The sequence below is a fragment of the Coregonus clupeaformis genome, unplaced genomic scaffold (genome assembly GCF_020615455.1).
Source record: "Coregonus clupeaformis isolate EN_2021a unplaced genomic scaffold, ASM2061545v1 scaf0174, whole genome shotgun sequence".
Taxonomy (NCBI): domain Eukaryota; kingdom Metazoa; phylum Chordata; class Actinopteri; order Salmoniformes; family Salmonidae; genus Coregonus; species Coregonus clupeaformis.
This window is the reverse complement of record NW_025533629.1, coordinates 1-122,050: the sequence shown is the minus strand read 5'-3', so window position 1 is coordinate 122,050 and position 122,050 is coordinate 1. Positions and strand designations below refer to the sequence as shown.

The following is a 122,050-nucleotide window of genomic DNA, read 5'->3' as shown; positions in this document are numbered from 1 at the left end:
AATGAAATATCCTTGGAATGTTCTCCTAACATTCACTAAAATGTTCACAACATCTGTAAAAACTACACGCAGAACATTCCCCTAAGGTTCTCATTAGGTTGCCAGGGTAATGTTCTTATAACATACTGCCACAACAAAATGTGGGAGCAATAGTGGTAGGAGGAAACATTACAAGAACGTTCTGCTAATGTTGATGGATATGTTATTCAAAATACTCATAACAACAAGCGGGAGTATTCCTACAAAGGTCTTATAAAGTTATAGTGTGACATTATGAAATGGTGGTTCTAATAACGTTCTCTGAACATACTTCAGCAATATGTTGGAGCAATGGCGGTTGTTCTAAAAATACATTCCTGGAATATTCAGTTCATGTTGATGGATATATTACTACTAACACATATAACAACAAACAAGAAACATTCCTTAAATACTCTTATGAAGTTATTCTGTAAGGTTATGACATGATGATCCAGAATTGTTCTAAAAACATACTTCACTATAATGGAAGTAGTTCTGAAAACATTGCTGCAATAATCTGCTAATATTGATGTGTAATGTAACATTATTATTGCCAAATTTAAAGAAAATGGCATTTCAATCTTCTGACATCATATTTTATTAGGGTATTGTCCAAACATACAGTGGGGGGAAAAAAGTATTTAGTCAGCCACCAATTGTGCAAGTTCTCCCACTTAAAAGATGAGAGGGTCTGTAATTTTCATCATAGGTATACGTCAACTATGACAGACAAATTGAGAAAAAATCCAGAAAATCACATTGTAGGATTTTTAATGAATTTATTTTTCAAATTATGGTGGAAAATAAGTATTTGGTCACCTACAAACAAGCAAGATTTCTGGCTCTCACAGACCTGTAACTTCTTCTTTAAGAGGCTCCTCTGTCCTCCACTCATTACCTGTATTAATGGCACCTGTTTGAACTTGTTATCAGTATAAAAGACACCTGTCCACAACCTCAAACAGTCACACTCCAAACTCCACTATGGCCAAGACCAAAGAGCTGTCAAAGGACACCAGAAACAAAATTGTAGACCTGCACCAGGCTGGGAAGACTGAATCTGCAATAGGTAAGCAGCTTGGTTTGAAGAAATCAACTGTGGGAGCAATTATTAGGAAATGGAAGACATACAAGACCACTGATAATCTCCCTCGATCTGGGGGCTCCACGCAAGATCTCACCCCGTGGGGTCAAAATGATCACAATAATGGTGAGCAAAAACCCCAGAACCACACGGGGGACCTAGTGAATGACCTGCAGAGAGCTGGGACCAAAGTAACAAAGCCTACCATCAGTAACACACTACGCCGCCAGGGACTCAAATCCTGCAGTGCCAGACGTGTCCCCTGCTTAAGCCAGTACATGTCCAGGCCCGTCTGAAGTTTGCTAGAGTGCATTTGGATGATCCAGAAGAAGATTGGGTGAATGTCATATGGTCAGATGAAACCAAAATAGAACTTTTTGGTAAAAACTCAACTCGTCGTGTTTGGAGGACAAAGAATGCTGAGTTGCATCCAAAGAACACCATACCTACTGTGAAGCATGGGGGTGGAAACATCATGCTTTGGGGCTGTTTTTCTGCAAGGGACCAGGACGACTGATCCGTGTAAAGGAAAGAATGAATGGGGCCATGTATCGTGAGATTTTGAGTGAAAACCTCCTTCCATCAGCAAGAGCATTGAAGATGAAACGTGGCTGGGTCTTTCAGCATGACAATGATCCCAAACACACCGCCCGGCAACGAAGGAGTGGCTTCGTAAGAAGCATTTCAAGGTACCCTTTCCCACCTTGAGAAAAGGAACACCTATGTGAGAATGCTATTCATTGACTACAGCTCAGCATTCAACACCATAGTGCCCACAAAGCTCATCACTGTGCTAAGGACCCTGGGACTAAACACCTCCCTCTGCAACTGGATCCTGGACTTCCTGATGGGCCGCCCGCTGGTGGTAAGGGTACGCAACAACACGTCTGCCACGCTGATCCTCAACACTGGGCCCCTCAGGGGTGCGTGCTTAGTCCCCTCCTGTACTCCCTGTTCACCCATGACTGCGTGGCCAAACACGACTTCAACACCATCATTAAGTTTGCTGACGACACAACAGTGGTAGGCCTGATCACCGACAATGATGAGACAGCCTATAAGGAGGAGGTCAGAGACCTGGCAGTGTGGTGCCAGGACAACAACCTCTCCCTCAATGTGAGCAAGACAAAGGAGCTGATCGTGGACTACAGGAAAAGGCAGGCCGAACAGGCCCCCATTAACATCGACGGGGCTGTAGTGGAGCGGGTCGAGAGTTTCAAGTTCCTTGGTGTCCACATCACCATCAAACTATCATGGTCCAAACACACCAAGACAGTCGCGAAGAGGCACGACAACACCTTTTCCCCCTCAGCAACTGAAAAGATTTGGCATGGGTCCCCAGATCCTCAAAAAGGTTATAGAGCTGCACCATCGAGAGCATCCTGACCGGTTGCATCTCCGCCTGGTATGGCAACTGCTCGGCATCTGACCGTAAGGCACTACAGAGGGTAGTGCGTATGGCCCAGTACATCACTGGGGCCAAGCTTCCTGCCATCCATGACCTATACTAGGCGGTGTCAGAGGAAAGCCCAAAAATTGTCAAAGACTCAGTCACCCAAGTCATAGACTGTTCTCTCTGCTACCGCACAGCAAGCGGTACCAGAGCGCAAAGTCTAGGACCAAAGGCTCCTTAACAGCTTCTACCCCCCAAGCCATAAGACTGTTGAACAAATAATAAAATGCCCACCGAGACTATTTACATTGACCCCCCATTTGTTTTTACACTGCTGCTACTCACTGTCTATTATCTATGCATAGTCACTCTACCCCTACCTACATGCACAAATTACCTCAACTAACCTGTACCCCTTGACTCGGTACCGGTACCCCCTGTATATAGCCTCGTTATTGTTATTTTATTGTGTTACATTTATCATTTTTACTTTAGTTTATTTGGTAAATATTTTCTGAACTCTTTCTTTAACTGCATTGGTGGTTAAGGGCTTGTAAGTAAGCATTTCACAGTAAGGTCTACACCTGTTATATTCGGTGCATGTGACAAATAAAGTTTGATTTGATTTGAACATTTTATTTTATCATTCGGGAACATTGTAATAATATTCAAAGAACATTGAGAGAATGTCATTACAACTGGAAAGATGTTATGTTTTGGGAACCTCTGTCACGCCCTGACCTATAGAACTCTAGTTAGTTTGGTCAGGGTGTGCATGTTTAGTTCAATGTTGTGGTAGATCTATGTTTAGATCTAGGTTTTCTATTTCTACGTTTGGCCGGGTGTGATTCCCAATCAGAGGCAGCTGTCGCTCGTTGTCTCTGATTGGGGATCATACTTAGGCAGCCAGTTTTCCTGCCTGAGTTGTGGGATCTTGTTTGTGTTCAGTGAGTTTTGCTTGTTAGTGTATAGCCTTCCAACGTCACGTTTCGTTGCCTTTTGTTGTTTTGTATGTTTATTCAGTTTAATAAACATGTATGCATTTCACGCTGTGCCTTGGTCTGACCCGTTCTTCAACGAACGTGACAACCTCTCTATTGTCATGTTCCCACAACCTAAATACATGTTTTAGGTACTTTTAAAGAATATATATTTTTTTTAAATAATAATGATTAATATTTTTCAATGATGTTCTGATTTAATCTCTTCAGTTTTTGTTGGAAAGGGTTAATACTGAAGAGAAAAAGATCCAATCGGGATTTTTCTTTGCTGGTTTCTGGGGAGATAAATCAAGTTAGCTAAGTCAGCCATTGGCTAGGCCATCAGAAGCTAGATAAAAGCATCTGCCATTCAACTGTATTAGGGCAAAATTTTGACAGTGGAATCAGCAATCACATTTTAACTTAATGAGTGGGACTGTTACAAAAACGTATGGAAACCTCTGCCTTCTTGAAGGCCAACAGGTCACTTATCAATAGCGAACAGCTAGCTTTTGCTGTCAGCTAGTTTGTAGCGGCTGCAGCAGGTGTTATCAAAGAACATGTTGCTAATTTGTTAGCTTCTCCCTTTTCAAGAATAACTTTCAACAAGAAGTTACGTTTCAAATGATCATCTGGTGAGTGGAACTGTGTTTTTTATTGCTGCCTGCTTGCTGTTAGCCATCTCTTTGAAAATAACTTGTGTGAAACATTGTTGCATTTAAAGTGGAACTGACAGCATTTTAGCAACATTAAATCTTATTAAAATCTGTTCATATACACCCCCAGGAAGAGTATGACACTTTAAAAAATGAAGTCTGACAAACAACCACTTTGATATGGTAGGACCGTGCGTTTGGACAATTAATAGACACTGCAGTAAATAAAACCGAATAAAAACATCTGTCTTGTCCAGGAACAGGAGTCTACACAGACCGTGCGCTATTGCCAATCAGAGCTGCAGTAGACCTTCATACAAACAAGCCATTTGCTACACTGGTCTGCCATAATTCACTTTGAACTGGACTGTTTGTTTACAGGCAGTTGCAACAGCGCGACTTTAGATCATTAGAACGCATTTGCCAAAAGCCACAAAATACACCTGAATCAAATATGTAAACACCACGGGAGTCCTCTTACTTTTGGGAACTTTACAGTCCTATTGATCAAACAACCATGAAAAGGTAGGCTATCTCTCCCTCAGTTATGCACATCAACAACAATAAGATCAACAACTAATGCTAGCCAGAGCAAGATGAGGTCAAATCTAACGAAGGAACATTAGATAAACCCTCTCAAACTTTATCAGCTAGTTGGCCGTCAAAATTGCACTGATAAACGATCAGGAATTGTAGCCTCCTTGTCCTTCTGCAGCTTGCCTGCCAATGCATGCTTATCCCAACCAAGCACCCAAGCTAACTGGCTAAAGTTGGCTACTTCCAGACACAAATGAGAGAACACCTCACTCTGACCATTTTACTCACCGTAGCAGAGCTGGTTCGGCTGTTTACATGTTTTCTAGAGCGTTCTTGACTAACTATTGTCACGCCCTGACTCTGGGGACTCTTATTTGTTGAGTCAGGGTGTGATTTTCTATGTTGTGTAGTTCTATGTTTTCTATCTAGTATGTCTAGATCTATGTTTGGCCGGGTGTGTTTCCCAATCAGAGGCAGCTGTCGCTCGTTGTCTCTGATTGGGGAGCATACTTAGGCAGCCTATTGGCAATTATGTGTTGTGGGATCTTGTTCCGTATAAGGTATGTTGTTTGTGTCTACCTTGGACTTCACGTTTCGTTTATTGTTTTGTCGAGTGTTTATTAAGTTTAAATAAACATGTATGCATATCACGCTGCGCCTTGGTCTGACCCGTCTATGAACAAACGTGACAGAAGATCCCACCAACGAGGACCAAGCAGCATGTCCAGGAGCAGACAGCCTGGACCTGGGAGGAGATCCTGGATGGTAAGGGATCCTGGACTTGGGAGGAGATTCAGGCTGGGATGGATCGCCGTCCTTGGGAGGAGACAGTTGAGGCCCGGTATAGAGAGGAGAAACGGGCGCCAACAGTGCCGACGACGGAGACCCGAGAGGCAACCCCAATACATTTTTTTGGGGGGGCACACGGTGTGGACGACAAGGCAGCAGGAGGCCGTTAAGGGGCGGGTCTGCAGGTTAGGAGAGGAGGCCACCATGTTACGGGGCTGTTGGTTCAGAGGAGCAGGAGTTATTTGGTCAGAGGGAGGCGCTACAGGAGGCTAAAAGGGAGAAGGAAAGTGTAGAGGCACGGTGAAAGGAGCTGGTTAGGCAGCAGAAGGAGCGGGGGTTAATAAAGGAACCCAGTCCCGCTCCTCGCACCAAGCAAGTGGTGCTTGTTGCCAGTCCCGTCTGGCCCGTTCCTGCTCCCCGCACTAAGCCAGTGGTGCGTGTTCCCAGTACGGCCCGACCCGTTCCTGCTCCTCGCACCAAGCCAGTGGTGCGCGTCGCCAGCCCGGCCCGGCCTGTTCCTGTTCTCGCACCAAGCCAGTGGTGCGCGTCGCCAGCCCGGCCCGGCCTGTTCCTGCTCCTCGCACCAAGCCAGTGGTGCGCGTCGCCAGCCCGGCCCGGCTTGTTCCTGCTCCTCGCACCAAGCCAGTGGTGCGCGTCGCCAGCCCGGCCCGGCCCGGCCTGTTCCTGCTCCTCGCACCAAGCCAGTGGTGCGCGTCGCCAGCCCGGCCCGGGTCTGTTCCTGCTCCTCGCACCAAGCCAGTGGTGCGCGCCGCCAGCCCGGCCCGGTCTGTTCCTGCTCCTCGCACCAAGCCAGTGGTGCGCGTCGCCAGCCCGGCCCGGCCCGGCCTGTTCCTGCTCCTCGCACCAAGCCAGTGGTGCGCGTCGCCAGCCCGGCCCGGCCTGTTCCTGCTCCTCGCACCAAGCCAGTGGTGCCGCGTCGCCAGCCCGGCCCGGTCTGTTCCTGCTCCTCGCACCAAGCCAGGGTGCGGGTCGCCAGCCCGGCCCGGCCTGTTCCTGCTCCTCGCACCAAGCCAGTGGTGCGCCGTCGCCAGCCCGGCCCGGCCTGTTCCTGCTCCTCGCACCAAGCCAGTGGTGCGCGTCGCCAGCCCGGCCCGGCCTGTTCCTGCTCCTCGCACCAAGCCAGTGGTGCGCGCCGCCAGCCCGGCCCGGCCTGTTCCTGCTCCTCGCACTAAGCCAGTGGTGCGCGTCGCCAGTCCGGCCCGGCCTGTTCCGCTCCTCGCACCAAGCCAGTGGTGCATGTTCCTAGTCTGGTTTGGCCCGTGCCTGCTCCTCGCACCAGACCAGTGGTGAGTGTGTCCAGGCCGGCACGGCCCGTGCCCGTTCCACCGGTGCCTGGTCCGGCACCAGTCAGCAGCTCCAGTCCGAGGCCAGAGTAGTCCGCTCCACCGGTGCCTGATCCAGCTCCGGTCAGCTGCTCCAGTCCGAGCCAGAGCAGTCCGCTCCACCGGTGCCTGATCCAGCTCCGCTCAGCGCTCCACTCCCGAGCCAGAGTAGTCCGCTCCACCGGGGTCCAGTCCAGATCCGGTCAGCGCCGCCACTCCGGGAGCTAGAGCAGTCCGCTCCACCGGTGCCTAGTCCAGCTCCGGTCAGTAGCTCCAGTCCGGAGCCTGAGCAGTCCGCTCCACCGGTGCCCGGTCCAGCTCCGGTCAGCGGCTCCAGTCCAGACCCAGACGTCAGCCCCTCTCCAGGTTCGGGGTCTCCCAGACCAGGGTCCAGACAGGGCTTGGAGTATAGTGGGAGGAAGGAGAGGGGAAGCAGCGCGCCGAGGTTCAGACCAGACCAGGGGCGCAACAGGGAGGCGGAGAATAGGTGGTTGTCACGTCCGGAGCCGGATCCGCCTCCGAGGCGGAATGTGGGTGTGATTTTCTATGTTGTGTAGTTCTACGTTTTCTATCTAGTATGTCTAGATCTATGTTTGGCCGGGTGTGTTTCCCAATCAGAGGCAGCTGTCGCTCGTTGTCTCTGATTGGGGAGCATACTTAGGCAGCCTATTGGCAATTAGGTGTTGTGGGATCTTGTTCCGTATAACGTATGTTATTTGTGTCTACCTTGGACTTCACGTTTCGTTTCGTTTATTGTTTTGTCGAGTGTTTATTAAGTTTAAATAAACATGTATGCATATCACGCTGAGCCTTGGTCTGACCCGTCTATGAACGAACGTAACAACTATTACATTTTTTGCCTATATTTACTGACACTGGTCATATTCAGCAGGTGTTGCACGTTCGTAAATTCATCAATTATTCTGCACTCTGGCATCGAAGTAGATAGCCAGAGTGAATTTCTGAACGCAAGAGATATGCAAACTGTATAACAGTCGTTCAAGTTCTTACTAGCTAACCAAAAGACACCTGCATCTCTAGCTGTGTATAGCCACCAAAACATGATAGGAGGGAAAAGTCACTCACTCACTCACTCCTCCAATGGCATGACATGACATCCTCCTAGCAGCTAGCTATCTAGCTAACGTTAGGCTCCATGTCTTTAGCTTGCTACATTATTAGATACGCTAGCCTATTAGCCACGTTATGACTGACTTGTGATCATTGCCCTTGCTAGTTTGATTGTCTTTGACATTCCCAGCCTTAGTTACATTCGTCCATTTTTGTCCAGAATATTGAGTCATTGAAACTGAAATGGTGCATCCTGAATGGAGGCAGCAAACAATGTCCCAGGCCAGCTGTGATTTACAACCTGATATTTTTGGACTACCGAGAAATGTATTGGTGAATGATTTTAATCATGCATTGAACTGCATCCATCTATTCTGCCAACAATGTGTTAGTGTACGTCATGGAGCATTGAGTCAAATAGAACATATTTTAAAACCTTTTATAAAAGTTGGTTTTGTAGCATGAACTGGGGATTTTATATTTGTTACTGATAATATGTTTATTTCATATCTGCAAAGTAGTTAAAAAAAAGTAATGTAAATGTAGTTAAAACGCTGTCAGTTCCACTTTAAACTTTGGGTCACCGGTTACTTTGTATGCTAAACGGAAATGTTTTTTGCAATAGTTGTACATTTCGATTGGGAAATGCTTACTGGTTGTGTTTTTATATTCTTATGATTGGGACCTACTGGCTTATTATGTCAGAGTTTGTGGACTGCTTATCATTTAACTATGCAGTGGTGTAGTGGTGCCTGGAGAAGTATACTCTAATGTTGCCCAGAATTTTCCTATGTTTTTTAGTGAGTTTTCCTATAGATTTTTCAGATTTTCACTCTTAAAATAATTTTAAAAATGTTTTATAGAAAAAAGTCGAACATTTGATGGTCTAGGTCCACAACAATGCTTAAACCACGTCAATCTGATTGGGTGGGCCTGTCAGTGCCTGACTGGGTGGGCCTCTGTCCATCCATGTCTACGCCCCTGATGCAAACAGCGCATGATGACAATTGTGCATCACAAATAGCCTACTAACCAACACTTTGTACTAAACTTTTTCAGTACCTGGTTTGCATAACCATTGTTGCCTTAGTTAGCATTTACTGGTAGATATCGTAAATTGAAACGTCTTTCCTACAATACCCGCTACGGTGAGCTGCTCCATGATAAAACCAGTTGAGAGCTGCACACTCTTGTTGCCTGCAGATGATATTCCAGCTGAAACTAGGCAATGTGTGCAGAGCGCATGTGAATATATTTCACGTACTTTGCGATTGTGTAAACTACTTTGTGCATGATTTCTCTATTGTACCACATAATTGATCAATCGTACACCTCCACTACACTACCTTGATACGCAACAGTAGGGATTAAGAAGTGAGTATAAGCAATGCACACTGAAAAAAAAGTGGGTATCCGGTTTATACCTGTGTATATCCTCCACTACACCACTGGCCCTTTGTTGAACAAAAAGTGCACTCCTACATGAGTGCGCTGGTATTACGGTTGCTGTCCTTTCAGCATCACGAACCTGTCACACTGAAGGCCTATAGGTTCGCCACTGCGCAAACATGTCTAACGGCTGTTAGGATATTAATATTTAAAGAAAGGAGTGTATATATTTGGCCTGGCGAAGTGGTTTTATGTGCTGACTGAATGGAAGCTGATAAAAACAATTTTTATCCGCTGGTCTCGACTGGTCTCGGGAAGAAATGATGAGTGCTCACTGTCCAAGACCCAGTCAAGACCGAAAGTGCAAATGTATCCCGGACATCGAGACAAGACCGAGACACTCAATATGTGGTCTCGAGACCTCTCGAGTACTACAACACTGATATCTGGTATGTTACATTGTCTTCCATTAGTTTCCATGCAGTCTCTCCTCTTTGTCCATAACCTGCTTTCAGGGTACAATAACAAATTAGTCATTTTGAAATGTTGGTGAACTATCCCTTTAAGAGTTGTTATAGGCATCATCATAAGCACCATCAGCAGTGGCAAAAAATATGCACATTAATAGTCCTGTCGTGCAGACCAGATCTGTTGTCCTGTTGTGGAGACCAGACCTGTTACAGGTTCTTTGACAAATTAAAAAGGATGGGCCCCGACCCAAAACATTTGATATCAAACCAATGTCCTCTAGTGCCCTTGTTTTGGTCAACATTTGGGATGGTTTGCATTTGTCTTTGTTTGTAGATCGGGGCATCAGTGCTTCGGAACAATGTGATGAGTCGGGATAAATATTTCAATTGCTGATTGAATATATCCAATTCAAACAGTGCTAAGTAACCATGTGCTTGCTTTTATTGTCCTGGCTGCGTATAAAGAGAATATTGGTGGAGCCTGGTGGTTTAATGTTTAATGTATCACGCCTGGCCTACTGATCATTAACCATGGAAAAGGTAAGCAGAGTTATTGATAAAGCTATCACATAAAGTTATTGATAAAGCTATCACAAAGTTATTGATAAAGCTATCACAAAGTTATTGATAAAGCTATCACATGAAGTTATTGATAAAGCTATCACATAAAGTTATTGATAAAGCTATCACATAAAATTATTGATAAAGTTATCACATAAAGTTATTGATAAAGCTATCACATAAAGTTATTGATAAAGCTATCACATGAAGTTATTGATAAAGCTATCACATGAAGTTATTGATAAAGCTATCACATAAAGTTATTGATAAAGCTATCACAAAGTTATTGATAAAGCAATCACATGAAGTTATTGATAAAGCAGTCACATTAAGTTATTGATAAAGCTATTACATTAAGATATTGATAAAGCTATCACATGAAGTTATTGATAAAGCTATCACAAAGTTATCTAAGTTATCATAAAGCATAACTCTATAATAAGTTAAATACAAACTGCATATGTCTTTGAAGTTGCAGAGTAACTCATAATATGTATTATACAACGGGGGGTCTAATCCTGAATGCTGATTGGTTAAAACCGCATTCCAGCCGGTGTCTATTCCACAAGTTACCACCGGCTTCTCGGGCATTATCACTTAATTATATGATGTTTCGTGTCAGATCACCTTCTACGAGGACCGGAACTACCAAGGGCGGTACTATGAGTGCGACAGTGACTCCAGTGACCTGCACACCTTCCTCAGCCGCTGTAACTCGGTCAGGGTGGAGGGAGGATTCTGGGTGGTGTACGAGAGGCCCAACTACATGGGCTTCCAGTACGTGCTGACCCCTGGAGAGTACCCTGACTACCAGCGCTGGATGGGCTTTAATGACACCGTCAGGTCATGTCGCATCATTAGGAATGTGAGTAGAGCGGATGGATGGACAATATGAGACTCTTTGAAAGAGTTCATATGGAATAGAGAAGTATAACCAACCTGTAATCATTTTACCCCCACACTTACAGAGCTTGTTCCTAACAAAACCCTACTACCCTACTCTAAATGTATATTACATGTCCGATTGTGCAGCAGTTATTATTCAACCATAAAGGGGCAGGTCAAGATATCATTTTCTATTTAGATGGTCATATCTTCCCTAAAACATTTTTATGCTTTAACATTTCTTTGTTGTTGTGATTCCAGGTGGGCAACTCGTGGAGAATGAAGCTGTGGGAGAAGCCTAACTTTGAGGGCCAGAGCATGGAGGTGGCAGACAACATGCCCTCCTTCCAGGAGCGCTGGCACAGCCGCGAGGTGAACTCCTGCAAGGTGTTCGAAGGCGCCTGGGTTTTCTTTGAGCACCCCAACTACAGGGGGCGCCAGTACCTGCTGGAGAGGGGCGAGTACAGACGCCACACCGAGTGGTGGGGCATGCAGGCTAACGTTGGCTCCATCCGCCGCGTCAAGGAGTAATAGACATATCACCACCAAAGGCTAAATAAGATATCCGCTGTGTCAAGTAGTACGACACGTCACCACCAAGGGTTGATTATGTGTATGATTGTGTGTAAGAAGTACAAATAAAGATGTGTTGAAAATAAAAAGCTTGTTTGCAATATGTTCCTTTCTAATTAAAGTGTTACTTAGAGATTACTCCCTTGCTAACTCACAAAAATTATTCGTACAATTCCACATGTCAAAGCCGTATTAAGTACATGTTTCCTCAATAAAGAAGTTATCAGCAAAGTCAGTGCTAGAGTGTATGAAATACCAGAGCAGTTAAATCAAGTATGACTTAAAACATCAAATGTACCACTCAATCTTAGGTCATTATGCACAAAGGAATAGTCTTATTTTTCACTAACTTACCTTTTATAGCATGCAACATTTATCAACATAGAGAGAGGAAGAGTTATTCTCTTCTGTTCTTCTTTATGTATTCTTGAACTTCAGACAGACTGAATTGAGCTAATAGGGTATTCTTCATTTTAGACTTATTTCACATTTCTCGCTTTTTTTCCAAAAACATACAAATATTTATACTCTCCCATTTTTATAAAAACACACACTTTTTTTGGTTAGTAAAATATATATGTAATTATGTAATTATTAATTATATACATTTGACCAAAATACTTATCTTGGAAATATCCACAAAATAATTGTGTTTGAACCAAAACAAAGGTCAGAGGTTACCAAGCGTTACAGGTGAGCTAGCTAGGTCCCTGTTCCAGGATCTGTAGATGCACAACCACTAAAGAAAGAATATGTAAATATATATATATTAAACATTTCCTAAAAAAGTACACTTTTTATTTAATAAAAACAAAATAAAAGATAAGACATTGCTGATTGAAATAGCTGATGTTGTCCAAATGTCCAATTCATTCTGATATCTACAACTTCCCTCTCAACACCGCAAAATATACTGTACATTATACCTACGTAGTCTCATGTTTTCATTTCAGGCATTAAACCATGGAGTGAATTTCACAACACACAATCCTACGGCTTTACCTCACCGACCTAAAGACCTGCAGAAATAAAACTGCAATTTGTGGTTGTATAAGTCAATAGCAGCAGAAGGCTTGCAAAAGAGGATGCTATACACTTTTACAACTATCTATGATTTCTAATCCACGAAGGGGCTGGGATGGGCCTACAACTGTTTCCCTGTGCTATAGTTTTGCAGAGGAAGTCCTCTGTAGAAAGACTGTATGCTGGTAGTTGGTCAGAGTGCACGTACTGATTCAACAGAAAGGTAAAGCATATCGGTATATGCTTTATAACTTGCTATAAGCATGTATATGAGCTGTTATAATGTCTTATAACAAGGCTTATAGTATGCCATGTTCAATGGAAACAAAGTTTTAAAACTATGACGTTTCGGCTGCATGGCCTTCGTCAGGGAGTACAAAGATATGATAATACAATGTCCTTTTTGAACAGCTTTTTTCCAATCAACCCTGATTTGAAGAGGGAGTGGTTACATAATTCATTGGATAACATATCTACAGTATTTCACTTTTTAATGAGTATAGTATTGCTCACTCCCTCTTCAAATCAGGGTTGATTGGAAAAAGCTGTTCAAAAGAGGACATTGTATTATCATATCTTTGTACTCCCTGACGAAGGCCATGCAGCCGAAACGCATCAGAGTTTAAAAACTTTGTTTCCATTGAACATGGCATACAAATAAAGGCATTTTAATTATTATATGAAGAGGGCCTTGGTCCTCCTTTCTTTATGATGAGCAATTTACCCCTTTTACCAAAGAGCACCTTCTGTCTACTAAAACCTACTATTGTGTACCTTAGCAACACCTTCTGTCTACTAAAACCTACTATTGTGTACCTTAACAACACCTTCTGTCTACTAAAATCTACTATTGTGTACCTTAGCAACACCTTCTGTCTACTAAAACCTACTATTGTGTACCTTAGCAACACCTTCTGTCTACTAAAACCTACTATTGTGTACCTTAGCAACTGTCAGCTTCCTGCCTCCTGTTTGTCTCCGGGCCTCTAGAGGTCATCTGTGTTCCCCTCTGCCTTAGTTCTTCCTCGTGTGTGTCAGCTTCCTGCCTCCTGTTTGTCTCCGGGCCTCTAGAGGTCATCTGTGTTCCCCTCTGCCTTAGTTCTTCCTCATGTGTCCTAATTAGCTTGATCCAGGTCACCTGTGCCTTGTTTCCCCCTTGTGTATTTTAGCTGTGTGTTTTCCCCTTGTTTCTCACTTGGTTATTGCGTCCTGACTATGTGTCTCCTGCTTTGTCCCACCGTGTCTGTCCTAGTAAGTTGTTCAAAGTTATCTTTAGTTTGTTTTTCTCCCCTCGTGGAGTTGTTTTGTTTTGCCTCCTGTTTTGGAACATTAAATCTACTTGCCTGGAGTATTGCCTTGGGTGTTTCATTTGGGTCCTACAACACCTCCTCTGTGGCTAAGGGGGTAGTACCCCCAGCTCTCCACATCTGAGACCGGAGTTTCTAGCCCGGCTTGTGACAGAATAACCAAGACAATCATGGACCCAGAAACACTCAGTTCCCCGGACCTGTTGGCGGTGATCACTCGACATGAGGCTTCTTTCCAGCGCCATGAAGCCGTTCTCAGCCGACAAGAGGAGCTGATGGCTAGTCATTCTCAACTCCTGGCCGAAATGATGAGTTCCCTCCGCCAGCTCTTTGAACGCCTCCCTGGTCCTCTCCCTTCCCCAGGTCACCCCCCAGTGACGACAGGTCGTCTCGGTTGGCGGAGCCCCGACTACCACCTCCCAAGCCCTTTTCTGGGGATCCAAGCTCTTGCCAGGGTTTCCTCACCCAATGCTCCCTCACCTTCGAGCTCCAACCCTCAAGTTTTCCCACAGACCGTTCCAAGATTGCCTACATCATTACCCTTCTTTCAGACAAGGCGCTCGCCTGGGCTTCTGCGGTGTGGCAGTCCCAGGAGGCCTGTTGTGACTCCCACGCTGCATTTGTAGAAGAGTTCAAGCGGGTGTTCGATCATCCTGTCAGTGGGCGGGAGGCTTCCAAGCGCCTACTGTCTCTCCGTCAGGGACCCCGAAGCACGGCAGATTTTGCCATTGATTTCCGGACCATAGCAGCAAGGAGCGGATGGAATGATGAAGCGCTGCGGGTCTGCTTTCAGGGAGGGTTATCTGAGCCCCTTCAAGATGAGTTAGCCACCCGAGAACCAGCTGGTGATCTCGAGTCCCTCATAGCCTTGGCCATCCGCCTGGACAATCGTCTAAGAGAGCGGAGAACGGCTCGCCGTCAGGTGTCTCATTCCCAAGTTCCTCTGAGCAGCTCTGTTTCTCCTGTTTGGACTCCGTCATTCAGAGCTTCCCCGGCTCCTGAACTGCTCCAGGATTCCCCGGAGAGCATGCAGTTAGGCCGTTCCAGGCTTTCTCCCAACGAAAGGGAACGTCGCATGAGGGAACGTCGGTGCCTCTACTGCGGGGTTGCCGGCCACTTCCGCTCCACTTGCCCCGAGCTTTCGGGGAAACGCCTGTCCCCGCCCAGCTACAGGAGGGCTGTGATGGGGAGAGTTAGAGCGCCTCCTACTAACGCTGTCCTGGCTATTCCAGCCACTCTGTCCTGGGGGGCCACCAGCATCGGGTCCAGGCTATGATCGATTCCGGTGCCGCAGGTGATTTCCTGGATGTAACCTTGGCTAAGGAACTTAAGATCCCTACCCAACTACTTCCTCAACCCCAGGCAGTTACAGCCTTAGATGGCAGACCTCTGGAACCAGGAAAGGTTACCGAGGCGACTCAGTCCCTGCGACTTACCATCTCTCAACACCAGCAGGAGGAGACCTTCTATCTCATTGACTCTCCCGAGTATCCTATTATCCTGGGTCACCCTTGGCTATGCAGACATAATCCCCAGATCGACTGGCCTACGGGCACCATTCTAAGCTGGGGTCCCGCCTGCCAACTCACCTGCATGCTTCAGAGTCCCTCAGCCCCTAGTACCCAGTTTCAAGAGTCTGTTGACGTCTCCCGAGTCCCCAGTGTTTACCATCGGTTCAAGGCAGTGTTCAGCAAGGCCCGGGCTACTTCCTTACCGCCTCATCGCACGTATGACTGTGCCATTGATCTACTCCCTGGGTGCTGCCCTCCTAGAGGTCGGATCTTTTCCTTGTCCTCCCCCGAGCACGCAGCTATGGACACCTACATTAAGGAGTCCTTGGCAGCCGGCCTCATCTATGCCTCTACTTCCCCGGCTGGGGCGGGCTTCTTTTTGTTGAAAAGAAAGACGGGGGTCTTAGGCCTTGTATTGATTACCGGGGACTCAACAAGATCACGGTTCGGAATCGATACCCCCTTCCTCTCATGGCCACTGCTTTTGAGCTGCTTCAAGGGGCTTCCATTTTTACTAAGCTGGATCTCCGCAATGCTTACCATCTCGTGCGGATCCGGCAAGGAGACGAATGGAAGACGGCGTTCAACACGCCCACGGGGCACTATGAATATCGGGTGATGCCGTTCGGGCTCACCAATGCCCCCAGTATTCCAAGCCCTGATTAATGATGTTCTCCGGGATATGCTTAATCTGTTCGTCTTCGTGTACCTGGACGATATCCTCATCTTCTCGAGGTCACTGAAGGAGCATGAGGGGCATGTTAGCAGGGTTCTCCAGAGGCTCCTTGACAATCACCTCTACGTTAAGCCTGAGAAGTGTGAATTTCATGTTTCTCAGACTCAGTTTCTCGGGTTTATTGTCACTCCCGGGCACCTAGAGATGGATCCCAAGAAGGTCAAGGCGGTCCACGATTGGCCCACACCTGCCACGGTCAAGGAGGTTCAACGGTTCATTGGCTTTTCTAACTTCTATCGGAAGTTCATTAAGAATTTCAGCTCGGTGGTAGCCCCCCTTGACGACGCTTACCAAGGGAGGAGGGACCAAGATTCACTGGGGTCCGGAAGCAGCAGGGGCCTTCGAGGATCTCAAGCGCCGCTTCACGTCTGCTCCGATTCTGGTGACCCCTGACCCAGAGAGACCTTTCGTGGTGGAGGTGGACGCCTCAGAGGTGGGGGTGGGAGCCGTCCTGTCACAGAGGGGTGCGGATGGGAGATTACACCCTTGTGCCTTCATGTCTCGCCGCCTGTCTGAGGCCGAGCGCAACTACCACGTGGGGGATCTAGAGTTGCTTGCGGTAAAACTGGCATTGGAAGAGTGGCGCCATTGGCTTGAGGGGGCTCAGCACCCTTTCCAGGTTCTCACAGACCACAAGAACCTGGAATATCTCCAACAGGCTAAGCGGATGAACCCTCGGCAAGCACGATGGTCCCTTTTCTTTAATCGATTCCAGTTCCTCCTGACTTACCGACCTGGCACCAAGAACGTCAAGCCGGATGCTCTGTCTCGAGTCTATTCTCCCGAGTTACAAGAGAAGCCCTTGGCATCGATTATTCCGAGGTCTAGGATCGTCGCACCTCTTCAGTGGGAACTAGAAAGAGGGGTACGAGAAGCTCTTGTCCAGGAGCCCGATCCAGGCGGTGGTCCTGCCGGTCGCCTGTACTGCCCTCTCTCTGTTCGGGGCCGCGTCTTGCAGTGGGGTCATGAGTCGCCCTTGACATGCCATCCTGGCAGTGCTCGCACACTGGAGTTCCTCCGACGGCGGTTTTGGTGGCCGTCCATCAAGAAGGACGTGCAGGTCTATGTTGAGGCCTGCCCTGTGTGCAACCAGGGAAAGTCGACACGCCAGCGACCCCAGGGACTGCTCCATCCCTTACCTGTTCCTCGAAGGCCATGGTCACACCTTTCTCTGGACTTTGTTACGGGACTTCCTCTATCCCAGGGCAACACCGTCATCCTAGTGGTGGTAGACCGGTTCTCTAAGGCTGCCCGGTTTATTCCCCTGCCCAAGCTGCCCTCGGCTAAGGAGACTGCTGAGCTCCTCATGAACCATGTCTTCCGGATATTTGGTATTCCCCTGGACGTGGTCTCTGACCGAGGTCCCCAATTCTCGTCCCGGTTTTGGGGGGCCTTCTGCAGGCTTGTTGGGGCCACAGCCAGTCTATCGTCGGGGTTCCATCCAGAGTCTAATGGCCAAACGGAACGGATTAATCAGGATCTGGAGACCACCCTGCGGTGTATGGCGGCCAGTAATCCCACGTCTTGGGCCACCTATATCATTTGGGCTGAATATGCCCACAACACCCTCCAGTCCTCAGCCACCGGATTGTCCCCCTTCGAATGCCAGTTCGGTTACAACCCTCCATTGTTTCCAGAGGAGGAGGCGCAAGTTGGTGTTCCCTCGGCCCAGCGCTTTGTCCAACGCTGTAGGCGGACCTGGAAGAAGGCCAGGCGTGCCCTCCTTCGGACCTCCCAGAGATACCAAAGTCAGGCTAATCGCCACCGCCGGACGGCCCCTAGTTTCCGAGCTGGTCAGAGAGTTTGGTTGGCCACGAAGAACCTGCCCCTCCGGGTCGAATCCAGGAAGCTTTCCCAGAGATACATCGGGCCTTTCCGCATTGCTAGAAAGGTTAACCCTGTGTCGTATCGTTTGGTTCTCCCTCGCTCCCCTTAGAGTTAACCCCACTTTCCATGTTTCACTCCTTAAACCTGTCTTGTCTTCTCCCTTTGCCCCCCACGCAGACCCCCGCCACCTCCCAGGATCATTGACGGCCAGCCAGCCTACACAGTCCGCCGGATACTGGACTCCCGGAGGGTCCAGAACTCTCTGCAGTATCTGGTGGACTGGGAGGGCTACGGGCCGGAGGAGCGCTCCTGGGTTCCAGCCAGGGACATCCTGGACCCAGGTTTGATCCGAGATTTTCGCACCCTGGGGCCGGGGTGTTCTGGAAGGAACGTCAGGAGTCGTTCCTAGAGGAGGGGGTCCTGTCAGCTTCCTGCCTCCTGTTTGTCTCCGGGCCTCTAGAGGTCATCTGTGTTCCCCTCTGCCTTAGTTCTTCCTCGTGTGTGTCAGCTTCCTGCCTCCTGTTTGTCTCCGGGCCTCTAGAGGTCATCTGTGTTCCCCCTCTGCCTTAGTTCTTCCTCATGTGTCCTAATTAGCTTGATCCAGGTCACCTGTGCCTTGTTTCCCCCTTGTGTATTTTAGCTGTGTGTTTTCCCCTTGTTTCTCACTTGGTTATTGCGTCCTGACTATGTGTCTCCTGCTTTGTCCCACCGTGTCTGTCCTAGTAAGTTGTTCAAAGTTATCTTTAGTTTGTTTTTCTCCCCTCGTGGAGTTGTTTTGTTTTGCCTCCTGTTTTGGAACATTAAATCTACTTGCCTGGAGTATTGCCTTGGGTGTTTCATTTGGGTCCTACAACACCTCCTCTGTGGCTAAGGGGTAGTACCCCCAGCTCTCCACATCTGAGACCGGAGTTTCTAGCCCGGCTTGTGACAGCAACACCTTCTGTCTACTAAAATCTACTATTGTGTACCTTAGCAACACCTTCTGTCTACTAAAATCTACTATTGTGTACCTTAGCAACACCTTCTGTCTACTAAAACCTACTATTGTGTACCTTAGCAGCACCTCACTTCCTTCTGTTTCTCTACAAGGCTTATAATACGTTACGTTTCTCTATGTATCAACATTTCAACTGACTCAAAATGACTGGTATTTGGTGAGGATCATTATGAGATGATTATAAGGGGATCATACATGTTCAGACAAGTCTTACAATGCATTATAACTACATGATAAGGCATTATAGCAGCTGGCTTTAGGTAAAGTGTTACAGACAGGAATAGCAAACTGGAACTATCAGAGACCACAGTGTATTCAGACTAATAGCTATGTTCTAGTAACTGCTGCTCACCGTTGGCAACAATTTGATTGGATAAATCAATCTTTTTTTCTGGAATCAGGCTCCGTAGGATCAAAAGGTCAGCGTCTATACAACAGACCATTAAACTTGGCATAAAGCCGTCGGGTTTTAAAACAAACACAGCATCAGCTGTTGTGCCCTAGTTAATAGTGGTGCACGTTTGAGAAGGACAATGATTCCACTGGCCATGCATTTCCATGTCATACATATATAAAACTCCCCCAGGGCAGTGTTGCTACATTACTGTGTATGTCTAGAGGGATATTTTTGATTGTGTGTAGAATAGTGTTAAAAAGAATCATCCAAACATGGACCGCATGCAGGGGAAGGTACTGTAGGTGGCTGTGTGTGTGTGTGTGTGTGTGTGTGTGTGTGTGTGTGTGTGTGTGTGTGTGTGTCGCAGAATTTGTGTGTGTGTTCCTTCCTCTTTTTAAAAAAAAAGTAACCCTTTTAAAAAGACAACAATCCTTCTTGCAGATCTTCTTCTATGAGGACCGGAACTTCCAGGGCCTCCACTATGAGTGCAGCAGCGACTGCCCCGAACTGAGCTCTCATTTCAGCCGCTGCAACTCCATCAGGGTGGAGAGTGGTGCCTGGGTGGTCTACGAGAGACCCAACTACCTGGGCTCTCAGTACATCCTGACCAGGGGAGAATACCCCGACTACCAGCGCTGGATGGGCTACAACGACACCATCAGGTCCTGCCGGATCATCAGACATGTATGTCAAGCCACTGTGAGATGATTTGAGGGTGGTAGTGGTACATGTTGAGTACTCTTTCAGGGATCCACACAGACATGCATGCACGCACACACACACAAATACGCATCCATGCATGCACGCATGCAAACCAGACACACACACACACACGCACACACAAACACAGGACCAAATGTAATGATTATAGTGCATCCATTTCCATTCTAACACCACAGTGTTCTTTTAATCTGCTGAAACTTGATGTTGGTGTTCGTATGAGGAGCTTAACTGTGCTCCACTGTGTTCCAACTGTGTTGCAGACCTCTGGCATGCACAGGATCCGCGTGTACGAGCGCCCCGACTTTGCCGGTCAGATGATGGAGTTCAGTGAGGACAGCCCCAGCCTGTCAGAGCGCTTCCGCCACCGCGAGGTGCACTCTGCCAACGTGCTGGACGGCGCCTGGGTCTTCTACGAGCACCCCAACTACAGGGGGCGCCAGTACCTGCTGGAGAGGGGCGAGTACAGACGCCACAGCGAGTGGGGGTATGCAGGCCAACGTGGCCTCCCTCCGCCTCGCGTCCAGGACTTTTAGACCATCAGTGTCATAAAGATGTAGGATCTTAATTTGAGCCAGGTTGCTACAGCAGGAATATAATCCTGCAGCAACAGGAAATGTGAATTATTATGTGGATTATAATGAATGGACATTTTTGTAAGGGTAGATACATTTTTCTTAAGGGAAAATCAAGTGGAAATTACAAACTTCAGAAGCCTTTTTAAACCTCAAATAGTTTTTAATTTCCTGCATTGCAGGAAAGTTCTCCTGCAACAGGGTGATCAAATAAAGACATTGTTATGCTCAACAGCCAATCAGAAGGCGTCTGACTTTTTACTTCCTGTCTTTTCCTCTCTGCTTCTTCTTCTCTTGATATCTCTTGGTTCCATGTGGGACTCTGCAGGGCCATCAATTGTACTGGTCCACATAGAGAGATTTGACAGCACACTGTAAAAATAGTAGGCATTTGAATCAAATGTCTGTACTATACTACATCTCAACCAAGTTCCAACCATATTTTAACAAAGAAACAAAAATAGAACTGTTTTGGGAAACTTTATCTTTAATTGTGCTACATTTGCACTATTGTCTGACATCATCAGAGCACTTGAGGTAAGCTCCCACAGTAGAAGATTGTGCCATCAAACCTTTAGGGCACACATTGCCTGCCCCATCAAACCTTTAGGGCACACATTGCCTGCCCCATCAAACCTTTAGGGCACACATTGCCTGCCCCATCAAACCTTTAGGGCACACATTGCCTGCCCCATCAAACCTTTAGGGCACACATTGCCTGCCCCATCAAACCTTTAGGGCACACATTGCCTGTCCCATCATATCTACCCAATAGAATCTCAACACAAATCCAAATCCAGCATGATCTGTAATTTCAAACACCACATGAATGTAGTAAGCTGCATTGTATAGACTAGTAGGAGTGCATCAAGAATGCCGTTTGGTATACCAAATGAGCTGACCCAATAAGGGAAAATAAAACTTCAATAGCATATCAATTAAAGCAATTGATCAGGACCTCATTAGAAAATAACAATGACAAATAATACATCAGTATTTGCAACCTGGCCTCAGAGCATTTTGTATGTAAATTCCGAAACACTCCATTTAGTGTGATATGTTACGTTTCGTATGGTATGTATTCATTTGTGAATGTCCATCATTAATTTCATATGATATGTTGCAAATTACAATTAGTGTTATACGTTACACATTTTCTAAACATACAATATGTTTACGAATTTGCAAAACGTCCAATATGTTATGAATTTGCAAAGCATATTATATGTTACAAATTCTAGTTAGGTGGCTAGGTGGCTAACATTAGCTAGCTGGCTAACGTTAGTTAAGCTAGGGGTTAGGGTTAAGGTTAGGGTTAAGTTTAGGAGTTAAGTTAAAGGGTTAGGGGAAGGGTTAGCTAAAGGGGTTAAGGTTAGGGTTAGAGGAAGGGTTAGCTAAAAGTATTAAGGTTAGGGTTCCAATGTAGTTGCAATTTAGCTAAAAAGTAGTAAGTAGTTGAAAAGTAGCCAATTAGCTAAAATGCTAAAGTTGTCCATGATGAGATTCAAACTCACAACCTTTGGGGTTGCTAGACGATCGTGTTATACGCCCATCCAACCACCCTACTTTCGTTTTTGCCTTAAGTAACCATCTGGTGTCTCGGATTAAGTAACCATCATTTGAGTGTCTCGGATTACTATGTTACGTCTAGTCTATGAGACCAGGCTGGTATTTGGTGAGATATTTTTGAGAACAACCAGACTGTGTAGTACGGTAGGTGTGTGGTCATGGTGACATCCCTCGGTCATATGAGGTCAACTGAATCTTGTGTACAGTGTTTGCGCCCTGATGTGCCCTTGTTGACCACGTGACCACACGAAATTCGACCCTGCTGCTGTTCGCCCACCAGCCGCCACTTACGAGGAACATTCAGGAAGAGATACAACAATAATACTGTATCACTCATTTATCTTTTGTCATGAAGCCACCCGATGATTCCTAACATCAATACACAGAGGTTATTTGGATTGGGAGGGAGGGGCGAGCTGGGGAGTGTGTTTGGGGTGGGGTAAGAGGTGGGTGCAGGTGGTGGTCAATGGGCATGTGGGCTAAAAAAGCCTGAACAATGGGTCAGTAAACCCCAGTGATGATTCAGGGGATTTGCCAATAAGGATCCACAGCAATGTCAGTGGGGGGTATTGTGCTGAGGTTGCAGCCTGATGAGCCTGTGCAGCAGCCTGGTCTCATAGACTAGATGTAACATAGTAAAAGTAAATCCAGAATGCTCAAATTAGTATGAAATGTTAAGTTTGGTATGGTTACATAGGACAGATGGTTACTTAATTTACTTCAGTGTGCGAAATCAGGGTCACACAGAGTGTTTCTTGGTAGTCTTAAACAAATCTACTTTGAAATGAAAAGAATACACCTCACACACATGGTTATGGGCTTACAAAAAGAAGACACCTGTACCATGTCAGATATAGAGTTGAAATGTATTACATTTTGAGTTTGCATCCCAATATTACACTTTATATACATCACAGAAGACTAAAATATAACAATAAAGTTTAACATAGAAACAACACAGGATTTTCGGCTGTTTAAAAATACAAATATAAGTTAATTAATTAATGAAATTATGATAAATATTTAGAACATTCCACCCATGAGGCCAGTAGGTCATTTGACTGCAGGAAAGGGCTACAGCAAAAACGAAAGTAGGGTGGTTGGTCGGGGTGGATGGATAGGCATATAACACAAACATCTAGCAACCCAAAAGTTGCGAGTTCAAATCTCCCTTACGGACAACTTGAGAATTTTTGCTAATTAGCAACTTTTCAACTACTTAGTACTTTTTAGCTACTTTGCAACTACTTACAGTGAGGGAAAAAAAGTATTTGATCCCCTGCTGATTTTGTACGTTTGCCCACTGACGAAGACATGATCAGTCTATAATTTTAATGGTAGGTTTATTTGAACAGTGAGAGACAGAATAACAACAAAACAATCCAGAAAAACGCATGTCAAAAATGTTATAAATTGATTTGCATTTTAATGAGGGAAATAAGTATTTGACCCCCCTCTCAATCAGAAAGATTTCTGGCTCCCAGGTGTCTTTTTATACAGGTAACGAGTTGAGATTAGGAGCACACTCTTAAAGGGAGTGCTCCTAATCTCAGCTTGTTACCTGTATAAAAGACACCTGTCCACAGAAGCAATCAATCAATCAGATTCCAAACTCTCCACCATGGCCAAGACCAAAAGAGCTCTCCAAGGATGTCAGGGGACAAGATTGTAGACCTACACTAGGCTGGAATGGGCTACAATACCATCGCTAAGCAGCTTGGTGAGAAGGTGACAACAGTTGGTGTGATTATTCGCAAATGGAAGAAACACAAAAGAACTCTCAATCTCCCTCGGCCTGGGGCTCCATGCAAGATCTCACCTCGTGGAGTTGCAATGATCATGAAAACGGTGAGGAATCAGCCCAGAACTACACGGGAGGACCTTGTCAATGATCTCAAGGCAGCTGGGACCATAGTCACCAAGAAAACAATTGGTAACACACTACGCCGTGAAGGACTGAAATCCTGCAGCGCCCGCAAGGTCCCCCTGCTCAAGAAAGCACATATACAGGCCCATCTGAAGTTTGCCAATGAACATCTGAATGATTCAGAGGAGAACTGGGTGAAAGTGTTGTGGTCAGATGAGGCCAAAATCGAGCTCTTTGCCATCAACTCAACTCGCCGTGTTTGGAGGAGGAGGAATGCTGCCTATGACCCCAAGAACACCATCCCCACCGTCAAACTTGGAGGTGGAAACATTATGCTTTGGGGGTGTTTTTCTGCTAAGGGGACAGGACAACTTCACCACATCAAAGGGACCGTCAAATCTTGGGGAAAACCTCCTTCCCTCAGCCAGGGCATTGAAAATGGGTTGTGGATGGTTATTCCAGCATGGCAATGACCCAAAACACACGGCCAAGGCAACAAAGGAGTGGCTCAAGAAGGAGCACATTATGGTCCTGGAGTGGCCTAGCCAGTCTCCAGACCTTAATCCCATAGAAAATCCGTGGAGGGAGCTGAAGGTTCGAGTTGCCAAACGTCAGCCTCGAAACCTTAATGACTTGGAGAAGATCTGCAAAGAGGAGTGGGGCAAAATCCCTCCAGAAATGTGTGCAAACCTGGTGGCCAATTACAAGAAACGTCTGACCTCTGTGATTGCCAAGAAGGGTTTTGCCACCAAGTACTAAGTCATGTTTTGCAGAGGGGTCAAATACTTATTTCCCTCATTAAAATGCAAATCAATTTATAAAATTTTTGACATGCATTTTCCTGGATTTTGTTGTTGTTATTCTGTCTCTCACTGTTCAAATAAACCTACCATTAAAATTATAGACTGATCATGTCTTTGTCAGTGGGAAAACTTACAAAATCAGCAGGGGATCAAATACTTTTTTCCCTCACTGTAGCATGTTAACTAACCCTTCCCCTAACCCTAACCTTAACCCTTTAACCTAACTCCTAAACTTAACCTAACCCCTAACCCTAACCCCTAGCCTAGCTAACGTTAGCCACCTAGCGGCAGGTAGCTTAGTGGTTAAGAGCGTTGTGCCAGTAACCGAAAGGTCGCTGGTTCTAATCCCCGAGCTGACTAGGTGAAAAATCTGTCGATGTGCCCTTGAGCAAAGCACTTAACCCTAATTGCTCCTTTAAGTCGCTCTGGATAAGAACGTCTGCTAAATGACTAAAATGTAAATGTAGCTAGAATTCATTACATATCATCTGTTTAGCAAATTTGTAACATATTGTACATTTTGCGAAATCATAATATATTGTACATTTTGCAAATTTGTAACATCTAATACGAATTGTAATTCGTAACATATCATATGAAATGGACGATGGACATCCACAAATTAATACATACCATACGAAACGTAACATGTCATACTAAATGGAGTGTCTCGGATTTAAGTACAGAATAGTATGAAATGCTCTGAGACCAGGTTGGTGCCAGGGATGGCTGAAATAACACAGTTGTTTTATACACAGAGGTGGCTGGGGGACAATGCAAAAACCAGGCGTGGGTCTGGTTGGCCTGGGTCTGCACAGCCCAATGTATTGTACCATATGCCAGCTCTGACACTACTACCACTACCCAGCCTGCTACTCACCCAGCATGCAATGCACAGTACAGTCGAGTACATTACAGTATCCAGCGTCATAATATGACAGGAATGGTACAATGGAACCCTCCAAGTAGCTACTTTATAGAAATACTATCAATAGTATTTAAAAGCATTGATTCTCGCCCGTCCTCTGTTTATTTGTCATCTTCCAATCCACACCAACAAATAAATGGTGAGTCTGTTAGTTAGGGGACCTAGAACTCATGGAAGATGATTGTCTGTGTTGATCCTGTCTGGAATTTTCTGCATTGTTAAATTTCCCTACGTGCATTACATGCATTTGTAGCTATTTATTTGTTTTCTGTATTCGCAATTAAAATCATAATGTGTTACAACAATACAGTTTCATGAAAGGATTCCCTACATCCTACTTTCGTCTAATCTACCTGTATTATTAACTTATACATTTTTATTGCATTGTTTTCCTGTAAGTGCATCCTCTCACTCAATCCCTTTTAAATCTCTTTCATAAATCCCCTTTGCACACATGCACAGTACGGGTACCCTGCAGCAGGGGGAATCATTCTCAAGTGCCATAGGGTCGGATTTATGCAAACCTGCCATAGCAAAGCCTTTGCAATGTCTTTGCACATAACTAATCCCTGTGCAGTGCACTTCTTACTAGGAACTAAAAGCATCTATCTGTGAAGGAATCTACTTGCTATTTTTACTGTACCCAAAACCATTCAATTTGATCTAACTTGATGGAAAAGGTATATGCAACAGAAATGGACACATTCCAATATTTATGAGGCGCTTGTATTATTATTATTATTATTATTATTATTATTATTATTGTTGAAATCAAATGTGCTGAATTTACCATTAGAGCTGATAAGGGCTGCAGTTACCAACATTAGCCAGCAGAGGGGAGTGTCACTTGCAGTTCTGTCCAGCAGTCAGACATGGACCATGGTGTCGGTGTTACATTGGGCAGCTGCAGAGAGAGGATGAAAGAGTTGAGTGCCCCCATCAATCCTCTCTGTGTTTTCTCAAATGTTGCCCTATTCCCTATATAGTGTACTACTTTTGACCAGAGCTCTATGGGCCCTGGTCAAAATTAGTGCACTACATAGGAAATAGGGTGGCATTTTGGACGCATACTCTCTGTCGTCACTACATTTGCTGCCTCCTCTCAGATTAAAGGCCCTTTGAGTCTTGCTCTGAAGTACCTGTGCTTGGCCTTGTGAAACCACTGCAGCACAGCTTCAAAAGCATATGAATCACTCCTTTCTAGCGAGACTGAGTGGACAAAACATTAGAAACACCTTCCTAATATTGAGTTGCACCCCCTTTTAGCCCTCATAACAGCCTCAATTCATCAGCGCATGGACTCTACAAGGTGTCGAAAGCGTTCCACAGGGATGCTGGCCCATGTTGACTCCAATGCTTTCCACAGTTGTGTCAAGGCTGGATGTCCTTTGGGTGGTGGACCATTCTTGATACACACAGGAAACTGTTGAGCATGAAAAACAGATTACAGTGAAAATATACATTATTATTTTGTCCTGGGAAGACTTGAGAAGTGTGCTGAGTAGTAGAGGTGTGCTGAGTAGTAGAGGTGTGCTGAGTAGTAGAGGTGTGCTGAGTAGTAGAGGTGTACTGAGTAGTAGAGGTGTGCTGAGTAGTAGAGGTGTGCTGAGTAGTAGAGGTGTACTGAGTAGTAGAGGTGTACTGGAGTAGTAGAGGTGTACTGAGTAGGAGAAGTGTGCTGAGTAGTAGAGGTGTGCTGAGTAGTAGAGGTGTGCTGAGTAGTAGAGGTGTACTGAGTAGTAGAGGTGTACTGAGTAGTAGAGGTGTACTGAGTAGGAGAAGTGTGCTGAGTAGTAGAGGTGTGCTGAGTAGTAGAGGTGTGCTGAGTAGTAGAGGTGTGCTGAGTAGTAGAGGTGTACTGAGTAGTAGAGGTGTGCTGAGTAGTAGAGGTGTACTGAGTAGTAGAGGTGTGGATATTGGCTATCACTAGGTCTTCTAACATCATACTCGTCTCACCTTAAAGAGGCAATCAGCAGTTGAAACTATATCAAAGAGTCCTACCCGCCCCGTTTCATTAAAAAGCTAAAGGGATGGGGGCTGGAGAAACGTAACCTCTCAAATTCATAGACAGAGCTATGTATGCAAAGACTGACCATCCATGATATCAACATTATAGTTTTAACCATGTTTTAAGGATATACAGTGTTTGTTTACAAACATTGGAATAAAACAAGCTCATATTTGTGGTTCTGATGGGGTACGACAGTTGAACTAAGCTCATGAGGCATTTCTAAGTTATATTCTTCAAGAATCAATGGGTACATATCATTAATTTATGAGTCCAAAAATGGATGTAGCAACTGCAGATTGCCCCTTTAATGTTTATTATAACCTAAGACGTGTAAAATGTTCAGAAGTCTGACTCTGGTCTGATCTCATTTCAAGCTTTAATAAGATAAGTGATACGAGCAAGAGCAGTGTACGGGTTTCTCTTTTAACTTATCTCTTCACTGGTGAAAACAATGCTGTGTTTTGAGTCTTTTTGCTCAGATTCACCGGCAGGCATTGTAAGAAGGCCCAAAATACATCTGGTGTTTTATATAAGTAGGCCAGTATGATTGGAGCTTGCCCTGAGGGAGACAAAAACAGAGAGGCTTTAGCAGCATGGATCCTCATACATGAAGCCTAGTGACAACTCTATTATATAAAACCTTCCTCCCACTCAATCTGATACTGACATATTCCTGTGCTGCTGCTGCTATTGACATCCACCACGGGCTGAAATATTTAGGTTATTCTTACAGTGCCTAATGTTGTGTAATCCTATGGGAAACATTGCCGAAATAGTGCTGGGCGAACAATATGTTATATATTATGTCATAGCTATGGTGTTGTTTGTCACGACCCGGTGCAAGAAACAGTCACTAATAATTGTCAGAACCCAGAGGATGAGGCAGACACAGCAGTACTAGAGATGGTGGTTTAATCAAAGAACAAAATCTTCAGGCAAAGAAACTAAATCCACAAAGTCCAAAAATAAAGCCAAGAGGCACAAAGAGGAAAACCTCCAAAAAACAAAAGAAACTCCACAAAGTGGTAAAAACAGCAGGGAAAAACAAACCTCAAAAGACTACTCAAACAAAACACAAGAACTAAACCAGAGAACCTCTGGAAAATCCCCACCAGAGAAATATCTATATAAAACAAGGCTTGGGCTGGGGGCTGGGTGCTAACTACAAACACTGAGCAAGGAACTGAGGAACACACAGGGTTTAAATACTAACAAGGGAATGACCTACAGGTGCAAACAATAATTAGAGCAAGAAAAACAAAAGGTACAAAAAAGGTGCAATGGGGACATCTAGTGACCAAAACCCGAACAGTCATGGCCAAAACCTGACAGAATCCTCCTAGGAACGGCTCCTGACGTTCCTACCAGCCTTCTCAGGGTGGAGGGCCCTGAACTGACGAATGAGGTCAGGGTCCAGTATGTCCTGGCAGGAACCCAGGAGCGCTCCTCGGGACCGTAGCCTTCCCAGTCCACCAGATACTGCCAGGACCGCTGCACCCGGCGGGAATCCAGTATCCGGTGGACGGTATAGAGCCGACTGGCCACCGATGACACGGGGCGGAGGGGGAGGTCTGCCTGCCGGGATAAGGGGAGAAAAAACAACAGGTTTTAATAAAGAAATGTGAAATGTTGGATTGATCTTAAGGGATCTGGGTAAGTGCAGGCGAAGTAACGGGATTGACTCTCCTGGCAATCTTAAAGGGACCGATGAACCTCTGGGACAGCTTGCGAGACTCCACCCGTAGTGGTAGGTTCTTAGTTGAGAGCCATACTCTCTGGCCGGGGGTACAGGGTAGGACCGGGACGGTGACCTCTGTTGGCTTGTCGTTGGTACTGCTGAGAGGAACGCAGAAGATTAAGACGTGCCTTCTTCCACGTAAGCCTGACAGCGTCTGATGAACCTCGAGGCTGAAGGCACTCTGACTTCTGCCTCCTGGTCCGGGAACAATAGAGGTGCATAGCCAAACTGACACTCATGCGGGGACATACCAGTGGAGGAGGAGCACAAGGTGTTGTGCGCGTACTCGGCCCAAACAATGAAGGATGACCAAGTGGACGGGTTGTTGGAAACCATGCATCTGAGGGTGGTTTCCAGCTCCTGATTCATCCTCTCAGTTTGGCCATTGGACTCGGATGGTACCCTGAAGATAAACTGGCCGTGGCCCCCTATGAGTTGGCAGAAGGCCTTCCAAAACCTTGAGGCGAACTGGGGACCTCTGTCGGAAACCATATCTTGCGGAATCCCAAAGACTCGGAACACATGGTTAATCACCAACTCAGCTGTTTCCCTTGGCAGAAGGTAATTTGGTCAAAGGAACAAACCTGGCCGCCTTAGAAAACCTGTCGATGATGACTAGGATCGTAGTATTACCATGGGACGGAGGAAGGCCAGTAATAAAGTCCAACGAGATATGGGACCAGGGTCGGTGGGGAATAGATAGAGGGTGAAGGAGTCCTTGAGGGCGGAGGTGAGAAGATTTGCCCTGGCAGCACACGGAACAGGCCTTGATGAAAGTGGCAACGTCTTCTTTTATGGTGGGCCACCAGAACTTACGCTGGATGAACTCCAAGGTGCGGCCTACGCCCGGGTGACAGGTGAGGCGAGAGGAGTGCCCCCCACCGAAGGACTTGGGACCTTGCTGCCTTGGGAACAAACAACCGATTAGCAGGACCTCCTCCAGGGCCCGGGTTCGATGGCTTGAGCTTGTTTCACGGTATCCTCCACTTGCCACGAGATCGAGCCACGATCTTAGCGGCCGGAAGGACAGTCATGTCAGTATCTTCTCGAATGGCAGGAGAGTAGATTCGTGACAAGGCGTCCGGTTTGAGATTCTTCGACCCGGGTCTATAGGTGAGGATAAACTGAAATCGGCTGAAGAAAAGAGACCATCGAGCTTGTCTGGCGTTCAACCGCTTCGCCTGCTGGATATACTCCAGATTCTTGTGGTCCGTAAGCACTTGAAACGGTTGAGAAGCCCCCTCGAGCCAGTGTCTCCATTCCTTCAATGCCATCTTAACCGCTAGGAGTTCACGATCCCCCACATCGTAATTCCTCTCGGCCGGGGTAAGCCGGTGAGAGAAGAAGGCGCAAGGATGAAGCTTCTTGTCTTCACCCCTCTGAGACAGGACAGCTCCAACCCCAACCTCTGATGCGTCTACCTCCACCACAAAAGGTTCATCCGCCGTTGGTAGTGTCAGGATGGGAGCAGAGAGGATGCGCTGCTTGAGTCCTTGGAAGGCCGTCTCAGCTTCTCTTCCCCACAGAAACCTTGTGTTGCCACCCTTGGTTACCGCCGAGAGAGGGGCTGCCACCGAGCTGAAGTTCTTGATGAACTTGCGGTAAAAGTTGGTGAAGCCCAGGAAACGCTGAACTTCCTTAACGGACTTGGGGGTGGGCCAATCCGCTACCGCCTCTACCTTCTTGGGGTCCATCTGGACTCATCCGGGTTCCACTATAAATCCCAGGAATTGTACTCGAGAGGAATGGAATTCACACTTCTCCGGCTTAACGTACAAATGACTGTCTAGGAGGCGTTTGAGCACTTGTCTGACATGCTTAGTGTGTTCTTGAAGGGAGCTCGAAAAGATGAGGATGTCATCCAAGTAAACAAACACAAAGATGTTAAGCATATCTCTAAGCACATCGTTTATGAGCGCTTGGAACACAGCCGGAGCGTTGGTCAGGCCGAAGGGCATCACCGAGTATTCGTAGTGACCAGTAGGCGTGTTGGAAGCGATCTTCCACTCGTTCCCGGGTTTGATCCGCACAAGATGGTATGCGTTCCGCAGGTCAAGCTTAGTGAAGACAACTGCTTCCTGGAGCAGCTCAAAGGCTGTGGCCATAAGGGGTAGCGGGTAGCGGTTACGGACGGTTATGGCATTGAGTCCCCGGTAGTCGATGCAAGGTCGTAATCCACCGTCTTTCTTGGCCACAAAGAAAAACCCTGCTCCCGCCCGGCGAGGTAGATGGACGCATGAGGCCTGCTGTCAGAGCGTCCTTGATGTAGGTATCCATAGCAGCTCGTTCGGGAGGAGAAAGGGAAAAGATCCGACCCCTGGGAGGGCAGGTCCCCGGCAACAGGTCGATGGTGCAATCGTAAGGTCTATGGGGTGGTAGTTTGGTGGCCCTCTGTTTGCTAAATACCAGTTTGAGGTCATGGTAACACTCGGGAACTCGGGACAAGTCGATGGATTCTAGAGACTCGGAAGGAGAACTCTGGGAACTCGGGAAGATACAAGTGGCTTGGCACGTAGGACCCCACTGCTTGATAGTGCCCACAGACCAGTCGATGTGAGGGTTATGGCTGTGAAGCCAGGGATAACCAAGGACGAGAGGAAACTCGGAACAGGAGATCAGATGAAAGTTCATCACTTCCTGGTGTTGGGAAACTGAAAGTCGTAAGGGGGGTAGTGGCACGAGTGACAAGTCCAGATCCCAAAGGACTTCTATCCAACGTAGTAACCCTTATGGGGGTCACTTAGAGGTTCAGAAGGAACGCCATTCTCCTTCGCCCAGATCCCATCCATGAAGTTACCTGCGGCTCCAGAGTCTACCAAGGCTTGAAGAGAAAACTCGTGGTCGTCCCAGGAAAGGGTAACTGGAATGAGCAGGCGGGGAGTTGGATGGATGGGAGGAGGTTATGTTTCCCGTTACAGTCCTCCCAGGCCTGCACGGGAGAGTGCGTTTCCCTGGAGCCCGGGACACGTGGAGCGGAAATGGCCCAGTTTGCCGCAATATAGACAGCATCGCTCCCTCATCCGGCGGTCTCTCTCAGCCTGGGAGATGCGTCCAACCTGCATGGGTTCTGGTGGAGCCAGCGAGGATAAAGGTGGAGACTCGGAGCTGGAACCGATAGGAGCTAGGGTGAGCGGTCTATGGTTTTGTTCTCTCTCTCTCAGACGCTGGTCTATGCGTGAAGCCAACTTGATAAGGGACTCGAGGTTGTCCGGTGGTTCCCGAGTGGCCAGTTCATCTTGGACGGTGTCAGAAAGACCCTTCAAAAACACACTGTGAGCGCCTCGTCGTTCCAGCCACTTGCTGCTGCCACAGTGCGGAACTGGATGGCATAGTCCGTCACGCTGCGCCGACCTTGGCGGAGAGTCAGGAGCTGTTTGGCTGAGTCAGGGCCGTTGGTAGGACCTTGAAACACTCGCTTGAATTCTTCAGCAAAGGTAGAGTAGCTGGCACAGCAGGGACTTTGGGCATCCCACACAGCAGTAGCCCAGGCTAGGGCCTTTTCCGACAGCAGGGTGATGATATATGCTATCTTGGACCGGTCGGTGGGAAAGCGACGATGGTTGCAGCTCAAAGGAGAGAGAACATTGGGTGAAAAACCCCTTACAAACACTCGGATCCCCTGAGAACCGTTGGGGAGGCGGCAGACGAGGTTCAGCCAGGGGATTAACTGCCAGGGGCCCTTGAATCGGATGAACTGGAGCAGAAGCGGTTGCCGGGAAAGTCGATCCGAAATCTGCTTTATGGAAGTCAGCATCTCTGACAGAAGTTGAGAATGTCTAGCCATTAAGGCCTCTTGCTGAACCAGAGCAGCCTCGTGGCGTTGGACAGTCCCCCTCATGGTGGGACAGCATGGAAAAAGATCCTGGGTACTGGCTGCCTCTGGTTTCATAATAATGGCTCAGTGTTTCTGTCACGACCCGGTGCAAGAAACAGTCACTAATAATTGTCAGAACCCAGAGGATGAGGCAGACACAGCAGTACTAGAGATGGTGGTTTAATCAAAGAACAACATCTTCAGGCAAAGAAACTAAATCCACAAAGTCCAAAAATAAAGCCAAGAGGCACAAAGAGGAAAACCTCCAAAAAACAAAAGAAACTCCACAAAGTGGTAAAAAACAGCAGGGAAAAACAAACCTCAAAAGACTACTCAAACAAAACACAAGAACTAAACCAGAGAACCTCTGGAAAATCCCACCAGAGAAATATCTATATAAAACAAGGCTTGGGCTGGGGCTGGGTGCTAACTACAAACACTGAGCAAGGAACTGAGGAACACACAGGGTTTAAATACTAACAAGGGAATGACCTACAGGTGCAAACAATAATTAGAGCAAGAAAAACAAAAGGTACAAAAAAGGTGCAATGGGGACATCTAGTGACCAAAACCCGAACAGTCATGGCCAAAACCTGAGAGTTGTTAGCCTGGTTATGTCATGTTTTGTCATCTTGCACTTTTGGCTTCATTTTACGCAACAGGGTTTGGGTCAGTTGGAAATGTTCAATTCATCCGAACTGAAGCCATGTTGCGCAATATCACTTAATGTCCTCATGTTATGTTTGTGGTGTGGGAATGTTACTTTTGTTGTGATATTGTTAGCTAATCAGACTAGTGGCAGAGAGAGGGGGGAGAGAGAGGGGGAGAGAGAGACAGTGAGAGAGAGAGAGAGAGAGAGAGAGAGAGAGAGAGAGAGAGAGAGAGAGAGAGAGAGGAGAGAGAGAGAGAGAGGAGAGAGAGAGAAGGGAAATAGAGATAGGGAAATAGAGATAGGGAAATAGAGAGAGAGAGAGAGAGAGAGAGAGAGGGTGGGAGAAAGGGAGGACTGCAGAAGGAGAGACAGAGGTAGAGAGAGAGACAGAAGGAGATACAGAGAGAGAGAGAGAGAGAGAGAGAGAGAGAGAGAGAGAGAGAGAGAGAGAGAGAGAGAGAGAGAGAGAGAGAGAGAGAGAGACACAGAGAGAGGGAGAGACAGAGGGAGAGAGAGAGAGAGAGAGAGAGAGAGAGAGAGAGAGAGAGAGAGAGGGAGAAAGGGAGGACTGCATGGGGAGGCATCTGAGGAACAATGATCACTCTGTACTGTAGCCACTACACAACTCAGCAGTGTTACAGAGAGAGTCAATGTCATAAGACAAGCTCTGTTGATGCTCTACTGGATGTTTTTAATCCACTTCTGCCCCTGTGGCACTCTGCCAGCCAAACACAGTCCTCTGTTCATCTATCTTTTACTGCATGTTGTTCCTTGGTAGAGAGGAACACTCTGCCAGCCAAACACACTATAATCAGTCCTCTGTTCATCTATCTTTTACACCATGTTTTTCATTGATAGAGCGTTAGAGATTGTTCAATAAAAAAGAAATACATTATGAACACATTGATATTTCTAGTCCTCCTTGACAATATCACTCCAACGAGCTGTAATCACATTGTATTTGTTTTCTTTAAAGTGTCTGATTGAACGTTTGATTGAGCCTGCCTTGAGTGCCAGATGGGTGGGCTTTGCACTTTGGGTTTATTCCATTGGTTCCATTGTGTCTAGAAAGCTCAATCAAGCACAACTAAACTATTAGAAAGAAACGGTGCTGTTCTGTTTGCGAACAACAGATGTAGGATCTTAATTTGATCCAGTTTGCTACAGCAGGAAAAGAATCCTGCAGCAACAGACATTTTGAATTATTATGTGGATTATAATTAATGGACATTTTTGTAGGGGTTGATACATTTTATGTGAGGGAAAATCAAGTCTGAAATTTCAAAGTGGAAATTACAAAATTCAGAAGCCTTTCGAAACCTCAAATGCACTACAAGTTTAAAAAGTCCTGCATTGCAGGAAAGTTCTCCTGCAAGGGTGATCAAATTAAGATCCAACATCTGTACGTGACTCATTCCGGCCGTGGACTGACCTCCCCCAGAGGTTACACTGGTACTGATTGCCCTTCAGTTGATTCCATTTCATACTTTGATTCTATCTTAAAATAATCGCATTCTTCTAGAAGGCCTTTGATATAGTAATCTAATCGCCATACAGGATGTAATATTGTCATTTATAACGTCAAGAAGGACAAGAAAAGTCCCAATAAACTCATTACTGTGTGTGTGTGTGTGTGTGTGTGTGTGTGTGCAAGCGCTTGCATGTGCGCATGCGTTCTCGTGCATGTGTGTGTGTGTGTGTGTGTGTGTGTGTGTGTGTGTGTGTGTGTGTGTGTGTGTGTGTACTAGCCCAGGAGAGATGTAAACAAGAGCATTGGGTAATCAGTGACAGAGGGGTCTAACAATACTGACCTCAGAGGACAGAATGGAAATATTCAGTTAGTTTTATCTCTGTTATCTCACAGACCTAAGCTAATCAAGCACGTACTGCAAGCTCAGCCTATAAACTGCAGTCTATAACTCAGTGCTACCTGAATGAACGGTCCTTGTGCAGAGCAGAACATGCCAGTCAGCAACATACTGTACCAGGAAACATGCCAGCAAAGACTTGTCTTTTGGACTGGATTTCTTCAGCCATAATCAACAGTGAAATCTATCCTTCAAGGCTTAGTCTGATTTTGTATCTATGCTGGCACTTTTGGTTCCCGATATAGCTCGTAAATTATTTCCAGGTATCTTAAAGAGGTGAACACATTATTCTGACTAAGGGCAAAGCAGCTGGGGCACCTCACACCGTTCTCCACGGCCAATAAGGTTTCTGAGCGCATTTCCTTGACTAATCAGAAGTCCTGTGAGGGTAGTGAGAGGCCAGAGGGAGTGGTGGTCTGGAGATGAGACTCAAGGTCACAGGGAGGTCACAGAGAAGTCACAGGGAGGTCACAGGGAGGTCACAGAGAAGTCACAGGGAGGTCACAGGGAGGTCACAGGGAGGTCACAGGGAGGTCACAGAGAAGTCACAGGGAGGTCACAGGGAGGTCACAGAGAAGTCACAGGGAGGTCACAGAGAAGTCACAGGGAGGTGTCTGTGATAGAGCTACTGAGATAACCATGCTCAGACAGGTGGGGGAGCTACACTGGGGTGTGGAGAAAACAGTAGGTTTTTAGCTGCTACACTGGGGATGAGTAACTTTTTGCCTGCATGATCCAGTTGCGAGACACTTTATCAAGTGTTCTCGGACGTGGGTCGTGCGTCAAATTCTTGAAAACAGAACCAGAGCGTAATTTTAAGATGAGCAGCGACAGACTCTCGTGGAGCCGCACTGCTTGAGCCCAGGATTCATTCGAATTAATAGGAAAGTCTGACGCTCGCCAAAGGTTACTATAGTGACTCACACCTGGATAGTCTTATCAACAGAAAAAAATGCTTTATTTTATTTTTACTATTTTCTACATTGTAGAATAATAGTGAAGACATCAAACTATGAAATAACACATATGGAATCATGTAGTAACCAAAAAAAGTGTTAAACAAATCAAAATATATTTTATATTTGAGATTCTTCAAAGTAGCCACCCTTTGCATTGATGACAGCTTTGCACACTCTTGACATTCTCTCAACCAGCTTCATGAGGTAGTCACCTGGAATGCATTTCAATTAACAGGTGTGCCTTCTTAAAAGTTAATTTGTGGGATTTATTTCCTTCTTAATGCGTTTGAGCCACTCAGTTGTGTTGTGACAAGGTAGGGGGGTATACAGAAGATAGCCCTATTTGGTAAAAGACTAAGTCCATATTATGGAAAGAACAGCTCAAATAATCAAAGAGAAACGATAGTCCATCATTACTTTAAGACATGAAGGTCAGTTAATACAGAACATTTCAAGAACTTTTAAAGTTTCTTCAAGTGCAGTCGCAAAAACCATCAAGCTCTATGATGAAACTGGCTCTCATGAGGACCACCACAGGAATGGAAGAGTTACCTCTGCTGCAGAGGATAAGTTCATTAGAGTTACCAGCCTCAGAAATTGCAGCCCAAATAAATGCTTCACATCTCAACATCAACTGTTCAGAGGGGACTGTGTGAATCAGGCCTTCATGGTTGAATTGCTGCAAAGAAACCACTACTAAAGGACACCAATAATAAGAAGAGACCTGCTTGGGCCAAGAAACATGAGCAATGGACATTAGACCGGTGGAAATGTGTCCTTTGATCTGGAGTCCAATTTGGAGATTTTTGGTTCCAACCGCCGTGTATTTGTGAGACGCGGTGTGGGTGAACGGATTATCTCTGCATGTGTAGTTCCCACTGTAAAGCATGGAGGAGGAGGTGTTATGGTGTGGGGTGCTTTGCTGGTGACACTGTCTGTGATTTATTTAGAATTCAAGGCACACTTAACCAGCATGGCTACCACAGCATTCTGCAGCGATACGCCATCCCATCTGGTTTGGGCTTAGTTGGACTATCATTTGTTTTCACAGGAAAATGACAAAACACACTTCCAGGCTGTGTAAGGGCTATTTTACCAAGAAGGAGTGATGGAGTGCTGCATCAGATGACCTGGCCACAATCCCCTGACCTCAACCCAATTGAGATGGTTTGGGATGAGTCGGATGGCAGAGTGAAGGGAAAGCAGCCAACAAGTGCTCAGCATATGTGGGAACTCCTTCAAGACTGTTGGAAAAGCATTCCTTATGAAGCTGGTTGAGAGAATGTCAAGAGTGTGCAAAGCTGTCATCAAGGCAAAGGGTGGCTATTTGAAGAATCTCAAATATAAAAATGTATTTTGATTTGTTTAACACTTTTTTGGTTACTACATGATTCCATATTTATTATTTCATAGTTTTGATGTCTTCACTATTATTCTACAATGTAGAAAATAGTTTAAAAATAAATAAAAATAAAAACTGGAATGAGTAGGTGTGTCCAAACTTTTGACTGGTACTGTATATCTATTATCAAGGTCATTATCCTGGTCATTATCCTATATGGCAGTGTTTTTCTCTAGTGACCCCTCCAGCCTCTTAAACAGGCCTGCTGTGTAGTGGTGTGTATGTGTATTATGTATGCAGCGAAATGAATTGCCTCAATGTGAATTTGAAAGATTTTCTGATCTAATCTAATTTAATCTCCATTTATTTCTTCACTGTGTTGCGGGAGGGATAGGAGACGAGTGCAAGGGAGAGGAGGGGGTTGAGCTCTGTGCAGTGGGCACCATCACGCCCCAGTTAGCGCCACTCTCACCATGCATGCGGGAAGAGCGATCGCTGGGCACTTCACCCTGGCAGCTGGCCTATTTTAAGAACAGCGTCTCGCCCAATCGGCCAGCGTTAAGACTGGGACACTGAACACGAGAGCCGGGGTGTGAATCCCAGATACCACCACAAAAACATGTCCGTAACATTTAGCTAACAGTAGTAGTAGTTGTAGCAGTAGTAGGACACATTCTGAAAGTGACAACACTCCACAGTAGATACACTCCACAGTAGATCCAATCCAGAGTAGATCCAATCCACAGTAGATCCAATCCACGGCGTGTGTGCTTTTACTAGGAATTATGTGCATTTTAACCCTCGTTCAGATCTAAAAATGGATGGTCTTGAGGTTGCATGGGTAGATATACTCCTTCCTAAATGTTGTCCTATACTTGTTGGTGTGCTATCGGCCTCCTAAGCAGAATACTTTGCTGTGATCACAATGTATTTGCTGATAGGGAATGTATTCTGCTTGGCGATTTTAATACAAATGTGCAGTTATCACCCAAGAAAAGTACACTAGTAAATGCCCTGTATACATTTAATCAGTTATTTGGACTGAAACAACTGATTGTTGAGCCAACCCGGGTGTGTAATGACATTAAATCAACTTTGGATTTGATTATTGTATCAGACCAAGAGAACATCTGTCAGTCAGGAGTCTTAAATATTGTTTTTAGTGATCTATGAAACAATACTGGCTCCAGGCCATCTATAAATCACTGCTAGGCAAATCCCCGCCTTATCTTAGCTCATTGGTCACCATAGCAACACCCACCCGTAGTATGCGCTCCAGCAGGTATATCTCACTGGTCATCCCCAAAGCCAACACCTCCTTTGGCCGCCATTCCTTCCAGTTCTCTGCTGCCAATGACTGGAACAAATTGCAAAAATCTCTGAAGCTGGAGACACTTATCTCCCTCACTAACTTTAAGCATCAGTTGTCAGAGCACCTTACCGATCACTGCACCTGTACACAGCCCATCTGAAATTAGCCCGCCCAACTACCTCATCCTTATATTGTTATTTATTTTGCTAATTTGTACCCCAGTTTCTCTATTTGCACATCATCTCTTGCACATCTATCATTCCAGTGTTAATACTAATTGTAATTATTTTTGCACTATAGCCTATTTATTGCCTTACCTCCATAACTTGCTACATTTGCACACACTGTATATATACTTATTTCTGTTGTATTTTTGACTTTGTTTTGTTTTACCCCATATGTAACTCTGTGTTGTTGTTTTTATCGCACTGCTTTGCTTTATCTTGGCCAGGTCGCAGTTGTAAATGAGAACTTGTTCTCAACTGGCTTACCTGGTTAAATAAAGGTGAAATTAAAAAATAAATTTAAAAAAATACTCAAAGGAACGTTTTGTAGAAGTACTTGGAATTTTGAATTGGTCTCATGTACTAAACTGTGATGATGTTGATCAAACTTGGTATCTTTTTAAAGATCTGTTTCTGTCTGCACTTGACTCTCTGGCTCCAATTAAACAAATTCGACCTCATAAGGAAAAGGGATCTCTACCTGGCCAAATTCAGAAGGACAAATCTACAACAAGATTATGATGGTTATATTAACTGTAGAAACCAGGCAAGATACAAAATGGATAAGGCCAAATCCCAACATTACATAGACGCTGTTAATGACAACTTACATAAGTCTCGTAAACTGTGGAATAGTTTAAAGGACATTGGCTGAAAAACTCCCCATAAAGTAGAATCCTATAGTATTGGCCTGGATATTGATGATGTTTTATGCTATGACCAGGCAAAGGTTGCAAATTATTTTACAATTATTTTTTTTCCACTATAGCCTCATCTCTGGTTAAGAAGTTACCGACCTGCTCTGGACACTATGACCAGTCTTTCATTAACAACTTTTACCAACAAAGGTATCACAAATTATTTGTTTGAGCTGTGCATGGTAACAGAGGACAACGTTTCCAATCTACTATGCTTAATGAGCACAAACAAAGAAACTGGGCTGGATAACCTTGCTGCAAGATTCATAAAGGATAGTGCTTGTGTCACTGCTAAAATGATAACGCATATTGTAAACATTTCTACTTGTAGTGGTACATTTCCCAATGATCTCAAAACAACCCTAGAGGTTCCGCTACACAAGAAGAGCAGTAAAACAAATGTAGGAAATTACAGGCCTGTGTCGATCCTCAGCACCTTATCCAAAGTTGTTGAGAGATTCGTTTTTAATCAACTTGAGGGATACCTTCTCAAGCACAAACTTCTTTATGAACTCCAATCTGGCTTTAGAACAGCTCATTCCACTGATACTTGCCTTATCCACCTTTTTGACCACATCAAGCAGGAAAGTGAGAAGGGGAACTATACAGTCGTGGTCAAAAGTTTTGAGAATGACACAAGTATTGGTCTTCACAAAGTTTGCTGCTTCAGTGTTTTTAAATATTTTTGTCAGATGTTACTATGGTATACTTAAGTATAATTACAAGCATTCCATAAGTGTCAAAGGCTTTTATTGACAATTACATTAAGTTTATGCAAAGAGTCAATATTTGCAGTGTTGAGCCCATTCTTGCATAATCAATGCTTGGAGTTTGTCAGAATTTGTGGGTTTTTGTTTGTCCACCCGCCTCTTGAGGATTGACCACAAGTTCTCAAATGGGATTAAGGTCTGGGGAGTTTCCTGGCCATGGACCCAAGATGTCGATGTTTTGTTCCCGAGCCACTTAGTTATCACTTTTGCCTTATGGCAAGGTGCTCCATCATGCTGGAAAAGGCATTGTTCGTCACCAAACTGTTCTTGGATGGTTGGGAGAAGTTGCTCTCGGAGGATGTGTTGGTACCATTCTTTATTCATGGCTGTGTTCTTAGGCAAAATTGTGAGTGAGCCCACTCCCTTGGCTGAGAAGCAACCCCACACATGAATGGTCTCAGGATGCTTTACTGTTGGCATGACACAGGACTGATGGTAGCACTCACCTTGTCTTCTCCGGACAAGCTTTTTTCCGGATGCCCCATACAATCGGAAAGGGGATTCATCAGAGAAAATTACTTTACCCCAGTCCTCAGCAGTCCAATCCCTGTACCTTTTGCAGAATATCAGTCTGTCCCTGGTGTTTTTCCTGGAGAGAAGTAGCAGGCCATCCTCCAAAAGTCTTCGCCTCACTGTGCATGCAGATGCACTCACACCTACCTGCTCCCATTCCTGAGCAAGCTCTGCACTGGTGGTGCCCTGATCCCGCAGCTGAATCAACTTTAGGAGACGGTCCTGGCACTTGCTGGACTTTCTTGGGCGCCCTGAAGCCTTCTTCACAACAATTGAACCTCTCTTCTTGAAGTTCTTGATGATCCGATAAATGGTTGATTTAGGTGCAATCTTACTAGCAGCAATATCCTTGCCTGTGAAGCCCTTTTTGTGCAAAGCAATGATGACGGCACGTGTTTCCTTGCATGCAACCATGGTTAACAGAGGAAGAACAATGATTTCAAGCACCACCCTCCTTTTAAAGCTTCCAGTCTGTTATTCTAACTCAATCAGCATGACAGAGTGATCTCCAGCCTTGTCCTCGTCAACACTCTCACCTGTGTTAACGAGAGAATCACTGACATGATGTCAGCTGGTCCTTTTGTGGCAGTGCTGAAATTCAGTGGAAATGTTTTTTGCGGATTAAGTTCATTTTCATGGCAAAGAGGGACTTTGCAATTAATTGCAATTCATCTGATCACTCTTCATAACATTCTGGAGTATCTGCAAATTGCCATCATAAAAACTGAGGCAGCAGACTTTGTGAAAATTAATATTTGTGTCATTCTCAAAACATTTGGCCAGCGACTGTACAGGTATGGTCATGTTAGACTTGCAGAAAGTTTTGACACTGTGGACCATGATATTCTCCTGATGAAATTAAAAGGCATGGGTCTAAATGATGCAGCAGCGAATTGGTTTAGGTCTTATCTGACCAACAGAACACAAGTATGTAATGTTGGTGATGTTCTGTCAGAGGCCAAAGAAATATCCTGTGGAGTACCGCAGGGATCAATTTTAGGGCCTCTCTTATTTCTTATATACGTTAATGATATGCCCGATACAGTAAAGTGCAAACTCCTGCTTTATGCTGATGACTCAGCCATACTGCTATCAGGGAAGGATACAGTTTACATAGAGGAGACCCTGAGTAAGGAATTGCATTTTGTTAGAGATTGGAAAACTGACAACAAATTGTCGCTACATTTGGGAAAAACTGAATCGATTTTGTTTGGAACAAAACGTAGATTGCTTGGGCTGACAAGATAAAAAGGTAAACTGTGCAGGCAAGGAGATTGAATCTAAAACAAGTGTAACTTACCTTGGTGTGTCCCTAGATCAAACCCTTTCTGGAGACCTGATTGCTGCTAAAATGCTTTCTAAAATGGCAAACAAATTGAAATTGTTATATCTTATCACTAGATATTTTAACATCAAAGTTAAGAAGCTGCTTGTCTCAACCTTGATTCAGTGTCATTTTGATTATGCTCTGCTTGGTATAGTGGGCTATCAGAAAAGCTGAAAAAGAGAATGCAGGTGATGCAACATAATGTTATCAGGTATATGCTGAATGTTCCCCTAGGACCCACATAGGGGGTACAGGAGTTCCCGGGAGGTGGGCTTGTTGCCTTTGGAGTCCAGAGTGGACCAACTTAAACTTAATCATATGTTTGACATCTTAAATGATTGTGCCCCAGGTTATATGAAAAACCACATTGATATGGTCTATAACCAACACAGTACCAGAGCTACAATACCAGAGCTAGTTCATGTCTTGTAAAATCCCAAGAGTAAACAGTACTGCGGGAGCATGTTTTTCTATACAGGCATTTGTCTACGGAATAGCCTCCCCTTGGAGATCAAGCAAAGAAAAAAGTAGAAATAGCAGGCAAAGGTTTTCATTTGTACAAGGTTGTCTAAGTGAGAGAAACCACTCCACTGCCCCTTGTGCCCCTACTGCTGGTCATGTGTATTTACATTTTAGTCATTTAGCAGACACTCTTATCCAGAGCGACTTACAGGTAGTGAGTGCATACATTATTATTTTTTTATATTTTTTCATACTGGCCCCCCCGTGGGAATCGAACCCACAAACCTGGCGTTGCAAACGCCATGCTCTACCAACTGAGCTACAACCCTGCCGGCCATTCCCTCCCATACCCTGGGCCAATTGTGCGCCGCCCCATGGGTCTCCCAGTCGCGGCCGGCTACGACAGAGCCTGGATTCGAACCAGGATCTCTAGTGGCACAGCTAGCACTGCGATGCAGTGCCTTAGACCACTGCGTCACTCGGGAGACCTTATTTATTTGAATGATAAGCATGCTGTGCAATGAATAGATTGTTTTAATGTGAAATTAATATAGTTCGTTTTTAAGGTTAGGGGAAAGTGCAGTGTCAATATAAATGAATGTATTTATGGTTGTTTGTCATTTTGTCTTGCCTTTTAATCATTATATGTGTTATTGTTTTTACCATGGAGGACCACTTTGGAAACAAACGTTTTAATCAATACTTTCAAGTGATATCCTCTGGGTCCACATTGTACATTCTGTTGTATATGTCTGTAACCCAAAATAAATTCAATTCAATTCAGAGTATATCCAATTCAGAGTAGATCTAATTCAGAGTAGATCCAATCCCGAGTAGATCCAATCCAAAGTAGATCCAATCCAGAGTAGATCCAATCCAGAGTAGATCCAATCCCGAGTAGATCCAATCCCGAGTAGATACACCACAGTAGATCCAGAGTTAGATATGATTCTCATACTATCAGTCAGGTCACCTGTGATACAAGTCAGTATTAGACGTCCATCCTTGTCTGAGGACGTCGGGAGATGACGTGGAAACCGGCCACTAGGGGCAACAGTGAGCCTGTTACTTTGAAGTAGGTTTCGGTTTTGCTAGGCCATTGTGGACAGGGATGGATTTAAGCATCTGCCTCCATTTCCGAAGGTTGCAAGTTTGAATCCAGCGATAGAAAGTTGTTTTTGATATTTTTGTTTTAAGCCTATACCAAACATTAACCATTCAGAGTTAATGCCTAACCTTAAGAATTTGGAGTTAATGCCTGAACTTAATCCTAACCTTACAAATTCAGAGTTAATGCCTAAACTTAACCTTAAACACTTCGACATTTGATATTTGGAACAAGATAGAAATTTGACGTTTCAGAAACATGGATGAACGTCTAATTCTGACGTGACACTGTGAGAGCTGGTAGCATATTATAGCCCATATTCCAGTCCATCACGTGGATTATCACAGGAGAGTTCACCATCGTTTGCCCAGGCCCAACTTTTTAAACCTTCTATCTCTTCTACAATCCTGTCCAGATTGTAGAATTACAAGTGGCAGCGACCTCCTCTCTTTGCACAGAGGACAATTGGATCTTACAAACGTGTTTAACGCTGCATGTCTTTGCTCCAACATTATGAATCGTTTTGACTTTGGCTGAAATGACTGTTGAAAACATATGCCTTAGCTTCTAGAACGTTCTCACATGGAATGTGCGTACTGTATAGAGTCGAAGTAGGTCATCAAAGGAGTGCCTACACACACAATAGGCATGGGCATGTGACAGGGTCTCTATAGTCTACACACACACTCACACACACATTCTTATGAGTAATACATGCACTAACCTTATTTGAGCTGTGACTAAAATAAAAATAGATCCAACTGAACAGCAAGCAGAAAACGATAAGCCTAGAAGCCTAAAGGTCTATAAATACAGGGAGGCTAATGGAGTACAGTTTGATTCCTGACTCCAACTGAGGAAGATCAGTCAGAGCGTGGGATCTTGGCCCTATGAGTCAGGCTAAAACGCAGTGCACGGTCCTGCAACACTTTCATTATATGACCTGAAGACATGCTCATTGAGTACAAGCTTTCATTACAGTATATGAACTGAAGATATGCTTACAGAGTACAGGCTTTCATTATATGACCTGAAGATATGCTCACAGAGTACAAGCTTTCATTATATGACCTGAAGATATGCTCACAGAGTACAGGCTTTCATTTTCACTGTGTGCGTGTCATACATCGTTAGTCCTCAGAGATTCCACGCACTGGGAGAAGTTCACTCTGAGGAGCGAGTGAACGGAAATGGCCTGTTGTTGAAGCTATAATTGACTTTACCTGAGTTGCCAGGGTTTCTTTGTTTGTGTGTTCCTCCTCCTCCATCATCCTCCTCTCATTCTACATCTCTCTCCCTTAACCGTCTGTTGCAAAAATATTTCATTTGTTTGATTGGGATCCCCCAAGGCACAGTGCTCAGCTCCATTTCTTCCTAAAAATTATTGTCCTACTTGTTTCTGCCCACACAACAACATAATTAATAGGAGAGTAGCATTTACATAAAGGGGATGCGTCTGTGACAAAACAGCTCAATGTTGTCCTAAAAAAATGCCAAGACAACCAAAATAGATCCAACACCAGCTGCAGAGAGAGAGCTAAACACAGATAGGTAGCTAAGGCTGCAGTGTTCTTTTGGCTCCATGCCTGCAGCTTCATGTTTTATATAAGAGCCAATCAGCCATGGTTCTGTGCATATGGAGAACGTAGAGTGAATCTGACTCAGAAACCTGGGTTGTGTTCCCTCAGCATGGGAGGGACTAGCTGAACTTGTCCAATAAGAAACTCTTGTTTTTGTTTTCCGTTGCAAAACCTTTTTGCTTCGTTTTGCACTAATGAATACGACCCTGCTGCACTCTGCTCTTTCATATTATACATCATTACAACACTGCAATGTAAACTGCTCAACTCACAGTGTTATTCAAGCATAGCGCATGATCCTCTGTTATGTCAAAAGGTAAAAGCCTATGTCTGGGAGGCAGTTGTGGTATTACTAAAGTAGGAAACGTTTGATTTGGTTCTGGGTATGTTTTCAACAGTAGAGAATATTTCCTCATGGATAGAAACATACCTTTTTCAGACTATCTTTTCTATCTTGTTGGATATTACTAGTTTACCTTTATTTGGCTTTAGTTTTCTTTTAGCTTTTAATTTGATGATTAGTGATAATCCCCACAGATGATATTCACAACAGCCAGGCTCAAAATAGTCACTGGCCCAGGTAATAATGGTCTTCAGCTGATTGGTTCAACTGACAGGTTGTCACATGGGTTCTAGCACTAACTGTATAGTTATGGAAACGGTTGCCCTCCTTTGCATAGAGAAGGATCTTATAGATTTGATTAATGTTGATCAACATTTTGCCTTTTGCTGAAACGACCCTTTCTTTTGTAGAACAAACACAATGTAGAGAGAAGTGGTTCATTATCGTTGCTGCTATTACCTAATCAGTAGCCCAATTTCATAATTTAGGAATTTATTCACTCTAATCGTCACAATCATGCCTCTTCCTCTCCCTTGCTCTCTAATGGACAGTTCTGTCTGTTGCTCCACCTATGATATCAGTCAGCCAGTCAGCCAGTCAGTCAGCCAGTCAGCCAGTCAGCCAGTCAGCCAGTCAGCCAGTCAGTCAGTCAGTCAGTCAGTCAGTCAGCCAGTCAGCCAGTCATTCAGTTAGCCAGTCATTCAGTCAGCCAGCCAGTCAGTCAGTCAGTCAGTCAGTTAAACATTAGGGCCTCGCTCATAACAAAATATACCCACAATTGAAAACATACCTGAATATACAAAGCTACCTGAAATATTACAGAAAACCCATATGTGATCAGTAACTCCATCCACACTCAGTCAGGCTGGTTGCCTTTCTTCACTATTGTTGTTTACATTACAATGACAAGATGAAGTGATACTGTGTATGAGTTGATGCAATCACTGTGTCACAATGGATATAGGATATAAGATGATGGATTAATACAATGGATATAAGATATAAGAGGATGAATACCATGGATATAGGATATAAGAGGATGGATAAATACAATGGATATTTGATTAAGTAGGACAACACAGGCCATTGTCCCTGATAGGTTTCTAAGTGGACGTGATGAGTACCTGATAGGTTCATAAATGGACGTGATGTGTCCCTAGTAGGTTTATAAGGGGACGTGATGTGTCCCTGATAGGTTTACAAGTGGACGTGATGAGATTTTTGATGTAGATCTCTTTTAAGCAGTCCAATTTCTGAACGTAATACAAACTTCTGTGAAAACCGACAATAATGTACTATCTAATCCTGGGGTTCTTAAACTTTTTCAGCTCGAGACCCAAATGAGAAATTGACCATCCTCCCGTGACCGAAATCGTCCTCCAACGACCCCAATAAGAAGAAATAGTGTGCTATTATAGATGTATTCTCAAAACATGCGACCCACCTCTCACATGCCCAGGGCCCACTTTGGGTCCCGACCCATAGTTTAAGAAACCCTGATTCTAATCTAATCTCCCCCAGTCTATACATACAGTATGAGTGCTTGTATCTGGCAGCAATGTACTGTAAGTCATCTGGCTCATGACATAATCAAAAGCTTTCACACACACTTCACTTTAATTCATTGGTTCTTTCACCCCCCTCCTCTCCCCTGTAACTATTCCTTAAGTTGTTGCTGTAAATGAGAATGTGCTCTCAGTTAACTTACCCGGTAAAGTAAGGGTTAAATTAAACCGATACAGTAGTTTCCTTTCCCACAATCCTCTATTCTCTTTACTTATATCACAGCCTCTTGTATTTCCACTTTAGCTAAATCATTACACACTCTTTCCTGCTTCCCTCAACACACAAATAAGCAGTGCAAGCCCAAGCATCGATCCACACACTGGTGGGTCATTTATCATGCAATGACTTCCACAGTACAACTTTAAGAAACAGTCCTGCAGTGAGTGAGCGCATTTGTATGAAAAAAAAACAGCACTCACACATATGTACATCTAGCAGCACTGGAATGTGTCCTCAGTGATATTTTCCAAAGCCTGGCTGAATAGAGGATGATGCTGCTGATGATGGTGACATGGAACCCACTTCAAAGCCAAAAACTCCAAACAGAGTTCAGATCGTCTAATAAAAAACTCCCCCCTGTCATTATGCATGACCGTGTTTAAATGTAATAAACCACCCAGGGCTCTTCCTCTTTGACTTATGACTGGTTTAACTAATTTAAAACTCTTTCTATCTCAGTCATCCTATCTTACCTGATCCAGGGCATTTAAAAGGGGGGCAAGTCTGGACATGATCTGTTTGGCAGCCATCCTCCCTCAGTAGAACAAATAGAGAGAGATAGTTTGTCTTGTGTGTGAGAGAGAAAAAGAGAGAGCGAAAGAGAGAGAACAAGAGAAAGAGAGAGAGAGAACAGAGAAAGAGAGAGAGAAAAGAGAAAGAAAGAGAAACAAGAGAGAAACAAGAGAGAGAGAGAGAGAGAGAGAGAGAGCGAGAGAGAGAGAGAGAGAGAGAGAGAGAGAAAGAGAGAGAGATCACCAGCATTACCAGCATCAGCAGCATAACAGGAATCTCTTGAAGCACTGAGTATCACTGAGCATCACTGAGCATCACTGAGCAGTCTTATGTAAGAGGCCATTTGGAGGTGATTTTAAGTATAGCCTCGGTGAGAAAGAAACGTTGTGAAGCAAAGATCTAACCAGAGAAACCCTTCTCTCTGAACAACTGACAGGCTCTGTGGTAGATCTGTGCTCCTGAGTGGCGCAGTGGTCTAAGGCACTGCATCGCAGTGCTAACTGTGCCACTAGAGATCCTGGTTCGAATCCAGGCTCTGTCGCAGCCGGCCGCGACGGGGAGACTCATGGGCGCGCACAATTGGCCCAGCGTCGTCCAGGGTAGGGGAGGGAATGGCCGGCGGGGATGTAGCTCAGTTGATAGAGCATGGCGTTTGCAACGCGCCAGGGTTGTGGGTTCGATTCCCACGGGGGGCCAGTATTAAAAAAAAGATGTATTCACTAACTGTAAGTCGCTCTGGATAAGAGCGTCTGCTAAATGACAAAAATTTAATGTGAATATGATTAGGTTGAACGTTAAAATTCTTAGTTATAGGGATGGAATGACCCTTTCAGATTGGCTGCTTTGCTTGTTAGTTGGAGGAAGAATATAGGCCTAGCAATGATGCAACATGAAGGGGTCAGGGAGGTGATAGAGACCCCCATAATCATTTTTTCCCAATGTTTGGGATTATAAAGATAACTTCATAAACTATTCAGATGCAGTGGCGGCTCCTGAAAAAAAATTCTCAGGAGGGGCAATTTTTCTGATGATTTAGGTGACCTACACACATTTTAAAAAAGATATGTCCAGCAACAACATGAAGACAGGGGCAGCATATAAGTCAATACCAGAAGCATTTATTGACTGATCTGGGGAGATGGATTCCAGTTTCTGTGACAGATTATAAATAATCTCTGATGCCTTTGTTATATTAGCTTTTGGTTGAATGTACTGTCGTAGTAAATATATAATGTTATAGCTTGGTCTGACTAAAATCTTGTGCATGACCCATTTTGTGTTGGGCGTTTGTTTTCAATCAATGCTGTTCCTATCCTATAACAATGGACAAAAGAGTCCTATCTTGTCAGCCTTGTCAGCAGGTGGCCAAGGACAACACCCACGCCATAGGTCTCTCAGTTCTTCCAACTCACGAGTTCTTGCTCTGAGGACACACACACACACACACACACACACACACACATCATCACTGATAACACACACACACACACACATCATCACTGTTAAACACACACACACACACACACAAAAATCCCCTCTCTTTAGGCTGAACATTTGAAGACAGAGAACCCGACTCAGAGCCAATGCAACAGTGGAGGGACCTCGCCCAACTCATCAGGACCAATCAGAAGATCAGAACTACTAGATTCAACCTACATCATTTATTGTATAAAATGTCTGCACACAATGTTTTCGGGGCTCTCTTCTCCCTAAGAGTTTGACGAACGAGTCCATGCACGCGATTCCAGATATCTTTACCTCTGAATAAACTGCCTTTATTATACCATATCCACCCTGTCCAAAGTCTCTACTTGGTCTCAGTTCTCCAGTAAACTTGTGATTATCAACAGTACACAACGGCAGGGACGGCCTGTTCAATAGGGCGATATGGGCGACACTGCCAAACGGGAAAAGGAAGGGATTTTTTTCTAATCAATTATATCACGGCAACAGTAGTTATCAGTGTTGTAATCTATACGTCTGATCTGCCACAGTGCCACACTGCCACTAAATGTCCAATCAGGCTAAAGTCGTGCTTCAAATGGCTCCACCCCCTTTTTGGGGGCGATTTCAGTCAGATTGAAAATCGCCCAGAACTTCTGTCATAGACTCCCATGTAAAATCTATTTTTTCAAATTTCAGAGCCTTCAATACAATCTCAATGGGTGTCTCTGGGCTTGCACTTACGCGCTTTCGTCACATGAACGTAACTAAGAAAGAGAGGGTAGCAGCCTCAATCAATTCACTACTACTATCAACATGGCTAGGCTTCAGTGCAACTCGATTGTGTCTTTGAAATAAGTTCCTTTTGTCGGCGAACAAATGAAGATAAATTGGCAACGAAACAATTAGGACCTCCCAGACCAAATTTAATAATTCAACAGGTTTCTACTAAAGGGAAGTCCTACACCGAGGATTTTCCAAAAATTGGTATGAACGAAAAACCTGGCTAGCAGGCTGCGATGTAGCTAATGCAGTTTTCTGCTACCCCTGCTTACTCATTCACCCTGAAGGCGGCACTTCAGACAGCACCGCTTGGACAGCGACTGGTGTAACCGATATGCACCATCTTTCAGAAAGATTAAGAAACATGAGCTGTCAAAGACCCACATGGATAGCTGTTTGAGAATTTCTGCTTTGGGGAGAGTGAATATTGCCACTCAACTGGATGAGGGATACAGGCTAGCTGTCCGCCGCCACAACGATGAGGTTAGCAAGAACCGCCATATCCTCAGCCGGCTAATCCAGTGTGTGAAGTTTTGCGGCGTGTTTGAGTTAGCTTTGCGAGGCAAAGATGAAACTGAGGGCTCCACCAACCCTGGTATTTTTTCTTGGACTTGTCAACTTTGTGGCACAATTAGATGAGGTGTTTGATGACCATCTTAAAAATGCTAAAGTTTTCAAGGGCACATCAAAGACCATTCAAAACGAGCTACTGGAGTGTATGCTAGCGGTCACGAGGGAACATATTGTGGAGGAGGTGAAGTCTGCGAACTTCGTAGCTATCCAAGCTGACGAGACCACGGACGTTTCTACACAGACACAGTTGGTGCTTGTGCTGAGGTACATAGATAGCAAGCACAAAGTGCAGGCGCTTTTTGAGTTCCTTCCCATCTCGGAATCAACCTGTCTCAATCGCCAGTGTACTTTTGGAGAGACTGAACGGTCTTTTTGCCGATGACGAGAAAGTCAAACTCATTGCGCAAGCTTACGATGGAGCCAGTGTGATGAGGGAGAGAAGGCTGGTGTGCAGAAAAAGGTGCGTGAGCATTTCAAGAATGCCCATTACGTGCATTGCTATGCGCATCAGCTGAATTTGATCATACAACTTTTTTTCCCGGTCACCCAAACGCACCAGCATTCTTGACCAGACTGTTGCACGAAGACTGCCCAGACCTTCATCCACACGGTGGAACTTCAACAGCAGAGTCGTGAACACTGTCTACGAGAATCGAGACGACCTCATAGAATGTTTTGAAGCCATCCGGACGGGTTCATTGGGTTCATTTGACCAGGGCACAGTGAGAGAGGCATCTGGCTACGTGAGGATGCTGCATGATGAAGATTTTATTTTTTTCCTGCGGCTTTTTCACAAAATCATGCCCCACGTCGACATTCTGTACCAGAAGCTACAGAAGAAGGACATCGATGCTGTCTTTATCAAAAGTGCCCTCGACAGCTTCACAAGCAGTGTGCAGGCCATAAGGTAAGATTAAACAATATCATTCGATCTTTCTCAAAGCAGAGCTTTATTTAAAAATGTATGCATGAAAGGAGACTGCATTTGTGTTTGAAATTACATTATTCTCATTATATATGGCCAGTGGTGTAATCTATTTTATTTTTATATACTATGTGTACTGTGCAGTGGTGCTCATAAGTGTATGAACACATTCTAAAGTTGACTAAAAAGAGGAATAAAAAAATAAAAAAATAATCTTTTGGAAATTTATCTTAATGACTTAATTAAAAAAGTTGGAAAATCCAACCTTTATGGACACCAATTTTCTTTTCTTTTTTATTCCTCTTTTTAGTCAACTTTAGCATGGGATCATAAGCTTATGAGCACCACTGTATACTGTGCTGAACATCCAGGCTATGTGAGACACAAAGGCTAACTTAAACACTCAAAGACTTTATGCATCCTGCCCATTTTAAGTGGAACTGAAGTATTTGTACTATACATCATGGATACATTGCATATACCTGTGCATCACATAGACAACAATACTGTACAAAGCCAACAAACACATTGGTCTGTTTGCCTTCAGGGACTCCTCTCAACAGCAGCTGCAAGAAGCAACAGGAGCCAAAAGACCCAGAACAGCTTTGAGAGAAGAGGAGGAAGCAGAGCTGTCTGAAGAGGTCTGCAACACCATCCTGGATCACACCAAAGAAAGGTTCTCTTTCTCTGGCCACCTTGTGAAGTGCTACCTTACTGCAAGCAGACATGTTTGAAAGGTACTGCCATTCATTTTCCTGATGAGGCTCTGAATGCCACTGTGAATGCATACCCCATGCTGAGCGAGGCGAAAGCTCAAGACAGAACTATCTCTGATCTATGAGAATCCTGAATTCAAGGGAGGCTGTGGTGCACTGGCACTGTACCAGGTTCTCATGAGCTACAACCTCCAGGAGACGTTCTCTGAGACTGTGACTCTGTTGAACATCCTCATAACTACTCCCATGACAACAGCTGAAGCTGAGAGATGTTTCTCAACTTTGACCGAGTTAAGACATTCCTGCGAAATTCAATGGGCCAGGAACGTCTGAATGCACTGGCCATGCTTTCCATGGAGAGGGAACTAGTCCTCAGCATGCCTGATTTCAATGAGAAAGTCATTGAACGCTTTGCTGTATTGAAACAGAGAAGCAGAACAGTTTCAGTACAAGTAATGTAGCCTCTCTCTCTCTTTGTCCCTCCCTCCCTGTCTCTTTAACACACACACGCCCAAATCAGTTCACAGTTGATGTTGTTTAAAATAGTTATTTTCTTTTTAAAAAAGTAAAACAAAAAAAAATATCTGTTCATGTTCATTTTTACAAATCTATACAATTGGCCAGAATATGGTTGTTTATATTTACAAATCTATACAATTGGCCAGAACTATGGTTATTCATTTTTTACAAAGCCATACAGATAGCTGTGTTTACCTTTTCTAGAAATTACTTTCAAATTCTGTTTTCAAGCAAAATGTCTATCACTGTTCATTTTCACAAATCTATACAAGAGGGCAGAATATGGAAGTCTATAAAAATGTCTTATTACCAATAACTTGCATCAATGTTTTCAGTAGCCTCTATCAAAAGCTCCTGCTTGCTTGTTGTGAATTATGCTCAGGTGCACATATTTCCAATTCAACCATGAGGCAAAAAAATGTGGTAAAAGCTCTTGTTGATCCTGCAATCTGAACAAATACCAAGATGCTGTATTTTCAGCTGATATTTCATTTGTTTATGGAAATGCATATTGTTTATGCAGTGTTGAGGAATGTGAAAGAACACCCTTGATTATTTTTACTGTGATAACTTATTTTGATTTTGTAAGCCAACACTTTTGAGATCAGTCAATAAATGCTTCTGGTATTGACTTATATGCTGCCCCTGTCTTCATGTTGTTGCTGGACATATCTTTTTAAAAATGTGTGTAGGTCACCTAAATCATCAGAAAAATTGCCCCCCCTGAGAATTTTTTCAGGAGCCGCCACTGCACAACGGTAACAAACAATTGGGGGAACTCACGGGGCAGATAGTAAGGTCGCAATGACACAGAAAGCAGTTCAATGTCGGGGTACAGAGTCGCTCTCTTACCAGGATCGCGGTCCGCTCTGACCAGGGTGAAGCTCGGCCGGCTCCACTTCTCTGTCCGGGACTCTGTCATCCAGCCAAAGTCTCCCAGCTGTTTGGATTCCGCTGCCGCAGCGTTTTCATTATTTAGTCCGTTCGTAGCGGGTATGTACCACGATCAACAAGATCAGTCCAAAACCCACCTGTCCGCGGATTCTGCGAGCTGCTCCCCCTCCTGAGTACGCGCAGGCATCGGCGGTCGCGTCCCAGTTACTAGCTCCGATCTATGTTTCTGTGTCGATTGCCTTTGTCTGTCTGTCACACCTGTGTCCTATTGTGTATTCATCACCTGTCCTATAAGTTCCCTCTTGGTAGGATTGTGTGTGTTGTTGTTAAGAAAAAGCACTATTAGTTGTGCTGCGTGTTTTGCTTCTTGTTTGTTATTTTATAGTGTTTTAAACTTGTTGCGTAAATGCTCGCCTCTTATTTTTGGAGTCGTTTGTTTACCGTTTCCTTTGGTGATAACTCTGTTGACTAGCCTCGGTGTCCTGCGCCTGACTTCCACCACACATACACCTCACCTCATGACAAACAACACACCATCTCCCATGGAGTCAGCAGGAACAGCGGCGATACCCGATTCCCTGGAGGACCGGATTAATTACCAGGAACGCCATGATCCGGCAGCTCGGGGTCGCCATGAGACGAGGTGTCCAACAGACTGCGCAGGTTATAATGGGAGGTGCCCACGCCTTCTCACACCATCCCAGCACCAGCGGCCAGTCCTCCTCTCCCAGCACCCCGGAACCCAGTGGCATTCGGCTCTCGCTCCCAGGGCATATGACGGTTCTGCAGCCGGGTGTCAGGAGCTTTCTCCTACAGGTAGGAGCTTTACCTTGCCACCATACACCCGAAGCATCCCTCGGGATACGACGTCTCCCCCTCATTCTCGGGAAAGCGTTGGAGTGGGCCAACGCGTGAGAATCCAGCCACCATCACCTGCGCGGAGTTTTCCCGCCGCTTCAGACTGTCTTTGATCATCCCACCTGAGGGGAAGCGCCCGGGAGAGCGCGTCTGTTCCACCTCCCGACAGGGAAGAGGAGCGCACAGGGAGTTACCGCACTGGAGTTCGGACACTAGCAGCGGATGCGGGATGGAATGAGAGGGCCCTCATTACCACTATTGGTGTAGCCTACGAGAGGGCGTTCGTCGTGAAATTGGCCTGCAGGACACCAACCTGTCGTTCGACCAGCTGGTGGACATCTCCCATCCAGTCTAACACCCTGCTGGCTACCCGCGGGCGTCCCGAGTGGGGGTCGTCCATTCCATCCTCCAGCACCTCCGAGCCTGTTCCTATGGGCTCGGGGGTGCTGGCATGGAGGGCCCCAGGAGGGCCAACCCCTGCACCAACTGAAGCCGTGGAGGACACACCACGGCCAGGTGCTGGGGAGGGTCTTCTGAGAGAGGGGGACACCTTAGGTCACGCACTGGGGAGTCAGTCCAGGTGAGTAGGCGCCCCACTTACCCAGAGCTCTCTGTTGGTCACATGAGTATTCCTGTGCGTTTTCCACAGAGTGGCACCTCATTCCCAACATAAGGCGCTAGTAGATTCAGGCGCAGCTGGGAACTTTATTGATCGTAAATTTTGTGTGGGTTAGGAGTTCCCCTTAGAGCCGGTAGAGTTCCAATTCCCTGTCCATGCATTAACAGCCGGCCGTTGGGTTCGATTTATCAAGGGATGTCACAGCACCGCTGGCGATGACTACGCAGGGGGTTCATGCGGACATCATTCAGTTCTATCTGATTGACTCTCCTGCGTACCCAGTGGTGTTGGGGCTTCCTGGTTAAGTACCGATCCTACCATAGCGTGGCAACAGAGGGCTCTTATGTGGTCTGCCCAGTGTGTGGGGGAGATGTCTAGGTGTTTCCATACACCTCGGTAGGGGGTCACCGTCGCGCATATTCCCCTGGGATTTAGCACTGGTATTTAGTAAATCGAGGGCAGCAAGGCTACCTCCTCATAGACAGGGGGAACTGTGCGATAAATATCCAGACTGGGTAGCTCTTCCCAGGAGTCATGTGTATCCCCTGTCTCAAGAGGAGACAGCGGCTATGGAGACATACATAGCTGAGTCCTTGGCACAGGGATACATCGGCCCTCTACTTCCCCAGTCTCCTGGATTTCTTCTTTGTGAAGAAGACGAGGATTCTTGCCCGTTATTATTATCGTAGTCTCAATCAGATTACAGTTAAATACAGCTACCCACTGCCACTGATTGCGGCGATTGACGAATCTCATTACGCGGACGCGATTCTTCACAAAGTTAGATCTCAGGAGCGCGTACAATCTGGTGCGCGTTTTTGGGGGGATGAATGAAGACAGCATTTAGTACCACCTCGGGTCATTACGAGTATCTCGTCATGCCATACGGGTTAATGAATGCTCCTTCAGTCTTCCAATCCTTTGTTGACGATATTTTCCGGGACATGCATGGGCAGGGGTGTCGTAGTTTACATCACGACATCCTGGTGTACTCTTCTACGCGAGCATGTAGCCCAGGTGCGCCGTGTATTGAAGGCGACTGTTGGAGCATACTTGTATGTCAAGGCAGAGAAATGCCTGTTCTTCAGGAGTCCGTCTCCTTTTACCACCACTGGAAATCCAGGTTGGCAGAATGTTTGTAAACTAAGTCTACAAATTAAAAACATAAAATAACGCCACACTGCAGGTCGCGAACAGAGACGCTGCTAGCCGCTATTGTCTTAGTTACGTTCATGGTTACGTCACGTATGACGAAAGCGCGTAAGTGCAAGCCCACAGACACCCATAGAGAATGTATTGAAAGCTTTGAAATTTGAAAAAAATAGAACGTGACAGGCTATGAGAGACTTCTGGGCGATTTTCAACCTGACTGAAATCGCCCCAAAAACGGGCGGGGCCATTTGAAGCACGACTTCAGCCTGATTTGACATTTAGTGGCTGGCAGATCAGACGTGAACACTGACAACTACTGTTGCGGTGATATAATTGATTAGAAAAAAATCCCTTCCTTTTCCCGTTTGGCAGTGCGTCGCCCATATCGCCCTATTGAACAGGCCGTCCCTGTTCAGATGTGTGTATTCCATGTGTTTTGTATCAGAGAGTAAAAAAGTTAGCTAATTTGGGAATTTTCAAGTAGAGTGGAGGGTAGAGTAGAGCACTAGTGATACAGTAGAGCACTAGTGACACAGTAGAGTAGAGCACTAATTATACAGTAGAGAAGAGCACTAGTGATACAGTAGAGTAGAGTACTAATTATACAGTAGAGAAGAGCACTAGTGATGCAGTAAAGTAGAGCACTAACTATACAGTAGAGAAGAGCACTAGTGATACAGTAGAGTAGAGCACTAATTGTACAGTAGAGTAGAGCACTAGTGATACAGTAGAGCACTAGTGACACAGTAGAGTAGAGAACTAATTATACAGTAGAGAAGAGCACTAGTGATGCAGTAGGGTAGAGCAATAGTACAGTAGAGTAGAGCACTAATTATACGGTAGAGTAGAGCACTAGTGATACAGTATAGCACTAGTGACACAGTAGAGTAGAGCACTAGTGATACAGTATAGTAGACCACTAATGATACAGTAGAGTAGAGCACTAATGATACAGTAGAGTAGAGCACTAGTGATACAGTAGAGTAGAGCACTAATGATACAGTAGAGTAGAGCACTAGTGATACAGTAGAGTAGAGCACTAGTGATACAGTAGAGTAGAGCACTAATGATACAGTAGAGTAGAGCACTAATGATACAGTAGAGTAGAGCACTAGTGATACAGTAGAGTAGAGCACTAATGATACAGTAGAGTAGAGCACTAGTGATACAGTAGAGTAGACCACTAATGATACAGTAGAGTAGAGCACTAGTGATACAGTAGAGTAGAGCACTAGTGATACAGTAGAGTAGACCACTAATGATCAGTAGAGTAGAGCACTAGTGATACAGTAGAGTAAAGCTACTAGGGATACAGTAGAGTAGAGCACTAATGATACAGTAGGAGTAGAGCACTAGTGATACAGTAGAGCACTAGTGACACAGTAGAGTAGAGAACTAATTATACAGTAGAGAAGAGCAACTAGTGATGCAGTAGAGTAGAGCACTAGTGATACAGTAGAGTAGACCACTAATGATACAGTAGAGTAGAGCACTAGTGATACAGTAGAGGTAAAGCACTAGTGATACAGTAGAGTAGAGCACTAATGATACAGTAGAGTAGAGCACTAGTGATACAGTATAGTAGAGCACTAATGATACAGTAGAGTAGAGCACTAGTTATACAGTAGAGTAGAGCACTAGTGATACAGTAGAGTAGAGCACTAATGATACAGTAGAGTAGAGCACTAGTGATACAGTAGAGGAGTAGAGCACTAATGATACAGTAGAGTAGAGCACTAGTGATACAATACAGTAGACCACTAATGATACAGTAGAGTAGAGCACTAATCATACAGTAGAGTAGAGCACTAGTGATACAGTAGAGTAGAGCACTAATGATACAGTAGAGTAGAGCACTAGTGATACAGTAGAGTAGAGCACTAATGATACAGTAGAGGGGGACTCCCGCGCCACACCTGCCGACCCCTCGGGGGAGAGAGAGAGATAGGGGGACAGAGAGAGAGAGAGAGAGAGAGAGAGACAGAGAGACAGAGAGAGACAGAGAGAGAACTATGATAACGGTGGGTGAGAGAGGTGAGCTTCATGGTCTAGATCCCTCGTGCTTTGGAACAATGGGAAGGGTAATGAACTGGAATTAGTTCAAAGGGGAATTAGAGAGGAATCTGCTGCTTCTAGCTGGATAGACATACTGCTTGAAATAAGGCAGGAGGGAGGGGGGAGAGATGAAGAGTCTTTGAAGCATACAGTCATGATACTGCATGGTAAATACTATCAAAGAGCCCCGAGAACTGTTACCAAACTGTGGGTGTGTCCCAAATGGTATTTCCACATTCCCTATGTATTGAACTACTTTTGACAAAGGACCTGATCAAAAGTAGTACACTGACATAAGGAATAGGGTGCCATTTAAGACTAAGCCTGTAACGGTGTCTGCAGGCTTCAGAGGGAGGAGGCTAGGAGACCTGGAGGGTGATCTGGGACCACAGCCAATGAGGACAAAGGGAGCTGTATTGGATCACAGGACTGTGTGAATTTGGGGGTCTTGTGAATGTGCACCCTGGGCTGGGCTGATGTTGGTGCATGCCTGTACCAAGGGTACCAACGTAGGGTGAGAAGGGGTCAGTAGGCCAGTGGGTTTGGGTACAAATACTCCAAAGATTAGACTGCATAGGGTGGTGGAAAGACCCTTTGAAAACCTGTGTCGTGTTCATTAGACGCTAAACGGAAGAAACCTGACTGAAACAAGGGAGGGACTACCTGGACTTGTCCAATAAGAAACACTCATTTTGTTTTCCGTTGCTAAACATTTTGCTAGGGTGTGCACTACTGAATAACAACCCTTGTATGAATAATGTATGACAAGCACTCACCACTAACACACAGGTCTCTGATCCAGTCCTACTGCAATCCACAGCAGCAGAGATGGAACAGAGAGACAATGCTGTTATGGAAGGAGTGAGCATGGAGAAAGCTAACTCCAAGGGAACTGCAATAGTATAAAAGTAATCCTTCTACTTCTAAAGTGGTTGTCCCACTGGCTATCATAAGTTGAATGCACCAATTTGTAAGTCGCTCTGGATAAGAGTGTCTGCTAAATGATGTAAAGGTAAATGTAATGCTCCTATCCTTCGCTCTTGAGTTTCGACCGGGTGAATGGAAAAAAGTATGGTGATTGGTCAATAACGACAGTGTAAAAGTGTGATGATTGGTCAATAACGACAGTGTAAAGTGTGGTGATTGGTGAATAACGACAGTGGTGGTGTGGTGATTAGTCAATTAACAACAGTGCAAAGTGGATTGTTGTAATGCAGCCTAAAGGCATAGACCTTGGTTTAAATAAAAAGCCACATACAGACATGACAATATATAACCAGTAAATACAAATACCAGGGGAATAGAACCAATGAAGGCTAGGATGTGTAACTAACTATCTATCCCTGTTACACCATAGAGTTACACCGAGTGGACAAAACATTAAGGACACCTGCTCTTTCCATGAAACAGACTGACCAGGTGAATCCAGGTGAAAGCTATGATCCCTTATTGATGTCACTTGTTAAATCCACTTCAATCAGTGTAGATGAAGGGGAGGAGACAGGTTAAAGAAGGATTTTTAAGCTTTGAGACAATTGAGACATGGATTGTGGTGGGACAACTCAATATCACGAAGGTGTTCTAATGTTAGGTATACTCAGTGGTGGAAAAAGTACCCAATTGTCATACTTGAGTAAAAGTAAAGATACCTTAATAGAAAATGACTCAAGTAAAGGTGAAAGTCACCCGGTAAGATACTACTTGAGCTAAAGTCTAAAAGTATTTGGTTTTAAATATACTTAAGTATCAAAAGTAAATGTAACTGCAAAAAAATATAGTTAAGTATCAAAAGTACAAGTATAAATCATTTCCAATTCCTTATATTAAGCAAACCAAATGACACAATGTTATTGTTTTCTAATCTACAGATAGCCAGCACACTCCAACACTCAGACATCATTTACAAACGAAGCATTTGTGTTTAGTGAGTCCGCCAGATCAGAGGCAGTAGGGTTGATCAGGGATGTTCTCTTGATAAGTGTGTGAATTGGACCATTTTCTTGTCCTGCTAAGTAGTCAAAATGTAACGAGTACTTTTGAGTGTCAGGGGAAATGTATGGAGTAAAAAGTACATACTTTTATTTAGGAATGTAGTGAAGTAAAAGTAAAAGTAGTAAAAAAATATAAATAGTATAGTAAAGTACAGATACCTCAAAAAACAACTTAAGTAGTACTTTAAAGTATTTTTACATAAGTACTTTACACCCCTGGGTATACTCAGTGTATATCTCTGTAACACCATAGTTATATCTCTTTAATACTATAGAGTCTGTGCAGACAATGGAGCATCCCTCTGTACCACCATAACATTTTACATAACAAGGTAGTATGAGGTCATTATAATTACCCTGCAACTCAGATCATGTTTGGCATTTAATCGACTGTAACCATTTTAACATTTTCTTATCTGACTGCAGTTCAACCCTGGGCAGAATAGTGTGTGTGTGTTTGCGTGTAAAGTGTGTGTGATCGACTGTGTCCAGACTCCACTAAGCCAGCTCTGTCCTGAGCAGTTAATCAATGTCAGAAGAAAAAAACTAAAAAACATGTGAAACTGGACACTGCATATCCTGCTGTTCTCCCAGACAAGACTGTTTTTTCTAAACTGAAAATGGCAAATATGTAGCAAGATATTGTAATAACAATGTAGCAAGATGCTGTAATAACTATGTAACAACTTTGTAGCAAAACATTTTATCTGGTTGTTGTGTGAATGTACTCGAGTTTATATGTTTCAAGATGTCAGTATCTGTTTCTACTGTAACTTTTTCGTTCCACCCCGTGTCTGGCCGTCTGACGTGAATGAAAAGCAGTCATTCATAAAAACAAGACAAGGTCGCTCACCATTGGTCACTGGGGTCCAAAGAGCTCTCTGAACGTCGATTGGTCAGTCACTTGAATGGCATAGTGTAACAACCAATGGGCGTGTATTATGGAGTCCTCTATTTTCGCTTAAGGGAAAACCAGACGATTCCATTCAGAAATCCACAATCAAGCTTTGTGTGAGAAGAGCATAGACGTCAATTCTGAAAGGACGTTTGCAACAGCGTGGAGTGAAACATAACTTATTTTCAACATTGCAAAGGAATTACATCTTCGCAAAGGTGAGTTTCACATCAAATTATCAACCGCAACAAAAAGATGCGTATAAGGTTTTTGCGTTAGTTTATTTCAAGCGCCTGTAATGATGCATTAACTTTGACCGACTTGCATCCATAGAATGCGAGTTCTCTGGCAAGCATTTTCTAGCTATCTGGTGGGGGGGGGGCAGCAATGTGAACGCCATTTTATATGTATCTTAATTTGGCAACCATTTTCTTATTCGTAGGAAAATGTTTTTACATGACTTACTTTGAGGTGGGATTGTTTATGTTGCAGTATTTTGGCGTGCTACTGCGCATGCAGAATCTTCATAGACGATTCTAACATTTTATGAATGGAAGGTTCGACTCCTTCCCCCACCCCCATCTTTTCGCTCAGGGATCAAATTTCACTTCATTGAGAAAAACAAGCTGGGGCCATGAGGGGGGAATAAGAAACGGTAGAGGGAGGAGGGTCTGCGGGGGGGTGGGGAGTTTAGCTACTTCTTGAACTGGGTTAGATTTTCTTTGCTGAGATTAACCCTCTCCTACCCTGCTGCCCTGAAAACTTAACTTTATCCAATACTTGTCAAATAATGTTGAAACGTCACCTATAATGTTTTTGATTCAGATTATTGCATGTATACTTTTTATACGTTCTGTTATTGACTCGAAATTAAATATTCCTAAATAATAGTTTATCCAATCTTTACATATATCAAGGACTACTAAACTCAAGCCCCTGATTTGAATCCTATTTTACTAGCACTCAGTTGAACACTTATTCAAAACCGCTCCCGCCTAGTCCTTCTACTTAATGTAAAGACTGTAATGTCAACAGTCTCATCCCCAGATAGCTTACTGTGCCTTGCTGCCATGCCTATGTAAGGACTTTGTCCCCAGCCTATTGAGTACATGCTCACTGACATGGTGTACAGTCCCAACACTCCGATGCAGGGAGGGTTACGCAAACAAACAACACAAAACAAACACCCAAGACAGAGGAAAGGAACAACTGTTTTATCCTGAAGGCAGGCTGAGGTTGTATCCCAAATGGCTTCCTTTGCCCTTTAGTGCACTACTTTTGACCAGGGCCCAAAGGGCATAGTGCACTATACAGGGAATAGGTTAGGTTGCCATTTGGGGAAACATCCTATGTCTGTGTTGACGTTAAATGACAGGTGATTTGGGTATAGGCTACTGACCAGGGGACGCACTTGCGTGCCACTTTTCTCGGCTCTCCACAGAAAGAACAGACCGACGACGAGGATCTCCTGCTGCTACAGTCAGCCCCTCCAACACCAACTTCAGTCCAGAGGGTGTGAAGACATTCAGGCAACATGGACGGATTTTACGACCAGCAAGTCCCTTTCATGTCCCCCTAGTGTGAGTATTTAGACTATTCTCTGGACGTTTTCTCTGATATTTTTTCCACGTAGGATTTTGATCAAAGCACTAATCTGGAAACTTTTCATAGAGTGGATTAAGATAGCACCTGATTTACTTTTTAGATACATAGATGCTTAGGGATTTTTTTGATACCAATCATGTTTAGGCTAATCATTGTTCATTTCCACATCAATGCAATCGCTAATGTTGTAGGTATTTTAAACATTGTCCTAGCAGAATTCTCACATGGAAGAACCAGCGAACGCGCCATTCAACGACCGGAAGAGAAAGTTTGTGGACACCGAGCTTGCCCAGGACACAGAAGATCTCTTTCAAGACCTCTTGCAACTTCAAGAGGCATGGATTGCAGAAGGTGAGTTCTGCTCTTGTCTTTCAGTAGGTTTTCAATCTTGCATCATGCTCATTGTTTTTAGTAACATCAGTGGTTTACCCGAGGCTATTAAATCAGGAAAAACAGGAAAATATAGGTTGTTATTTAAAACTTTATATGACTTCCTCTTTTTAACAAGTGCATCATAAATATTTACCGTTTTTTTTTTCTGTACTGCATCAAGTGCATCATAAATATTTACGTTTTTTTTACTGTACTGTATCAAGTGCATTATGTTTGTTCTATTTACGCCTATTAAAGTGACTCAGCCATGTGGCATGCCATCCATAAGTTAGTCATTTAACTCTCTCTGTTCCCTCTTTCAGCTCAGGTGCCTGATGATGAACAGTTTGTCCCAGATTTCCAGTCGGATAACCGTAAGTACCAACCGATTTTAAATATTTACATGTGTATTTGTGTTACAAAGGGGAATCGACAGCGTCTGCTCTTGCATAGTTGCGCATTTCCTAATGATCCCTTAATTCCCAGACATGGTCTTTGACACAACATACAAGCATCACAAGCACAACAAAGAGATTTACTGTTTTTCCAATACCAGTCTTATCCAGTTGGCATATTAATTCAGTGCGTCACTAGTCAGTGAGTGAATTTTTATGGGTACGTGGTTAGGGCTCATGGGTTGCCTACGTAGGCTGAGGGGAAATTTAACAACAGATTTGTGTCATCGAAAGCAGAAATCCAATTGACGTCGTTGAGCCCTGATTAAACCAACCTCCGCTCATCCTGCCGTTGGTCTTGCTTCTGACCTGTAGCCAATCAGTGGTCTTGCTTCTGACCTGTAGCCAATCAGTGGTCTTGCTTCTGACCTGTAGCCAATCAGTGGTCTTGCTTCTGACCTGTAGCCAATCAGTGGTCTTACTTCTGTCCTTGTAGCCAATCAGTGGTCTTGCTTCTGACCTTGTAGCCAATCAGTGGTCTTACTTCTGTCCTTGTAGCCAATCAGTGGTCTTGCTTCTGTCCTTGTAGCCAATCATTGCCCTCGATGCACACCTTGATTATTGGATTGTAGGGTTTGTGTTCAAACAAAGGAGCAGGAAAAAAAGGGCTACCTTAGAATAAGACACCACTCACCTGGTGAAAATCAAGAATGTTGTGCTTTTATACCAGAGATCCCTCAGCTATCCTCTTTTATAGTCAACCCGAATGAGGACATTCCTATTCTCTGTTCTCTGCCCTGATTCACCACATTAACATCAGAGGAAATAAAGAGAGAACGGTTTGAAACAGGGAGATTTTCTGTTGTAAAGCGTTTCGCTACGGTGGGCCTTACTTAACATGACCCAGGTGCGCCACAGCAGCCTGGGATGGCCTTCCATGGAGTCCCAACCGACCAACCACAGCTCTTGGCTGCTAGGATGGGCTGCGTTCCAATCCAGGCCCACAGAACCCTCATGCTGTTTGCTTTGTACTCATCTCCTCTCTCTTTCGCTGCCTAGAATAATATATGCGTGAGGTTTGAATGGAAGCCTTTGATTTGGCTCCAGACGGAGCTACAGGCTGGTTTAGTTGCAACATGTGAATGATCCTATAGAGGAAGAAAGAGGGTTTTAGAGGCCCGGTCTTGCCTTGTTTCACTGCAACGTTGTATTTCATTCGTCGGGGACGCAGCTAGTGACATTTTTAATGCGGTGTGTATCCTCAGAGTGTACACACTGAGTGAATTGTGCTATGGCACAGCCGGACGATTGTTGTGTTTGCTAAAGAGTCTGAGTGTGTGAAGTCGTGTGTGTGTGCGGCGACGGGATTGGCATGACGCTCCCTAGTTTGGCATGCTACCATTTGGTCTCACAGACCCTTCATTCAGCAGTCCTTCTCCAGTGTGTGTGTGTGGACTCTGCAGCTGGGCAAAGGGGCAGTGTCCATAGCGATCACATGGCATTCTGCCATCAACTCCTTACTCCTTAATTTAGCAATGAACTTGGCTGAGTAGTGAGAACACACTCTTATTAACTACCAGCAATGACCTGTGGTAGAGTTGTTAGTGATTTAAAGAAATGTTGCAAGAGTTTAATTATTGTTCTACTGAGAATTAAATCATATTATAATAATATGCCATTTAGCAGATGCTTTTATCCAAAGCGACTTACAGTCACGTGTGCATACATTTTTACGTCTGGGTGGTCCCGGGGATCGAACCCACTACCCTGGCGTTACATGCGCCATGCTCTACCAGCTGAGCTGCAGGCTGTGGTTGAGTTGCACTGTGGTTCTGTAACGCAGACAATCCAGTTGTCTGTTTGAGGTTTTCCAACTGAAATATAAAGTGTTTCAGTCATAGATGCTCGATGCGCAACACCTTAGCAGATAATGGAGGTCACTATGGGCACTGAGAGGCATAACTCCATAAAGTGTTGACTTTCTGCTGGCCTGTGGCTGCGCTGGGTGATTTGCTAGACTGCCGGAAGCTGAATGATGGCCGTTCTGTGGCACAACAGGAAATGGGGGAGTTGATGTAGGCATAGACCCAGCCTCTGATGCCAACACAGCACCCAGTTAAAGTCCTACTGTATGCACACACACACACACACACACACACACACACACACACACACACAATGGCTGCCTAAGTTACTAACTGTTGGTGGAAGTTGGAGCATATTGGCATGTTCTGGTCTGTGCAACACTTTTCTGCGCAATTTAATACAAATGCATCTTTGTTACTGGTCTGATTGTTGCCTTGGAAACAATGAAAAAAACAACTAGTGAAAGTACACCGTTTGTCATTCACTGCTGGGTTTATAGTTTTCCCTCCCAAACAGAAGGACAGTTTTAGAACCTCAACAATTCACTATTGACTAAACAACAAACAGAAGAGAAAAAAATAAAACAATTGGAGGTTGTAATTAAAGACACCCAGCACACAAAACAAGAATACTGAATACATCCATTCACTGTAGTGAATCTTTAAATGGTGTGTGTGTGTGTGTGTGTGTGATGTATGTATGTATGTATGTATATATATATATATATATATATATATATATATATATTATTGTGCAGTTTTGTGATGTACTCTTCCTTTCTTCAAAGTAATGTTCCATGGTCCTCCAGCCAGTAAAGTGAAGCGAGAGTCCAGCCCCTCCAGAGATCTGTCCCCCTGCAGTCAGGAACAACAGAGACCCACGCCCTACACAGACAAGGACCTTTACAGCAACAGGTACGCTACATTACACACTGACACGGACAAGGTTTTACACCCCGCCCCAAATTGTACTCTCTGTAGAAAGAGGTATTTTCAGTTACAACCAATAAAAGATCATAAAAGACTGTAAAGGGATAGTACATTTCTCTACTATGAAAAATGTATGCACTCACTAACTGTAAGTCACTCTGGATAAGAGCGTCTGCTAAATGACTCAAATGTACTTCTACTAAGACATTGCTTAATTAGGTATACCTAAATCAAGTTGATAAGGCCTGAGGGGGGTGTGGGTATATGGCCAATATACCACGGCTAAGGGCTGTTCTTATGCACGACGCAACGCGGTGTCTGGACACAGCCCTTAGCCGTGGTATATTGGCCATATATCACAAACTCCCGAGGTGCCTTATTGCTATTATGAACTAATTACTAATGTAATTAGAGCAGTACAAATAAATGTTTGTCATAGCCGTGGTATACCACGGCTGTCAGCCAATCAGCATTCAGGGCTCCAACCACACAGTTTATAATGTCAGATAACACACCGTCAATATGTCATGGTAAGTCCACAGAGAGAATACAGCAATCCTCTACAGGCCCAAGTTAACCCCTTCCCTCCCCTCCCTCCACAGTGCCTACAACAGGAAGCCACTCGGCATCAATACTTTAACCCCGCCCGCCTCGCCCTGCAGCCCCGCCCTGCAGAGGCAGATCACGCCCTGTCCATGCGACACACCCCGGCCACAGTCGTCCGACTCACGGGCACGCACTGTCCCCCGATCCCCTCCCACCACCGGACACTCCCGCCACACCCGAGCCAAAGCCAGCCTTTCGCCGTGCCCCGTCTACCTGTCAATCACTCCGATGCCTCCTATAGCTCAGAACACAGGTGAGTTGGCACCATGTGTTGGCTCAGGTTGGCGGCATGTGTTGGCACCATGCACTGTCTGACCCCATAGCTTGTATATCTTGGTTGTAAAACCATGATTGGAACGACTGTAGGCTGGGACTCAGCATGCATTTTCAGTGCCACAGTTGATGTCATGTTGGATAGATTTGAACATGAAATCCCATTGTTGTATGATTTTTTCCTTATTTTGTCTCTCTGTCTGTCTCTGTTTGTCTCTGTCTCTCTCTGTTTGTCTGTCTCTCTCTGTCTCTGATTCCCCCTCTCCAGGTTCCAGCGGCAGCTCTCTGAGCCATGTCAGCCTTTCCCTCCGTCTGACGGTGCCTCCTGTACCCCCTACCCCCTCAGCCCCATCACCCCCACCGCGCCCCCTGTCCCGGTACGGCCGCCCCCTCACAGCGGCACCTGTCAGAGCCCTTGGTCCTCCTCCCTGCTCAGGGCTTCAAGCAGGAGCTGGTCGACCTCCGCTACACCGAGCACGGGGTCCCCACCATGGGCCATCCCCGCACCCGTTCCAGGGCCTCTCTATCAAGCAGGAGCCCCGGGATTTCTGCTTTGAACAAGGTGAGCCCTGGGGAATCGTTGATGGCAACGGACTTTGAGGCTCAGTTTCCCACTCATAGATTCGGCCTAGTCCTGGAGTAAAAAACATGTTCAATGGAGAATCTCAATAGGAAGTGCTTCTCCTTCCATGCCTAGGCTTAATCTGAGTCCGGACAGGAAGGCCCTAAGGGTTTGGAAGCAGCCCAAGCTGTCCAAGTTAGCCGCTCCTTTGAGAGTCAACTGTGTGTGGCTACAAATACAGCGATGGGGATAAAACAGTAAGCATGTTTCAGGCTGATGTGGACACTGAGTATTAGTAGTAGTCGTTGGGTGTGTAGCAGTGTAGCATTCTAAGACACTTATCTTGAAAGCTAAGATGACCTCATTTCACTCTCCATGTCTAGCCCACTTTCTGTCAGTGATGTAACAGTCAAACCCTCTTGATAAAGTCCCAGCTAAAAAAAAACGGGACTGTAAAGAGACTGTTGGCTGTGTGAGAATGTATGTCCGTCTTCTACTGGGTATTATGTCATTAGGCTAATGGCTACTTTAAAAAGATAGCATTGAGAAACTAAGTTAGTAGTAAGAATCTATTCAAAGGAACACCCATTAGTTTTTATATCTTTCTTTTTGTCTATCTTTCTGGTTTGAAGGGTACATGTCAAGGAAAAAGATGTGTAATATTTTCCCTCGTGTCTTACAGAAATGCAGAACTGCCAGTCTTCTTTCGGGAAGTCCGGTAACTTCTACCAAAACAATGATGGGTTGGTCTACGACGGTGAGCCTCATCTGTACAACGACGACACGTGCGTGGTTCCAGAGAGACTAGAAGGTAAGACATTCCTCTATTAATAGTATGAAATACAATGACTTGCCTGGCACAAAATAACCCCTGGAATTGTCCCAAAAGTGCAAACCCCATCCATCCATGCAGAATCAAACACTGAAAGTATTTAAAAAGAAACTATTTGAACCTCTGACTGGTTTGACACAAGGCTTTAGGTGTGAATGGCAGCAGGTTGTGAATCCTGGTATCTGACATCTTCTAGTTATGTCATGGCAGTGTGGATGACAGGAGTAGATCCAAGGGGCCTTGAACAGAGTTAGCAAGCCTGTGTGACATGAACAGAACCTCTTATCTTATCCTCATGCTCAGACTGCCCATCACTGGAATCTTTCACCTGACGGTGTCCACACCACTCCTTCGTTTACACACTCACTCACTCTTTCCCCCTCTCCTGCTGTCCATCCAGGCAAGATCAAGCAGGAGGCCGGAGTGTTCCGTGACGGACCGCCCTACCAGCGCCGAGGTTCCCTGCAGCTCTGGCAGTTCCTGGTCACTCTGCTGGACGACCCGGCCAACGGTCACTTCATCTCCTGGACCGGCCGCGGCATGGAGTTCAAACTCATCGAGCCCGAAGAGGTCAGTTGGCAGTTGGTCAGCAAGCAGAGCCGTGGTTCTAGTGACTGAGTTGAGACTTTAGGGCTCCTTTTGAGTTTTTCATCATTTTGTCTATGAGTTCAAAGTAACTGGAGTGTTACAATAGTTCATGAAAATAGTTGTTACGCTGTGCTTCCAGGAATAATCACACCGTATTACTAAGGCACTAGAAGTGACACACGGGAAACTAACCACAAAAGAAGTTGGTGTATGTATCTACAGGTTGATCAGAATAGTTTCCTTTCTCCTCCCCTGTGGCAGGTGGCTCGGCGCTGGGGCCTCCAGAAGAACCGGCCTGCCATGAACTACGACAAGCTGAGCCGCTCTCTACGCTATTACTATGAGAAGGGCATCATGCAGAAGGTAAAGGTAAAATTTAATTTTAATTCAAAGTCAATTACAGTTCTCTGTTTTGGGTCAAATTCAGTGGAGGCTTTATGAATTGAGGGAAAACATCAGTACAATTGAGGGCTACATTGCACCAATAAACAGTACATTGGTTGCACATAAGGACAGGGCAGATGCATTGCGAGTTTCAGAAGGTTGGGAATAAAGTCCCAAAGTTATTTTCAAACTACTAGCGGTCGTACGCTGAACGACTGTCTAACTCCCTCTGCTCTCTTTGTGTGGGATCAGGTGGCTGGAGAGAGGTACGTGTACAAGTTTACGTGTGACCCCGAGGCGCTCTTCTCCATGGCCTTCCCTGACAACCAGAGGCCCAGCCTGAAGCAGGACCCGGACATCCTGCCCCCGTCTGGGGGGGAGGAGGACACCACCGTGCCCCTGGCCCACTACGAGGATGGCTGTGGCCCCTACCTGGCTGACGGAGGGGAGCGGTGCGTCTCGTTACTGGGCTTCCCCGATAACTACTCATTCTGAGTGTTCTGACCAATGACTGAATAAAGACAGTTGTCATCTGGTACCCTGCCACACCCCTACCTTACCCAAACTCTTGTCCACTAACTACACACCACTACCTACCCCTCGTCCCCTAACTACACACCCCTACCCCTAGTCCCCTAACTACACACCCCGACCCCAAACCCTAGTCCCCTAACTACACACCCCTACCCCTAGTCCCCTAACTACATCACCCAGAGCCCAAGCTGCTGAGCGGATTTGGAGCTCTCTAACCCCCTCCCCTACTCCTATCCCAAACTCAGCCCCTCTTGCCAGTCTTGAGATTACCCTCCCCAAGTCCCAAGGAAAAAACAGTGGGAACCTGAGACGGCCATCTTGCTTCTTCTTTACCCTCTGTTATCAAACTGACTTGTGGGGTCCACATCCTCATCAACATAAACTGAACTGAGCCATGCAGTTTCCACAATCTGCTAGGTAGGAGTGTGACAAAGACAATGTGACGAGGCTATAAAACATTGCCCTTTGATATAGCAATCGTCTTATGGCTCGATCCCAAATAAACAAACAGTAGTACACTCTGACACGCGCACAGGGGCTTCACCTTGGAGAGAAACTACGACTCCAATTAACCTTAGTACCACTGGTGATTATGTAATGTAACCTTGTATGCAATGAATGGGCCAAACACACAGGCACCCGACTGTTCTTATTCATCCATAATACATTGTGCGACTCTTAAGAAGCTGGGACAAGAGTACCCCTGAGCAAGTTGCGTTGGCTGGCATGCCCACTCATAAAAACACCAACACACTGAAATCCAATCTGAAATGGGAGAGGTGGACTCAGGACTGTACTCGCTAGCTCAGCTTTCTATTCATATTTCTGACTCTGGGAATTGTTTTTCTCTCACCAAAAACGTAAAACCTTCACGATGCTCTTTGACCCCTGATGCTGACATGTCCTACCAGATGTATCTTTCCATGACGTTTTGTTTAGATCTTTTCTTTTACTAATTTTGTTGTAACATGTAAAAGGGACACGCATACAAAACAGTATTTTTCCTGAAGCGTTGACTTCATATAAAAAGTGTGTATTGAAAATACATGTTTATGTACTATGATGATGACAAAAGTACTGCAACTGTCATACAGTCCCTTCTCCAAAAACTATAACTCTGCCAATATGAAGCTAAACGGGGCGACTCTTCTCTTCGCATTATGTTTTCTCACAGAAAGCTGTACCATCCTATCGCTGTACCATTCAAAAGTGTTCTGCTTTTTGTAAAGTTTATCGGGAGTATATGAAACAAACATCTAAAATGTAAATGTATATATGAATATATTTTTTGCAAAGTAATTTGTTTTGATGTTGTAGAAGCTGGAAAGTTTTGCCTGGTAACTGGTTTGCATCCTTTAATTCTTGTCAAGAAGTTACGGTGTCCATATTAGGACACAGCCTCAGTCACCGCAGGAGTTGTCTGTCAAGTCCTGCAAAGACTGAGGCTGTCCGAATATGGACACCGTATTTAGGCAGTGGGTTGGAACCAAGAAAGACCATCTTGTTGACTGAGTGGTGGGCGGTGTCGGCGTCACACCTGTGTACCAGTATATTTTGATATGATCGTCTGTCTATATGTGGATTGGGGGTGTCTTGTCCACGACGTTGAGGTTTGCTGGCACTTGTATAAGTGACAACCCCCCCCTTTTCCCCCCAGATACAATGTGTGCCTTCCACTGCTTTTGGTTGATTTTCTTATACTGGACACAATAAACTATACTTTCTGCTTCAAACTGTTGTATTGAGTCTCTTCCCTATTCTGACCAACCAATCTAACTTTCAGTGATGCGTTACTGTGGTTCAAGTTGAGTTGGTCTTTTTGATTGAATTCTACTTCTTATGAATGTATAACAATATACAAAATCTCACACATTCCTGATGTCAGGATACAGTGTTACAATAGTCCTATAAAGAACAGGCAATAAGATGTGGCATTTAAATTGACGCCTGTGCTTAAGCCTTGTTCACACTGCAGGCTTTAATGCTCAAATCAGTTTGGTTTTTCAAATCCGTTTTGGAATCCTGACTGTCCAAACAGCAAGTTACAAGTGACCAGATTGGATTTGTGTGTGTTCAGACAGCAATCATTTGCTGTCATGGTTACGCTAGTTGTCATACTGTAGGAAAAACGTCGTAGTAACAATGGGTGTGTGCACAGTGGTGCAGGCTGATTGGTGGTGGTGCTCGTAGGTTCCTATCACCCAGAAGTTATGTAGCAAGCTAAGGTGACAACAATGGCTGCCATGGATGTTTCCCAGTTGCTTTGAATGTTCAAAATCACAGTGTAAGAACACTTTTAAAGCCTCAAAGGATAAGATGAACCAACTTTCAAAACGAGTCCTTTGATTATTTGAATCAGCTGTGTAGTGCTAAGAACCTCTCCCTCAGCAAGGGCAAGACAATGGAGCTGATTGTGGACTACAGGAAACGGAGGGCCGAGCACGCCCCCATTCACATCGACGAGGCTGTAGTGGAGCGGGTCGAGAGCTTCAAGTTCCTCTGTGTCCACATCACTAAGGACCTATCATGGTCCAAACTCACCAACACAGTCGTGAAGAGGGCACGACAACGCCTCTCCCCTCAGGTTGAAAAGATTTGGCATGAGCCCTCAGATCCTCAAAAGTTCTACAACTGCACCATTGAGAGCATCTTGACTGGCTGCATCACCAGTTGGTATGGTAACTGCTCGGCATCCTGACTGCAAGGCGCTACAGAGGGTAGTGAGTATGGCCCAGTACATCACTGGAGTTGGAAGTCTCTGCCATTCAGGACCTCTATCCCAGGCGGTGTCAGAAGAAGAAGACTCCAGCCGCCCAAGTCATAGACTGTTCTCTCTGCTACCACACGGCAAACGGTACCGAGTGCTACGTCTGGGACCAAAAAGCTCCCAAACAGCTTCTACCCCAAGCCATAAGCCCTAAATACACTAAACAAAAATATAAACGCAACATGCAACAATTTCAAGATGTTACTGCGTTACAGTTCATATAAGAAATCAGTCAATTGAAATAAATTAATTAGTCCCTAATCTATGGATTTCACATGACTGGGAATAAAGATATGTATCTGTTGGTCACAGATACCTTAAAAAAAAAGGTAGGGGGCGTGGATCAGAAAACCAGTCACTATCTGGTGTGACCACCATTTGCCTCATGCAGCACGACACATCTCCTGCGCATAGAAGAACTGGGACATTTTCAGCTTCCAGGAATTGTTTACAGATCCTTGCGACATGCATTATCATGCTGAAACATGAGGTGATGGCAGCAGATGAATGTCACTGCAATGGGCCTCAGGATCTCATCACAGTATCTGTGCATTTAAATTGCCATAGATAAAATGCAATTGTCCTGCCTATACCATAAACCCACCACCACCATAGGGCACTCTGTTCACAACGTTGACATCAGCAAACCGCTCATCCGCACGATGCCATACACGTTGTCTGCCATCTGCCCAGTACTGCGGAAACTGGGATTTATCCGTGAAGAGCACATTTCTCCAGCGTGCCAGCGGCCATCGAAACTGAGCATTTGCCCACTGAAGTTGGTTACGACGCCGAACTACAGTCAGGTCAAGACCCTGGTGAGGACGACGAGCACGCAGATGAGCTTCCCTGAGATGGTTTCTGACAGTTTGTGCAGAAATTATTCGCTTGTGCAAACCCACAGTTTCATCAGCTGTCCAGGGGAAATTGTACATTTGCTGTTGATGCAGATCCCACGGTAGTTATTGGGGTCAAATTTGTCTCCACTTTTGTGGATTGGGGTGGTTTCAACACCACAGGCCTTTTTGGGTTGGAGGGTTTGTATTTGGTCCTGTAGTTCATACAATGTAATTGGAGAATCCAGTGGCTTCTGGTAGTCAATAATAGCTGATTCTAAGATTTGTAATTGATCATGTATATGTTTTTGCTGTTTGTTCTTTGGTATAGGGCCAAAACGATTGGAGAAGGGGTTTATCCATACATCTCAATTTTGGATAGATAGCTCTTCATGTTGTTGTTTGTTTAGTCTGTTCCAATTTTCCCAGAGGTGGTTAGATTAAATGGATTCTTCAGTGACATTGAGCTGGTTTTTGACTTGCTGTTCCTTCTTATTCCTTAGTGTATTTTAGCTCTCCTTTCAGACCAACCCCTCCACACACCTCTCTGTCCTACCTAACACCAGTCAGAGCCAGAACCATATATGTGGTCAGAGCTATGCCAGGTCAGGGCTTCAGTTGACTCCGCTGAGATAGTGGCCCTATTTTGAGGCGGATTAGCTATCGAGGAAAGGCTTGTGCTGAGGACTGTGGATAGGTTTGCAAAGGAATGGTATATTACTGGAAACGTTTACCAGTAAACTACCAGAATTTTGGTAGCTTTCAATTTTTTTTATTTTAATTTTATAAAATGACATCTAGTGGCGTTTTGGGGGTACTTCAGATTATCACAGATATCTGTAATTATCTCTGGCCCTCAGTGTGGCCTTATCACATGTAAAATAATCAATTAAGATGATACCAACAACAAAAAATGATGACAAAGCTGTAAAACATTGTCCTAAATATAAACCATAGTGGATACCATTTGTGTTTAATATGAGGGTTTCAGCCTGAAATATCCTTTAAAAAATATGTACACTTTTATTTATTTAGGTATGTTAATATATCTTTGTAGTAAATATCTTTGCGCCAAACCGGTGGCAGTTGTGAAAAAAGTCAGTAGTTGGTTGAATTGCAGTTGTTAAAAATACTATTGATTAGATACTTTTCTCATTAATTAGGCTATTTTCTCTTGAACCATATGGTCTATCCACTTAAATCTCATGGACAATATGGACACAGATACAAATAAATAAAAAATATGATACATAAATTTAGATAACCTGTTAATAGATAACCTGTTAATTACCTAAATTACAGAAGATTCAATTAACTTTGGTAAATTACCGTAGCTTTACAACCCTAACTGTGGAGGAATGAGGGTAGAGTTGTGTGGTAGGGAGAGTTGTGTTGTTCGGTAGGGAGAGGGTAGAGTTGTGTGGTAGGGAGAGTTGTGTTGTTCGGTAGGGAGAGGGTAGAGTTGTGTGGTAGGGAGAGTTGTGTTGTTCGGTAGGGAGAGGGTAGAGTTGTGTGGTAGGGAGAGTTGTGTTGTTCAGTAGGCAGAGGGTAGAGTTGTGTGGTAGGAGAGAAAACGTTTTGAAACGGTGAGGTACTACCATAGCCCCAACCTGAACTTGTCCAATAGGAACACAGATTAGTATTTACTATTTACAAGACATGTTGTTACCATGTGCCCTACTGGGAACAACTCCAGGAAGTAGACCTAAAGGTCTTGAGCAGTGGTGTGGATAAACCATCCTGACAGTGCTATCTCATTGCTGTGTCTCTGTCCTCACTCTCCAGTTACATAATCAACCTGCTTCAGGCAGCTAAGGAGTTCTGCACATACTCTGAAAGGGACTGTTATAGAAAACTGTACAGGGTTTCACATGCACACAGTCACACACACACATAGGTGGGCAATGAATGGATGCATCCAAAGACAAACGCCCATAGTTCAACATGATGTTCCTCTCTCTAGGGATCCTTTCTGCGTGACTCCCCCTCTTCATCTGTCAAACCCACAAGCACAGCAGATCTCTGGATATCATTGACAGCTCAGTGCAAAATAAATCAGATCAAAATCAGATTAATGTTGTCCTGTACTATATTTACTGTATGAGCTTGAGTTGGATCAGCTCTGGATCAGACCTTTTCCTCTGTGAAGATAACGCATGGATTTACAGAAGCGGTAGCCTATGACAGCGCTAGCCTGGTGAAACCACCCTGATCACGCCGTTCACCTTTCTATTTCACTTCATATATCAATAATCTTTTAATTAGGAGATAATACGTGAGGTTAATCAGAATGGCGAGTGCAGCGATCAGTCGGTTTCACCAGGCTTTGCCAGGGCAGCCCTTACTGAAATGAGACTTGATATACTGTACTATTAGTAGACAGTGCCACTGTGTGGTTTATTCGTGTACTGCACGACATTTTCATTGTCAACAACAGGGGCCTTTTAAGTGTGGGATTCCTCATTGTAGGTACCCAGAACTAGAATTAGATTCTATTTGGTAGGTACAATATGTTGCTACGTAAAATATTTATAACAAATAATAAAAGCCTACATAGATAATACATAATAAAAAAGTTACCTGAGACAGTTGTTGTAGAACGACTCTTTTATTTTGTAAAAGAAAAACGTTTAAGTTACTTCTAGCTTCGCCTTTGACACAATCATCTCGCATTTCACATTATTTTATTTTCATTAGTTTTAATAAATTAAAATGGTACATTATGCATGCAATACCGCATTAGCCGTTGAGTTTTTCGTCTTCCACAAAAAGTATCAACACAAAATGTCCTTAAGAGTTCTGATGAAGCTGCTTGGAAAAGGACAGTTGGAGAATTAGTCACAGCATGAAGCGATGTACACGGTTGCGGTTGCATAGTACATGGAATTTCCATTTAAAACAGCATGCCTTTTTTGTATTGCACATTACTGAAACTTTTGTATACTGAAACGTTTGTGTTGTTCCAACTTGTCCCGTCGAGGATCGTAGTTTTAATGAGAATGCAAGTATACAGCAAATAGCATCTCTCAAAGACATTATGTACATTTATGTATTTTTATAAAAATAATCACCAGCAAAGATGTATCTATTACTTTTTCATATATTGTGATAAATGTTAGAGTTTTTCTTCTTTTTTATTTTGTACATTTTACCAAAGAAAAAAACATTTAACTGTTTTAATGGTCTGGTCGAGTTTAAACCCATGTTATTGAATCAAATCATGAGAATTGTAATGAAACTTAATTTAGAGGCAAAAATTAAGCCTCTTAATTTTTTACAAGAAGACAAAAGAAGAGTACAGGACTCGTGCTTTTTTTCTGATCAGTAACAGAGACCTTTAGAAATGATATCTACACCATTCAAATAACAATTTCTTTGATTGTTTGAAATGTTTTCTTTCCAGGGCATTCACAGGGAAAAAGAGATGGGGTAAATTTTAATTTCACTTCCAGTCAATTCAGAAAATCAATTGGAATTCAGTTAATTCATTTTGAATAGAAAAGGAGACGCCCCCAATGTCACAACAGGGGTAGACATGCTCACACCCAGTACCAGTAACCCAAGTTACCACACCCTCACAAACTGCTCTGGGACTCTGGTGGGAGAGAGGTGAATGGTCTAGAAAAACCCCTCCTGATTGTCTCCAAGCAACAGAGCTGAATCTTGGTTGTGGTTCTTGGTTCTGGTTTTTAATGGTGAGTAACTCCCCATTCAATCAGCCAACACTCACTTTGGCCTGAATCACAATATGACAGAGAAGCATGCTCATAAACGACAGCAGATGTACTTGTATTCTTTTTTCTTCTTCTTCGTTGCAGTCTTTTCGTTTTCAGTCAGTGAACAAACTAGCATAAGAGACATAGATATGAGCAAGGAAATCAACTGGCTCTCTGAAATCAAAGTCAGCGCCCCCTAACCAGACAGTTGGAGCTAAATCATAATTAAGACCCTATCCTTTCAGAGGTTCTTTCTTGTTTTATCATGTTAAGGCATCAGCTGATGCGGGTGCTACAAATGTCAGTACAGTACATCAACTCTAGTGGAGGGAATTACACTAAAAGACAGCTAACAAGTTAACTCTGCACATCTCTCTAACTCAGAATACGCTGCCCCAAGAACTCACTCTCCCAGGATGCACAGAGAGGGACCACCATCTCCATCTTGGTCAAAGCTCCAGTTTAGATGACCTATCCACCGCAGGGCAAACCCTGGTCCTGGAGGGTGGTTGTGTCTCTGTGACCGACCGGGTTCAAACCCGGGCCTCCTGCACGCCAGAATAGTGCATTAGCCCACTAAACTAAAGCCTAGGTATTGGATCGGGGAGCCAATGCAACTCTAGTCAACAAACCACCTTGGATACAACTGAATGCTTCTTATCTCATTAAGAACAAAAATAAAAATCACAAAAATTGTTGCTAGAAATAAACTGACCGAATGAATTTCTTCCATTTCCATTTTCATGTATTCAATTACCCCAAAAATGTTCAGATGATGCACTCTCAAGTAATTAGACTGCACCTATTTTGCACCAATGTGTGCTCTCCTCCTTAAACACCTCCTCTATTTTACACAGGGATATTACTACCAAAGGGAGCATGCCTTTTTCAAGTCAGGGAAAACATGCCAGCTACACAGAGAATCAATTAACATGATGCAAAGGACCCTGGGAAGACACAATCCAACGTTAGTGGAGCAGCGTGGACGGTCAACCAATCACGAGGCTGGCCAGAGAGAAACACAGGAAGCAGCATGGACGGTCAACCAATCACAAGGTTGGCCAGAGAAGAAAACACAGGAAGCAGCATGGACGGTCAACCAATCCCGAGGCTGGCCAGAGATGAGACGAGCTCTGATTGGTTGACACCCCTGCTTCTTGTTATAATACCTCTATGAGGCTCTGACGCAACCGAATCAAGTAGTGAAAATACTGAGATATGCAAAAGTATCACTGTTGCCGCAGTTTATCCGTGGTTCCACTGGATGTGGGCCAGCGGAGAGCACCGTCCACTCCAAATCATATCACACTAACTAAGCTACAAGAAGAAAGGCCAAGCTAGACAAGTGTTCAAATGGCACATACAGTACCTGACATGTGAAAGCACTGGTTAACAAAACAACCAAATACTCCACATGCTCCTCTCAGGAATCAGTTGAGGTCTGGAAAAAGACCACTGCCAGTCATGGTGGGGCACGGCTTAGTATAAAACTCCCCATGACAACAGACACGTACTGTAAGTGGATATACTGACGATACTCTCTCTAGTCAGCATGCAAACAACTGAATGGTCTGGGGGACTCTTGGTAAGACTACCAGCTTTCAGCAGTGACTGCCACTACGTGCTATGGCGACTCATTGGGGGCTCTCAAGCCTTCAGTTTAGCACTACACATGACCCACAATCTAACCATGCTAGCTAAAATATCTTAGCTTGTTGTTAGCTTAGCAAAGTCCAAATATAAATCTCACACTGCTATCCCCTTCAACCCATCTCTCTGTGGGGCCATAAGGGAACTGGAAAGGTCCCCTTATGAGGAAAAACAACTCAGTCACATGAGTTGTATTAACTCAGTTATGTAGCATTAGCATCATGTCCTTCTTCTCATCCTGACCACATGTTGCTTGACAGGGGTCCCCTGCCAGTGCCCAGGCAAGACTGAGAGACATAATGGGAATGAGAGGTGACTGGAGATTTTGTTCGGGAGTGCGGGACTACTTCTCATCAAACGCCTGAAGTAAAACAAATAATTGAAAACAACAAAATTTGACACAATATTTTGAGTGGGAACCATTTTGGCTCTGTTGCCACCGGAGGGTTGACTTGAGGGCTATAAAGGTTGTGAAGCTGGGACATCATTCGGGCTCAAGCTGCCGGGAGTCATGCTGTAGCTGCCCGGGAGGAGCGGTTGCGGTGGGGCTTGTAGGAGTCTTGGTAGGGGTCCTGGTAGTCCTGGTGGTACGGGTCTTGGTCTCGGCTGTGCTCGCGAGCCGACGACATGCGGTTAATCGTCCCTTGTCGCCCGCTCGTTGTGGTAGTTCTCGTCGCGGTCATCAGGTTGCGGCGCCGTTGGACGTGTGGAGTGGTCTCTCGTGTGGTTGCTGTGTTGTCTCATTCTTTGAGTCTGCTGGTTCACCTCATACACACACAAACAACCCCTTTTTGTTACATTTCTGTATGTTACACTGGGCACTAATCATTTCTGTATGTTACACTGGGGCACTAATCAACTAATCTAACTTAGAACAATGAACTGTCTCCCCTTAAAGCGAACATCACACTCCAAAGTCAACTTTGAAAGTTTGTCCCTTTAAGGGGAGACAGTCCCTTAACCCTAAGCGCTGTAGCTATCTGTTTGTGACCAACCTGCAGTCCAGAGATGGTGGTGGGTAAGGAGTGAGGGCAGTGGGGCCCAGGTTGCGTCCCAGCAGGGGGTTGGAGCGGGGCCATGGAGGTGTGGGTGGCTTTCCAGTAGGCCTCCAGGTACTCAGCTAGGTGTTCACACGCATCCTCCAACTGGTTCTCATCCAGGATGATGTCAAACATCTCCTGTCAGAGGGGGTAAAGAGAGAGAGAGAGCGAGAGAGAGAGAGGGAGAGGGAGAAGGGAGAGGGAGGGGGAGGGGGAGAGGGAGTGAGAGAGGGGGAGGGAGGGGAGAGGGAGAGAGGGGGAAATGGAGGGAGGGAGAGAGCAGCGGGAGGGGGAGAGGGAGTGAGAGAGAGGGGGAGAGAAGGAGTGAGAGACAGAGGGGAGTGAGAGAGGGAGAGGGAGGAGAGAGAGAGAGAGGGAGAGGGAGTGAGAGGGGAGAGAGAGGAGAGAGGGAGTGAGAGAGGGAAGTGAGAGGGAGGAGTGAGAGAGAGGGGGAGAGAGGGAGTGAGAGAAGGGGGGAGAGTAGGAGAAAGAGGGAGAGAGGGAGTGAGAGAGGGAGATGGAGGGAGGGAGAGGGAGAGGGAGTGAGAGGGGGAAAGAGAGAGAGGGAGAGAGAGGGAGTGAGGGGGGAGAGAGAGAGTGAGAGAGGGGAGAGAGAAGGAGAGAGGGAGTGAAGGGGGAGAGGGAGTGAGAGAGAGAGAGGGAGAGAAGGAGTGAGAGAGGGAGTGAGAGAGCGGGAGAGAGGGAGTGAGAGGGGGAGAGAGGGAGTGAGAGATAGAGAGAGAGGGAGTGAGAGAGGGAGAGAGGGGAGAGAGGGAGTGAGAGAGTGTGAGAGGGAATGAGAGAGAGAGAGGGAGAGGGAGTGAGAGAGGGAGTGAGAGAAGGTTTCAGTTCATTTGGTTGAAAGGTAACGGAGGTGGTTTGGTGAAACAGTAACGTAGCATGAGAGCTGAGCTGACATGTTAGCTCCCTAAACTAAAGGCTGTCTTGTGCTTCACAGAAAACCTGGGTTCAAACCCCGGTCAGTCACACAAACAGATTAAGTCATTTTGTCACTTGATTGTTAGCATAGACCTTTCAATGGCCCTGTCTTGGATCAACCTCAAGCAAACATAGGGAGACATTGTTGGAGGTGAATGTAGCAAGAAACACCATGAAAAGGAGCAATGGGTGCAGTATATTAAAGAGATAGTATGCTGATGGTGATGATTAAAGAAACAGTATGCTGGGTGCTGTAGATTAAATAATAAAGAGACAGTATGCTGGGTGGTGTTGATTAAAGACAATATGCTGGGAGGTGTAGAATAAAGACACAGTATGCTGGGTAGTGTAGATTAAAGAGACAGTATGCTGGGTGGTGTGGATTAAAGACACAGTATGATGGGTGGTGTAGATTAAAGAGACAGTATGCTGTATGCTGGGTGCAGTAGATTAAAGAGACAGTATGCTGGGTGGTGTAGATTAAAGAGACAGTATGCTGGGTGGTGTATGTAGGTGGTGTAGATTAAAGAGACAGTATGCTGGGTGGTGTAGATTAAAGAGACAGTATGCTGTATGCTGGGTGGTGTAGATTAAAGAGACAGTATGCTGGGTGCTGTAGATTAAAGAGACAGTATGCTGTATGGGGTGGTGTAGATTAAAGACAGTATGCTGTATGCTGGGTGCTGTAGATTAAAGAGACAGTATGCTGGGTGGTGTAGGTTAAAGAGACAGTATGCTGGGTGGTGTAGGTTAAAGAGACAGTATGCTGGGTGGTGTAGGTTAAAGAGACAGTATGCTAGGGTGGTGTAGATTAAAGAGACAGTATGCTGGGTGCTGTAGATTAAAGAGACAGTATGCTGGGTGGTGTATGTTAAAGAGACAGTATGCTAGGGTGGTGTAGATTAAAGAGACAGTATGCTGTATGCTGGGTGGTGTAGATTAAAGAGACAGTATGCTGTATGCTGGGTGGTGTAGATTAAAGAGACAGTATGCTGTATGCTGGGTGCTGTAGATTAAAGAGACAGTATGCTATATGCTGGGTGGTGTATGTTAAAGAGACAGTATGCTGGGTGGTGTAGATTAAAGAGACAGTATGATATGTGGTGTAGATTAAAAGACAGTATGCTGGGTGGTGTAGATTAAAGAGACAGTATGCTGTATGCTGGGTGGTGTAGATTAAAGAGACAGTATGCTATATGCTGGGTGGTGTAGATTAAAGAGACAGTATGCAGGGTGGTGTAGATTAAAGAGACAGTATGATAGGTGGTGTAGATTAAAGAGACAGTATGCTGGGTGGTGTAGATTAAAGAGACAGTATGCTGGGTGGTGTAGGTTAAAGAGACAGTATGCTAGGTGGTGTAGGTTAAAGAGACTGTATGCTAGGTGGTGTAGATTAAAGAGACAGTATGCTGGGTGGTGTAGATTAAAGAGACAGTATGCTGGGTGGTGTAGGTTAAAGAGACAGTATGCTAGGTGGTGTAGGTTAAAGAGACTGTATGCTAGGTGGTGTAGATTAAAGAGACAGTATGCTGGGTGGTATAGATTAAAGAGACAGTATGCTGTATGCTGGGTGGTGTAGATTAAAGAGACAGTATGCTATATGCTGGGTGCTGTATATTAAAGAAACAGTATGCTGGGTGGTGTAGATTAAAGAGACAGTATGCTGTATGCTGGTTGGTGTAGATTAAAGAGACAGTATGCTGTATGCTGGGTGGTGTAGATTAAAGAGACAGTATGCTGGGTGGTGTAGATTAAAGAGACAGTATCCTGGGGTGGTGAGATTAAAGAGACAGTATGCTGGGTGGTGTAGGTTAAAGAGACAGTATGCTGGGTGGTGTAGGTTAAAGAGACAGTATGCTAGGTGGTGTAGATTAAAGAGACAGTATGCTGGGTGCTGTAGATTAAAGAGACAGTATGCTGGGTGGTGTATGTTAAAGAGACAGTATGCTAGGTGGTGTAGATTAAAGAGACAGTATGCTGTATGCTGGGTGGTGTAGATTAAAAGAGACAGTATGCTGTATGCTGGGTGGTGTAGATTAAAGAGACAGTATGCTGTATGCTGGGTGCTGTAGATTAAAGAGACAGTATGCTATATGCTGGGTGGTGTATGTTAAAAGAGACAGTATGCTGGGTGGTGTAGATTAAAGAGACAGTATGATATGTGGTGTAGATTAAAGAGACAGTATGCTGGGTGGTGTAGATTAAAGAGACAGTATGCTGTATGCTGGGTGGTGTAGATTAAAGAGACAGTATGCTATATGCTGGGTGGTGTAGATTAAAGAGACAGTATGCAGGGTGGTGTAGATTAAAGAGACAGTATGATAGGTGGTGTAGATTAAAGAGACAGTATGCTGGGTGGTGTAGATTAAAGAGACAGTATGCTGGGTGGTGTAGAGTTAAAGAGACAGTATGCTAGGTGGTGTAGATTAAAGAGACTGTATGTAGGTGGTGTAGATTAAAGAGACAGTATGCTGGGTGGTGTAGATTAAAGAGACAGTATGCTGGGTGGTGTAGATTAAAGAGACAGTATGCTAGGTGGTGTAGGTTAAAGAGACTGTATGCTAGGTGGTGTAGATTAAAGAGACAGTATGCTGGGTGGTATAGATTAAAGAGACAGTATGCTGTGCTGGGTGGTGTAGATTAAAGAGACAGTATGCTATATGCTGGGTGCTGTATATTAAAGAAACAGTATGCTGGGTGGTGTAGATTAAAAGAGACAGTATGCTGTATGCTGGTTGGTGTAGATTAAAGAGAACAGTATGCTGTATGCTGGGTGGTGTAGATTAAAGAGACAGTATGCTGGGTGGTGTAGATTAAAGAGACAGTATCCTGGGTGGTGAGATTAAAGAGACAGTATGCTGGGTGGTGTAGGTTAAAGAGACAGTATGCTGGGTGGTGTAGGTTAAAGAGACTGTATGCTAGGTGGTGTAGATTAAAGAGACAGTATGCTGGGTGGTATAGATAAAGAGACAGTATGCTGTATGCTGGGTGGTGTAGATTAAAGAGACAGTATGCTATATGCTGGGTGCTGTATATTAAAGAAACAGTATGCTGGGTGGTGTAGATTAAAGAGACAGTATGCTGTATGCTGGTTGGTGTAGATTAAAGAGACAGTATGCTGTATGCTGGGTGGTGTAGATTAAAGAGACAGTATGATAGGTGGTGTAGATTAAAGAGACAGTATGCTGGGTGGTGTAGATTAAAGAGACAGTATGCTGGGTGGTGTAGATTAAAGAGACAGTATGATAGGTGGTGTAGGTTAAAGAGACAGTATGGCTGGGTGGTGTAGGTTAAAGAAACAGTATGCTAGGTGGTGTAGATTAAAGAGACAGTATGCTGGGTGGTGTAGATTAAAGAGACAGTATGCTGTATGCTGGGTGGTGTAGATTAAAGAGACAGTATGCTATATGCTGGGTGCTGTATATTAAAGAAACAGTATGCTGGGTGGTGTAGATCAAAGAGACAGTATGCTGTATGCTGGTTGGTGTAGATTAAAGAGACAGTATGCTGTATGCTGGGTGGTGTAGATTAAAGAGACAGTATGCTGGGTGGTGTAGGTTAAAGAGACAGTATGATAGGTGGTGTAGATTAAAGAGACAGTATGCTGGGTGGTGTAGATTAAAGAGACAGTATGCTAGGTGGTGTAGATTAAAGAGACAGTATGCTGGGTGGTGTAGATTAAAGAGACAGTATGCTGGGTGGTGTAGATTAAAGAAACAGTGTGCTGTTAGAGTCACTCACTGGAGGACACTGGGCTAGTTTGTCAGCTGCCACCAGCTGTACGTTCAGATGCTTGCTCTGGGACTTCCCTCTGGACTTGATCAGCCTCTGCAGAACCTAGACGGTGGGAAGACATTTAAATATGTGTTAGATAGTGTTAGACGTCTGTTGAAATGGTCATGCTCTTTTCGAATGTAATTGTAATGAATACTCGGACAGAGTGGTAAGATCCAATCGCAGAATAGCGATGCTTTATTAGAGTACAGACAAGGGAATAGCTTAATCGTGGTCGGGCGGGCTGTGGTCAAAACCGGGCCAGGCATAGACAGGCAGAGGTACCAAAGGAGCGGGCTTAGTCGTAGTCGAGGTCACAGGCACAGGATCAGAGAACGGTAATCACTGGGGTAGACAAGTAGAGGATTAAGCAATTCGGGGAGTCAAACAACAAGGCACAGGTCGGATACACGGGTAATCAAAAACAACAAACTCTCTCTCTCTCTCGGAACAAAACGCTTAGCAAGTCACAATGGAACAATACCTCGCGCCGACTGAGCTTCTGAGCACACCTTAAATCCTACACTAATTACTGACAGGTGTGCTCAGAACTCAGGTGAACCAGATCGAGTCTGATGACTCCCCCTCTCAGTAGATCGGGAAGTGTCAGACTCTGTCTAGATCCTGCCAACCCCGATCCCCTTACAGTATCCCCCTCCCCAGGGCCGGCTCCTGACGGCCTTCTACCTCTACCGGGTGGTCTTCCTCTGGGTCGGGGTCCTGGATGATCTGGGTGCTCAGCGTGGAAAGTGGCCTTGAGAGCGGGATCCAGTATGTCCTTAGCCGGAACCCAGGACCGTTCCTCAGGTCCATATCCCTCCCAGTCCACGAGATATTCGATGCCCCCTCGTCTCCGTCTTGACTCCAGTATCTCGTGGACTGTATAGGTGGTGTCCTGTTCATCCTCCAAAGGTGGTGTAGTAGGTTGTTGAGCGATTGGTGGATACATCGGGCTATAATGGACAGGTTTCAACAGGGAGACGTGGAACGTAGGGTTTATCCTGTAGTGTCGAGGGAGTAACAGACGGCAGGTGACAGGGTTAATACGTCTCTGAACTTTGAAAGGACCAATGTACCTGGGTTGGAGCTTCTTGCAGCTCCGTCGGAACCGCAGGTCTCGGGTAGACAGCCACACTCGTTGTCCGGTTTGATAAGTGGGAGTAGGTCTCCGGCGTCGGTCGGCATAGGTCTTTTGCTGCTGTGAGGCTTGACTGAGATGTTGATGGGCCGTCTCCCAGACCTGCGCACTCCGAGCGGAACCACTCGTCCACCGCCGGTACCATCCCGGTGCGGTATCCCACGGGAACAGGGGTGGTTGATACCCTAGAACACACTGAAAGGGCGTTAGACGTAGGGGAGGTGTGAATGAGTGAGTTCTGAGCATACTCTGCCCAAGGAAGGAATCGGCTCACTCTTGCGGCTGCCGCGAACATTGTTGCCGTAGATACTTCCCAATTTCCTGGTTGAGCCGTTCGGTCTGCCCATTGGCCTGGGGATGATATCCGGAGGTGAGGCTCACCGAGATACCCAAAGCGTTCGCGAGAAGGCCTTCCAAACCCGGGATACGAACTGGGGTCCCCGGTCGGAAACAATATCCTCTGGAACACCAAACTGCCGGAACACCTGGTTAAACATAGTCTCCGCCATTTGAGTGGCGTTAGGTAAACGGGTCATGGGTACTAACCGACACATCTTTGAGAATCGATCGATGACCACGAGAATTACAGTATGGCCCTCTGATTCTGGTAGGTCGGTAACAAAGTCCATCGCGATGTGCGACCAGGGTCGTTGAGGAGTTGGCAATGGCATCAGCTTGCCCTCCGGTAGTGCTTCGAGGCGCCTTGGACTGAGCACAAACTGGGCAGGATAATACGTAGTCTCGGACGTCATCTGTGAGGGAATCCCACCAGTATTTTCGACTGATGAGTCGAGTAGTTCGAGTGATTCCGGGATGACCAGATCCTAGCGACGTGTGGCACCATTCCATCAGTTGAGGTCGAAGCGGAGCTGGTACAAACACCTTCGACACCGGGGTTTCTGGAGGGGGCTGGTTCCGCTTGTAGGCTCTCCTGAATCGTGTCATCGATAGCCCACCTCACAGGACCAGCACGGCAACTCATGGGGAGGATAGGTTCTGGTTCAACTGGTCTGTCGCGCGCTCGAACCGTCGGGAGGCGTCCGCCTTACAATTATTGGACCCGGGAATATAAGAGACAGTGAATTGGAAACGGTTGAAGAACAAAGACCACCTTGCCTGTCGGGAGTTCAGTCGTTTAGCACTGTGAAGATACTCCAGATTGCGGTGGTCCGTGAGCACTTGGAACGGATGAGCTGCTCCCTCCAGCCAATGTCTCCACTCCTCCAGTGCTAACTTCACCGCCAGCAATTCACGATTTCCCACGTCGTAGTTCTGCTCGGCCGGATTCAGCTTTTAGAAAAAAAAAGCACAGGGTCGTGATTTGGGCGGCTCACCTTGGCGCTGGGATAGCACGGCTCCAACTCCAACCTCCGAGGCGTCCACCTCCACAATGAACGGCAAGGTAAGATCCGGCTGACACAAAATGGGGACGGTGGTAAACCGTTGTTTCAATGTCTCAAAAGCCCGCGCTGCCCCCTCCGTCCATTTCAGACCACGCCCCTTGTGGCTGTTCATCGCCGACAGGGGAGCTGCAGTGGTGCTGAAATTACGCACGAACCGATCTATAGTAATTGGCAAACCCAAGAATCTCTGAAGCTCTTTCACCGTCTGGGGTTGAGGCCAGTCTCGTACAGCTTGTACCTTGGATTCATCCAGTCTTACCCGTCGGGAGTGAGTATGGCCCCAAGGAAGGAAATCGTTGTGACATGGAATTCACTCTTCTCGGCCTTCACGAACAGAGAGTGTTGGCGGAGTCGGTCCAGAACCTGTCGTACATGGGACACATGTTCACTCAGAGAGTTAGAGTAGATTAGGATGTCATCAATGTACACTATGACGAAACGATCAATCAAGTCCCTAAAAATTTCATTCATGAACGCCTGGAACACAGAGGGCGCGTTAGTAAGTCCATAGGGCATAACACAATATTCATAATGTCCTCGATGGGTGATGAAGGCGGTCTTCCATTCATCCCCCTCTCTAATGCGCACCAGATTGTACGCACTCCTGAGGTCCAGTTTACTGTAGATGGAGGCCTGCCCCACCTGCTCGAGGGCCGCTGGAATCAAAGGAAGGGGGTAACGATTTTTTATGGTGATATCGTTCAAACCTCGATAGTCTATACAAGGACGAAGTCCGCCATCCTTTTTCTTAACAAAGAAGAAACTGGATGCGGCGGGAGACGTAGATGGGCGAATGGCCCCTTGCTGAAGTGCCTCATCAATATACTTGCTCATTGATTCCCGTTCCGCTGAGACAAAGGGTAGATTCGGTCCGCGAGGAGGGGTAGCCCGGATAGCAGATCAATTGCACAATCCCAGGCCCGATGCGGTGTAACACGGTAGCCCTCTCCTTGGAGAACACCTGCGCGTAATCCTGGTACTCTGTAGGAACAACAGTAGACACCGCACCCCTTCGCATCCTCCACAGTAGACGTTTTGCAAGGTAAAATGAGGCACTCAGCCCTACATACCTCACTCAAGCCGTGATATCGCCAGATTTCCAGGAGATGACCGGATCATGGGTGCAACGAGCCAGGGATGGCCGAGGACTAGCGGCTCCCGTGGGCGGAGATGACGAACAGAATTATGTTCTCATGGTGCAGGAGCCCACTTGTAACTTGATTTCCCGGTACGGTGCGTAATGAACCCAGTGCCCATGGGCTCACCGTCTAGCGCGTTGACTCGCAGGGGAGGTTGAATTGGGATAAGTTGAACTCCCAACTCCTCAGCAAGACCCATATCCAGAAAGCTGGCAGCCGCTCGAATCAATAAGTCCTTCCAACCTGCGCACTTTCTCTCCGACAGATAAGGTAACAGGCACATACATTTGTTTAGATGTAATGTTCAACACTGGAGTCTCACTCACCGGTTTGGCAGTTCCGAGGGCGATATCCTGGGGTACGGTTAGGTCGTACCGGACATTGACGAACGAAATGACCCGCCTGACCACAATACAGGCATAGTCCGTCTTGCCGACGTTGTTGTCTCACTGAACCTTGTAGAGGTGACCGTCCCAGTTGCATAGGTTCCTCCTCAGATTCTCTCCCCTCCGCTCTGTCGATTGCATAGGACCAGTGATCGAGGGCTCCCGGACTGTGGATGCCTTGTGTTGCACTATAAGATTATCAATAGAGATGGCTATTTTGATAAACTCATGTAGCGCAGTGATATCTCCTCGAACAAGCCAACTCAGTCTGTACGTCTTGGCGCAGCCCTCTTCGGAAAACTGTGAGCAAAGCAGTTTCGCTCCATCCGCTACCGGCTGCTATAGTACGGAACTCTAAAGCGTAGTCGGCTACTGTGCGACGGCCCTGCTGAAGTTCGCATAGTTGGTCTCCCACACTACGCCCAGATACTGGGTGGTCGAACACCTCTTGAAACAGTCTCTTGAACTGAACTTCCGCATTCAACTCGGGGACCTCAGCTGCCCAAAGCGCAGTAGCCCAATCCAGTGCTCTTCCCGTTAGAAGAGAAATCATGAAATCCACCCTGCTACGGTCATCGGAAAACATAGTACTATTATACGACATATACAGGGACATCTGGAGTAGAAACCCCTGACATTTGCCAGGTTCCCGTCGTACCTTGTCGGTATAGAAATCGGAGGTGCATGACGAGGACTGACCGTACTCGGGGTGGTGCCTTCCGCTGCACCAGCGTTGAGTAGCTGTAGGAGTTCATCCATGCGTTTCTCCTGTATCTCCCATCGCCTCTGTAATTCCGCTGGATCCATGGTAATGGCGAGGTATTCTGTAATGAATACTCGGACAGAGTGGTAAGATCCAATCGCAGAATAGCGATGCTTTATTAGAGTACAGACAAGGGAATAGCTTAATCGTGGTCGGGCGGGCTGTGGTCAAAACCGGCCAGGCATAGACAGGCAGAGGTACCAAAGGAGCGGGCTTAGTCGTAGTCGAGGTCACAGGCACAGGATCAGAGAACGGTAATCACTGGGGTAGACAAGTAGAGGATTAAGCAATTCGGGAGTCAAACAACAAGGCACAGGTCGGATACACGGGTAATCAAAAACAACAAACTCTCTCTCTCTCTCTCTCTCTCGGAACAAAACGCTTAGCAAGTCACAATGGAACAATACCTCGTGCCGACTGAGCTTCTGAGCACACCTTAAATCCTACACTAATTACTGACAGGTGTGCTCAGAACTCAGGTGAACCAGATCGAGTCTGATGACTCCCCCTCTCAGTAGATCGGGGAAGTGTCAGACTCTGTCTAGATCCTGCCAACCCCCGATCCCTTACAGTAATGTTTTATTTACACACATTCTTTAAGGGAATACTGCGTTTCACATCTTTAACCAGGTATACCGGTCAAATAGTATCATTTAAAATAAATGTATAATACCTTCGATAGATTAAAGTGTGTTCCTATGAAAACAAAACACATGTATAACTCTAGAAAACCCCTCCACTGACAAACCAATCAGTGTCTAAGCATGCTGACATTCATTTTCAAAAGAACGTGGTCCCAGTGGCTCAGTAGGTTATAGCGTACCGTATAACTGACAATGTTGACAGTTCTGTGAGTTGCTTTAGATGATGAAGTGTCTGCTTCATGGCCATATAATATTATTGTTACCTCTGAGGCCCTATAGTAGACATGGATGTGTTTCAAATCACATGACCCTAATACAAGCCCCTCCAGTCCCTACCTTCGGCGAGGAGACCTTGACATGGACGATGATGGGAGCCAACGAGGTCTTGAGCAGCTGGGCTGGGTGATTAATGGTGTCTGCATCCAGGATCACCAGCTGTAGGGACCTGGCCAGCTCAAAGATCCTCTCTATCTCACTCTGCACCTCCGCTGGGGACAAGGATGTAAACAATAGACTTTAGAATATAACTTTACTGTCCATTCAGGATGGACATTTTACTTCGGCATCACCGTACAACAATCATACACACTGAAAACAGTCAGCCCAGTACACTGTATACGTAAACAACCGGTACACACAGACTCCCATCCCTTCACTGCATTCCCAATACATTAATTCATTCTAAGTGGTGTCTACTATGGACATTGGAACGTAGCCAATGACTACGTTGAGCATTTGATTGAGCCTGTCTGGAGAGCCAGGTGGGTGGAGTTTGCACTTTTGGGACTATTCCATTGATTCCATTGCGGCAGGTAGCTCAATCAAGCTAAATCATTCTTCTTTAGCCCAGTCTCATAGAGATGCTAGCTACGGATAAAAGTAGGCAAAAGTCGATACACAATGCAAACTCAAAAGACTGCTACAGTAAAAGAGATCAATACATTATGGAGGTACATACCTAAGCTGGACCTGGTGTTTGATCTCTCGATAATGGCCCGCTTGCTGGGGTTATTCAGAACAGACCTCTTGGCTAATGATATATCTGCTGTAACTCGTGTGATAGATATCCTGAAATGGTCAAACAAAGACACCAATTTAGGCATTAAGTGGATAAATACTGCATACCTTATTTTGCTGACAGATACTCCTTCACTAAAGAGCTATTCCATGTGAATTTCTAGGCCTATCTATCTCGTAGGGCTTCATAAGTCAATGTCATTTGAGTGTAACGTGTTGAACAATAAACAGACAAAACATCAAAAGGAAAGGAACCTCTTTCATCTACATTTTAGTCATTTAGCAGGACGCTCTTATCAACTACCAACTGAGCTACAGGAGGCCTCATCCTTAATCTCACCTGCCGTCAAACCTGTGCTTGAGGAAGTCAAAGAGTGCTTTCTGCATCATGTCCGTCACCTGTGGAGAAAGAGAAGCCGAAAGAGGAGAAATAGTGAAGATGGAGAGAGAGAGAGAGAATTATGAGGGTATATATAGGAGAGAGAGTAGTGTTCAAAAAGAGAACATTTAACCCTAACAGCAAGCAAACCTCCTGGGAAATAACATTTTAGTCATTTAGCAGACGCCGGACTTACAGTTAGTGAGTGCATACATTTATTTTCATACTGGTCCCCGTGGGAAAACGAACCCACAACCCTGGCGTTGCAAACGCCATGCTCTACCAACTGAGCTACACGGTATCAACTGGGTGATCATCATGGCCACAGCACATCATGGCCAGAGCTAAGATGTCCCATGACGCCAGCCTACGTGCAACAAACCATTTAGCATTCTATCAATTATATTCTACTAGTTCAGATATCCAGTCATTTGACTGGAGGATACTAAAAATAATATCAAACATCCCATTATATTTCATAGAGTTCTACCCTGATACAAAACAACTACAACTTGATGAGTGCAATAGTAAAGCCAGATTTGGGGTCAATTCCATGATATCAGTCAATTCACTAGATAGATTCATATTCTGTTACTGAAATGCAATGTAAAATCCTCATTGTCAACAATAGACTAATTTCAGACTAAAATGGATCTCCTGAAATTACTGAATTTGGATGGTATCATGGAACTGGTCAGAGGCCTGCCAGTAAGGATGGTGGCATATACAAAGATAATTTAGTGGCTGGTTTAATCTAGAAACACAGCGATGCTGCTTCCAGGGGTTCTCCTCTCTACTCTCTCTTCTCTCTACTCTCTCTTCTCTCTTCTCTTCCCTCCTCTCTCTTCCTACTCTCTCCTCTTCTCTTCTCTCTTCCCTCCTCTCTCTTCTCTACTCTCTCTTCTCTCATCTCTCTACACTCTCTTCTCTTCTCTCCTCTCTCTCTCTCTCTCCTCTCTTTCTAATTTCCAACGTTGCTCTACTTCTGATGCTGACGCGTTTGCACCCAGAAGGTTGTTACCGCGGCAACAGAGCACACTGGGGGATGAGGCGACTGATTGCGTTCCCTCCGTGCGAGGAGAGAGAGAGCGAGCGAGAGAGAGAGAGAGAGGAAGAGGGGAAGAGGGGAGGAGAGGAAAGCAGCTCCCTGTACTATGGTGTTCTGAGAATGACTAGAAAAACATCAACAAAGCACCTCACTCAGCATCCTAAATATAGACTCTAGTAGAGCTCCAATAGGCCTATTCTGTGTCAATACAACATTATAAAAAAATGGCCTACATATAAACATGAATGAATATAAACCTGAACTCAATAGAAACGCCATCAAGCCATGAGGAGATCTTCCCTCAATGAGATGTGATCATGACAGCCGCAACAACAATCATTTAACATGATGCACTGTTACTGTCATTCCACCAATGGGAGCTCTAGGATGGGCCAGCAAGCCAGAGGATGATCATGTGACTCAAAGATGGCCGCCGCCGCTGCTGCTGCTTACCTCATAGCCCTTGAGGGAGGGCCCCACCAGCACCACAGGCCTCATGGACGGCACCACGTCGTAAGGCGGAACGTGTTCAGTCTGTAACAGAGTAACAAAGGAATCAGAGGAGCAGCGGGACGCATTGGGAGAATCTCAATTGCATTTCCTAGAACCCTCGGCTCTCCTCAAAACCTATTGGAGGAGAAGTCAGAGGGGAGGGACCTTTTACCTTCTCATCCAATGGGTTTTGAGAAGGAGGCGAGGAGAGAGGACGCAAGGAGTCAAGGAAATGCAATTGAGATTTTCCCACAGTAACAAAATGGGATAGATGCACACGACGACAGCACGGGATGTATGGATCATTGTGACAGCACAATCTGACTCAAATCTATTTCACTAATGTAGATGGGACGTTAGATGGGATGTTAGACAGGATGTTAGACAGGATGTTAGATGGGATGTAGGATGGGCACTGTACTATTGTAATGTAGACAGCTCTAGTTGATGGAGACAGTTTAGTGTTACCATCACCCACTTACCGCTTTTTGTTTCTGCTTTCCTGTGAAGTAAAACAAAACAGAATTGTCAATGTCTTGTATTGTATTGTGTCATAAGTCACCATAACTTGTCAGGTCAGAGACCTCATGATCCTGTACTTCATTTTGGGAATTGTGATGATCATAATGTAATTTACAGTAAATACATTTTCAAACCCGAGGATATAACTGACACACAAAGTAAACATATACCCTCTAGATTCATCATCCAACATATAAACATGATCCTAATATCCTATGAGGCATATTCACAAAGTCACATGACTGAAGTTCAGGGGGGTCAAAGTCTTGTCGTTGGGTTCACCCTGTGGTAAGCCAAGTCTCAGAGCGCCTGCAGTCCTCAACTGGAGGAAGAGGAGGATGGGAGAATACACTATATATATATATATATACACTCTATGGATCCACAACCCAGCAGGCAAAAGTAGGTATGGGATGTTATAATGGCGTCATATTCTGGTTGTAAACTGGTTTTCTGGTTGTTGAGACATCTGATTACAACCAATGTTATATTGACGTCATATTCTGGTTGTAAACTGGTTTTCTGATTATAGAAATGTCAAGATAACTCAGGGACAGAGATCATACTTTGGTTGTTATCTGTTCAGATTACAACCAGTTAAAGACGTCTTTCTCTGATTGCTAAAAAGACGTCCCAGAAAAACGTCCTTTTACAACCAGAATACAACTTGACCGTGACATCACAAAAAAGACGTCACAATGACGTTATTGCAACCAGTTTTGCCCGCTGGGAATCATTTATCTTAGGTTCTATGGAGAGACATGGGAAGGCTTAAACACTAAGCAATCCTTGCTCTACGTCTCACGTTGCCTTGCCAAAGTTTTCTAGTTCTTCTCTAACCTAACGGAGGGCCAGTAGGGGCGGACAACGTCCCCCCATCATCTCTAAGAGGCTCTCACCTGCAGAGGAGATGAGGGGTCTGACCGAGGCGGACACCTCATCCTCTACACTTGAGGAAGAATTCCCTCCAGACTTACTGGAAAAGACAAGAGGGACAAAAGGAACACAACAGAATCACAGTGTTAATGTGGCCAACGGCGACTGGGTTAGAAATGCACAATCCAGGCCTTATAGGGTGAATGAAGGACTCGAGGTGAGCCTCTCAACTCATCCCGAGTCTTCTCATTACACTGAATTAGTGTTCAAACTGAACAGGCCTAGTGCAGTGAACGGCTCTGAAGGATAGTACGCACACGAGACAAAACCACCGGTGACGGGAGCTTCAAGAGCGATTAAACAGACAGAGCAGCTAGGTCGCTAGAAAAACCAAAGCACTACTGATTATTAAGGCCAGAGACCTTAGAAATATTTAGATTTTTCTATTCTGGATATGGATGGAGAGAAATGTAATTATTCTAAATGATCTGTAACACTTCCTATGATTACCTTCTTTATAACACATCATAAGCACATTCATAACCAAGTGAGTTATACTAATTTGACTAATTTGTCATAACCGAATCAATTTGACTAAACTTTGAATAGCACTGCTGGCCCCTTCCTAACCCCCTTCCCAGGGTCACAAGCCTATAAGTCTCTGACTGAGTGAGAGAGGCCTGGTGATAGGTTACCTTACCCTTGGACTCGCCCTCGCTTCTGTTCCTGCTGGATGCGGATGTTCTCTAGCTTCAGGGGACTGGGGATGAAGCCGATCTCACAGCCCTCCTTGACCAGCCGGGCCGATCCACCAGTCGTTGTTGAACTTCTGGATGGGTTGGAGGTGTGGTTGAAAAATCAGTTTCAGTGCGTTTAGACAGGCAGCCCAATTCTGATATTTGTTTCATTCACTAATTGGTATTTTGACCAATCAGATCAGCTCTGAAAAAGATCTGATGTGAAAAGATCTGATGTGATTGGTCAAAAGACCAATTAGTGGAAAAATAGATCAGAATTGGGCTGCCTGTCTAAACGCAGCCAAAATGACATGAATACAATGAAATAAGCAGTTGTATCTAGTTTTAACACACAGTGAGTGTGTTTCAGAACACAGGTACTAAATTCAGTGTACATCCCTTTCTGTTAATGTAATAGTGGTTGATAACTGCCCTGGGTCAAATACATATCAAACACAGGAGGCTGGTGGCACCTTAATTGGGGAGGACGGGCTCGTGGTAATGGCTGGAGCGGAATAGGGGGATGATGCCATTCCATTGGCTCTGTTCCAGCCTCCACTGATATCAAATACTTTCAAATAGCTACACTTAATCTAGTTTGTCTGGTACAATGGTATAGTCCGACATGTGCACACTCCAAGCTAAATCATTTGGCATTGAAAAATATCTCACAAATCTATTTTACAAATGTATTTGATCAAAGTCCGGTTGATAGCGTGCCACAGTTCAACCTTGCCTCAGTGACAAAAACATTACCTCCTTTATGTGAAGGAAGTCCTTAGCATCGAACGAGATGGCGGTCGCTGGCACCGGCACGTCCTCGTCTAACGCTCCACAGTAGCTGACATTGGTCTTCACAGCAAAGGCCACGGCTTTAGCCTTTGGAGAGAGAGAGAGGGACAAGAGGGTCAGTCAGAGAGCCGCACAGCATGAACGTAAGTTCACATGAATGAACTATGACTTACAAGGCTTAATAAAGCCTTCATAAACCCTTTATAATGCCTACGTGGATGCTTCACAAATCATTTATAAGCAAATGTCATACAATATAAGTGTGCTATAACGGATCCTTACATCTGGTGCTTTATCAATTGTGGCATAACCCTTCTGCCACCCTTTACATAGTACAGTATAACGTCTTCTTGTTGTCCAGGTAGTACCCTCACATTTAAATTATTTCCAGGAAACATGCAAACCTTTTTTAAAACCGTTTTATCCCTACTGAACACAACCTCTCTGGGTCTCACCTTGGCTCTCTCCAGCTGCAAGGCAGCCTGCTGCTCCTTCTGCTCTCTGGTCTGGGCCGGGGCCTGGGTCCCCGGGACCGCTTGGCTCGGGCTCTGGCCCTGGACCTGGCCCGGCACCTCCCGCTCCTCCTCCAGAGAGACATCCGAGTCCGATGGTCTGCTTGTGTAGGAATCAGCTGAGCCCTACAACAGGACATGGACAGACAGGAAGACAGCAGCTGTCACTATGATCACACTGCCAGCGTCACCGTCACCAAGCTGTCACCAGGCCTTCAACAGGCCGTCACCAGGCTGTCACCAGGCCGTCACCAGGTGGAGGAGGTTGTAGCATGACGTACTACAGTACCCATAATGCTCTGTAACTACATCCGGTTTATCTTACTAAACAGAGGTGAGGTGATTTGGAATTGATTGATTAATTGATTGATTGATTGATTGATATTTATTAGACAATTTTTTTAATACATACATAAGGGCACTCCAGCCGGTGACGCCTACACATGCAATTTAAGAAAATCATCAAGGATAACACAATAAAGCTTAAAAGCTTATTTCTATTGTGGTCCATTTGGAGGGGGAGGGGGGTGTACACAATAGGCACCAAAAGGTAGACCATATACTATCCCAGGCATTTTCTACTCTTCTCACCCACCTACTATAGTCTTACGACTCACTTTTGAGACTTTTTTCAGTGAGAACTTGAAACTGCCTCTGGAGATGATACATTTCAAATTATTTGGAAGACTATTCCAAAGAATAGCAGCTGAGTACAAAAAAGTTTATTTCCTTTTACCACTATTAAATCTAAAAGGAACAACGACAGTTTCACTCCTTCTAGTGGAATAGTTATGGTTATCCCGGACCAAGTTCAAGTAGTTACATAGGTACCTGGGGACCATACTGTGGACAAGCTTACGTACAACACACACTTTAATCTGAGAGACTCTCTCCTCCACTTTTACCCATCTGAGGCTTTCAAAGTGGGAATGGTCAAGATGAGAACGAGCGGGAAGTTTAAGAATAATCCTGACTAATTTGTTCTGAGATGTCTGCAGTTTATTTTTAATTATCTTGGGGGCACTATTGTACCAGGAAGAGCATGCATCGAATCATAGTCTTGTGATGAGGTAGCACTGCCTGAGACTTGATAGCCCAGATGTTTGATTACCACTGGTTACACATTACCACCGGTTACACATTACTACTGGTTACACATCACTACTGGTTACACATTACCACTGGTTATGCTCATATGTGAGCACAGTGGCCCGTAGGCAGCTGGACTGAACAGGAAGGTTGGCTGAGACATGTCTGGAGCATGTGTTAAAGTATTGACCCATGCCTTGGCCTCAGAAGAAGAGAGAGTGAATCTACTAATGATAATCGAATTGGGGAACAACATTAACTCAAGTCAGAGAAAGAACAGTGTGTGTGTGTTTGGTGTGTGTGTGTGTGTGTGTGTTCGGTGTGTGCGTGCGTACCTGAGTGTGTGTGTGTGTGTGTGTGTGTGTGTGTGTGTGTGTGTGTGTGTGTGTGTGTGTGTGTGTGTGCGTGCGTGTGCATGTGTCAATATCGCATTAGGAACCTGGAAAGTCTCGCAGTCTGCTAAAATCCACACACGCTAGTCATAGCACAGCACTTTCTACAACAGACAAGCTATCTCTTGGGCTTACTTCAGCAGGGGCTCTATTGAATTGTGTGGACCAATCACAAAATGGCGGGTCTGGGAAACCAAAACGAGGAGGTTTGCTTATTTAGAGAAAGAAGTGATTACTCTGAAAAATATATATATTGCATCTTGAGTCAATGCTATTAAGAAACAGCTGCTGATATAAATCCATGGATCACATTAAGGTTCTATGATAAAAGTACTATGAGCCTAATTATTAACCACAATCATAACATTTAAAAAAATGTTTTTACTGGGTGTCACCTTTATGAAAAACACATGACACAAATCAACCTACACTGCTCTTGTTAAAAGTATTTATGTTAATAGTCACAGCTCCCTGTTTTCACACTAGCACCACTCTGTCTTATAACGATGTGGTCTTTCTCAAGCATCATAAGCATTCAACTGACATACTGTATATTATAAGAACACCCTGTTAGAACAATCCTCACTGTCAACACACTCTCTCTCACACACACACACACATGCACGCACACACACACACACACACACACACACACACACACACACACACACACACACACACACACACACACACACACACACACACACACACACACACACACACACACACACACACACACACACACACACACACCCAGCTCTTCTGCTTAAGTGCTTTGGTAAACATTTATTCTCACGCCCCCTCAACAAATACCATATTCCTTTATATATATTCATTATATATCTTAATAAATAATTATAGCCGGTTGCTGATCAGCCTATATATATCAAATGGATAACAGGGTATGTGGGTGGTTAGAGGGGTGCATTTTGGGGTAAAGTATCTCTTCACGGCCATATTGTACGACTGTCGGGCGTCTAACAGAGCACTGACATGTGACTCATGTCTATCTAACTCCAGTGTATGACATCACGACGCACGCTCCTCTCTGTCCTCAGCAGCAGAAATCCAACACATTGCTGTTGCTGGGAGTAAAAATAGAATTGTTGCCCCTTTAAACAAAAGGCACTAAATGCAGCAGGGCTATACCCTACGTTTGGAAAGGCTGTGATATGAGGATACATTACGCAATCACAACCTCACGCTGGGAGCGAAACGGCCCTCTGGAGCATAGGAATGAGCATTTACACACTGCTCTCCTCTCGCTATATAACGCTATCTCCATCTTTGTGCTCCTACGTGTGCTGTGCATTAAATGGATGCCTACAGTGTACATTGTATAGCTATCATCAGCCATTGAAATGTGCTGATGATAGGATGCAGCTATTCAGATGCATTGGGCTAATGCTGACAGACACATATTGCTAGTCATACTTATACACATCATCGCTAATTACACTCTCACGACTGTGCACACACACACACACACACACACACACACACATACACACACACACACACACACACGTCTGACGCCGTCTTCTCCCTACAGTGCCACAGTCACCCCACCCCCCAGCGGAGACCGCGATCCTTCTATCTACAGCATGAGACCGTCAGCTTACCTACAGTAGGCCCTGTGTTTGTGTGTGCACCACAGCTGAGCCACCTCTATCGACAAACACACACACACACACACGATCTGAAGCTAACCCCCCCCCCACCACTCACCGCCTCCGAGTCTTCAAATCCATGCAGGTACAAATTGTCATACATGGAGGTCTGCTATTTCCAAAAGCACCTCTAGAAGAATAGAAGGAAGAGGAGGAAAAAACAGAGAGAGCGGAGGAGGAGACTGTGGTGGAGGAGGGGGAGCAGGAGGAGGAGGAGGAAGAGGAGGAAGAGGGATCCACCACAGAACACGGGATGATAGGGGGATGACGATCCCCTCTCTCTTCACTGTAAAAAATAAATCCCTCCTTTTTCCGCTGGAAGAGGAAAAGAAGTGGGAGCAGTAGCAGAGCAGGCCTGCGCTTGGTTTCCCCTAGGCCTGCTTGGTTTCCCCTAGGCCTGCTTGGTTTCCCCTAGGCCTGCTTGGTCGATGTTTGTGAATTAGCCCCGAGCCTGGATGCTACTGGCTCACATTATAAGGCAGAGAGGCTCTCCCTAGAGGCAGCCCAATCCTGGCATTTCATCAGCCCTTCCAAACACAACGAACGGAGCAGCATAGAGAATCCTTCCTAAATATCAGCACCCGATGACAAAGCCAATGTGCAGCAAGCCGATTGGCTGTGCAGCCCTCCACTCAGCTTGGACGCACACACACTCTCTCCTTGACTGGGCGAGTATAGGAAGAGGGAGATGACAGTAGCATCATTCTCTCTCTCTCTCTCTCTCTCTCTCTCTCTCTATTTATGCGTCTCCCTTTCTCTCTCTATCCATCTCTCTCTTCCAGTGTATAGGCTAAGCACCACAGATATAACTAGAATATGAAACAAAAGGGGCTGTATAGAGTATAGTGGATAACCAGAATATGAAACAAAATGATCTGTATAGAGTATAGTGGATAACCAGAATATGAAACAAAAGGATCTGTATAGAGTATAGTGGATAACCAGAATATGAAACAAAAGGATCTGTATAGAGTATAGTGGATAACCAGAATATGAAACAAAGGGATCTGTATAGAGTATAGTGGATAACCAGAATATGAAACAAAATGATATGTTTAGAGTATAGTGGATAACCAGAATGTGAAACAAAAGGGTCTGCATAGAGTATAGTGGATAACCAGAATATGAAACAAAAGGATCTGTATAGAGTATAGTGGATAAATAGAATATGAAACAAAAGGATCTGTATAGAGTATAGTGGATAACCAGAATATGAAACAAAATGATCTGTATAGAGTATAGTGGATAACCAGAATATGAAACAAAATGATCTGTATAGAGTATAGTGGATAACTAGAATATGAAACAAAATGATATGTATCGAGTATAGTGGATAACCAGAATATGAAACAAAATGATCTGTATAGAGTATAGTGGATAACCAGAATATGAAACAAAAATGATCTGTATAGAGTATAGTGGATGACCAGAATATGAAACAAAAGGTTATGTATAGAGTATAGTGGATAACCAGAATATGAAACAAAATGATCTGTATAGAGTATAGTGGATAACCAGAATATGAAACAAAAGGGTCTGTATAGAGTATAGTGGATAACCAGAATATGAAACAAAAGGTTATGTATAGAGTATAGTGGATAACCAGAATATGAATCAAAAGGATCTGTATAGAGTATAGTGGATAACCAGAATATGAAACAAATGGGGCTGTATAGAGTATAGTGGATAACCAGAATATGAAACAAAAGGATCTGTAGAGTATAGTGGATAACCAGAATATGAAACAAAATGATCTGTATAGAGTATAGTGGATAACCAGAATATGAAACAAAAGGATCTGTATAGAGTATAGTGGATAACCAGAATATGAAACAAAATGGGCTGTATAGAGTATAGTGGATAACCAGAATATGAAACAAAAGGGGCTGTATAGAGTATAGTGGATAACCAGAACATGAAACAAAAGGATCCGTATAGAGTATAGTGGATAACCAGAATATGAAACAAAAGGATCTGTATAGAGTATAGTGGATAACCAGAATATGAAACAAAAGGATCTGTATAGAGTATAGTGGATAACCAGAATATGAAACAAAAGGGGCTGTATAGAGTATAGTGGATAACCAGAATATAAATGATTCATTCCAAAATGGTTTGATGTACCACAATGTATTGCATGTTATAACTGTAAGCTTCCATTCTGATAGTCACATTATCATGTTGATGCTTATTCAAGTGTATCCGTTTTCTAAAATAAACATGGGGCAAAAGACCAATAAGAAAACAGCAGATTCACAAAATCAACTGAATCTTCTTATGGAAAGACACAATAACAGAAATAGTTCAAATAAAAACATTTGCCTGTAGAGAGATATTTTGTACAGTATTTATATTAGAAAAATATATGTAAGTTCATTAAAATTTCAAAATGATGAGTGTTGGCCAACCCCCCTCCTAGAGAGACATGTACAGTAAGCTTTTGCTCCAGCCCTGCTGAAACATAATTCTTAGCTGAATCAGCTGTGTTGGAGTGGGGTTGGAGAAACAACCTAAATACCCTGTTACTCTCTATCTCTCTAAAAGGGTCTGTCCTGAGTGGACAACTTTCATCCCAGAAAGTTGTCCACTCCCCTCTGCCCTTGGTCACTCCCCATCACAGACCTGAGAAGACATGGCTAGGTGTAAGCTAGCAATAGCTCCAGCTAGTTTCCGACATATTGCTTTCACCTGTCCAGTCCTATCAGATCTGTGAAGAGGGAGTGAACGAGGGCATAGGGAAGGGAACATCTTTCTGGAATGTAACCCATCCCGGCCTACCTGTGGAGTAGGGTGAAGTTGCCCCTTTACACTGATCTTCAGTCAGTTTTGCATTTCCCCCACTAATGGTTAAGGTTAGGATTGGGGGAGGGGAAGATGATCCTAGATCTGTACCTAGGGGAAACCCCGGAGTCCTACCTGTCTGAGGATGAAGCTAGTGGAGGTGGTGCTGCCATCAGACCTTTTCAATCGGCTCCTCCTGGAGTAGGTCCCTCGGTTCACCTGTGTGGGATCAGACAAGCAGCACAACCAACCAAGTCACCCCAGTCCTTCTCAAGGGAAATCAAGCTCAAGAACAACAGAAACATTAACAGATTAAAAATAACAATACATAATGCTACTGTACACAGCAGTTACTGATTTAATTGCTTTCCGTGTTACATCTTACCTATATTCCATAGTTCATTCTGGAAATATTAAGTAATTAAATTATATTCTATTCAATTATATTGTGTTCTATTCTATATCTTGGTGTGTATACTCCGAGTCGGTATTCATGTCATAAGAAGGAATTCCCCTCAACCATGACCACAAATTGGGGAAAACAAACATTATTTCCCATTGACCCCCATTGTAAAAGAGTCAACTTAGTCGTAGATTTTTTTGTTATACAGAAATAACAAAACATGCTGAAAAGCTGCTGTGTTGTTCAATGTACATGTAACCAGGTCAGAAATCCCTACCTACGGTTCGTAATGCTCCCATGTAGGGAAAAAGAGCCTGCGAGAACACCTCTGGGGCTTCAGGCTATTCGGTGTGGAAGAGTGGGAAATTGTGGAGACCCAGTGTCCAAGTAGGCTACACGTAGCTATGTGTGTGGAAAATATTTAATCACAGGTAAGACGTTTAACTTTTAGTAGTTCGTTTTTAACTCCACTCACTACTTGTAGCTTTATAATCCGTTTGTTTGTGTTGTTGGTCTTGGATAGCTTAATGTTCTGGTTGGTAGCTAGCTAGCACTCAGTCACGTGGCTAACGTTAGCGGCGTCATGAAAAGGGGCATGAGGGAAACCCTACAATATGAAGTTTTTCTAACATTTTTACATTTTAGTCATTTAGCAGACACTCTTATCCAGAGCGACTTACAGTTAGTGAGTGCATACATTTTCATACTGGCCCCCCGTGGGAAACAAACCCACAACCCTGGCGTTGCAAGCGCCATGCTCTACCAACTGAGCTGCAGGGGACTAAGTAGTGAGAACGCTTGGGAGCAGGCAATGTTGAAAATTAATCTTTAGACATGTTGTACTTTTCTTAAATGTAGTTTTGTAATTGTCTAAAACAAGCAGACAACAAGAAAATTGTGTTTGAATAAGTATAGTTTTTGCTGTGAGCCAATGGGGTAACCAAGGTAACCATGGGTTGTTTTCCACACAGGCGGGCGGGGCCGCAAAGTTCTATTTAATACCAACTGGGAGTATCAATTAGTCTATCTATTCTATATATTGATGCCAGGAGACTCCTGTGGCGTTTGTCCTCTGTAATCCTGGCAGGCTTTGGAAGACTGTGTGTGTGTGTGTGTGTGTGTGGGTGTGTGTGTGTCTGTGTGCGTGCGTGAATGTGTGCCGTGTGCGTGCCGTGCGTGTGTGTGCGTAGGGTGGGGGGTCTCAGTGTGAGAACTGTCAGAGCAGCCCGGTGACATCGCCCCCCATAGGGCAGACATGACACTGGCAACATGACACCTACAGGCCAATCACAACCCCCCACTCCGTCTCTAGCACAGCCAGTGTCCTCCCACCATAGGAGAGATGTACCTTACTGTAGCTCTGTAGTAGTACTTGTAATGTTATGTTGGCTAGTAACATTTCCACGATAACATTGACATTCAAGGAAACATAATGATCTATAAGGGTTGCAAAATTCTGGTAACTTTCCCAAAATTCCCAGGTTTTCCAGAAATCCTGGTTGGAATTATCCTGGAATCAAGAGGGAATATGCAGGAAATCCAAAAATATCCAACCTGGATTTACGGAAAACCTGAGGATTTTGGGAAGATTCACGAAATGTTTCAACCCTATCTATAATCAAGACTTTCACTGTTTCCGACTTTCATTAGCAAGTCTCTAAAAGGGCCAAATATAGACATATCCTGAACCTCTAAGGGGCCGGTTAATTATCTAGCAGTGATTTGCTCCACTTATGGCTAAGTCTCCAGAGTTAGTAACAATGTCACTATTAAAATATCAGAACCTACTTTTCTCCTGAATCTACACCAAATAGGGCCATCTTAACTGGGTCACGTTAGTCACTGGGTGTCCCTTCGTCTTGTATTGTATCTTGCTGTGGTGTGACCATATTGTTATTAGGTGAAAACACTTGGTAAGAAATCACATAGGCTAAATACATTCCAGAGGCTAGGGGAGGAAATAACACGTTACATGTTTCATAAAAACCAGCAAAAAAAATAGGGCATGCTGTCTATACAACATCTTACAAAAGGTGATTTATAGCACATGTATTACTTAGTCTAGTAATTACTATGTGAAGCTGGGATATTTTGGATTGTTTTCTTTGATTTAAAACAACATTCAGTAGCCTAGACACTAAATATTGAGATTGTATGATAAAACATTCTACAACCGCATGAGACATGGTGTGTAGTAAAACAAGGAATTATAAAAGTGCCAAAGTTGTTTTGTTTGAAAACAAAACAGTTTGAGGAGAATAGTTAACTGTCTATCTTCTCCCGTTGGGGTGACCTACCTGAAAACTGGTCGCTTGGATGCCCTCACCGATCTTATTCCGAATGTAGATGTGTCGAGACTGCATTTCGGCCAGAACATCGGTCCAAATGGGTGGTTGCTGCCTCTCTGGCCCAGCCCAGTGGAAGTGTGGTGGAGTGTTGTGTACTTGCTCCAGCTTCAAGCCACTGCAATATCCTCTGGTACTATTCGAACAACACGGTTCTCCTGCTCTTTACCTTGTGACAGGTGCTCACGACGCGCGCGCACTGTCTGCAACTGCTGCTTCGCGCCACTGAAACTCGCTCGAGCCACTCTATAGCGGATGTGAGAGAGGAGCTGACTTTTCTTTTCATTTTCACTGGATAAAATATGGCTAGCAGCGTCTTTTGGGATTTAATCCCTTTGCGCGCTTCAATGGGTTTATTCTTGTGAAAATAATTATTTCAATTTTGTCATTAGGCTAATTATTATCGGCTAGCCGAAGGCATCTTCCTAAACTATTGACAAACCCGAGTCTGTTTCAGCCCAAAGCGGCCCTGCCACTTGCTATAAAGCTGAGAGATGGAGCTGTGGAGTTGTTACCTAACCATGCTCAAAGTCATAGACAGGTTGTATGGATACAAGGAGTGGCAGTCCACCCATGTGATCAACATTATAGTTTTAAACACAGGCTATAGGTAGCCTATCCTGGTCCGCTGGCTAACTGCGCATCTATAGACGGAAGTGTCTCTTTAACGAGATTAACTTGAGTAGACGTTGTTTACAAATGTCCGAGGATGACGAACAAACAATAGGCATAAAGCCTCATAATACCATTTTATATATATTTTTATTATGATAGGGTAGATGTAGGCCTACTTAGCTTACTTGTACTAAGATAATTTTGTCTGGTGTTTGCCCTGGCAAAGATTTCCTTTTTTAGTCTGTTAGCTTATTTCTTATTTGGTAGTTGCTGTGAATGTTTGGAGAGAAGGTTGTCTTTCTTCAGAGTTTTCCCCCCGATATTGCCGATTTAGGCCAAACCTTAGTATTTTACCAAACACAAATGTAGGCCTATACCTGTCCTGCACTGTTTTGCCAGATGAGGGCAGTATTACAAAGGGTATTAACTGACATGCTAAAGGTATTCATTGACTACTGTGACAACGGGAACCATATTCAGTAGAGGGCAGTAGAGTATCTAATATATGGTTTTGGTTTATTGCAAGGCTAAAAATGACTGTTCGCTATAAACACTAACAAAGGCCACCCTGCCACTATTTTGGGGAAAAGGCAGAGGGATGGGGCTAGAGAAATGTAACCACTCTCAAATTCATAGACAGAGCTATGAATGCCAGGACTGACCATCCATAGTCCCAAAGTAAAAAAATATACAGGGCTATACAGTGTTTGTTTACAATGAAAATGTTTACAAACAAAGGAGTAAAACATGCTTATATTTTGGGTTCTGGGGGGGTTAGACAGTTGAACAAAGCTCATGAGACGTTTATAAGTTATATTCCTCAAGAATCGTGGGCTATATATCAATAATTTAAAAGTCCAAAAATGGATGTAGCAATCACAGATTGCCCCTTTAACGGAGTGTGTCAGGGTGAATAGAGATGACAGGTCCAGTCCATGTCTTATTTAGTGTGATGGTGACTGAGTGTGTATTTATATTCAAACAGTCGGGTATTTGTCAGAGGGGCACTGTAGCTGAACTTGGTCTGCCTTTCACTGACTGAAGAGATGGGTTAGTTGAGGTATTTTTTCACTATAGGACTGCTGGTGCAATGTCTGCACTCCATAGAGGGACTCTCTTATTCTAAATGGGCCAACAAAGACTGTCTTTATTATAAAATTCCTGCTTGTTTCAGAGGGGCCATTTTTGTCTTGTAAGTATTATTCAAATGAATTCTGAGAAGAAGCTGTATTTGATACTGCTCTTGCTGTCTGGGACAGTTGAAAATAGTCAAAGAAAGAGGAATTGGAAGAGGGTTGAGTTTCTATCTACTAAAATCGATGTTGTTATGTGTAGGCTATAAAGCATGGCTTCCATACTGTAGAAAATACATGTTGTGTTTTACCAAGCAGCCGTTTTGTGCTCTAGAAAAAGCTAATCAAACCGAGTGAAGAAATCTATCCCTTTACTCTCAGAAAAGTCCCAATAACTGGAGAAAGTGAACGTGAACATGGCAACAGGGAACTGGCAGACCTTATTTCCTATCTCCACTTACTGTTGGACAAAATATATTAATTCAAGAAGAAACAAGTCCATTTAAGTTGGCCACACAGTTGATAGTCCTCCACTACTTTGGATTTCCATCCATTTCACTCTAACATGAGACACTTAAAGTGAATGACGGTCCCATTCCTTCCAGGTCGCTGGCTCTGAGCTCACCTGAGTGGTTGAGGGCTTCTGAGAACATCCTGTTTACTTCCATCCACTCCAAAGAGCTGAGGTAATATTCGTCTTATTTTCCCCTCAAGAACCCTTTTTTCTCTCACGGTCCATTACTTAAGCCCATGCAGTGTAAAAACGTATCTATAAAATGGCAGGCTAAAAACGGTTACACTCCACTGACATAGATTTCATATATACAGAGTGCTTTGCAACCATTCGTAAAACCGTGCAGAAGTCCATTGTTAGAGGAGCTTGGGCAACCTGTTGGATCGAAGGCCAAACACGTGACTCAGCTCTGTCATTCTCTGTTGTCCCGGCATGCAACATTTTGTATGGGATGTCATAATGACGTAATTTTATGGTTGTAAACTGGATTTCTGGTTGAGGAGACATCAGATAGCCAGATAACTACCAAGTAAAGACAATGTTTTCATGACGACATCAAGACATCCGTTGAAAGACATCATATTCTGTCTTTTGTCAGAAGGAAACGAACAGTAAGATTTGAGTCCCTCCTTTAGGGTGTCAAACACATTCCACGGGGGGCCGCGTGTCTGCAGGTTTTTCTTTCTTTCCCTCCACACCTTTAGGGTGTCAAACACATTCCACGGGGGGCCGAGTGTCTGCGTGTTTTCACTCTTTCCTTGTACTACATTGGTCAATTAAGGTCACTGATTGGTTAGGAACTCCCCTCACCTGGTTGTCAAGGTCTTAATTGGGCACAAAATGAACAGGAATACCAAAAACCAGCAGACACTCGGCCCTCCATGGAATGAGTTTGACACCTCTGTGTCTACACCTTTAGGGTGCCATTTCTATTAGGCCGTGTGAGCCCTCAGTTCTCCTCACCACTGAACCTCACACCCTGACCAGATAAGTAAAGGGCCAAAACCAATTTGTCTTAGACTGGAGGTCTGCCTGTGGATGGTCTGATCTAATCATCTCAGTGAGAGAAGAAAGTTATGTTGGCCTCAGTCCCTGCATCAGTCACAGTGTGCTGCTGTGACAATGTGAGGAGGAACACAAAGGCAGTGCTTTGTCCAGTCTATTAGGAGCTCAGACTGTACCCCTCCACCTCTCAGGAGCACCCACTATGCAGGGACTTTGCCAGATAATGATGAGGTGCCAAGCTAGCTGTGGTGTGATTGGTCTGCCTGGTGTGTTACTATACGAGCTAGTCGTATCCACTGAAAGGTTTCTGGGAATGACAGAGTGATCCAGAGGTGAAAGGAGATGGGTTATTAGTAGAGTTGGTAAAGTATAAGAGACTTGAGTAGTGTGTGTGTGTGTGTGTGTGTTGTATCTGGAGCCATGACCCTTGTTGTAAGAAGATGTCTTAGACTCAGAGAGAATAGAGTCTAAGGTCTCATTTAAAGAGCCCTTTCATAGAAAGGTTCTTCATTTCTTAAGTAGAAACATGTAATTAACTACGGCCTATGTCTCTCTCCCTGACAATGAGGCTTCTGTCCCATCCAGACACATATCCTTTTGAACCTCTGAACCTCTGCTGTTTCTGTCTTTTTACTCAGCTTTTGATTGAGTTACTTTTAGGTTTTTCATCCAACCCAACACGACAGCTGCCCAAGATCACATCAAAAAACAAAACCTCTCTCTTTGCCCCAGATAATGATAAGAGTGAGACGGATCAGCTAGTCTGGCCTCAGCTACCTTAAAGTTACTTTAAATAACAGATGAAAATTCACATTCAATTAAATGAAATTCACATATCGGTAAAGCTGCTGGAAAGCAAACCCACATTAGAGGTCAGTCTCGACGTCCTCCATTTTAAGCCTTTTAAAGTCATTAACAGAATTTGATCTCAAAACATACGTTAGCGCCTAATAAAATGACACGGAATATGTGATTAGCTGAGAAATCCCCTAGACCAAACACAAACCTTCAAGTGATACATTTAACATGGTCGTTATTATTGTGGGAGTGGGGAAAAGCACCCTCTCTCTACTATTCACATAACTGTCTGGGAGCATTATGTCTTCACATGTTAAGAGAAAGTTTGATCACACAAATCCGCTAACAAGCGGATGCTGAGTCGCGGATTACTCAACTTTCAAGTGAAGGATTAATCCGTTTTTGCTCTCCTTTATAGATTATTTCAGTGGGGTTATTGGAGTCATTGTGCCACCATGTTAACCCATGCAATAGCCAAAGTGTCGGCTGTTTTGTAAATTGTAACCTGTCTGTACAATTGAGAGGACAGAGAGAACAGATCAAAGCTCAGGTGAAAATCTGTGCCACAACATACATTAAACATTTGTCCCGTAGCCATGATATAGCCTAGGCAACACCTCTCTGATTCAGAGTTGGGTTAAATGCGGAAGATACATTTTGGTTGAATGCATTCAGTTGTGCAACTGCCTAGATATCCCCCTTTCCCTTTCCCTGCTAGTGTCGTGTACTCTCAGTCAGGTGAGTTCGTCAACCTTGACATAGATTAGAACAGAATACAATACAACTTTATTGTACACTGGTTAGAACGGCAATTTGTCTTTTGCCAAGCCCAACACCCCAGTATTTACACACACGTTGAGAGGCACAGTGTCACGCCCTGACTCAGGGGACGCTTATATGTTGAGTCAGGGTGTGTGTATTCCTTGTTGTGTTAGTTCTATGTTGGTGTTCTATTATGTGTATTTCTATGTTGGCCGGTGTGGTTCCCAATCAGAGGCAGCTGTAGCTCGTTGTCTCTGATTGGGGACCATACTTAGGCAGCCTATTGGCACTAGTGGGTTGTGGGATCTTGTTCCGGGTAAGGTTTGTTGTGTGTGTTTAACCTCAGGACTTCACGTTTTGTTTGTTTATTGTTTTGTCGTGTGTTTATTCAGTTTAAATAAACATGTACGCATATCACGCTGCGCCTTGGTCTGACCCGTTCATGAACGAACGTGACAGAAGATCCCACCAAACGAGGACCAAGCAGCGTGCCCAGGAAGAGCGAATTGCCATGTCACAGGTGGGCAAATGGTGGTCATGGGAGGAGATATTTGCGGGGAAAGGGCCATGGGCAAAGGTAGATGCCCAGGCAGGAGAGGAGCAACGGCAGCACAGAGGAAGCCGGTCGAGGAAGAAGCCCGAGAGACACCCCCAATACATTTTTTTTGGGGGGGGCTAAGAGGGTGGTTGGCGGAGCCTAGGGTTAGAGCAGAGCCAACTCCCCGTACTCACGCGAGAAGGCGTATGACTGGGCAAGCTCCATGTTATGTGGAGCTACGTACTGTGTCGCCAGTGCGCCGGCACAGTCCTGTACGTCCTGTGCTTGCACCACGCACGTGCCGTGCGAAGATGGGCATCCAGCCAGGACGGGGTGTGCCGGCTCAACGCTCCTGGTCTCCAGTACGCCTCCTCGGTCCCGCGTATCCTGCGCCAGTTCTAAGAGCTGTATCGCCAGTGCGCGTGCACAGCCCAGTGCGTCCTGTGCCAGCGCCCCGCACGTGTAGTGCGAAAGTGGGCAGCCAGCCAGGACGGGTTGTGCCAGCTCTCCGCTCCAGACCTCCAGTCCGCCTTCGCAGTCCGGTCCGGCCCGTTCCTGCTCCTCGCACCAGGCCAGTGGTGCGCGTCGCCAGCCCGGTCTGTTCCTGCCCCTCGCACCAAGCCAGTGGTGCGCGTCGCCAGTCCGGCCCGGCCTGTTCCTGCCCCTCGCACCAAGCCAGTGGTGCGCGTCGCCAGCCCGGCCCGGCCTGTTCCTGCCCCTCGCACCAAGTCAGTGGTGCGCGTCGCCAGCCCGGTCCGGCCTGTTCCTGCCCCTCGCACCAAGCCAGTGGTGCGCGTCGCCAGCCCGGCCCGGCCTGTTCCTGCTCCTCGCATCAAGCCAGTGGTGCGTGTCGCCAGTCCAGCCCGGCCTGTTCCTGCTCCTCGCATCAAGCCAGTGGTGCGTGTTCCTAGTCCGGTCCGGCCCGTGCCTGCTCCTCGCACCAGACCAGTGGTGCGTGTGTCCAGTCCGGCACGGCCCGTGCATGTTTCACCGGTGCCTGGTCCGGCACCGGTCAGCTCATCCACTCCGGAGCCAGAGCAGTCCGCTCCACCGGTGCCTGATCCATCCCCGGTTAGCTGCTCCACTCCGGAGCCAGAGCAATCCGCTCCACCGGGGTCCAGTCCAGCTCCGGTCAGCGGATCCACTCCGGAGCCAGAGCAGTCCGCTCCACCGGTGCCCAGTTCAGCTCCAGTCAGCTGCTCCACTCCGGAGCCAGAGCAATCCGCTCCACCGGGGTCTAGTCCAGCTCCGGTCAGCGGCTCCACTCCGGAGCCAGAGCAGTCCGCTCCACCGGTGCCTGATCCAGCTCCGGTCAGCGGCTCTACTCCGAGCCAGAGTAGTTCGCTCCACCGTCGTCGGGTTCAGCTCCAGTCAGCGGTTCCAGTCCAGACCCAGACGTCAGCCCCTCTCCAGGTTCGGGGTCTCCCACACCAGGGTCCAGACAGGGCTTGGTACTTCATAGGAGGAAGGAGAGGGCAAGCAGCGCGCCGAGGTCCAGACCAGACCAGGGGCGCAACAGGGAGGCGGAGAATAGGTGGTGGTCACGCCCGGAGCCGGATCCGCCTCCGAGGCGGAATGCCCACCCGGCCCCTACCCTGTTATGTTTATGTTGCGCGGTCGGAGTCCGCACCTTTGGGGGGGGGTACTGTCACGCCCTGACTCAGGGGACGCTTATATGTTGAATCAGGGTGTGTGTATTCCTTGTTGTGTTAGTTCTATGTTGGTGTTCTATTATGTGTATTTCTATGTTGGCCGGTGTGGTTCCCAATCAGAGGCAGCTGTAGCTCGTTGTCTCTGATTGGGGACCATACTTAGGCAGCCTATTGGCAGTAGTGGGTTGTGAGATCTTGTTCCGGGTAAGGTTTGTTGTGTGTGTGTGTGTGTGTGTGTGTGTGTGTGTGTGTGTGTGTGTGTGTGTGTGTGTGTGTGTGTGTGTGTGTGTGTGTGTGTGTGTGTGTGTGTGTGTGTTTTTTACCTTAGGACTTCACGTTTCGTTTGTTTATTTTTTTGTTGTGTGTTTATTCAGTTTAAATAAACATGTACGCATATCACGCTGCGCCTTGGTCTGACCCGTCTGCAAGCCGAACGTGACACACAGGGTCAGCAGCAAAGCAGCGCCCTTGGATGGAGAGCAATTGTGAGGAGTTTAAGTGCCTTGCTCAACGGCACAACGGCAGGAGATGGTGCACAGGCCAAAGGAAGGTTGTTGTATCGACAGTACCTCAGACATTATGTAAACAACAACAGATAAGGTTTCTAATAGCTCTGCAGTAAAACGTTTTATTGCGCTTCGCTCTGCTTTTTGACCGTGTGCGTGTGTGTGTGTGTGAGTGTGAGTGTCAAGGAAGTGCTGACACAAGAGTTTCAAGGAGGACCAACGCTAAATGGACGTTTAAACGCAGGGAGTGAAACTCTGAGCGATGACAGTGGTACTTCCAGCTTTAAAGACTGATATACAATCCACATCCTGTCCAAGGGCATCGTGTAGTATGGCCATCCATCTCAAGGAAGTTACTCAGAGTAAAGGGAGGGAGATTGAAGACTAAAAGCTGAATGAAAACACTCAGCGAACGTCGTCCAACACCTGCTCAATATTTATGGGGTGATGCTCTACTTTTATACAAATTGAGTGAGCGCTCAGTAGAGAAGAAGAGGGGGACAGGGGTAAGAGGGAGACGTGGAGGGTTAAAGTTGTAAATATGTACTGTATTTTACAGTAGGGTTAAAGTTTTACAAATTTACTGCACTTTACAGGAGGGTTAAAGTTGTAAATATGTACTGTATTTAAAGTAGGGCTAATATGTCTGTGAACTAGCCATCTGTGTCCTTGTTCCACAGTATATTACCTCACATACTACCAATATACTGGTGATGTACTGGTCACATACTACCAATGTACTGGTGATGTACTGGTCACATACTACCAATGTACTGGTGATGTACTGGTCACATACTACCAATGTACTGGTGATGTACTGGTCACATACTACCAATGTACTGGTGATGTACTGGTCACATACTACCAATGTACTGGTGATGTACTGGTCATATACTACCAATGTACTGGTGATGTACTGGTCACTTACTACCAATGTACTGGTGATGTACTGGTCACATACTACCAATGTACTAGTGATGTACTAGTCACATACTACCAATGTACTGGTGATGTACTGGTCACATACTACCAATGTACTGGTGATGTGACAGTTGGAAAAGGACTGGCTTGTGATGATTTTGATTGTATTGGTCTTCTCTTCCAGAGGCAAATCATATCAAAACACTTAATCAGAACCACATTCTGATAGTATCCTGTTACTACACACACACACACACATACACACACACACACACACCTATTCTGCACAGATTAAACCTTATCTCCATATCAAACACCGCTCAATCACTAATCCATTTTCTCCAATTAGCTTTATTTATTTGACTAATTCCTAAAATAATTGGATATGTGTTTATCCTATGAGTGTGTCCACATTGTCAGTAAGAGGTTTGTTAATGGATGGTCAGGTGAGGCACACAGCCCTACCTGTGTCCTTCACAAAGTCCCTAGACCCCACTATTGTGACTCAGACACTGGGGCCTTCAGCCCCCCCCTCTCTCTCTCTCTCTCTCTCTTCCTCCCCCTCCCTCTCTCTCTCTCTCTCCTCCTCCCCTCCCTCACCCTCTCTCGCTCTCGCTCTCTCTCTTTCAGACCCATCCCTCCATCTCCACTCCATTACGTTGGTAGTTAGAGGGTCATTACAGCATCACCGTAAATAGAAAGTCCATTATGGCTCTAACACACTACTGCAGAGTGATTGCATCGCAGGTCGACCCATTGTTTACTTACGATATCGAGACACCATCCTCATCCAACAGAACAAATCATCTTACTCACTGACCTTCCTCTTGTGCCGTTTCAAAAGTTCTGAAAAGTTTGGAATTCTAATAGTTCAAACAGTTAGTTTTTTAGCTCGAGCGTTTGATTGAGCCAGACTCGAGTGCTAGATGAGGGGGGGTTTGCAGTTTGTACTTTTGGGACTATTATATTGGTTATATTGCTGCCAGGCCAGCTCTGTCAAGTGCAGCTAAATGATCTGATAGAAGGTAAAGAACTCAGGTCTGCTCTGAGTTCGTATTGCTTGTCAATGAGAGGTCCGTCTGGGGTGCATACACACACACACACAACCACACACACACAATAATCTCCTGTATAAAAGTGAACTCTGTCTCACTGGTGGATCCATGATTCAGACCAGGTTTGGGTGTTGTTTTTTTTGTTGAGTCCCTCTCCTCTGATGATGTCATACTTCAGGACCAAAGCCCAGCACAGAGATAGGGGCTGCGTTCCAAATGGCACCCTATTTCCTATATAGTGCACTACTTTTGACCAGGACCCATAGCGCTCTCGTCAAAAGTAGTGCACTACTATAATAAATATAAATAATTAGTCATTTAGCAGACGCTCTTATCCAGAGCGACTTACAGGAGCAATTAGGGTTAAGTGCCTTGCTCAAGGGCACCGACAGATTTTTCACCTAATCGGCTCGGGGATTAGAACCAGCGACCTTTCGGTTACTGGCACAACGCTCTTACCCACTAAGCTACCTGCCGCCCACTATGTAGGGGAATAGGGTGCCATTTTAGACGCAACCTGGGGAGTCCGTAGGGAATGAGGACTGGGAATAGCGCCACAACAACCCCAAAATCAGCCTCGCTGGTTCATGGGGATAGAGGAATGTACTGTAGTTTAAGGCCAGTCAGCACCGGTGCCATGGAATTCTCTACCGCCCAAGGGCTCACTAAATACTGCCAAACTAATTAGTGAAGATGCGGTGTTGGGTCAAACTGTAAATGGTTTCAGAGGACCGATAATGACTTCCAGTCATTTTTTATTGTTTTCATTTAAACACAAAAGTTTGCTTTTTATTGGGATTTGCCCTGCAAGAGTACGGCTGAAAGAATAGTCTTTGTTCCCTGTATAAGACTACATGGTAGGGATGTACTGGTTAGGAGTGTGTGGCAGATTATATTAGGCAGCAGTGTGTGTGGTAGGGTTAAACTGGGTAGGAGTGTTTACCAGGTAAAGTTATACTAGGTAGGAGAGTGTGTGGTAGGGTTAAACTGGGTAGGAGTGTTTACCAGGTAAAGTTATACTAGGTGGGAGAGTGTGTGGTAGGGTTAAACTGGTAGGAGTGTTTACCAGGTAAAGTTATACTAGGTAGGAGAGTGTGTGGTAGGGTTAAACTGGGTAGGAGTGTTTACCAGGTAAAGTTATATTAGGTAGGAGAGTGTGTGGTAGGGTTAAACTGGGTAGGAGTGTTTACCAGGTAAAGTTATATTAGGTAGGAGAGTGTGTGGTAGGGTTAAACTGGGTAGGAGTGTTTACCAGGTAAAGTTATACTAGGTGGGAGAGTGTGTGGTAGGGTTAAACTGGGTAGGAGTGTTTACCAGGTAAAGTTATACTAGGTAGGAGAGTGTGTGGTAGGGTTAAACTGGGTAGGAGTGTTTACCAGGTAAAGTTATACTAGGTGGGAGAGTGTGTGAGTCAGTACTTTATGCCTGTCTCCCAGTGAAGCCAGTCCATTTTAATGGCCACGGCTGAACCTCTCCTATAAGCCACCTGCCCAGTGTCTATAGGAAACACAAACAATGGATTAAGGCCTTGTCCAGGGAAAGCTGGATTTCCTAGAACTGGGCCGGAGCCAGACGTTCCCAGCATTCACTTTTATCCCACGGGAGTGTTAATCCCGCCCGGCCCGCAACGACCCGGCTCCACCCGTAACTTTTACATTCTGATTGTGATGAACTTGATCAAGGCACTGTAATTCTATTATTACTAATGTAGGAGCTTTCCTTTTAACCAAAGGAAAAAATTTATGAAGGAAATAGGAATCTTTAACATGTGATCTCAATGACATGCATGTCTATGCACTGTTATGAAAGGCACAGAAGGCCATGGTAAATAAGAATGGATTTTGATCTTCTACATTCAATTTCCTTCATCTAAAATTACTGTTTGCCGGTAGTTACAAAAACATTTTGGGAGAGAGCATGTTTGAATCATCATACAGTTAAGGTTATTTTTGTTTCACACATTAAACATTGTTTCATCAATTACATGAATCCAAACATGCATTCTCACAGTAGCCTACATGAAAAATGGAATGGAAATCTAGAGCAGTTGGATTCTAAAAGTGACGTAAAACATAGTACCAGAACACATGAAACATCTGTGTGGAATGTATCCACATCCCATAACCGTCTTCATCAAATATGAATACAAACATTTTAAAATACAAACATTTTAAAAACATTGGACCCATGCCCGTCCATTCAGCTACCTCCCTTTGTCTCGCATCAGTACCTTACCCCTGTCTTTTAGTGTGAATTATTAAGGAACCATAGGGTTGAGGAAGAAGTAAATCACTCAAAGTAGAGCAACTTTGACCTTTGACCTCCTGCTCATTCCTGCTGTGAATCCCACTCAGATGAGTGAACAGCGTCACCATCAGAATATAAGGTAGAGAGTAAAATCTGAATGAGGATGAAGAGAGAGAGAGAGGGAGGCACGTGAGCACACACACACAACTATGCACGACACAAACACACACACACACACACAATGGAACTCACATGAACCCCTCATGAAACACACTTGCAGATGTGAATACTGTATACACACGCATGCACACACACATACACACACACACACACACTGATGATGAGTCGATATGGCAGTCCCCATCCTAACCCCTCGACACACATCTGGGAGTCAACAGTCTGTAGATTTAGTCTGTTAGCTTGTCACCCTGCTATAGGTCAGCATAATCGCTCAGTGGACCATGATAGACAACTTTAATTGCATTTACAGTACCAGTCAAAAGTTTGCCAAGAGTGTGCAAAGCTGTCATCAATGCTATTTGACGAATCTCAAATATAAAATATATTTTGATTTGTTTAACACTTTTTTTGGTTACTACATGATTCCATATGTGTTATTTCATAGGTTTGATGTCTTCACTATTATTGTACAATGTGAAAATAGTAAAAATAAAGAAAAACCCTTGAATGAGTAAGGCGTGTCCAAACTTTTGACTGGTACTGTATATCATCGGATACTACCTAAAAAATGTTACATGAGAATTCCAAACTGGAGGAAAGGTGGTGCAGACTACTTCAAGTTTATGTGTATGCTGTAAACAACAATGCAGTCCAGAACTGGACAGCATTATAGGCTCTTAGTCGAGATCAAAGTGTTTTAAGGCCTTGTCCTGAGTGACTGAGTATTGTCCTGAGTGACTGAGTATTGTCCTGAGTGACTAAGTATTGTCCTGAGTGACTAAGTATTGTCCTGAGTGGCTAAGTATTGTCCTGAGTGACTGAGTATTGTCCTGAGTGACTAAGTATTGTCCTGAGTGACTGAGTATTGTCCTGAGTGACTAAGTATTGTCCTGAGTGACTGAGTATTGTCCTGAGTGACTAAGTATTGTCCTGAGTGACTGAGTATTGTCCTGAGTGACTAAGTATTGTCCTGAGTGACTGAGTATTGTCCTGAGTGACTGAGTATTGTCCTGAGTGACTAAGTATTGTCCTGAGTGACTGAGTATTGTCCTGAGTGACTAAGTATTGTCCTGAGTGACTGAGTATTGTCCTGAGTGACTAAGTATTGTCCTGAGTGACTAAGTATTGTCCTGAGTGACTGAGTATTGTCCTGAGTGACTGAGTATTGTCCTGAGAGACTAAGTATTGTCCTGCGTGACTAATTATTGTCCTGAGTGAATACGTATTGTCCTGAGTGACTAAGTATTGTCCTGAGTGAATAAGTATTGAGTGACTGAGTATTGTCCTGAGTGACTAAGTATTGTCCTGAGTGACTAAGTATTGTCCTGAGTGACTAAGTATTGCCCTGAGTTACTAAGTATTGTCCTGAGTGACAAAGTATTGTCCTGAGTGACTACGTATTGTCCTGACTAAGTATTGTCCTGAGTGACTAAGTATTGTCCTGAGTGACTAAGTATTGTCCTGAGTGACAAAGTATTGTCCTGAGTGACTGAGTATTGTCCTGAGTGACTAAGTATTGTCCTGAGTGACTAAGTATTGTCCTGAGTGACTAGGTATTGTCCTGAGTGATTAAGTATTGTCCTGAGTGACTAAGTATTGTCCTGAGTGACTGAGTATTGTCATAAGTGACTATGTATTGTCCTGAGTGACTATGTATTGTCCTGAGTGACTAAGTATTGTCCTGAGTGACTAAGTGTGTGACTAAGGCTCATCAGTCCTCTACTTAGCACAAATCTATTGCTGTCTGCAGTGGGAGCAACAGTGCCAATGACTTAAACGGCAGATTCTGCTGACTCATCAGACCAGGACCCATCCCAACAGTAAATAATGTTTAGTGTGCACTTAAAGAGATGTGGCTGTTAGGGATGGCCTGGGTTCTTTATCATCCATACTCAGCTCAAATATATGTTTTACTCTGATATAAAGCAGTTTACTTTAGCCAACACTAATGTCTCCTGTTATCCAATCTCAGCATTTCATTTCAACATTTAATTTACATTTTAAATTAGTATCAATTACTGAATTAAATATGGTGTGTGTCTGTGTGTGTGTCTGTGTGTGTGTGTGTGTGTGTGTGTGTGTATATATATGTGCGTGTGTGTGCGTGTGTGTGTGTGTGTGCGTGTGTGCATGTGTGTGTGCATTTCCCAATTGACTGAGATGTGAGAGAGACAGACAGGCAGACAGAGACACAACAAGGTGATGCAACAGAATGTAACTATCTGATAGGAGGTATAGTGGATGGAGGACTCCCTTGACACATTCCATCACTTCCACAGGAAGAGGAGGAAAGGTTCAACTCACATACCTGAGTATCCCCAATCATCAGGATCTAGCCAACCCATGGGTAAGACCCCCCCCCCACACACACACACACACACACACACACACAGACAGACAGAAGGGTGTGAGGAGTGAGAGTGGTACCCTGACAAACACACAAACTAAACTACCCCACTGTAACATCCTTCATTATGAACTAGGGCTGTCAAACGATTCAACAAATGTATCGCATAAATCACAGGATTTTTTTGTGTGATTAATCACAATTAATCGTAAAATCTGAATTTGCTGAACATTACAAGAATATTGGTGTCATGATTTTGTCCAAAGTAACGGTTAGTAAAATCAGATAAATTGATAAAGCACACTTTCTTTAACCTCCAAGTCAACTTGTTTTGACATCGCGTTGTCGTTTTTAGCTGTATAGATTATGTATTTTGGATGTTTTTGAATGTATTTCCAACTCTTTCAAACAATGCCTTTAATCACTGCCATAATATTAGTACAATAAAATTACAAAAAAGTTAACTTGAGTTGACTGATTTACTCTGACAGCCCTGTTATGGACAGAGAGAATATTCATCTTTCCACTTCCTCCGTCTGTTCTGAACAGTATAGACAGGGCATACACAGGCCCTTAGGCTCTGCCTGGTGGAGATATCCAATGGGAGAAAAGCCTCAAGGTAGCCCATTCTATAGTCTTTCATTCAGATCTATCAATATAATAATTGATCATTGAATCTATTTTGACACAATAACCGTAGAAGAACCTTACGTAGTTAGACCCATACAGCAGATACAATAGGCTAGTGCAGCAGGAAACATCTTCTTAGTTTTAAAGGCAAAATAAAAAAATAATCTGACAACCCGCCATTTCTGGTCCTCATTCATTCTCAAAGTGGTGGCAAACCTGGCAACCCGTCTGTTTTTTCCCCTCCTGGTTACAGAGGAGTGGAGGGCCCAGAGCCATGGCTGTCACTGGGGTTTTTATGCCCCCTCCTAACAGTACAACCAGGGTCCTGTTAGGTCCAGCAGAATATACAATCACAACTGCTGAGTGTCAAGTCAGCAGAGAGGAGGATTAACAAACTGCCACACGCTGCATATTGATGGGAAGCCATGTCTGAGTCACACTAGAATGGGGAAGGGAATGGGGGGTGGGGGGTGGGAGAGAGAAACGGGTTATCCATTTCGGTGTAACGGACACGTTGGAGAATGAGTGATGAGTGGTGAGTAACCTTGTCTGAGACT

At 44.9% G+C, this 122,050-nt stretch overlaps 2 protein-coding genes, 1 long non-coding RNA gene and 2 pseudogenes across 3 annotated transcripts; 3 read left to right on the top strand and 2 right to left on the bottom strand.

Moving 5' to 3' along the window:
- The first annotated feature begins 10,264 nt into the window (after positions 1-10,264).
- On the top strand, positions 10,265-11,710 carry LOC121583428 (gamma-crystallin S-1-like). The gene is made up of 3 exons (XM_041899598.1): positions 10,265-10,273; positions 10,917-11,159; positions 11,441-11,710. The coding sequence occupies exons 1-3, from the start codon at positions 10,265-10,267 to the stop codon at positions 11,708-11,710; spliced, it is 522 nt and encodes a 173-aa protein (XP_041755532.1).
- Positions 11,711-19,822: 8,112 nt separating this feature from the next.
- LOC123483968 (gamma-crystallin M2-like) lies at positions 19,823-20,806 on the top strand. Its single transcript, XM_045213933.1, has 3 exons — positions 19,823-19,843; positions 19,992-20,234; positions 20,534-20,806. Exons 1-3 carry the CDS (start codon positions 19,823-19,825, stop codon positions 20,804-20,806), a joined length of 537 nt encoding a protein of 178 aa, XP_045069868.1.
- Positions 20,807-21,087: 281 nt separating this feature from the next.
- LOC121583430 lies at positions 21,088-48,911 on the bottom strand. The gene is made up of 3 exons (XR_006003526.1): positions 48,719-48,911; positions 26,803-26,916; positions 21,088-21,217 (listed from the first exon to the last, which is right to left on the bottom strand). It is a non-coding gene; the product is annotated as an uncharacterized LOC121583430 (long non-coding RNA).
- A 15,366-nt stretch (positions 48,912-64,277) lies between these two features.
- Positions 64,278-71,454, top strand: LOC123483964 (annotated as a pseudogene).
- A 9,399-nt stretch (positions 71,455-80,853) lies between these two features.
- On the bottom strand, positions 80,854-106,886 carry LOC121566703 (annotated as a pseudogene).
- Between the last annotated feature and the right edge of the window lie 15,164 nt (positions 106,887-122,050).

Bases quoted from the DNA above. Each gene is read 5' to 3' on its own strand.
- LOC121583428 (XM_041899598.1), top strand. The intron at 11,160-11,440 runs GTGAGTAGAGCG...TTGTGATTCCAG, and splicing joins CATGTCGCATCATTAGGAAT to GTGGGCAACTCGTGGAGAAT.
- LOC123483968 (XM_045213933.1), top strand. From the start codon at position 19,823: ATGGACCGCATGCAGGGGAAG. The intron at 19,844-19,991 runs GTACTGTAGGTG...TCCTTCTTGCAG, and splicing joins TGGACCGCATGCAGGGGAAG to ATCTTCTTCTATGAGGACCG. The intron at 20,235-20,533 runs GTATGTCAAGCC...ACTGTGTTGCAG, and splicing joins CCTGCCGGATCATCAGACAT to ACCTCTGGCATGCACAGGAT.